Consider the following 144,179-nt stretch of genomic DNA (forward strand, 5'->3'; position numbering starts at 1 on the left):
GATGGGGAAAAAAGAATAAATCCAAGTACAGTTAAAAAAAACCCTCGACTCCATTGACAATGAGAAATCTGTTTAATTAGGCCTTGAATATATTCAATGATCCAGCCTCCATTGCTCTCTGGAAAAGAGAATTCAACGAGTAATGACTATCTGAGAGAAAATTAATCCTCCTCATTTCAGCCTTAAATGGGAGACCCATTATTTTTAAACGATGCCTCCTGGTTCTATATTCCTCCATGAGGAGAAACATCCTCTCAGCATCTACCCTACCACACCCCCACAGGATCTTATATGTTGCGATCACATCACCTCTCACTCTTCTAAACTCCAATGAGTATAAGCCCAAGCTGCTCAATCTTTCCTCAGGAATCAACCCAGGAATCAGCCTAGTGAACCTTCTCTGAACTGCTGCCAATGCAATTATATCCCTCCTTATGTAAGGAGACCTAAGCTATACGCAGTACTCCAGAACCGGTCTCATGAGTGCCCTGGACAGTTGTAGCAGGACTTTCCTACTTTTATTTTCCATTCCTCTTGCAATAAAGGCCAACATTCCATTTGCCTTCCTAATTATTTGCTGCACCTGCACAATAAATTTTGTGATTCATATACGAGGACATCTAGATTCCTTTATATTGCAGCATTCTGCAGTCTCTCTCCATTTAAATGATACTCTGCTTTTCTGTTCTTCCTGCCAAAGTGGACAACCACACACTTTCCTACAGTATACTCACTCAGCCAATTTGTTTGTCCACTCGCTTAACCTATCTATAGCCCTTTGCAAACACTTTGAAAGCTCCTCACACCTGCTTTCCCACCTGTCTTTGTGTCGTTGGCAAGTTTGGATAGAATACAGAAGGATAAAAACAAAAAACTGCGGATGCTGGAAATCCAAAACAAAAACAGAATTATCTGGAAAAATTCAGCAGGTCTGGCAGCATAGGCGGAGAAGAAAAGAGTTGACGTTTCACTTCCCAGTCCTTCACTTCCTCTCTCCTCACCGTCCAAGGGCCCAAACATTCCTTTCAAGTGAAGCAGCATTTCACTTGCATTTCCCCCAACTTAGTCTACTGCATTTGTTGCTCCCAATGTGTTCTCCTCTACATTGGAGAGACCAAACATAAACTGGGTGACCGATTTGCAGAACACCTGCGGTCTGTCCGCAAGAATGACCCAAACCTCCCTGTCGCTTGCCATTTCAACACTCCACCCTGCTCTCTTGCCCACATGTCTGTCCCAAGCTTGCTGCATTGTTCCAGTGAAGCCCAACACAAGCTGGAGGAACAGCACCTCATCTTCCGACTAGGCACTTTACAGCCTTCCGGACTGAATATTGAATTCAATAACTTTAGATCTTGAACTCCCTCCTCCATCTTTCTATTTCTTCCCCTTTCCTTTTGTTTTTTCCAATAATTTATATAGATTTTTCTATTCCCACCAATTTCCATTATTTTTAAATCTTTTATGCCCCCCCCACCGCCACCCCCACTACAGCTATACCTTGAGTGCCCTACCATCCGTTCTTAATTAACACATTTGTTTAGATATTATCACCAACTTCAACACCTCTGTGTTCTTTTATTCTTTTGTCTGTGACATCTTTTGATTATCTGCTCCTATCACTGTTTGCTTGTCCCTACAACCACACCACCCCCCTCCACTTCTCTCCCCCCCACCCAACCACCCCACCCTCCCCAAACCAGCTTATATTTCACCCCTCTACTTGGATTCACCCAGTTCTGTTGAAGGGTCATGAGGACTCGAAACGTCAACTCTTTTCTTCTCCACCGATGCTGCCAGACCTGCTGAGTTTTTCCAGATAATTCTGTTTTTGTTTTAGAATACAGTAGGTCTGTCTATTCACCTAAGTCATTAGTGTCAATCGGAAATAGTTGATTCCCCAACACTGACCCCTGTGACACTCCACTTGTTAAACTTTGCAAACTAATATTGAACTAACTCTGTTTTCTGTTGGTTAACCAATCCTCTAACGATGCGGAAATATCACCCCCACACCATGGGCTCTGACATTCTGCCTTTTATGTGGCATCTTATTGAATGTCTGTTGGAAATCCAAATACTGGAATACCATCAACTGGTCTCCCTTTATCCGTCCTTGACGTCACATACTCAAAGAACTCAAATAAATTTGTCAAACACGATTTCCCTTTCACAAATGTATTATAATTTTCTAAATGTCCCGCTACTGCCTCCTTCTTAATGAATTTTAGCACTTTCTCAATAACAAATATTAGACTATTCCGTCTATATTTCCTGCTTTCTGTCTCCCTCATTTCTTAAGTAATGATATCACGTTAGCTGTTTTCCAATCCAGTGGGACCTTTCCTAACTCTAGGGAATTTTGGAAGATTACAGCTGACACAATCACTATCTCTGCAGTTACTTCTTATAAGACCCCAGGGTTCAGGATATCAGGTTCAGAGGAATTTTCAAGCTTAGTTCCATTAGTTTCCCATTAATCTTTCTCTGGTGACCAGGGCCCAGAGGTTCAGAGCAGCAGCAATGATTGTCGCATTGCCATTGCGTCCATAAATTCTCTTGCTACTGATTGCTACTATGCGTTTGTTGCTCTTCTGTGTCTGGCTTTGACAGAAATGCACAGCCAGCACCCAGTGGAAAAAATCCACTAGATCACAGTACAGTTGCAAGAGGATAAGATATGTCCCCTTTTTGTGGCACGAGTTGCATATCATAAGTTTAAAAGTCCAGTTTAAATGATAGCAAACGGATGGGTTAATGGGTAGGTGGGTAAGTTTGGAAGGCAGAGGGGTCGGGGGGGGTGTGGTGCTGGTGGATAAGGTGGGTAGGAGGGTAAGTGGGTGTATGTGGTGTTTCCCATATTAATTGCCCAGTCTCACCCTCTATGTGACTGATGCTCACTTTAGCTACTCTTCTTTATTCTTTATTTATAGAAGCTTTTTCTGTCTGTTTTTATTTCTTGCTAGTATTCCCTCATTCTTCAATTTCTCTCTCTTTATTATATTTTTAGACATCCTTTGTGAGTTTCTAGAATTTTTCTGATCTTCTGGCCCACCGCTGATATTTGCAGAATTATATGCATTTTCTTGCAATTTAATAACATTCTTAACTTCTTTAATTATCCATGGATGATGCATCCTTCTTATAGAGTCTTTCTTTCTTAATGGAATATATTTTTTGTTGATAGTTATGAATATCTCCTTCAATGTCTGCCACTGATTCTGTACTGTCTTACCTTTAAAACACCGGAGAACAATCCTGAGGTCTAGTAAAAGGGTGAGGCCATTCAGCCCTTTGCTTTTGTTACATAAACAAAGTAGGAGGCTATTCAGCACCTCCACCCTGTTACTCGGGACCAGGAGGCCATTCAGCCTCTCAATCCTGTTGTACAGACATAAAGGTGGCCTACTCCATCAATTGAGCCTGTTAGAAACGAACATTAGGATTCTATGCAGTCCCACAACTCTGTTAGAGAGGGACATGAGATGACCATTCATGTCCTTATGCCTATTCCACCATTCGATTACACTCTGGCTGATCTGTACCCCAACTGCCTCCCTTGACTCTATATCCGTTGTTACATTTTCCAAAACAAAGCTAATATTTATTACCTACTATCTTGTAACAGAATCAGAATTTAACACCATTCAGTTCCTAGAAATCAGGAATGCAGACAATCTGAATCAGTCGGCAAACAATGGCAAATGGAGTTTAATGTGGGCAAGTGTGAGGCCACCCACTTTGATTCCGAGAAAGATGGATCAGCCTATTTTCTCAATGATAAGTTACGAGGAACGGTGGATGAGCAGAGTGATTTGGGTGTCCATGTAAAGGGGAAGATAAAGGTAGAAAAGCAGAGTTTTCTAGAATTCCAGAGCTTAATATCTCAGAAGTTGAAGGCACAACTGCTAACAGTGGGGTTGAAAAGCGTGCAGATGCACAGGCGGCCAAATCTGGAGGAATGCCGAGGTCTCAGAGGAATAAAGGGCTGCAGAAGGTGACAGGGATAGGACGGAGAGACCATGGAGTTATGTGAACAAGATGAGAGTTGTAGGACTGGAAGAAGTTACAGAGATAGGGAGAAAAGTGGCCTTGGAGGGATGTGAACAGGAGGATGTGAGGGCTGTCCTATTATGATGGGCTGAGTAAACTGAGTCCATGCACTGAGTTTAGAAGAATGAACGGTGATCTCACTTAAACACACCAGAGTCTGAAGGGGCTTGACAGTGTAGATACTGGGAGACTGATTCCCCTGGTTGGGAATCTAGAACACGGGGGCACAGTCTCAGGATAAGGGGTGGATCATTTTGGACTGAGATGGGGAGGAATCTCTTCACTCGGATAATTATAAATCTTTGGAATTCTCTACCCTAGAGATGGTGGATGTTCCATCATTGTATACATTCAAGGCTGAGATTGATATTTTTGATCTCTCATGGAATCAAGGGATATGGGGACTGGGAAGTGGAGTTGAAACAGTCAAACAGCCATGTTCATGTTAAATGGCATAGCAGACTCAAGGGGCTATTTGGTCTACACCCGCTCCTATTTCCTATGTTCTAATGCTAAAATCCAGGCAGCTCTTGATAGGGAGCCAATGCAGTGACACACTAACAGACACTTACAGTTCACTGCCTGGAAGACAGGAAGAGAAGACATTGATGTCCATGGAGGAGCTGTCTGGGTCACAGCAGCAGTCGAGTTTGCAGACTTAACCAATCAGGTCATAGACGCAAGTGGGAACAGCTGGAACAAGAAACAGAGAGAGAGATAGATGTCAGAACAGAGCATGAACAGCCTCAAAAACCATCTTCCTCCCTTGTCTAAATCAACAATCACCACATTCTCCATTTCCCAAAATCAAGCAGCCACCTTATCCTCTCACTGCTTTCTACTTAATCAATTACAGCTTCCAGGTACAATCAGAGACCTGGGGTATAGACAACAAGCTGAGACAATTCTTTAGAAACTAGGGACCTTCAGCTTTATAGACAAAGTCATAGATTACAAAAACCAGGAAGTTATGTTGAACCTATATCAATCACCGGTTTAGCCTCATCTTAAGCATTGCATCCACTTCCAGGCCCCACTCTTAAAAGAACTGGGAAGGATACAGAGGGTTACCAGAATGGTACCAGGCCTGATGAAGACTGCAAGATAGACTGCAGCAGTACAATAAGCTAGCAAAGCATCACTTTCTCAAGCGCAATTAGGAATTGGCAATAAATGCTGGCCTTGCAGCGACACCCACATCCTATGAAATAATTTTAAAACAAACTTCAGTTACGTGAAGACTCTGGGAAACTGGCAATGTTCTCCTCAGAGAAGAGAAGACAAAAGGAAAATTGAACAGAAGTGTTCAAAATGAATAAGGTTTTGATAGTGAGGGTGAACGTTTTTCTACAGGCCAAAGAGTTGGAAGCAGATGAGGATAGACTCATGGTGTCCTGTGGTTGGTAAAGGAACCAGAAGGGACATGAGTTTTTGTTTTAAAACTGAGTTTTTTTGATCTGGAAAGAACGATCTGAAATGGTTAGCACACAAGTAAATCCCCATCCTGAACCCCCCAAATAACTGCCTACTCTGAGTAAGGTTTTTGAAAGGGATTGGTCAGGAGACAGAAACTTTACTCGCTGGTGGGGGAGCCTAGGACAAGGGGACAAATATCTTAATATCAGAGTCAGGGTATTCAGGAGGGAAAGTTAGGAAACGCTTCCTCACACAAAGGGTGATGGAAGTGGGGAGTTTTCTCCCACATAAAGCAGCAGACGTTAGGTCAGTGAATAATTTCCAGCCTGAGATGGGGATATTTTTGCTGTCCGAGGCTGTGGACATGAAGCCCAGGCGGCTGGATGGAGTGTGTAAAGCAGCAGACGTTAGCTCAGTGAATAATTTTCAGCCTGAGATGGGGATATTTTTGCTGCCCCAGGCTGTGGATATGAAGCCCAGGCGGCTGGATGGAGTTTGTCTCCCGGATCAGTCATGATCTGAGTGAGTGGGTGGCTCAGGCTGGAGGGGTTGAATGGCTCCTCCTGTTCCCGCTGCCAGAGCTCAGAGCTGGCTTTACCTCCCGGGCAGGGGCGGGCGAGGGGGACATTGTTGGGTCCTGGAGCTGGGGGTGGCCAATCGGCCAGTTTGATCTGGGACAGCCCACCTTTCAGATACTTTATCCCTTGTCTGATATCAATTAACTTTATGTCTGTTATTTTTATTTTGGGGTCACGAACAATGCCCAGGTTCACAGAGACTCAGCCCCGGACCGTGTTGCTGGTTCCCACCTCCCCCAACTACACCCCCGCCCCCCCCCCACCCCCACCTCGAGCGCGGACACTCTCAATAACAAGATCCCTAATCCCCCGACACTGAAAACAAGGCCACTCATCAGCCGGGTCCGTCCATTGCTAAGGGAACGCGGCTCAGTGGTGGTAGGGAACAACAGTCAAGACTAATCACAAAAATGCAGAAGGAGGGGTGGAATCCACAGGGAACCCCCGGAGAACTAAAACAGTGTTGGGTAGAACTAAGAACTAAAAGGATAAGGAAAAGAAAGGGGTGATGGTTACTATTACCTTGTATAAGTGATCTAAGTTACAAGAGCTGCTTGAGCTGAACAGAGAGAGAGAGAAAAGGGAGTTAATAAGCACTGACAGGCAGGAGCAGGGGAAATGTGAGCTTTCGTCAGTTTGATGGTCCCTATAAGCGGAGCCTTCAAGATCCCTTTATTTCCCCCCATTGCTATTTCAAATTTTGTTTAGAATATGAGAATTTTAAGTCATTAAGTTAAGGATACAGGAATATAAATACGTATTTCTAAATATAAGTTTCTTTGTGAGCAAGGAAGCATTTGTATGTGAGTTTTAATGTGTTTTCTTCCGTAAATTGTCATTTGTGTATGCAGTTCAGCACTTTAGGGTTGAAAGCCCCATGTTAGATTAAAGGAAAAGTATACTAAAACGTTCCAAAGTTTTGAGTACAAGGTTTGAGTTGAGATTTCTGGTGTAAAAAAATCGCAATTTGAAGGTATCATAAAGCTAAACAGGGTTAGATGAACCAACTTTTGTACCACCCCCTTGCAGACTAGTATTACCAGCTTCCAACTGATTGGGATTGATACATACGAGATACATTAACGCATATGAGTTCGTATTCTAAAATTCTGAGGGGAAAAATTACCTGAAGTTCAAGGGATTCTAGGAAAACCAAAAGACATAAACACACAGTCTAGGTGGTTCCAACAGATAAAAAGGGGTTTCTTTTCAAGAGATGAATTAAATATAAAAGGAAATCTGCATCCCAACAGCACTGTTATTTGAAGTTGGGACAAGGCTTGAGGTGTAATGTGCAGTGTAGTTTAGATTACTTTGAATAACGAGGATGCTATCCAATGATAGAGAATGTGTTGATAAACAAAGGGAATTATAACTTGGATACAAATCAATACATATAAGAAAGCGGTAGTTTTAATATTGATAGTGTAAATTACATTTCTTACAAAGTTTACAATTTTGAGGTTTGGTTCCTGATAAAGTTCTCAAAAGGAATTTTTCATTTTAAAGGGTTTTTCACAACAATTGGCATTAATTCAAATGCTGTAAGCTTTTGTATTTGTAAGTCTGTTCCCAAAATATGAAGCTAAGCTCAAGACCTTGACAATGTTTGGCAGAAATCCAAATTTTGGCCGAGTTAATGAATCTGGGATAATTCTAAACGAAATGGGTCTGACACAATTTAGTGGGTTACCTTTGAGACAATAAAATTTTGTTTGAGAAGAAGATAAGGAGCATGTCAATGCCTGATTTCTGTTTTTAAAACTGGTATGAGAATATTTTATTTATTTTAAAGTCTCTCCAAGCAACCTGAACAAGATAAGATGGTAGCTGTTGCATGTGTAAAATCTTATGAGGCAAATAGGAGAAAGAGTTAGGGAAAGAGAACACAATATACAAACTGTTTCAAGGGAAGTGAATTTGATAATCTGGCCATTAACTGACACATTGGAAACGCACAGGGGGAGATAAGCAAGGATCGAGAGACAGAGATCCTTGTCGACATGGAATAGTTAATATGGCCTAAGGAGCAAGGATACATAATAAACAATCAAAGCAATAGAGAAACTGACATCAAGAGAATCTTAGGATGATCATGGTCAGGGGAAAATAAAACTTAGAGTTATAACTATGTGGAATCTGTAGTTCAGTAATTGAAATGTAAGGAGAAATAATACTTAACAATAATGTACCACAAGATAGGTAAAGGGAAAGCTGGGAAAAAGGCTAAATAGATTTATTACTGATTGTATTAATGTGCCTGCGAGCTGCAAAAAGTAAGATCAGAGGTTTAATATTATGATGACAGACAGAGTTAAGCGGCTCCCAGAGCGAACCATCACTAAAAGTGAAGATACTGAGCCATGGAAAGAAAGGATAAGAAGGTGCATTGTAGAGTTGTGTTGGCAGTTTAAGGAATTGAGGTCCAACGTGGGGCAGCAGCAGGGGACAGTAAATTGGAAGGAGTGGAGGGTGCCTATCCAGATGGATTCAGATCAGGGAACTCATTTCACAGGAAGAGTCATTAAAGAAATGTATAAATTTAAATTTAAACAGAAATTCCAAATTTCCTACCAGCCACAAAGCTCGGGGATGGTGGAAAGGATGAATCTAACTTTAAAAAAAATCGATAGTAAAAGCAATTCAAAAGACAGGGAATAGCCCAATATTCTAGTGCGCCTTAGAACTACCCCAAGCAGGACCACCAGGTTCACCCCATTTGAAATAATGACAAGGAGAGCAATGCAGTTACCCAAGGGAATCATAGTAGAAATGGGAGTTGTAGAACCACCAAAAGGAAGGATGCGAGACTATGTGAGGGAAATAAGTAAGCAATTGCATGAGTTAAGGAAGGATATCAGAGACCGACAGGTGATTAAGGATATGGAAACAGGTAAATCTAAAGAGCAACAATGGACCAAGTCGGGGATAAGGTGATTGTCAAGGTGAGCTTGGAGCGAACAGGCTTGGACCATATGAGGTAATCATAACAGGTTATACATGCACACTAGTAGATATGAGAATGGGAATTAAATGGAGGCATTAGGCACAGTTAAAGGCACATGAAAATTGACCAAGCGGTAACCTGGAGAACGGGAGCCGATGTAAATGTCTCCACAGATCTACAATCCTGGTTGTGGGCATATCAGTACTGGCAACAAGGTCAGGGATCATCACTGCTCATCCCACACTGCAGGAGGAACTTTGGTACAGCACGGAGAGTGCCGAATGTGACACGCAATGGGGAATGATAAGTGTAACAGTAGGGAAAAAATGCTTTCGCATTGTAGCAAGGGTTTGCTTCAGATCGGGCGTGGGAGGTCTGCACAAAATAGCCACTACCCAGCCACCTCCCACATCTACTTCCACAGTCTGAGTAGAGATAATAAAAACTTCTCAATCCACACCGACTGACCCACCTTGTCCAACTATGCATCCAGGACCGAAGAATGATTTGATACTGGTAAATCAGACATTTTCTTTGATAATGTACACCTCGAGCTGGTACCCATGGTCTTGAACATATCTGGAATTGCCCTACCCCAGTAGTGCTCAAGCCATATTGGAGCACTATATACCGCTCTAATGGGCCAGCTGATGACTGAAGCATCTCAGTTCAACAGCGGGATGTGATCAGGCTCGGGAGGGGACCCCGTTAAGCACAGCCTGATAAATGTTGCTGGATGATATTCAATATAGGGACATCAGTTGTTAATTCGGAACCTGGCAACTGTTGACCAGAAGGTCCGGACCTTGAGCTTTAAGCTTAAGGAAGTTTTAGAATGGGAACAGAGAATTCATAACACCCAATTAAATACAGACCAGGACATGGCATGGTTAATCCAAAACCTGGCTACCGTGCTCGAAAGTCATGCAGGGACTATCAATAAACTGATTAACATAGAGGAAAATATTTCAGACAAAGCAAGCAGAAATGATGTTTGCAACACATGTGGATCCTGGGCACTGGAACAAGCCTGAGAGAGTTTGAGACAGATTAATGAAGGGGTAGTTCCTTTATGCGGTATTAATGAGCATGTATTTAATTTTTCACAACATAAGGATCATGACTTGACCGGTTGCCAGCTCTGAGGTTTAGCACGCATATATAGAATGAATGATGAATGTACAGTGAATAGTAATGTGCTGATAGGCATTGTATTAGTAACACCTGTCATACCTATGTCAACACCCAGCAGGACATTATGTAAAGTAGAAAATATTGGGGTTATACGGGGGCATTATTATATTAGGTATCATGACATTCCACCATACGCAGTAGACATAGAAGGAAATATAGTTCGTACCACATTAGAAGAGTGTAGGATAGAGACCACTGCAGTAGTATGCACGCCCAATATATGAGACAGAAGAAGCTAAGTGCTGATTTAAAGCAACAACAAATTGTACAATGGAAAGTATATTGGCTGCAAAAGAACCAACCCATGTTGCATATACGGGGAGTGGGAGATATTGTATTACCACATGGAAGAAAAAGGTCCGGTATGGGAGCAGTCGGATGTGCCTGATCCACAATCATTCAGTGTGCCTACACCCACAGATGACGGCAAGGGTAGGGAAAGTGGAACTGGTCGAGATATACAAGAGAGGAATGACTACTAATTAGGTCAAGGAAAGTCTTAAGGATAACCTGACCCAGTATTTGAACCAGTTGTCCTATGAAATTCCCTTATTACCTGAGCACCTAAGCACAATTCGGAGACAGGGTCAGCAGATATACTGAACTATACACTGCAGCAACAGGTTAGAGCCTTAAAAGAGGATATCAAGCAAATAATTTCCTCCACATGGTGGTGTTGGAACTTAGGTTCAAATGTACAAATACACCCGTGGATTCTGATGATCTCCTATGCCCTTGTCGTGATTCAGCTGATATTATTTATACATTTAACATGCTTGATTCATTGTACCCAAAGGTGGCAAAAGAGGTGGTGCTGGGTGAGTTTTAGAAGCCAGAGGCCTGAATTGAAGGGCCAGATGACACAGATGGTCTGACGATACCTTTTTCAACCCAAAGCTGAATGACTGGCCACCATCAATGGGCGGTGGTGTGTAAAGGGACAGACAGTACCACTGTAGTTGGCTACCTTGGGCTAGGCCAAGGGCCAAAAGGGGGGATGGTTAGGGGGAAGAAAGTAAATGAGAATTTATGGTAAGGGAGAATTCATTATAAGGGAATGAATTGCTTAATTTAGAATCTATAGGCAGGCCAGCACACATCAGTAAATAAACAATTAAACAGTTAAACCAGATGAACCTTATACACCCTCAAACTTTGTACACCCTCAGGGTTTGCAATCACTAGCAAGGTCCTGGGAGTTAGACTGGAGACTTAAGTTGGAAAACAACCAAGATGAAGTGTGCTCTTCAACAGATGGGGGAAGGACAGATGGTCCCAGCTTAGATGGGAGGGAAGGTCGCTGCCTGGGTGAAAATATGGACAGACGATGCACGTACCAGAGATGTCTGTTTAATGTAAACCTATATGTTGACGAGATCGGAATCTGGAAACTGTTCTTGTACATGACCAATAATGTATAAATATGTTGAACACTTGTAATTTAGCAGAGTACTGTCTCAAGCTGCATTGAGATGGTTCTCTCCTTGCAATTGCTCAAGGAAGTGATTGTGACCTGTACCTGAGTCTCCTGTGGTCCGTTTGTCAAAGTGACCATGACAATGCCAACACCAAAAACATTTTCCCTACAACCACCTAGTCAGCATTCTGTAGGGGCCATTCCCTCCATGAGACCCTGGTCCACTCTTCCATCACTCTTACCTAACACCTCATCCCTTTCCCACAACACCTTTCCATGCAATCGCAGAAGATGCAATACCTGCTCCTTTACTTCCTTCTTCCTCACCGTCCAAGGGCATAAATATTCCTTTCAGGTGAAGCAATGCTTCACTTGCACCTTCTTCAATTTGGTCTACTGTATCTGCTGCTCCCAATGCAGTCTCCTCTACACTGGGGAAGACTGGGTGACTGCTTTGTGGAACACCTTTGGTCTGTCTGCAAGCATCATCCTGACTTTCCTGTCACTTGCCAAATCAATATGCCATCCTGCTCTCATGCCCACATGTCCATCCTTGGCCTGCTGCAATGTTCCGGTGAAGCCCAACACAAACTGCAAAAATAACATCTGGTCTTTCCAACAGGCACTTTACAGCCTCCAGACTTAATATTGACTTCCACAACTTCGGGCCATGAACTCTCTTCTCTAACTTCACCCTTTTTTAATTCCCTTTAAAAAAAAAAGTCTTTTATTTACTTATTTTGATTTTCATTCATTCATTGTTTTAACCTTTCTTAACCCCCTTTTTAACAATCCTTTTCTCCCTTCCTTCGCACCTCAGTTCCTGCCAGTACATGACCCCACACTTCAGAACAATGAACTTTACAGGTTATATTTCTGGGAATAGTGTGATTTTGGATATCGGCACTCTTATTAAAAGATTAACAATTCTGATTTGATAACTGCTGGTTTATTGAGTGTTAAACAGCAGCTGGTAGCTGGAAAGTAACATCTATATACTCCATATCAATAACTGTTAATTTTGAAGTCTCAAACATTGTGCAGAGACATCACTATTCACAATTCATTTAGGATGTTTTTTTTTCTGCTTAGTGTCTCTGTGCAGCTTCAAAAAAAAAAACCAAGCAACCTACAAACTGTGACTGAAGAACTGATCCAAGAATGACACAACATACAATAATTGTTCACATTTAATAGGACTGGGGAAAATTGGGAATTATTGGGATGGAGATGAGATCTAAGTGCATTTTGTTAGATCAAACAGTTGTAATATTATTTAAACTTTTCTATCTACTTTACAGTATTTTCCTCATATTTTACCAGTTTTGTACAACAAAAACTGACTCAGACATTAATATTTCAAAGGTCGTGGAATGATGTTTGTAGAGATTGTCTCGTATATTATATATGACTTCAAATTAGTGTGAATTGTCAATCTCTGCACTCTGTCCAAGTCCAGAAATTCATTCTGTATCTTCTGAGTCATACGGACTCGAAACGTTAACTGTTTCTCTCTCCACAGATGCTGCCAGACCTGCTGAGTCTTTCAGTATTTTGTTTCAATTTCACATTTCCAGCACATGTAATATTTTGCTTTTATATGATTGAATTTTTCAGTGTCTGGTACTGCCTGTGAGCTGGAACATTTCAATGTCTGTCCATGTCTGTTACTGTCAGTCTCTCTAATCTGTGTCAATGTGGATTCACTCTATTTCTCTGTTGTTTTGGTAACTGTGAGATTCAATACGCAGCGGACCGAGAGAAGCAACAGAACCGACTGCGCATGCCCGGCGTTGGTAGCCACTGGAAGGGGGCGGGACCGGAAACATCGATGCGCATGCGCGGGTGTATCTGTCTCCCGCGCATGCGCATTGTTGCTTTCTGCCGTGAATTGGGTGATTTCCAGTGAGCGGTTTGTTTATAATAAACATAGAAACTCCTGGAAAAACAAAGCTCGTCCAGCTGTGTCTGTGGAGGGATCCCATTACTGGAATCACAGCTTCATTGTTAAATAACAAAAACCTGTGTGAATGTTCAGGGTTAACCTTCCTCTTACTGAGCTCTGCACATCTGATGGTGGTTTTGTTATTTCCATTTTCAGTTATTTTTGCTGAGCCATTTCCTCTATTTCCAGAGTAACAATCTGACAGATTCAGTACAAGAGACAGATGGTGGGGACATCAACTGGTGGAGGGAAATCCTGAGGGAAGGGAACAGGCAGACTTGTGGAGACAGACAGCGGCAGACAGATGTGGGAGGCAGAAAGTGACAGGTCAGGGACAAACTGATGGGGTGAAGCAGCGAATAGGAAATAGAGAGAGAGAGACAGTGAGGGAGTCAGGCAAGGGGACAGAGAAAGAGACCAATGAGGGTAGGCATCCGGGGTGGGAGAGGGGGAGAGATGGGGGGCAGGCATATTGGATGAATCAGATTGGAAAGAGGCAAAAATGTGAAGACAACCTGGTTAGACATGCATAGCAAACAGCCAGAGGGATAGAAAGAGAGACATGTGGATACAGATTGTGGGGGGATAGATGGGACAGAAAGAGAGAAGCAGACTGGGAGTCAACCGGGGAGAGGCTCTCTGGAAGCGAAAGCAGATGGAGGAGCTGGATGGGGGGACATGGAGAGATAGATGTGAGATATACTGGGGTTGTGGGGGCACAGTGAGTGAGAGGAATGGGTGGAAACAAAGAGAAAGAGAAGCATGAGTGGAGAGATCAATATTTGGGGGCCATATGATGGGGAGACAGATGAAGGGTATACAGAGGAAGGGAAGATGGTCGAAAGATGGAGAGACAGTCAAGGAAAGAATAGAGAGAGAGGTGCATGGGAGTGAAAGAGGGATATACAGAGGAGCAAAGGGCAGAGAGAGGTGCAGAGCTACAGAGAGAGACAGAGAAATAGGGAGGCAGATGTGGGGAGGGTAAGGCACAGACATGGGATATAGACAGAGGATGAGACAGTAATAGAGAAAGATGGGGGAGATAAACATGGCTGAGTTAAGACAGACATGGATATGAGAGAGAGTGAGAGAGACAGATGAGGTAGACGGAAAGAGGCGAATTGGGGAGACAGCAAAACAAGGCGCTGGTTTAGAGAGAGACAGAGAGATGGGGCACCAGGTGGAAGAAAGATAGCAAGAGAATAAAAGGGTAGATGGAGAGATATAGATGTGAGGAGAGATATGAGGGGACTGAGCGAAAGTGACGGGCAGGGGAGACAGAAAGAAAGAGAGAGAGAGAGGCAGACATGGACAGCTGGAGAAAGTGGTTAATGGCACAAACTGATGGAGTGGGAAAGATGGGACAAAGAAAGATAGTAAATCAGATCGTGGACACAAAGGGGTAGACAGATGGGTGATATATGGTATGAGCTGCAAGAGGGGATAACATGGGGTGAGATACAGGAAGAGAGAGATGCATTCGGTGGGGGAGGCTGACAAGGAGACAGCACCACATGCACAGGTGGGAGACAGAGAGTAAGGCAGATCACCACAGACGTATACCACATGGACTGCAGTGATTCAGGAAAGCAGCTCACCACATTCTCAAGGGCAATTAGGGATGGGCAATAAATGCTGGCCTGGCCAGCAATGACCACATCCCGTGAATGAGTATAAACAAAGATCAGAGGTTGACAGACGTGCAGAGATGGCAGGAGGCCGGTGGCAGGACACTAATCAAAACATTGTTGCCCAAATTCAAGCTATTTGCTGTAAGCCCAGGAGGACAGGCCAGGGATCTGGGGAAAGTGACATTCTATTTTACATTTTCAATTGTTATCACATTTTATGTCCTGTAGTAATTAGATCTCCCAATGAATCATGGAGTGAAGGACACAGCTGGCTGGAAACAGAGATTGTAGACTGAGGAGCAACAGGTGAACCAGCACAGGATTGAGAGAGAACCAACTGGAGAGAACCTTTTCAATTCAAAGAGTTGCCATAGACTGACTTGGGGAGAAAAGTGAGAGAAAGCCCTATTTACTCTGATAAAAATTGGTCCTGTAGACGGTACACAAAGGTTACAAGGTAAGGCAGGAATTGGCGAGAATGAGACTGAGAGAGTCTGGCCACCCAGCACAATTATCCAGCATGAGGATGTAGAATGGTACCAGAACTGAGCTCATTTTCTGTCACAAAACACACTCACAAGTGAATTTTAGACACTGCACAGACCCAGCCCACACCCCAATGACCCAGCCCACACCCCACTGACCCAGCCCACACCCCACTGACCCAGCCCACACCCCACTGACCCAACCCACACCCCACTGACCCAGCCCACACCCCACTGACCCAGCCCACACCCCACTGACCCAGCCCACACCCCACTGACCCAGCCCCACACCCCACTGACACAGCCCACACCCCACTGACCCAGCCCACACCCCACTGACCCAGCCCACACCCCACTGACCCAGCCCCACACCCCACTGACCCAGCCCACACCCCACTGACCCAACCCACACCCCACTGACCCAGCCCACACCCCACTGACCCAACCCACACCCCACTGACCCAACCCACACCCCACTGACCCAGCCCCACACCCCACTGACCCAACCCACACCCCACTGACCCAGCCCACACCCCACTGACCCCAACCCACACCCCACTGACCCAGTCCACACCCCCCACTGACCCAGCCCACACCCCACTGACCCAGGCCACACCCCACTGACCCAACCCACACCCCCCACTGACCCAACCCACACCCCACTGACCCAACCCACACCCCCCACTGACCCAACCCACACCCCACTGACCCAGCCCACACCCCACTGACCCAGCCCACACCCCACTGACCCAGACCCACACCCCACTGACCCAGCCCCCCACCCCACTGACCCAGCCCACACCCCCCACTGACCCAACCCACACCCCACTGACACAGCCCACACCCCACTGACCCAGCCCACACCCCACTGACCCAGCCCCACACCCCACTGACCCCAACCCACACCCCACTGACCCAACCCACACCCCACTGACCCAGCCCACACCCCACTGACCCAGCCCCACACCCCACTGACCCAGCCCACACCCCACTGACCCAACCCACACCCCACTGACCCAACCCACACCCCACTGACCCAGCCCACACCCCACTGACCCCAACCCACACCCCACTGACCCAGCCCACACCCCACTGACCCAGCCCACATCTGTGCCCCACTGACCCAGGCCACACCCCCCACTGACCCAGCCCACACCCCACTGACCCAGACCCACACCCCAATGACCCAGCCCACACCTCACTGACCCAGCCCACACCCCACTGACCCAGCCCACACCCCACTGACCCCAACCCACACCCCACTGACCCAGGCCACACCCCCCACTGACCCAGACCCACAACCCACTGACCCAGCCCCGCACCCCACTGACCCAGCCCACACCCCACTGACCCAGCCCACACCCCACTGACCCAGCCCACACCCCACTCACCCAGGCCCACACACCCCACTGACCCAGCCCACACCCCAATGACCCAGCCCACACCCCACTGACCCAACCCACACCCCACTGACCCAACCCACACCCCACTGACCCAGCCCACACCCCACTGACCCAACCCACACCCCACTGACCCAGCCCACACCCCAATGACCCAGCCCACACCTCACTGACCCAGCCCACACCCCACTGACCCAGCCCACACCCCACTGACCCCAACCCACACCCCACTGACCCAGCCCACACCCCACTGACCCAACCCACACCCCACTGACCCAACCCACACCTGTGCCCCACTGACCCAGGCCCACACCTGTGCCCCACTGACCCAGCCCACACCTGTGCCCCACTGACCCAGCCCACACCTGTGCCTCACTGACCTGCCCACTTGAAATTTCTCTGAAATCTGCTTCCATTACTCCTTCATGTTGTGCACCCAGATTTTAACAACCCACTGATTTTTTTTTCACTTCCCCTCCCGTTCTTTTGGCAATTACTTGAAATTGTTGCCTACACTCGCCATTCGCTTGATTCTTCTGCATCTTCCACCAAAACCCCTCTACTTTGAATCCCTCTGCCCTGCCTGCTCTTCACCTTCCCTGTTCTAAAGAGAAGAATCCAAGTTTGTCCAATCTCTCCATGTAACTGATGCCCCTCATTTCTGGGATCATCCTGGTAAATTTCCTCTGAATCCAATCCAAGGCCTTGATATTGTTCCTGAATTGTGGTTGTCAGAACCGTAATGTTACTGACAGGAGGGGATTGAATTTAAACAGCCCTGATTTCTCCTCTCACCACCCGTCCATAAACAGAAAGCTGTTTTGATTTTGATTTTCTCCTTTAAAAGCAGTGGTGTATTTCCCAACCCCTCAGCTTTGGTGTGATCCAGTTTCTATTAATAACCCCAGAGGAAGGGAGAACTCAGAACATTAGTTTATTTGCACACACTCAAAATGAGGGAGGGGGTGTTGCTATGTAGCTCCCTGTGCATTCATACAATAAATGAGAGATAGAGAAGGATTGATTTATAGGGCAAAGACCACAGAGCAAAGAATTATTGTTTCACATGAGTCCAGAATCAAAAGCTCAGTGGTGAATTCCTTCACAGGGGTCGGCAGGCTGAGCTGATGCTGGATAATTCATGTTTCCAATAGAATTGACTTCTACAATGAGACAGGCTCGCAGAGATGAATTAGCCTTGTCGGCGATGGTATTGAAGTTCCAGATGAAACAGTGTACCTGGGGGCAGGCATTCAAACCTGGACAGATGAAAGGAAAATAAAAGATGTAAAGAAATGAAATGAGGACCAAAACAGTAAGAAATATGTAAGAACAGAAGTGCCGGTTAGTGTGTAGAAATCACAGAGTATAAAGTATATATTAAATTAGTTGCAGGTGGATATTTAACTTGGAGGGGATGGCATGCTACCCAGTATGGATACATGGCCGCAAGATGGTCAGGACTGGGAATTAAATATACCCAGTTTTAAGGTCCACAGGAAAGATAGAGTAAATGAAAGGTAAACAGGAGATGCCACACCTGCCCTTTTACCTCCTTATTTCTCACTGTCCAGGATCCTAAACACTCCTCCCAGGTGATAAAGTGATGTCCTTGTACTTCTTTCAGTTTAGCAACTGTATTTGCTGCTTTCAGCATTGTCTTCTTTACATTGGGGGAGAGAAAATGCAGGTTGGATGCCCACTTTGCAGACTCCTCCAATTCAGTGTGTGGGCCTGACTCTGAGCCCCAGTCTCCTGTCATTTTAATTCTGGTCTCCAATCCAACTGTGTCCTGGGACTCCTGCACTGACCCACTGAAGCTCAGCGTAACATCAGGGAGCAGCAGATCACCTTTCAATGGGGGAGGTGGTGGCATAGTGGTATTGTCACTGGACTAGTATTCCAGTAAGACCCAGGATAATTCTCTGAGGGACCCAGGTTCAAATCCCACCACAGCAAATAGTGAAATTTAAATTGAATAAAAATCTGGAATTAAAAGTCTGATGATGAGCACAAAGCCACTGCCAACTGTTGTAAAATCCCATCTGGTTCACCTATGTTCCATCCTCTTGGGACAGAAAGCTGCTGCCCTTACCTGGTCTGGCCTAAATGTGATTCCAGACCCACAGCAATGTGGTTGACTCTTAAATGCCCTCTGAACAGGGCAACAAATGCTGGCCTAGCCAGCAACACCCAAATCCCATGAACAAATAAAAAAAAAATATTGGTTCTTTACAGCCTCTGGACTCAACATCCAATTCACTGGTTTCACATCTGACTCTCAGCCTCAGGTTTGTTTAATTTTATTTTTGTTTTACAACTGGAAGTAGTGATGCTCTATTTTCCCATCGACACCTCCTCCAAACTATCTTCAGTTCCTTCCTTATCCAATTTTCATTGTCATTGCTTCATTTCCCTTCTCTACCCCCACCCCTTTCTATTGATCAATTTCTGTTTTACCATGATTACATGCTCCTTTCAGTTTTTGACACATGTTCTGAACCCTCCAGACAATATCTCCAGCATCTTTAGGTAGTCTTGACCTGCTGGTGAATAGGACAAAAGAAGTGTCAGTTCAATTCCCAAAGAACATGATCTTACACTTGCCATGAATTACTTGGCTGCCAAGGCCAGCTCGAATTGGTTGCAGATGCTCATCACTCCGTGACAGCAGACAAACGAACATACAAATTAGGAGCAGGAGAAGGCCACTTGGCCCTTGAGCCTGCTCCACCATTCAATAAGATCATGGTTGATCTGAATGTAACCTCAACCCCATATTCCTGCCTACACACAATAAACTTTCACCCCCTTGTTAATCAAGAATCTATCTAACTCTGTCTTAAAAATATTCAAAGACTCTGCTTCCACCGCCTTTTGAGGAAGAGAATTCCAAAGACTCACAACCCTCAGAGGAAAAAAATCTCCTCATCTGTGTTAAATATGTGACCCCTTATTTTTAAACTGTGACCCCTAGTTCTAGATTCTCCCACAAGAGGAACCATCCTCTCCACATCCACCCTGTCAAATCCCCTCAGGATCTTAAAGGTCTCAATTAAGTGGCCTCTTATTCTGAATTTCAGTGTGTACAAGCCTAACCTGCACAGCCTTTCTTCATAAGACAACCCCCCACCTCCCCCCCGCCCCCGCCCCCCCCAATCCTGGTGTTAGTCTAGTAAACCTTCTCTGAACAGCTTCTAACGCGTTTACATCTTTCTTTAAATAAGGAGACCAATACTGTATACAATATTCCAGATGTGGTCTCACCAATGCCCTGTACAACTGCAGCATAACCTTCTGACTTTTGTAATCAATTCCCCTCACAATAAATGATAACATTCTATCAGCTTTACAAATTACCTGCTGTACCTGCAAACTAACCTTTTGTTATTCATTCATTAGGACACCCAGATCCCCCTGAATCTCAGAGTTCTGTAATCTCTCATCATTTAGATAATAAGCTCCTTTGTTATTCTTCCTGCCAAAATGAACAATTTCACATTTGTCCACATTGTACTCCATTTGCCAAATCCTTGCTCCCTCACTTAAATTTGCAACTTCCTTACATCCTCTTCACAATTTACTTTCCTACCTATCTTTATGTCATCAGCAAATTTAGCCACCATCCCTCCATTCCCTTCCTCAATACCAGGTCTAGTATACCCTGCTCTCTGGTTGGCACCAGAATGTGCTGTTCTAAGAAACTATCCTGAAAACATTCTATGAACTCCTTATCTATGCAACCTTTGTCCATTTGATTTTTCCAGTCCATATGTAGATTTAAATCCCCGTGATTATTGTTGTACCTTTCTGGCAAACTCCCAAGGCATTTATATAAATTGTAAAATGTTGAGGCCCCAGCACTGATCCCTGTGGCACACCACTCCTCACATCCTGCTGACCAGAAAAAGACCCATTTATGCCAACTCTCTTCTTCCTGTTAGCTAACCAATCTTCTATCTATGCCAATATGTTACCCCCTACACCATGAGCTTTTATTTTCTGCAATAACCTTTAGCACTTTTTTTAAATGTCTTCTGGAAATCTATGTACAGGATATCCACCTGTTCCCTTTATCCACAGCACATGTGACTCCTTCAAAAAACTCCAATAAGTTGGTTAAATATGATTTGCATTTTACAAAACCATGTTGACTCTGTCTGATTGCCTTGATTTTTTTCTAAGTGCCCTGCTATAACATCTTTAATAACAGCAGCTAACATTTTCCCTATAACAGATGTTAGGCTGACTGGCTTATAGTTTCCTGCTTTCTGTCTCCCTCTCTTTTTGAATAAAGGAGATATATTTGCTATTTTCCAATCTAATGGAACCTTCCCCAAACCTAGGGAACTTTGGAAAATTAAAACTAGTGCATCAACTATCTCACTAGCCACTTCTTTCAAGACCTTAGGGTGAAGTCCATTTGGACCTGGGGATTTGTCAGCCCCACAGCCCCAACAATTTGCTCAATACCACTTCCTTTGTGATTATAATTTTCCTGAGTTCCTCCCTCCCTTCCACTTCCTGATTTACAGCTATTTCCAGGATGTTACTTGTGTCCTTTACAGTGAAGAACAAAGCAAAATACCTGTTTAATTCGTCTGCTATCTCCCTACTTTCTACTACCAATTCCCCAGACACACATTGTATAGGACCAATGCTCACTTTGTTCACTCTTTTCCTGTTAAAATATCTATAGAAACTCTTACCAGTCATCTTTATATTACTAGATAGCTTTCTCTCATACTCTAATTTGTCCCTGCTTATTAACCTTTTTGTCATTATTTGCTGTTCTTTATATTCTTTCCAATCTTCTGACCTACCGCCCATCTTTGCATAACTATATGCTTTTCCTTTAAGTTTGAAACTGTCTTTAACTTTTTTTACTTAACCTCAGAGGTGGGCCATCCCCTTTGGAATTTTCCTTTCCCATTGGAATGTATATATTCTGAAATATCCCTTTAAATATCTGCCACTGAACTTCTATTGACCTATTCCTTAACCTCATTTTCCAGTTTACTTTAGCCAGCTCTGCTTTTGTGCCCTCTATGAACTCCTTATCTATGCAACCTTTGTCCATTTGATTTTTCCAGTCCATATGTAGATTTAAATCCCCATGATTATTGTTGTACCTTTCTGGCAAACTCCCATTATCTCTTTTTTTTTATACTCTATCCTACAGTGTAGTTACAATTAGGGGGCCTGTATACAACTCGCACAACTAACTTCTTGCCTTTATCATTCATCATCTCAACCCAAACCATTTCTACACCCTGGGCTCCTGAACTTAGGACATCCCTCACTAATGTGCTAATACCATCATTAATTAACAGAATCACCCCTCAGCCTTTTCCTAATTTTCTGTCCTCCCTCTATGTCACGTACAGTTCAATATTCAGGTCCCAATCTATGTCATCCTGTGGCCACGTCTCTGTAATTTCTATCAGATCAGACGTTTTTATTTCTATTTGCGCTGTCAGTTCATCTGTTTTGTTTCAAATGCAATGCGTGTTTAGATAAGGAGCCTTTAGTTTTGATTATTTTTGCAGCGTCTAGCCTTTTCTGCCGATTTACTCTTGAGAATTGGACTCTGTGTCCATCCCTGTCACAGCCTGTTTATTATTTCCCATATTAATACCTGTCTCTCTTGTTTTGTCTCTACTCTTGAGTTTACCACATCTTCCCAAATTTGATCCCTTGCCTCTACTGTTCAGTTTAAAATCCTCTCTACTTCGTTTGTTAGGCAGCTCGCAAGGACACCTGCCCCAGCACAGTTCAGGTGTAGACCACCCCAATGGTACTGTTCCTACTTTCTCAAATACTGTGCCAGTGCCCCACAAACCCCACTTCTCCCACACCAGTCTTCAAACCACGCATTAGTTTCTTTAATCTTATTTGTCCTCTGCCAATTTTAGAGAACAGGCCATCCTAGACTGGGTATTGTGTAATGAGAAAGGAATAACTGGCAATCTAGTTGTGCGAGGCCCCTTGGGGATGAGTGACCGTAATATGATAGAATTCTTCATCAAGATGGAGAGTGATGTAGTTGATTCTGAGACTAGGGTCCTGAATCTTAATAAAGGAAACTACGATGGTATGAGACACGAGTTGGCTATGATGGATTGGGAAATGTTACTTAAAGGGATGATGGTGGATAGCCAATGACAAACGTTCAAAGAGCGCATGGGTGAACTGCAACAATTGTCTTTTCCTGTCTGGCGCAAATGTAAAATAGGAAATGTGGCCAATCCATGGCTTACAAGGGAAATTAGAGATAGTATTAGATCCAAGGAACAGGCATACAAATTGGCCAGAAAAAAACAACAGACCTGAGGTTTGGGAGCAGTTTAGAGTTCAGCAAAGGAGGACCAAGGGATTGATTAAGAAGAGGAAAATAGAGTACAAGAATAAGCTTGTAGAGAACATAAAAACTGACTGTAAAACTTTCTATAGGTATGTGAAGAGAAAAAGATTGGTGAAGACAAATGTAGGTCCCCGACAGTCAAAAACAGCGGAATTTAGAATGGGGAGCAAAGCAATGGCTGACCAACTAAATACATACTTTGGCTCTGTCTTCACAAAGGAGGACACAAATAACACACCAGAAATGTTGGGCAACAGAGAGTTTTGTGAGAGGGAGGATTTGAAAGAAATCGGTATTGGTAGGGAAATGGTTTTGGAGAAATTGATGGGATTGCAGGCCAATAAATCCCCAGTGCCTAATAATCTATATCCCAGAGTACTTAAGGAAATGGCTCAAGAAATAGTGGATGCATTGGTAGTCATCTTCCGAGATGCTATAGACTCTGGAATAGTTCCTACAGATTGGAGGTTAGCTAATGTAACCCCACTGTTTAAAAAGGGAGGTAGAGAGAAAACAGGGAATTATAGATCAGTTAGCCTGATGTCACTAGTGGGGAAAATTCTAGAGTCCATTTTAGAAGATTTAATAGCTGAGCACTTGGAAAACAGTGGCAGAATCGGATAGAGTCAGTATGGATTTATGAAAGGGAAATCATGCTTGACAAATTGACTGGAATTTTTTGAGAATGTAACCAGTAGAGTTGATGAGGGGGAGCCAGTGGATGTGGTTTATTTGGACTTTAGAAGGCTTTCGACAAAGTCCCACATAAGAAATTAGCGTGAAAATTTAAGCGCATTGGATTGTGGGTAGTGTATTGAGATGGATAGAAAACAGGTTGACAGACAGGAAACAAAGAGTAGGAATAAGCAAGTCTTTTTCTGAATGGCGGGCAGTGACTGGTGGGTACTGCGCGGATTGGTGCTGGGACCCCAGCTATTCACAATACATATTAATGATTTAGATGAGGGAGCTAAATGTAATATCTTCACATTTGCAGATGACACAAAGCTGGGTGGGAGGGTGAGCTGTGAGGAGGATGCAGAGATGCTTCAGTGTAATTTGGACAAGCTGAGTGAGTGGGAAAATGTGTGGCAGACGCAGTATAATGTGGATAAATGTGAGATTATCCACTTTGGTAGCAAAAACAGGAAGGCAGATTATTATCAGAATGGCTATAAATTGAGAGAGGGGAATGTGCAATGAGACGTGGGTGTCCTCGTATACCAGTCACAGAAGGTAGGCAGCCAGGTGCAGCAGGCGGTAAAGAAGGTATTTTGGCCTTCATAGCGAGAGGATTGGAGTACAGGAGCAGGGATATCTTTCTGCAATTATACAGGGCCTTGGTGAGATCACACCAGGGATATTTTGTGCAGTTTTGGACTCCTTATCTGAGGAAGCCTGTTCTTGCTATAGGGGGAGGGCAGCGAAGGTTTACCAGACTGATTCCTGGGATAGCGGGGCTGACATATGAGGAGAGATTGAGTCGGTTAGGATTATATTCACTGGAGTTCAGAAGAATGAGGGGGGATCTCATAGAAACATATAAAATTCTAACAGGACTAGACAGGGTAAATGCAGGAAGGATGATCCCGATGGTGGGGGGAGCACAGAACTAGGGGTCACAGTCTGAGGATACAGGTTGACCATTTAGGACTGAGATGAGGAGAAATTTCTTCACCCAGAGACAGGTGAGCCTGTGGAATTCACTACCACAGAAAGTAGTTGAGGCCGAAACATTGTATGATTTGAAGAAGGAGTTAGATATATCTCTTGGGGCAAAAGGGATCAAAGGATATGGGGAGAAAGCAAAGCAGGCTATTGAGTTGGATGATCAGCCATGATCATAATGAATGGTGGAGCAGGCTCAAAGGGCCGAATGGCCTACTCTTGCTCCTAGTTTCTATGTTTCAATGAAATCACACCTCACTCTTCTAAACTCCAGTTTAAGCCCAGTTTGACTATTCTTTCCTCAAGAGACAGCCCGTGCATTCCAGGTATCAATCTAGTAACCCCCCTCTGAACTGCCTCCAACCCATTTACAACCATCCTTAAATAAGGAGACCAAAACTGCACACAGTATTCGAGGTGCAGTCTCACCAACACCCTGTGTAACAGAAGCATAACGTCCATACTTCTCTGTTATATTCCGCTCATAATAAAGGATAGCATTCCAGTAGCCTTCTGAATTACTTGCTGTGCCTGCATACTAACTTTTTGTGACTCATGTACTGGAACACCCAGATCCCTCTGCAACTAAGAATTATGCAGTCGCCCCCTGACCTCCACCCTACCCAACCTTTGGCCACCCCCGACCCCCAGACACTCTAAACCCCCAAGCCCCCGACCTCCAGACATCCCAAAACACCACTTTCCTGACCTCTTGACACCCCAAACCCTACACCCCCAAGTCCCCACCACCCCCCAAACCTCCAGACACCCCTAACCACCATCTCCTCTGGACAATCCCAAACTCCACCTGCCCCTGGACTGCCCCCCACAATCCTCACTCCCTGGACAACGCCCCCACCCCACCCCCCCACCTAACTCATGACCACCGGACACCCCTAACCACCATCTCCTCCAGACAATCCCAACCTCCACCTGCCCCTGGGCTGCCCCCCCACCACCAAAATCCTCACTCCCTGGACAACCCCCCCAAACTACCCCCCACCTAACTCCTGACCGCCGGACACCCCAATCTCCCCCAGGCACCCACAATTCCCTGCTGCCACCCCCCCCCCCACCACCCGACCTCCACACACCCCCAAACCTTCACTCCCCCCCGGCTTCTGGACAGCCCCTACTCCTGTCCATGCTCACCCCCACCGACATCCAATCACCCCCAGCTGCCAACCCCATCCCCGACCTCCGGACACATCGAACGCCTCCCTGACCAATGGACACTCCCGGCCCCAACACCCACCCGATCTCTGGACACCCTCAAACCCTCCCATGAGTTCCGGTTACCCTAAAGCCCCACCCCCGAACCCTGTACACCCCTAACACCGACCCACCCGGACACCCGCAATCCCCACCCCAACCGGGCAGCCCCAAACCCTCTAGCACAACCCAACCACACCCCACCTCTGGACCACCCATCGACCTCCGGACACACACAAACCCCCCGAACTCCAGACACTGCCAACCCCCACCCACCACGGACAACACCAACACCCACCGAACTGGGCAAACCAACCCACATCCAGCTGGATAACTCAAATCCCAAGTCACCCAGACACCCCAACCCCCACTTCCCCAGACACTTCCAAACAACAACACCCAGACACCCCCAACCCACCATCCTGGACACACCCAACCCCCAGCCCCACCCGTGACCTATGGACTGCCTTTGACCTCTGGAACTCAGTTCCCCTTCCTGACCTCCAGGCCCCCCTGACCTCTGGACCTACCCCCATTGCCCCAGGCCCCATTGGACCTTCGGACATTCCCAACACCCGGGCCTCCCGCTGACCTCTGGATCCCGCTTCCTCCGGATTTCCCTTCCCATGGATCCCGTTTCTCCCGGATCCTGCTTCCCCCAGATCCCGCTTTCCCCGGACAGCCCTCCCTACCGCCACACGCTCCAAACACCAACTGATATCCACCTCTGGACACTCCTGGCCACTAATCCCCATCCCCCCCGACCTCCAGACACACCCACCCCGACCTCCAGACACCCCTCCCGCCCCGACCTCCAGACACCCCCTCCCGCCCCGACCTCCAGACGCCCCCAACAACCACGACCTCCAGACGCCCCCACTCACCCCGACCTCCAGATGCCCCCACCCACTCCGACCTCCAGACGCCCCCGACAACCTCGACCTCCAGACACCCCCACCCGCACCTACCTCCACAGACCCAGAACCATCCCCAGCCTCCAGACACCCCCACCCACCTCGACCTCCAGGCACCCCAACCCACCCCGACCTCAGGCACCCCCACCCACCCCGACCTCCAGAGACCCTCACCCAACCCCGAACTCCAGGCGCCCCCACCCACCCCGACCTCCAGGCGCCCCCACCCACCACGACCTCCAGGCGCCCCCACCCACACCGACCTCCAAAGACCCAGAACCGACACCGACATCCAGACACCCCCACCCACCCCGACCTCCAGAGACCCCCTCCCACTCCGACCTCCAGAGACCCCCACCCACCCCGACTTCCAGACGCCACAACCCACCCCGACCTCCAGAGATCCCCACCCACCCCGGACCTCCAGACACCCCCAACCACACAGAGACCCCCAATCCCTCAAATCCCCTCGGGAACCACCTACCCACCCAGACATCGCCAATCCCCGAAATCCCCACAGGGAACATCCACCCACCCAAACACTCCCCATCCCCCAAATCCCATCAGAGAAACCCCACCCAGCCAGACACCCACAATACCCCAAATCCCATCAGACACACCCCCACAACCTAGACAGCCCCAATCCCCCAAATCTCCTCAGATACCCCCTACTCACCCAGACACCCCCAATCCCCCAAATCCCCACAGACACCCCCACCCACACAGAGACCCCCAATCCCCCAAATCCCATCTGACACCCCCCCACCCACCCAGACACCCCCAATCCCCCAATTCCCCACAGACAACCCCCACCCACAGACACCCCCAATCCCCCAAATTCCCACAGTCACCCCCACCCACACAGACACCACCAATCCCCCAAATCCCTACCGGCAACCCCCACCCACCCAGACACCCACAATCCCCCAAATCCCCACAGGCAACACCCACCCAGACACTCCCAATCCCCCAAATTCCCTCAGTAATCCTCACCTACCCAGACACCCCCAATCCCCCAAATCCCTTCAGGCAACCCCCACCCACACTGACACCCTCAATCCCCCAAATCCCCAAAGGCACCCCCCCACCCACACAGACACCCCCAATCCCCCTAAACCCCCCAGGCATCCCGAATCCACACAGGCACCCTCACCCACCCAGACACCCCCAATCCCCTTAGGCAACCCCACCCACCCAGATACCCCCAATCCCCCAAATCCCCACAGGCAAACCCACGCACCCAGACACCCACAGTCCCCCCAATCCCCACAGGCACCCTCACCCACCCAGGCACCCATAAATCCCCACAGGCAACCTTCACCCACCCAGACACCCCCAATCCCCCAAAACCCCTCAGGCACCCCCACCCAGCCAGACACCCCCAATCCCCCAAATCCCCACAGGCATCCTCAATCCCCACAGGCACCCTCACCCAACCAGACACCCCCAATCCCCCAAATCCCCACAGGCACCCCCCACCCACCCAGACACCCCGAATCCCCCAAATCCCCTCAGGCACCCCCCACCCACCCAGACACACTCAATCCCCACAGACAACCCCACCCACCCAGACACCCCAATCCTTCATATGCCCACCCAGATACCCTCACCCACCCAGACACCCTCAATCCCCCAAATCCCCACAGACACCCCCGAATCGCTACAGACACCCCCAATCCCTCAAATCCCGACAGGCACCCCCCACCCACCCAGACACCCCCAATCCCCTTAGGCAACCCCACCCACCCAGATACCCCCAATCCCCCAAATCCCCACAGGCAAACCCACGCACCCAGACACCCACAGTCCCCCCAATCCCCACAGGCACCCTCACCCACCCAGGCACCCCTAAATCCCCACAGGCAACCTTCACCCACCCAGACACCCCCAATTCCCCAAAACCCCTCAGGCACCCCCACCCAGCCAGACACCCCCAATCCCTCAAATCCCCACAGGCATCCCCCCACCCACCCAGACATCCCCAATCCCCCAAATCTCCACAGGCACCCCCCACCCACCCAGACACCCCGAATCCCCCAAATCCCCTCAGGCACCCCCCACCCACCCAGACACACCCAATCCCCACAGACAACCCCACCCACCCAGACACCCCAATCCTTCATATGCCCACCCAGATACCCTCACCCACCCAGACACCCTCAATCCCCCAATTCCCCACAGTCACCCCCGAATCGCTACAGACACCCCCAATCCCTCAAATCCCCACAGGCACCCCCCACCCACCCAGACACCCCCAATCCCCTTAGGCAACCCCACCCACCCAGATACCCCCAATCCCCCAAATCCCCACAGGCAACCCCACGCACCCAGACACCCACAGTCCCCCCAATCCCCACAGGCACCCTCACCCACCCAGGCACCCCTAAATCCCCACAGGCAACCTTCACCCACCCAGACACCCCCAATCCCCCAAAACCCCTCAGGCACCCCCACCCAGCCAGACACCCCCAATCCCTCAAATCCCCACAGGCATCCCCCCCACCCACCCAGACACCCCGAATCCCCCAAATCCCCTCAGGCACCCCCCACCCACCCAGACACACCCAATCCCCACAGACAACCCCACCCACCCAGACACCCCAATCTTTCATATGCCCACCCAGATACCCTCACCCACCCAGACACCCTCAATCCCCCAAATCCCCACAGACACCCCTGAATCGCCACAGACACCCCCAATCCCTCAAATCCCCACAGGCAAACTCCACCCACCCAGACACCCCCAAACCCCAAATCCCCTCAGACACCCCCCACCCACCCAGACACACCCAATCCCCACAGACAACCCCACCCACCCAGACACCCCAATCCTTCATATGCCCACCCAGATACCCTCACCCACCCAGACACCCCCAATCCCCCAAATCTCCACAGACACCCCCGAATCGCCACAGACACCCCCAATCCCTCAAATCCCCACAGGCAAACTCCACCCACCCAGACACCCCCAAACCCCAAATCCCCTCAGGCACCCCCATGCACCCAGACACACCCAATCCCCCAAATCCCCTCAGGCACCCCCCACCCACCCAGACACCCCGAATCCCCCAAATCCCCTCAGACACCCCCCACCCACCCAGACACACCCAATCCCCACAGACAACCCCACCCACCCAGACACCCCAATCCTTCATATGCCCACCCAGACACCCTCACCCACCCAGACACCCCCAATCCCCCAAATCCCCACAGACACCCCCGAATCGCCACAGACACCCACAATCCCCCAAATCCCCACAGACAAACTCCACCCACCCAGATAACCCCAATCCCCCCAGTCCCCCTCAGGCAACCACACTCACCCAGAAACCCCTATTCCCCACACCTGGGCAAACCCAAATCCCAGCATCGGTCACACCTAGCCCAGAAAACAACCCCCACGTGGAAACACACAATCCCAAACACCCTCCCCTGGGGCCCAACCCTCACCCATCCAGACACTGCCAACCCCCCAATACCCCCCAGACACCCCCAATAACCCCTATTCCCCCAGACAACCCCAATACCCCCCAGACACGCCCAATACCACCCGATCCCCCAGACACTCCAAAAGCTCCCATCCCCCAGACACCCCAATAACCCCCTATCCCCAAGACACCCACAATACACCCCAGACACCCCAATACTCCCCATCCCCCAGGCACCCCCTAAACCCCCAATACCCCCCATACATCCCCAAGACCCTCTTGCCCCAGACACCCCCAATATCCCCCAGACACCCCCAAACACACCCAACACCCCAGATACCCGCATTACCCACATCCCCCAGACACCCCCAATACCGTCCATTGCCCAGACACCTCCAATACCCCCCAGACATCCTGACACCCCCAATACCCCCAGGCACCCCCAATACCCCCATCCCCCCAGAGACCCCAATAGGCCGCAGACAACCCCAATACCCCCCAGACACCCCCAATACCCCCATCCACCAGACACACCCAATACCCTGCAGACACACCCAATACCCGCTCCCTAGACAGCACCAATACCCCCATACCCTAGACACCCCAATACCTGCCAGACACGCCCAATACCCCCCATCCCCCAGACACACTCAATACCCCCCAGATTCCTTCACCTCCAACAACCAACCCCCTTCACCCAGACACTCCCAACCCAGACAATGACCCCCACACGGAAACAGGCCCCCGGGGCCCAACCCTCATCCCTCGAGACACCCTCAAACCCAGCCCCCTCCCCTGCCCAGGCACCTCCACCACCCGCCCACCGCACAGACCCCCAACTGTCTCCCACCCTGGACACCCCCAACACCAGCACCCCATCCAGACACCCCCGACTTACACGCAAACAACCCCAAACCACACACCCACCCAGAAGCCCCCAACACCCCCTACCTCCTGAGACCCCCAACCCCTGACCTCTGGACATATCCAAACCCCACCACTAGCCGATCACCAAACCCTAACCCCACCAACCTCTGGATCTCACAACCCCCTCCTGACCTCCAGAACCACACCCCCTGAAAATTCCCTCACTATCTCCGGATAGCCTCAACCGCCAGCCACGCACCCCCCTCCAGACATTGCCGGCCTCTAAGCCCCACCCCTGATCTCCAGCTACCCCAACCGGTATCCAAATTCCCCGACCTCCGGGCACCACCATCCCCTACCCCCGACCTCCAGACAACACCGTCCCCTACCCCCGACCTCCGGACACCACCATCCCATACCCCCGACCTCCGGACACCACCAACCCCTACCCCTCAACATCTGGACATGAACATCCCCTAACCCTGACTTCTGGACACCACCATCCCCTAAACCCCAACCTCTGGGCACCACCAACCCCTACACCCCTGACCTCTGGGCAGCACCAACCCCTTCCCCTCGACCTCTGGGCACCCAACTCCTTGCCCCCAACAACCAGACAACCGCAATCCCCATTGTCCCGAACACCAGGTACCCCCAAATCCACCACCCCTGCCTCTCGACCTCCAGACACTGCCTAACCCACCCTCCAGCCCCCAGGACACCCCCAACCCTCTATTCCCACCCCCAGCCTCTGGACACCCCAACCCCCACACCCCAGAATTCCAGACACCACTCTCACCCGGACACCTCCAACTCCTCACCCTTACCAAACACCGAGACCCCCCCAAATCCTCACTCTCCCCCCGACCTTCAGGCACACCAACTCTCACCCACTGGGACACTTCAACCCCCACCGACCAGGACATCTACAACCCCACTCCCAACCTCCGGGCGCCCCGAACCTCAAACTCCACCTCCCCCAACCTCCGGACACCCACAACACGCCCCCCCACCCCCACCACCCCCATAACCTCCAGTCACCCCCATCCTCAACCCTTAGCAGACCTAGAGACTCCCACACCCCCAACCCCACCCCACCCTCCAGACTATCCCACAACACTACCCCCCAGACTTTCCCACACCCCCACGCCTCAGACTCTCCCACGCCCCAGACTCTCCCACATCCCCACCCAGCCGGAATCTCCCGCACCCCACCCCCAGAATCTCCCGCACCACCACCCCCCGACTCTCCTGCATCCCCAAATCCCCAAACACCAGATATGAGCATCCCCCCGCCCCCACCCCCAAACTCCAGACTTGAGCATCCCCCCCAACCCCAAACACCAGACAGGAGCATCCCCCCACCCCAAACTCCAGACAGGAGCATCCCCCACCGCCAAACACCAGACGTGAGCATCCCCCACACCCCCAAACTCCAGACGTGACCATCCCCCCCACCTCCAAACTCCAGACATGAGCATCCCCCACACCCCCAAACTCCAGACGTGACCATCCCCCCACCCCAAACTCCAGACGTGACCATATCCCCCCACCCCCAAACTCCAGACGTGAACATATCCCCCCACGCCCAAACTCCAGACGTGACCATCCCCCCCACCCCCAAACTCCAGACGTGAGCATCACCCCCCACCCCCAAACTCCAGACATGACCATCCCCCTCAGCCCCAAACTCCAGACATGAGCATCCCCCCTCCCAAACTCCAGACATGAGCATTCCCCCCACCCCCAAACTCCAGACATGAGCATCCCCCCACCCCAAAATACCAGACGTGAGCATCCTCCCACCCCAAAACACCAGACATGACCATCCCCCCCACCCCCAAACTCCAGACATGACCATCCCCCCCACCCCAAACTCCAGACATGACCATCCCCCCCACCCCAAACTCCAGACATGACCATCCCCCCCACCCCCAAACTCCAGACATGACCATCCCCTCCACCCGAAAACTCCAGACATGACCATCCCCTCCACCCGAAAACTCCAGACATGACCATCCCCCCCAGCCCCAATCTCCAGACATGACCATCCCCCCCACCCCCAAACTCCAGACATGAGCATTCCCCCCACCCCCAAACTCCAGACATGAGCATCCCCCCCCCCCAAAATACCAGACGTGAGCATCTCCCCACCCCAAAACACCAGACGTGAGCATCCTCCCACCCCAAAACACCAGACATGACCATCCCCCCACCCCCAAACTCCAGACATGACCATCCCCCCCACCCCAAACTCCAGACATGACCATCCCCCCCACCCCAAACTCCAGACATGACCGTCCCCCCCACCCCCAAACTCCAGACATGACCATCCCCCCATTCTCCCCAATTCCTGCCTACTGAGATTGTCACTGGCCTGTCAATCTCCCGGGCCCTTTAGCCAATCGTGTAACCGGGGGCGCGGCCTGCTCTGGGCTCGCGATGAGCCTTTTCCTTTTCTGCCCCGAGCAGCTCTCGGGTGCGGAAGCGCCGACGCAGTTTTGCGGACCCGGTAAGCGGTTGTTTATTTTCTCTGTAAATCCAGCGGGCCAGCTGATAAAAATTACATTTTTGTATCTATAACTGTATAAATGCCGTTGAGAAGCTGGTGGTCAGTCTCCTTCTTGTAAAGTTTCTCATTCCTGCTCCCGTTCTGGTAATTCTGCTCCAGCTCTTTAAATGTGGGACCCGGAAGCTCTCGCTGAGGCCCAACCTGTCATTGATTAAAAACTGAACATAAACTTCCTCATTTTTGTAATCAATAACTCTGTTTATAACGTAGAAAGAAAGTCTCAAAATCTGTCTGTGTTTTCTCTGAAGTCTCTTTAATCCTGCATCACGATTAAAATTGGACCACAAATTCACCTTATTAGTTTTAATGCAAAGGGGTGAAAGCAGATCTGGCACCAGTAATTGAATAAGTAGAAAGCAATGGGAGAATAAGTTTGCAGATTGATATGGGGAGATGGAGAAGAACATTATTGTGGATTCAGACAGGGGAGGGAGATGGTTTTTGATACTTTCTGTGCTCTGTGGTAAGACATTTCTCTCTCTGCCTTGTTCCAGCTGTTCCCATTTGTATCTGTGGCCTGATTGACAGAGTCTGTGAACTCGACTGCTGCTGTGACCCTGACTGCTCCTCTACAGGGATCAGTGTCTTTTCTTCCTGTCTGCTGGGCAGTGAACTGTAAGTCTCTGTTAGTGTGTTACTGCATTGGCTCCTGATCTGGCAATGCTGTGATTTTAACATAGGAACATAAGTAGGAACAGGTGTGGACCCTTTGGCCTCTTGAGCCTGCTGCACGATAATGCTTTGGCCACCAGGTTAATTGCTACTTGAATGTTACTTGACCTCAAAAAAAAAATTATGCCTGATCATAATGACGCTTCTGCCTCAACTCTGCTTTCCTGCCCGCTCCTTATATCCTTCCTTTTATTATTTCGTTGGATGTGGGTGTCACTGTCTAGGCAGCATTTTTATTGCCTATCCCCAATTGAGAAGGTGCTGGTGAGGTCCCTTCTTGAACCACTGCTGTCCATCCAGTGAGCATCCACAATCTCTTGGGTAGAGAATTCCAAAGATTCACAACTCTGAGTGAATCAGTTCCTCCTTATCTCAGTCCTGAATAATCTGTAATTCCATCTTCTAGATTTCCAGCCATGGGAAACAGCTTTTCAGTGTCTACACGGTCATGCCCCTTCAGATTCTTCTATGTTTCAATGAGATCACCTGTCATTCATCTAAGATTTTAAGCTTATTTATTTAGTGTTTGTATATTCATAGAGCCAAGCAATAGCTTTGTTAGTGGCTAGTCGGAGTTCTTTTAGCCACCTTCTTGTTTAGTCAGTGGACACTCCTCAAAAATATGAGTCATTGTTTGGACCACACCACAGCACACTGGGTGGTCTTGGCAACCTCACTAATGTTGAGTGCTGCACAGAGCATTGGTCAGTCTAGAAACGGTTTAAGAGACCCACTCTAGGAGCTCAAAGCTGAGTGGATGAGCAGTGGGGTCTACAACAAGAGTGGTTTCTGATGGATGTTTTCTCCTGCTAATCCTCCTGCCGTGGGACCACAGATGTTACTTCTCGCTGTTGTGTGTTGAACCATATGGGGTGGCATGATGGAAGGCATACTGCTGGTGGGTTGAGGAAGTTGTTGAATTAGAGCATTCTGGGTTAGACTAGACTTTTGCCAATTGCTTGCCAATTGCAATTATCCTTCTGATGGTGGGGATGGTGTGGGGCGCTGGGGGCAGGAGTACTGCTGTTCAGAGCAGGGAACCAGGGGAGGTGATTTGGTCAAAGAATCCTGCATGATGTACATTGGTGCATTTGTTGTGGTCAGATTGGTATCTTACTGGGCTGCAGTATTCTGCAGTTGAGTACATGATGGTAAGAGTAGAGATCCTCAGGATGTTGGCCTGTGATCCCCATGAGGAACTTGTTGGTTTACTGTGAGCCTGTTGCACGTTATCTTTCTGCTGTCTTGATGACGTGCTGCTTGTATGTAAGACTTCTGTCAAGGATGATGCTGAGATAGAAAAGGTGGGAATGGTTAAGACTCTGGCCATCCAGGGGTATGTTCAGTTTCCTCTTAGCGCTGGCATTTTTAAACATTCATTCATGGGAGGTGGGCTTCGCTGGCTGGGCCAGTATTTATTACCCATCCCTAATTCCCCTTGAGAAGGTGGTGATAAGCTGCCTTCTTGAACTGCTGCATTCCATGTGGTATATGTGCACCCACAGTGCTGTTAGGAAGGGAGTTCCAGGATTTTGACCCAGTGACAGTGAAGGAACAGAGATATATTTCCAAGTGAGGATGGTGAGTGACTTGGAGGGGAACTTCCAGGTGATGGTGCTCCCAGCTATCTGCTGCCATTGTCCATCTAGATGGCAATGACTGTGTGCTTGGAAGGTGCTGTTGAAGGAGCCTTGGTGAATTCCTGCAGTGCACCTTGTAGATGGTACACACAGCTGCCACTGTATGTCAGTGGTGGAGGGAGTGAATGATTTTTAGATGTGGTGCCATTCAAGTGGGCTGCTTTGTCCTGGATGGTGTCAAGCTTCTTGGGTGTCCTGGGAGCTGCACTTATCCAGGGAGCATTCCATCACACTCCTGACTTGTACCTTGTAGATGGTGGACAGGCATTGAGGTGTCAGAAGGTGAGTTACTCGTCACAGGATTCCAAGCCTCTGACCTGCTCTTGTAGCCATCGTATTTATATGGCTAGTCCAGTTCAGGTTCTGGTCAATGGTAACCCCGCCAACCTCCCTCCCCAACCCCCCCAAGGACATTGATGGGGGGGGTTACGTGAATGTAATACCATTGACCATCAAGTGGTTAGATTCTCTCTTGTTGGAGATGGTCATTTCCTGGCACTTGAATGGTGTGAGTGTTACTTGCCACTTGTCAGCCCAAGTCTGGATATTGTCCTGGTCTTCCTGCATTTGGACGTGGACTGCTCCATTATCGTGAATGGTGCTGAACATTGTGCAATCATCAGCGAACATCCCCACTTCTGGCCTTATCATGAAAGGAAGGTCATTGATGAAGCAACTGAAGGTGGTTGGGCTGAGGACACTATATTGAGAAACTCCTGCAATGATGTCCTGGAGCTGAGATGACTGATCTCCAGCAACCACAACCATCCTCCTTTGTGCTAGGCATGACTCCAGCTAGTGGAGATTTTCCCCCTGATTCCCATTGACTCCAGTTTTGCTAGATCCCCTTGGTGTCAGACACTGTCAAATGTGGCCTTGATGTCAAGGGGAGCCACTTTCACCTCACCTCGAGTTCAGCTCCTTTGTCCATGTTTGAATCAAGGCTGTAATGAGGTCAGGAGTTGAGTGGCCCTGGCGGAACTCAAACTGGGCATCAGTGACCAGGTTACTGCTAAGCAAGTGCTACTTGATAGCACTGTTGCTGACCCCTTCCATTACTTTACTATTGATCGAGAGTAGACTGATGGGGAGGTAATTGGCCGAGTTGGATTTGTCCTGTTTTTTGTGTACAGGATATGCCTGGGCAATTTTCCACATAGCTGGGTTGATGTTAGTGTTGTAATTGTATTGGAATAGCTTGGCTAGGGGCAGGGCAAGTTCTGGAGCATAAATTTCCAGTACTGTTGCCGGAATGTTGTCGGTGTACATATTCTTTGCAGTATCCAGTGTCTTCAGCCATTTCTTGATATCACGTGGAGTGAATTCAATTGGCTGTAGACTGGCATCTGTGATGCTGGGGAGGCCGAGATGGATCATCTGGCTGAAGATTGTAGCAAATGCTGCAGCCTTATCTTATGCACTGATGTGCTTGGTATCCCCATCATTTGAGGATGAGGATATTTGTGCAGCCTCCAGTGAATTGTTTAACTGTCTGCCACCATTCACTTGCTTTTGTATTCGGCCAGCTTGGTCAGGAGCTACCGAGCCACTCTTGGTGATGGACGTTGAAGTCTCCCTCCCAGAGTATCTTTTAAACCCTTTCCACCCTCAGTGGTTCCTCCAAGTGGTGTTCAACATGGTGGAAGCACTGATTCATCAGCTGAGGGAGGGCGGTACGTGGTAATCAGCAGGAGGTTTCCTTGCCCATGTTTGACCAGGAGACTTCATGGTGTCTGGAGATGATGTTGAGGAATCCCAGGGCAACTCCCTGCTGATTGTATATCACCGTACTACCACCTCTGCTGGGCCTGTCCTTCCAGTAGGGCCGGGCAGAGCAGGGCTTACCCAGGGATGCTGATGGAGTCTGGGACATTATCTGTAAGATATGATTCCGTGAGGATGACTATGTCAGAGCTGTTGCTTGACCAGCTGGTGAGACGGCTCTCCCAATTTTGGCACTAGCCACAGTCTGCTGGCAAGGAGGACTTTGCAGGATTGTGAGGGCTGAGTTTGCCGTTGTCATTTTCGGTGCCTAGATCGATGCCAGGTGGTCCGTCCAGTTTCAATCCTTTTTTGGGGATTTAGAGCAGTTTGGTTCAGCTGAATGGCTTGCTAGAGGGCACTTAAGAGTCAACCACATTGCTGTGGGTCTGGAGTCACATGTAGGCCAGACCAGGTAAGGACAGCAGATTTCCTGCCCTAAAGATTATTAGTGAACCAAATGGGCTTTCACAACATTTCGTCAATGGTTCTGTGCTCAATAAACTTTTAATTCCAGGTTTTTATTGCATTCAAACTACAACATCTGCCTCCTGGGTCTCTATATTACAAGTATAGCGGGAATATCACTATGCTGTTGTGTTGGCATTACAGGTGGAATATGCTAGAAACTGTTTTACTGGTGCTCGGTTATAGGCACCACGTCTTGTGGTTATCACCCAGCTTTGCTGCACCATAGTTAAATGAATCTTCGAGCTTCGGGGTATGAATCTGTATGACACTGCAGATGACATTTTCATAGATTAACTCTCAGAACCAGGTTGGAGGTAAAAACAGAAAATGCTGGAAAAACTCAGCAGCATCTGTGAAGAGAGAAACAGAGTTAACATTTCCAGTCCATATGACTTTTCAGAGCTAAAGAGAAGTGGAAGTGAAGTCACAGGAAAGCTGTGACCTGATTGTTTGGTAGGAAATCTGCACCAAATTTGAAAAAAAACACTGCAAAGCTAATTAATAAATTAATTATCTAAATTGAGATGGCTAGGCAGGTGATTTGCTGTAGCTGTATGATGTGGGAGCTGGCAGATCCCATTGTGAGCCGCAGTGACCACATCTGCAGCACGTGTTGGTTGCTGGTGGGACTCCGGCTCAGAATTGATGAGCTGGTGTCCGAGCTCCGGACCCTGCGGCATATCCGGAGGGGGAGAGTTAGCTGGACGCTTTGTTTCAGGAGGCGGTCACACCTGGTAGTTTAAGTACCTCAAGTTCGGTCAGTGGTCAGGGTCAGCAGGGTGTGACTGCAAGTGAGGCAGTTAGAGGGATCCTGTGTTTAGGAACAGAGGAGTCTCAGCTCTTGACCTTGTCCAACAGGTACGAGGTACTTGCTCCTTGTGTGGATGAGGAACAGGGCTGTAGGGAGAATGAGCCAGCTGACCACGGCACTGTGACACAGGAGGCCATTCGAGGGGGGAGCAAAAAGACAAGTGGTAGTTGTAGGGGATTCTTTAATTAAGGGAATTGATAGCTTCCTTTGTAAGCAGGATCAAGAGTCCCGCATGGTATGTTGCCTGCCCGGTGCCAGGGTGAGGGACATCTCTGACCGGCTTGAAAGGATATTGGAGAGGGAGGGGGAGGATCCAGTTGTTGTGGTCCATGTCGGAACAAATAATATATGTAAGACTAGGAAAGAGGACCTGTTTGGGGATTATCAGGAACTAGGAACTAAATTAAAGAACAGGTCCTCAAGGGTTACAATCTCTGGATTACTACCCGAGCCACGTGTAAATTGGCATAGGGATGTGAGAATAAGGGAAGTAAACACGTGGCTAAAGGAGTGGTGCAGGATAGAGAGGTTCCATTTCGTGGGGCACTGGCATCAGTATTGGAACAGGAGGGATCTGTACCGTTGGGACGGTCTCCACCTGAACCGATCTGGCACCAATGTTCTAGTGAAAAGGGTAAATAGGGTGGTCAACAGGACTGTAAACTAGAAAGTGGGATGGGGGGGGGAGGGAAGGGTAAAACTCCAAGAAGTATGACTAATGGGAAACAAAGCAGCAGGTTAGCGTGTGGGGGGATGGATTCAACTTCATGGAAAATTATGAAAAAACTGAAAAGAAAGGAGAGCCTAGGAGAGGCTATTAAAGTCTCCAGAACACAAAATAGGACAGAGTGTTTGGAAAGGGCTAGGAATCTAACTTCAAGCACATTAGATAAAGGGACGACAATGAGAAAGGGAGCGGGAAATACAGGACTGAAGGTGTTGTATCTGAATGCACACAGTATATGAAATAAGGTAATGAGCTTGTGGCGCAGATTGAAATTGGCAGGTATGATGTGGTGGGCATCACGGAGATATGGCTGCAAGGGGATCAGGACTGGGAGCTAAATATCCATGGATATACATCATATACATATGAGGGTAAACTATATACATCGAAAAGATAGGCAGGTAGGCAGAGGGAGTGGTTTGCTTTGTTAGTAAGAAATGAAATTAAATCGATAGCAAGAAATGATGTAGGGTTAGATGATGTAGAATCTGTGTGGGTAGAGTTGAGGAACTGCAAAGATAAAAAAAACCATAATGGGAGTTATGTACAGGCCTCCGAACAGTAGTCAGGATGTGGGGCACAAGATACACCAGGAGATAGAAAAGGCGTGTAAGAAAGGCAAGGTTACAGTGATCATGGGGGATTTCAATATGCAGGTAGACTGGGCAAATCAGGTTGGTAGTGGATCCCAAGAAAAGGAATTTGTGGAATGTCTATGAGATGGCTTTCTGGAGCAGCTTGTGGTGAAGCCCACTAGGGAACAGGCAATTCTAGATTTAGTGATGTGTAATGAGGCAGATTTGATAAGGGAGCTTAAGGTGAAGGAACCCTTAGGAGGAAGTGACCATAATATGATAGAATTTACCCTGCAATTTGAGAGGAAAAAGCTGGAATCAGATGTAACGGTATTACAGAGGCAAGAGGGAGGAGCTGGCCAGAATTGACTGGGCGATGAGCCTAGCAGGAAAGTCAGTGGAACAGCAATGGCAGGAGTTTCTGGGAGTAATTTGGGAGACACAGCAAAAATTCATCCCTAGGAAGAAGCAGCATACTAAAGGGAGGACGAGGCGACCATGGCTGACAAGGGAAGTCAGGGACAGCATAAAAGCTAAAGAGAAAGCATACAATGCGGCAAAGAGCAGTGAGAAACCAGTGGATTGGGAAGCCTACAAAGACCAACAGAGGACAACTAAAAAAGAAATAAGGAGGGAGAAGATTAAATATGAGGGTAAACTAGCCAGTAATATAAAAAAAGATTGCATGAGTATATTTAGATATATAAAGGGTAAGAGAGAGGCAAAAGTGGACATAGGGCCGCTGGAAAATGATGCTGGAGAAGTAGTAGTGGGGAACAAAGAAATGGTGGAGGAACTGAATAGGTATTTTGTGTCAATCTTCACAGTGGAAGACACGCACCATAGAACCATAGCACATTACAGCACAGAAAACAGGCCATTCGGCCCTTCTAGTTTGTGCAGAAATATTATTCCACTAGTCCCATTGACCTGCACCCGGTCCATAAACCTCCAGACCTCTCCCATCCATGTATCTATCCAATTTATTCTTAAAACTTAAGAGTGAGCCCGCATTTACCACGTCAGATGGTAGCTCGTTCCACACTGTCACCACTCTCTGATTGAAGAAGCTCCCCCTAATGTTCCCCTTAAACCTTTCCCCTTTCACCCTAAAGCCATGTCCTCTCGTGTTTATCTCTCCTAATCTAAGTGGAAAGAGCCTACACGCATTTACACTGTCTATACCCCTCATAATTTTGTAAACTTCTATCAAATCTCCCCTCATTCTTCCACGCTCCAAGGAATAAAGTCCTAACTTGTTTAATCTTTCCCTGTAACTCAACTCCTGAAGACCTGGCAACATCCTAGTAAATCTTCTCTGCACTCTCAATCTTACTGAGTGACCTCCCCAAAGTTCAAGAGAGTTGGGAGGCAGAGGTCGGTATGGTGGTCATTACCAAGGAGAAGGTGCTAGGAAAACTGAAAGGACCGAAGGTGCATAAATCACCTGGACCAGATGGATTACACACCAGAGTTCTGAAGGAGATAGCTGAAGAGATATTGGAGGCGTTAGTGGTGATCTTTCAGGCATTACTGGAGTCAGGGAGGGTCCCAGAGGACTGGAAAATCGCTAATGTAAACCCCCCTGTTTAAGAAGGGAGTGAGGCATAAGATGGGAAATTACAGGCCGATTAGCCTGATCTCGGACGTTGGTAAGATTTTAGTCCATTATTAAGGATGAGATTTCAGAATACTTGAAAGTACATGGTAAAATAGGGCAAAGTCAGCATGGTTTCATCAAGGGGAGGCCATGCCTGACAAATCTGTTAGCATTCTTTGAGGAGGTAACAAGTAGGTTAGACAAAGGAGAGCCAATGGATGTTATCTACTTGGACTTCGAGAAGGCCTTTGACAAGGTGCCGCACAGGAAGCTGCTCAGTAAGGTAAGAGCCCATGGTGTTAGAGACAAGGTACTAGCATGGATAGAAGATTGGCTGTCTGGCAGCAGGCAGAGAGTGGGGATAAGGGGGTCCTCAGGATGGCGGCCGTTGACTAGTGCAGTTCCGCACGAGTGAGTGTTGGGACCACAACTTTTCACTTTATATATTAATGATCTAGATGAAGGAACTGAGGGCATCCTGGCTAAGTTTGCAGATGATACAAAGATAGGTGGAGGGCCAGGTAGTATTGAGGAGGCGGGGAGGCTGCAGAAGGATTTGGACAGGTTAGGAGAATGGGCAAAGAATTGGGAGATAGAATACAACGTGGGGCAGTGTGAGGTCATGCACTTTGATAAGAAGAATAGAGGCATAGAATATTTTCTAAATGGGGAGAGAATTCAGAAATCTGGAGTGCAAAAGGACTTGGGAGTCCTAGTCTAGGATTCTCTTAAGGTTAACTTGCAGGTTGAGTCGGTAGTTAGGAAGGCAAATGCAATGTTGGCATTTATTTCAAGAGGACTAGAATATAAAAGCAGGGATGCGCTGCTGCGGCTTTATTAGGCTCTGGTCAGACCACATTTAGAATATTGTGAGCAATTTTGGGCCCCGTATCTCAGGAAGGATGTGCTGGCCCTGGAGAGGGTCCAGAGGAGGTTCACGAGAATGATCCCAGGAATGAAAGGCTTAACATTTGAGGAACGTTTGAGGACTCTGGGTCTAAACTTGATGGAGTTTAGAAGGATGAAGGGGTATCTGATTGAAACTTACACTCTATCCAGGCCTTTCAGTATTCTGTAACGTAGGGAAGATGTTTCCATTAGTAGGAGAGACTAGGACCTGAGGGCACAGCCTCAGAGTAAAGGGAAGACCTTTTAGAACAGAGATGAGGGGAAACTTCTTTAGCCAGAGAGTGGTGAATCTATGGAATTCATTGCCACAGAAGGCTGTGGAGGCCAGGTCACTGAGTGTATTTAAGACCGAGATAGGTAGGTTCTTGATTGGTAAGGGGATCAAAGGTTACGAGGAGAAGGCAGGAGAATGGGGTTGAGAAATTTATCAGCCATGATTAAATGGCGGAGCAGAATCGAATGGGCCGAATGGCCTAATTTCTGCTCCTATGTCTTATGGCCTTGTGGATTTTATACTATTTAAGAGGGGGCAGAGCAGGTGGAGCAAAATAGAAGGTTAGGGTTAGGTGGGAGCTCAGGACAGGTTGACGAGGATGTCATGGACAGAAAACAAAGGGAGTGTTAATGGTCATGGTAAGAGCTAAAGAAGGTGCTGATCACGGCATAAAGGTAATAGAAGAAGAAGGCATAGCGCTGTGTGAAAGCACAACATAAACAGAAAACAGTGACTGATGGTCCCTGTGGGGGAGGAGGGATGGTTGTGGAAAAAGGATAATAAAATAATATATAGATTTAAAAATAAATAAAAGTAAAGAAGTATTTTTTTAAAAATGAGTAAAAAGTGGGTAAAGATGGTGGAGAGAGAGAGAGACAGAGTTACACAGAAACAGGCCCTTCGTGTCTGTGCCGGCCATCAAGCACCTGTCTATTCTAATCCCATTTCCCAGCACTTGGCCTGTAGCCCTGTCTGCTCTGGTGTTTCTAGTGCTTATCTAAACACTACTTCAATGGTGTGAGGGTTCCTGTCTCTACCACCCCCTCAGGCAGTGTGTTCCAGATTCCAACCACCCTCTTGGTGAAAAAAAAAATTCCTCAAAACCCCTCTAAACCTCCTGCACCTCACGTTAAATTGATGCCCCCTCGTTATTGACAACTCTGCTAAGGGGAAAAGTTTCTTCCTATCTACTCTATCTACGCCCCTCATTATTTTGTCTACCTCTATCGGGACCCCCCTCAACCTTCTCTGCTCTGAGGAAAACAACACGAGCTTATCCAGTTTCTCTCCAAAGCTGAAATGCTGCAGCCTAGGCAACACCCTGGTGAAACCCGTCTGCACCCTCTCCAGTGCAATCACATTCTTCCTATGGCAACCAGAAGTGCACACAATAATCCAGCTGTGGTCTAACTCGCGTTTTCACAGCTCCAACATTACCACCCTCTTCTTATATTCTATGGCTTGGCTAATAAAGGCAAGTATCCCATATGCCTTCTAATCCTCCTTATCTACCTGTGCTGCTGCCTTCAGGGATCTTTGGACATGTACACCAAGGTCCCTCTGATTCTCTGTACTTCCTAGGGTCCTACCATTCATTGTGTATTCCTTTGCCATGTTAGTCCTCCCAAAATGCATCACCTCATACTCCTCAGGATTAGATTCCATTTGCCACTGCTCTGCCCATCTTACAAGCCCATCTATATCACACTATTACAGGACTTTCCTCCTTACTATTTATGACACCACCAATTTTCGCATCATCTTCAAAGTTACTGATCATACTTCCTATATTCACATCTAAATTATTAATGTACAGAACAAACAGCAAGGGTCCCATAACTGATCCCTGCAGTACGTCACTCGTCACAGGATTCCAATTGCAAAAACAACCTTTGACCCCGACACTCTGCCTCCTGGCACTAAGCCAATTTCAGATCCAATTTGCCAAATTGCCCTGGATCCAATGGACTCTTACTTTCTTGCCCATTCTCCCATGTGGTGCCTTGTCCAAGACCTTACTTAAATCCACGTAGACTACATCAACTTCACTACCCTCATCTACACAACTAGTCACCTCCTCGAAAAATTCAAATGAATTTGTTAGACATGATCTCCCCCTGACAAAGCTATACTGACTTTCCCAGATTAATCCCTGCCTCTGCGAGTGGAAATTAATCCTGGGCCTCAGATTTTTTTCCCAATAGTTTCCCTACCACTGATGTTAGACTCACTGCCCTGTCATTACCTGGTTTATCCATACTATGCTTCATGGATAATGGTGCCAGATTCGCTGTCCTCTAGTCCTCTGGAGCCTCTCTTGTGGTTAGAGAGGATTTGAAAATTAGTGCCAGACCCCCTGCAATCTCCTGCCTTGCCTCACATAGCAGCCTTGGGTACATCACACCTGGGCCTGGGAATTTATCAACTTTTAAGCTCGCTAAAACCACTAACACCTTTTTCTTCAATGTTAATTTCTTCAAGCATATCACAGTGCCCTTCCCTGATTCCGACACCTACATTGTCCTTCTCCATAGTGAACAAGGCTGAAAAGTAATCATTCAAAACCTCACTCTCTGGCTCCTCGCAGATTGCCACTTTGGCCCCAAGTGGGCTCTATTCTTCCCGTGATTATCCTCTTGCCCTTAATATATATACAAAATGCTTCGGATTTTCCTTTATCTTGCCCGCCCGTGTTTTATCATGCCCCTGCTTTGCTCTCCTAATTATTTAATTACTCCTGCGCCCCACCCCACACCCATCCACACTTACTTTACTCCTCGAGAGCTTCCATTGTTTTTAGCCCTCTGTATCTGACATAAGCCTCCTTTTTTTACTTATTCAATGTGCTATATCGCTTTGACATGCAGGTTTCTTGGAATTGTTGGTCTTACCCTTCACCTTTAGGAGAACATGTTGGCCCTGAATTCTCACTATTGCCTTTTTGAATGACTCCCACTGCTCTGATGTAGACTTTTATACAAGTAGCTGCTCCCACTCCACTTTGGCCAGATCCTGACTTATCACATTGAAATTGGCCTTCACCCAGTTCAGTAACTTTCTTTCCAGCCCATCTTTGTCCTTTTCCATAACTACCTTAAATTTTAGAGTTGTGGTCACTATCGCCAAAATGCTCCCCCACTGACACTTCTACCACTTGCCTGGCTTCATTCCTTAAGATTAGGGCCAGGACCACCCCTTCTCTTGTAGGACTTTCTACATGCGGGCTCAAAAAGCTCTCCTGGCTGCACTTTAAGAATTCCACCATTCACATCATGACCAGCCCAGTTAATATTGGGGAATTGAAATCCCTTACTATTATTGCCCTATTACTTTTATACTTCACTGAGATTTCCCTACATATCTGCTCCTCTATCTCCCCCTGAATGTTTGGAGGCCTAAAGTACACTCCCAGCAAAGAGATTCCCCCCCTCCTTTTTGTTTTTTTAAGTTGTGCCCATATGGCCTCATTTGAGGAACCTTCTATGATACCATCCCACTTTACTGCAGCAATTGACCCTTGATCAATAGCGCAATGCCACCTCCTCTTTTACACCCTGCCCTGTCACAGCTGAAGATTCTACACAGTAATATTTAGCTGCCATCCCTGCCCTCCCCTCAACCATCTCTCTCTGATAGCGCCAACATTACATTCCTATGTGTTAATCAATGCCCTCAATTCATCTGCCTTACTGGTAAAACTCCTTGGATTAAAGTAAATGCAATCCAGCCTTGTGCCTTAGAATGTCTATATTTGCTCTGTCTTCCAGACTGATTCGTTTCCCTTCTATGTTTGGCTGTGCATCACCCCCTACTGTACCTCCACTCTGCATCCCATTACCCTGCCAGATCAGTTTAAAGCTGCCCCCCCACCACCCCCCGCCCCTGCCAGCAGCACTAGCAAACCTCCCCAGAGGGATGTTTGTCATGTTCCAGTTCATGAGCAACTCTCCGACTTGTACAGGCCCCAACTTCCCCAGAAACAGACCCAATAATTCAGGAAATTAAAGCTCTCCCTCTTGCACCATCTCTTCAGCCACACATTCATCCTTTCTATACTCCTATTCCTATACTCACCCGCACAAAGTTCATGGTCTGAAGTTGTTGTGCTTAATGTTAACTTCAAAAGGCCGTAAATTACCCAATCAAAAGATGAGGTGCCTTTCCTCCAGTTTGCCTTGGGCTTCACTGGAGCATTGCAGGAGCCATGGATGGACAAGAGAGCATCGGAGCAAGGTGGTTTTGAATTGGCAACAACAGGAAGGTCTGGGTCATGCTTGTGGACTGAGCGAAGGTGTTCCGCAAAGCGGTCCCTCAGTCTGCGTTTAGTCTCCCCAGAATAGAGGAGACTGCTTCGGGATCAGCGAATACAGCAGGCAAAACTGAGGGAGGTGCAAGTGAAGCGTCCTTTCTCCTGAAAGGAGTGTTTGGGGTCTTGGACCATGAGAACGGAAGAAGTAAATGGCTAGGTGTTGCACCATCTGCAATTGCATGGGAAGGTGCCATTGAAAGGTGATGAGGATTTGGGGGTGATGGAGGAGTGGACCAGGGTGTCACGGAGGGAATGCTCCCTACGGAATGCTGACAGGAGGGTGAGAAAAAGATGTGTTTTGTGGTGCCTCATGCTGGAGATGACAAAAATGGTGGGGGATGATCCTTTGAGTATAGATCCTGTAGGGGTGAAAAGTGAGGACACGTGGGACCCTATCAGGGTTCTGGGAGACAGGGGAAGGGGTGAAGACAGAAATGTGGGAAACAGTCCCTCTGACATATCTTCCTGGGTCAGTGGGGGATGCGGGACGGGGTCAGTGGGGTGTGGGCTGGGTCAGTGGGGGGTGCGGGGCTGGGTCAGTGGGGGTGTGGGGCTGGGTCAGTGGGGGGTGTGGGGCTGGGTCAGTGGGAGGCGGGTGTGGGGCTGGGTCAGTGGGAGGCGGGTGTGGGGCTGGGTCAGTGGGGGGTGTGGGGCTGGGTCAGTGGGGGGTGTGGGGCTGGGTCAGTGGGGGGTGTGGGGCTGGGTCAGTGGGAGGCGGGTGTGAGGCTGGGTCAGTGGGGGGTGCGGGGCTGGGTCAGTGGGGGGTGTGGGGCTGGGTCAGTGGGGGGTGTGGGGCTGGGTCAGTGGGTCAGTGGGGGGTGTGGGGCTGGGTCAGTGGGGGGTGTGGGGCTGGGTCAGTGGGGGGCGGGTGTGGGGCTGGGTCAGTGGGGGGCGGGTGTGGGGCTGGGTCAGTGGGGGGCGGGTGTGGGGCTGGGTCAGTGGGGGGTGGGTGTGGGGCTGGGTCAGTGGGGGCGGTGTGGGGCTGGGTCAGTGGGGCGGGTGTGGGGCTGGGTCAGTGGGGGGCGGGTGTGGGGCTGGGTCAGTGGGGGGTGGGTGTGGGGCTGGGTCAGTGGGGGGCGTGGGGCTGGGTCAGTGGGGGGCGGGTGTGGGGCTGGGTCAGTGGGGGGCGTGGGTCTGGGTCAGTGGGGGGCGGGTGTGGGGCTGGGTCAGTGGGGGGTGTGGGGCTGGGTCAGTGGGGGGTGCGGGGCTGGGTCAGTGGGGGGTGTGGGGCTGGGTCAGTGGGGGGTGTGGGGCTGGGTCAGTGGGGGGTGTGGGGCTGGGTCAGTGGGGGGTGCGGGGCTGGGTCAGTGGGGGGTGCGGGGCTGGGTCAGTGGGGGCGGTGTGGGGCTGGGTCAGTGGGAGGTGGGTGTGGGGCTGGGTCAGTGGGGGCGGTGTGGGGCTGGGTCAGTGGGGGAGTGTGGGGCTGGGTCAGTGGGGGGTGTGGGGCTGGGTCAGTGGGGGGTGTGGGGCTGGGTCAGTGGGGGTGTGGGGCTGGGTCAGTGGGGGGTGTGGGGCTGGGTCAGTGGGGGGTGTGGGGCTGGGTCAGTGGGGGGTGTGGGGCTGGGTCAGTGGGGGGTGTGGGGCTGGGTCAGTGGGGGGTGTGGGGCTGGGTCAGTGGGGGGTGTGGGGCTGGGTCAGTGGGGGGCGGGTGTGGGGCTGGGTCAGTGGGGGGTGTGGGGCTGGGTCAGTGGGGGGTGTGGGGCTGGGTCAGTGGGGGGTGTGGGGCTGGGTCAGTGGGGGGTGTGGGGCTGGGTCAGTGGGGGGTGTGGGGCTGGGTCAGTGGGGGGTGTGGGGCTGGGTCAGTGGGAGGCGGGTGTGGGGCTGGGTCAGTGGGGGGTGCGGGGCTGGGTCAGTGGGGGGTGTGGGGCTGGGTCAGTGGGGGGGTGTGGGGCTGGGTCAGTGGGGGGTGTGGGGCTGGGTCAGTGGGGGGTGTGGGGCTGGGTCAGTGGGGGTGTGGGGCTGGGTCAGTGGGGGGTGTGGGGCTGGGTCAGTGGGGGGTGTGGGGCTGGGTCAGTGGGGGGTGTGGGGCTGGGTCAGTGGGGGGTGTGGGGCTGGGTCAGTGGGGGGTGTGGGGCTGGGTCAGTGGGAGGCGGGTGTGGGGCTGGGTCAGTGGGGGGTGTGGGGCTGGGTCAGTGGGGGGTGTGGGGCTGGGTCAGTGGGGGGTGTGGGGCTGGGTCAGTGGGGGGTGTGGGGCTGGGTCAGTGGGGGGTGTGGGGCTGGGTCAGTGGGAGGGGGTGTGGGGCTGGGTCAGTGGGGGGTGTGGGGCTGGGTCAGTGGGGGGTGTGGGGCTGGGTCAGTGGGGGGTGTGGGGCTGGGTCAGTGGGGGGTGTGGGGCTGGGTCAGTGGGGGGTGTGGGGCTGGGTCAGTGGGGGGTGTGGGGCTGGGTCAGTGGGGGGTGTGGGGCTGGGTCAGTGGGGGGTGTGGGGCTGGGTCAGTGGGGGGTGTGGGGCTGGGTCAGTGGGGGGTGTGGGGCTGGGTCAGTGGGGGGTGTGGGGCTGGGTCAGTGGGGGGTGTGGGGCTGGGTCAGTGGGGGGGTGTGGGGCTGGGTCAGTGGGGGGTGTGGGGCTGGGTCAGTGGGGGGTGTGGGGCTGGGTCAGTGGGGGGGTGTGGGGCTGGGTCAGTGGGGGGGGTGTGGGGCTGGGTCTGTGGGGGGTGTGGGGCTGGGTCAGTGGGGGGTGTGGGGCTGGGTCAGTGGGGGGTGTGGGGCTGGGTCAGTGGGGGGGTGTGGGGCTGGGTCAGTGGGGGGTGTGGGGCTGGGTCAGTGGGGGGTGTGGGGCTGGGTCAGTGGGGGGTGTGGGGCTGGGTCAGTGGGGGGTGTGGGGCTGGGTCAGTGGGGGGTGTGGGGCTGGGTCAGTGGGGGGTGTGGGGCTGGGTCAGTGGGGGGTGTGGGGCTGGGTCAGTGGGGGGTGTGGGGCTGGGTCAGTGGGGGGTGTGGGGCTGGGTCAGTGGGGGGTGTGGGGCTGGGTCAGTGGGGGGTGTGGGGCTGGGTCAGTGGGGGGTGTGGGGCTGGGTCAGTGGGGTGTGGGCTGGGTCAGTGGGGGGTGTGGGGCTGGGTCAGTGGGGTGTGGGCTGGGTCAGTGGGGGGTGTGGGGCTGGGTCAGTGGGAGGTGGGTGTGGGGCTGGGTCAGTGGGGGGTGTGGGGCTGGGTCAGTGGGGGGTGTGGGGCTGGGTCAGTGGGGGTGTGGGGCTGGGTCAGTGGGGGGGTGCGGGGCTGGGTCAGTGGGGGGTGTGGGGCTGGGTCAGTGGGGGGTGTGGGGCTGGGTCAGTGGGGGGTGTGGGGCTGGGTCAGTGGGGGGTGTGGGGCTGGGTCAGTGGGGGTGTGGGGCTGGGTCAGTGGGAGGCGGTGTGGGGCTGGGTCAGTGGGGGGTGTGGGGCTGGGTCAGTGGGGGTGTGGGGCTGGGTCAGTGGGGGGTGTGGGGCTGGGTCAGTGGGGGGTGTGGGGCTGGGTCAGTGGGAGGTGGGTGTGGGGCTGGGTCAGTGGGGGGTGTGGGGCTGGGTCAGTGGGGGGTGTGGGGCTGGGTCAGTGGGGGGCGTGGGGCTGGGTCAGTGGGGGTGGGGGCTGGGTCAGTGGGGGGTGTGGGGCTGGGTCAGTGGGGGGGTGCTGGGGCTGGGTCAGTGGGGGGGTGTGGGGCTGGGTCAGTGGGGGGTGTGGGGCTGGGTCAGTGGGGGGTGTGGGGCTGGGTCAGTGGGGGGTGTGGGGCTGGGTCAGTGGGGGGTGTGGGGCTGGGTCAGTGGGTGTGGGGCTGGGTCAGTGGGGGGTGTGGGGCTGGGTCAGTGGGGGGTGCGGGGCTGGGTCAGTGGGGGGAGTGGGGCTGGGTCAGTGGGGGGTGTGGGGCTGGGTCAGTGGGGGGTGTGGGGCTGGGTCAGTGGGGGGTGTGGGGCTGGGTCAGTGGGGGGGTGTGGGGCTGGGTCAGTGGGGGGTGTGGGGCTGGGTCAGTGGGGGGTGTGGGGCTGGGTCAGTGGGGGGTGTGGGGCTGGGTCAGTGGGGGGTGTGGGGCTGGGTCAGTGGGGGGTGTGGGGCTGGGTCAGTGGGGGGTGTGGGGCTGGGTCAGTGGGGGGTGTGGGGCTGGGTCAGTGGGGGGTGTGGGGCTGGGTCAGTGGGGGGTGTGGGGCTGGGTCAGTGGGGGGTGTGGGGCTGGGTCAGTGGGGGGTGTGGGGCTGGGTCAGTGGGGGGGTGTGGGGCTGGGTCAGTGGGGGGTGTGGGGCTGGGTCAGTGGGGGGTGTGGGGCTGGGTCAGTGGGGGGTGTGGGGCTGGGTCAGTGGGGGGTGTGGGGCTGGGTCAGTGGGGGGGGTGTGGGGCTGGGTCAGTGGGGGGTGTGGGGCTGGGTCAGTGGGGGCGGTGTGGGGCTGGGTCAGTGGGGGGTGTGGGGCTGGGTCAGTGGGGGGTGTGGGGCTGGGTCAGTGGGAGGCGGGTGTGGGGCTGGGTCAGTGGGGGGTGTGGGGCTGGGTCAGTGGGGGGTGTGGGGCTGGGTCAGTGGGGGCGTGTGGGGCTGGGTCAGTGGGGGCGGGTGTGGGGCTGGGTCAGTGGGGGGGGTGTGGGGCTGGGTCAGTGGGGGCGGTGTGGGGCTGGGTCAGTGGGGGCGGTGTGGGGGCTGGGTCAGTGGGGGGTGCGGGGCTGGGTCAGTGGGAGGCGAGTGTGGGGCTGGGTCAGTGGGGGGTGCGGGGCTGGGTCAGTGGGGGGCGGGTGTGGGGCTGGGTCAGTGGGTTGTGGGCTGGGTCAGTGGGGGGTGTGGGGCTGGGTCAGTGGGGGGTGTGGGGCTGGGTCAGTGGGGGGTGTGGGGCTGGGTCAGTGGGGGGCGGGTGTGGGGCTGGGTCAGTGGGGGGCGGTGTGGGGCTGGGTCAGTGGGGGCGGGTGTGGGGCTGGGTCAGTGGGGGCGGGTGTGGGGCTGGGTCAGTGGGGGGCGGGTGTGGGGTTGGGTCAGTGGGGGGCGGGTGTGGGGCTGGGTCAGTGGGGGATGCGGGGCTGGGTCAGTGGGGGGTGTGGGGCTGGGTCAGTGGGAGGCGGGTGTGGGCTGGGTCAGTGGGGTGTGGGCTGGGTCAGTGGGGTGTGGGCTGGGTCAGTGGGGGGTGTGGGGCTGGGTCAGTGGGGGGTGTGGGGCTGGGTCAGTGGGGGGTGCGGGGCTGGGTCAGTGGGGGGTGTGGAGCTGGGTCAGTGGGGGGTGTGGGGCTGGGTCAGTGGGAGGCGCGGGGCTGGGTCAGTGGGGGGTGTGGGGCTGGGTCAGTGGGGGCTGTGGGGCTGGGTCAGTGGGGGGTGTGGGGCTGGGTCAGTGGGGGGTGGAGGGCTGGGTCCTTGGGGGGTGTGGGGCTGGGTCAGTGGGGGGTGTGGGGCTGTGTCAGTGGGGTGTGGGTGTGGGGCTGGGTCAGTGGGGGGTGCGGGGCTGGGTCAGTGGGGGGCGGGTGTGGGGCTGGGTCAGTGGGGGGCGGGTGTGGGGCTGGGTCAGTGGGGGGCGGGTGTGGGGCTGGGTCAGTGGGGGGCGGGTGTGGGGCTGGGTCAGTGGGGGGCGGGTGTGGGGCTGGGTCAGTGGGGGGTGTGGGGCTGGGTCAGTGGGGGGTGTGTGGCTGGGTCAGTGGGGGGTGTGGGGCTGGGTCAGTGGGGGGTGTGGGGCTGGGTCAGTGGGGGGTGTGGGGCTGGGTCAGTGGGGGGTGCGGGGCTGGGTCAGTGGGGGGTGTGGGGCTGGGTCAGTGGGGGGTGTGGGGCTGGGTCAGTGGGGGGTGTGGGGCTGGGTCAGTGGGGGGTGTGGGGCTGGGTCAGTGGGGGGGTGTGGGGCTGGGTCAGTGGGGGGTGTGGGGCTGGGTCAGTGGGGGGTGTGGGGCTGGGTCAGTGGGGGGTGTGGGGCTGGGTCAGTGGGGGGTGTGGGGCTGGGTCAGTGGGGGGGTGTGGGGCTGGGTCAGTGGGGGGTGTGGGGCTGGGTCAGTGGGGGGTGTGGGGCTGGGTCAGTGGGGGGGTGTGGGGCTGGGTCAGTGGGGGGTGTGGGGCTGGGTCAGTGGGGGGTGTGGGGCTGGGTCAGTGGGGGGTGTGGGGCTGGGTCAGTGGGGGGTGTGGGGCTGGGTCAGTGGGGGGGTGTGGGGCTGGGTCAGTGGGGGGTGTGGGGCTGGGTCAGTGGGGGGTGTGGGGCTGGGTCAGTGGGGGGTGTGGGGCTGGGTCAGTGGGAGGCGGTGTGGGGCTGGGTCAGTGGGGGGTGTGGGGCTGGGTCAGTGGGGGGTGTGGGGCTGGGTCAGTGGGGGGTGTGGGGCTGGGTCAGTGGGGGGTGTGGGGCTGGGTCAGTGGGTGGCGGGTGTGGGGCTGGGTCAGTGGGAGGCGGGTGTGGGGCTGGGTCAGTGGGGGGTGTGGGGCTGGGTCAGTGGGAGGCGGGTGTGGGGCTGGGTCAGTGGGAGGCGGGTGTGGGGCTGGGTCAGTGGGAGGCGGGTGTGGGGCTGGGTCAGTGGGAGGCGGGTGTGGGGCTGGGTCAGTGGGAGGCGGGTGTGGGGCTGGGTCAGTGGGGGGGGGTGTGGGGCTGGGTCAGTGGGGGGTGTGGGGCTGGGTCAGTGGGGGGTGTGGGTCTGGGTCAGTGGGGGGTGTGGGGCTGGGTCAGTGGGGATGCGGGGCTGGGTCAGTGGGGGGTGTGGGGCTGGGTCAGTGGGGGGTGTGGGGCTGGGTCAGTGGGGGGTGTGGGGCTGGGTCAGTGGGGGATGTGGGGCTGGGTCAGTGGGGGGTGTGGGGCTGGGTCAGTGGGGGGTGTGGGGCTGGGTCAGTGGGGGGTGTGGGGCTGGGTCAGTGGGGGGCGGGTGTGGGGCTGGGTCAGTGGGGGGCGGGTGTGGGGCTGGGTCAGTGGGGGGCGGGTGTGGGGCTGGGTCAGTGGGGGGCGGGTGTGGGGCTGGGTCAGTGGGGGGCGGGTGTGGGGCTGGGTCAGTGGGGGGCGGGTGTGGGGCTGGGTCAGTGGGGGGCGGGTGTGGGGCCGGGTCAGTGGGGGGCGGGTGTGGGGCCGGGTCAGTGTGGGGCGGGTGTGGGGCTGGGTCAGTGGGGGGCGGGTGTGGGGCTGGGTCAGTGGGGGGCGGGTTTGGGGCTGGGTCAGTGGGGGGCGTGGGGCTGGGTCAGTGGGGGGCGGGCGTGGGGCTGGGTCAGTGGGAGGTGGGTGTGGGGCTGGGTCAGTGGGGGGTGTGGGGCTGGGTCAGTGGGGGGTGCAGGGCTGGGTCAGTGGGGGGTGTGGGGCTGGGTCAGTGGGGATGCGGGGCTGGGTCAGTGGGGGGTGTGGGGCTGGGTCAGTGGGGGGTGTGGGGCTGGGTCAGTGGGGGGTGTGGGGCTGGGTCAGTGGGGGGTGTGGGGCTGGGTCAGTGGGGGGCGGGTGCGGGCTGGGTCAGTGGGGGGTGCGGGGCTGGGTCAGTGGGGGGTGCGGGGCTGGGTCAGTGGGGGGTGTGGGGCTGGGTCAGTGGGGGGTGTGGGGCTGGGTCAGTGGGGGGTGTGGGGCTGGGTCAGTGGGGGGTGTGGGGTTGGGGTCAGTGGGGTGTGGGGCTGGGTCAGTGGGAGGCGGGTGTGGGTCTGGGTCAGTGGGGGGTGCGGGGCTGGGTCAGTGGGGGGTGCGGGGCTGGGTCAGTGGGGGGTGTGGGGCTGGGTCAGTGGGGGGTGCGGGGCTGGGTCAGTGGGGGGTGTGGGGCTGGGTCAGTGGGGGGTGTGGGGCTGGGTCAGTGGGGGGTGTGGGGCTGGGTCAGTGGGGGGTGTGGGGCTGGGTCAGTGGGGGGTGTGGGGCTGGGTCAGTGGGGGCGGGTGTGGGGCTGGGTCAGTGGAGGCGGGTGTGGGGCTGGGTCAGTGGGAGGCGGTGTGGGGCTGGGTCAGTGGGGGGTGCGGGGCTGGGTCAGTGGGGCGGGTGTGGGGCTGGGTCAGTGGGGGGTGTGGGGCTGGGTCAGTGGGGGGTGTGGGGCTGGGTCAGTGGGGGGTGTGGGGCTGGGTCAGTGGGGGGTGCGGGGCTGGGTCAGTGGGGGGTGTGGGGCTGGGTCAGTGGGGGGTGCGGGGCTGGGTCAGTGGGGGGTGTGGGGCTGGGTCAGTGGAGGCGGGTGTGGGGCTGGGTCAGTGGGGGGTGCGGGGCTGGGTCAGTGGGAGGCGGGTGTGGGGCTGGGTCAGTGGGGGCGGGTGTGGGGCTGGGTCAGTGGGGGGTGTGGGGCTGGGTCAGTGGTGGGTGTGGGGCTGTGTCAGTGGGGGATGCGGGGCTGGGTCAGTGGGGGGTGCGGGGCTGGGTCAGTGGGGGGTGTGGGGCTGGGTCAGTGGGGGGTGTGGGGCTTGTTCAGTGGGAGGCGGGTGTGGGGCTGGGTCAGTGGGGGGTGCGGGGCTGGGTCAGTGGGGGGTGTGGGGCTGGGTCAGTGGGGGGGGTGTGGGGCTGGGTCAGTGGGGGGTGTGGGGCTGGGTCAGTGGGGGGTGTGGGGCTGGGTCAGTGGGGGATGTGGGGCTGGGTCAGTGGGGGGTGCGGGGCTGGGTCAGTGGGGGGTGCGGGGCTGGGTCAGTGGGGGGTGTGGGGCTGGGTCAGTGGGGGGTGTGGGGCTGGGTCAGTGGGGGGTGTGGGGCTGGGTCAGTGGGTGTGGGGCTGGGTCAGTGGGGGGTGTGGGGCTGGGTCAGTGGGAGGCGGGTGTGGGGCTGGGTCAGTGGGGGGCGGGTGTGGGGCTGGGTCAGTGGGGGGCGGGTGTGGGGCTGGGTCAGTGGGAGGCGGGTGTGGGGCTGGGTCAGTGGGAGGCGGGTGTGGGGCTGGGTCAGTGGGGGGTGCGGGGCTGGGTCAGTGGGGGGTGCGGGGCTGGGTCAGTGGGGGGTGTGGGGCTGGGTCAGTGGGTGTGGGGCTGGGTCAGTGGGGGGCGCGGGGCTGGGTCAGTGGGGGGTGCGGGGCTGGGTCAGTGGGGGGTGCGGGGCTGGGTCAGTGGGGGGTGTGGGGCTGGGTCAGTGGGTGTGGGGCTGGGTCAGTGGGGGGCGCGGGGCTGGGTCAGTGGGGGGTGAGGGGCTGGGTCAGTGGGGGGTGTGGGGCTGGGTCAGTGGGGGGCGGGTGTGGGGCTGGGTCAGTGGGGGGTGTGGGGCTGGGTCAGTGGGAGGTGGGTGTGGGGCTGGGTCAGTGGGGGGTGTGGGGCTGGGTCAGTGGGGGGTGTGGGGCTGGGTCAGTGGGGGGCGGGTGTGGGGCTGGGTCAGTGGGGGGCGGGTGTGGGGCTGGGTCAGTGGGGGGTGTGGGGCTGGGTCAGTGGGAGGCGGGTGTGGGGCTGGGTCAGTGGGGGGTGTGGGGCTGGGTCAGTGGGGGGTGTGGGGCTGGGTCAGTGGGAGGCGGGTGTGGGGCTGGGTCAGTGGGGGGTGTGGGGCTTGGTCAGTGGGGGGTGTGGGGCTGGGTCAGTGGGGGGTGTGGGGCTGGGTCAGTGGGAGGTGGGTGTGGGGCTGGGTCAGTGGGGGGTGTGGGGCTGGGTCAGTGGGGGGTGTGGGGCTGGGTCAGTGGGGGGTGTGGGGCTGGGTCAGTGGGGGGTGTGGGGCTGGGTCAGTGGGGGATGTGGGGCTGGGTCAGTGGGAGGCGGGTGTGGGGCTGGGTCAGTGGGGGGTGTGGGGCTGGGTCAGTGGGGGGTGTGGGGCTGGGTCAGTGGGGGGCGCGGGGCTGGGTCAGTGGGGGGTGTGGGGCTGGGTCAGTGGGGGGTGTGGGGCTGGGTCAGTGGGGGGTGTGGGTCTGGGTCAGTGGGAGGCGAGTGCGGGGCTGGGTCAGTGGGTGTGGGCTGGGTCAGTGGGGGGTGTGGGGCTGGGTCAGTGGGGGGTGGGGGGCTGGGTCAGTGGGGGGTGGGGGGCTGGGTCAGTGGGGTGTGGGGCTGGGTCAGTGGGGGGTGCGGGGCTGGGTCAGTGGGGGGTGCGGGGCTGGGTCAGTGGGGGGTGCGGGGCTGGGTCAGTGGGGGGTGCGGGTCTGGGTCAGTGGGGGGTGTGGGGCTGGGTCAGTGGGGGGCGGGTGTGGGGCTGGGTCAGTGGGGGCGGGTGTGGGGCTGGGTCAGTGGGGGGGTGTGGGGCTGGGTCAGTGGGGGGCGTGTGTGGGGCTGGGTCAGTGGGGGGTGTGGGGCTGGGTCAGTGGGAGGTGGGTGTGGGGCTGGGTCAGTGGGTGTGGGGCTGGGTCAGTGGGAGGTGTGTGTGGGGCTGGGTCAGTGGGAGGTCGGTGTGGGGCTGGGTCAGTGGGTGTGGGGCTGGGTCAGTGGGGGGTGTGGGGCTGGTCAGGGGGGGTGCGGGGCTGGGTCAGTGGGGGGTGTGGGGCTGGGTCAGTGGGAGGCGGGTGTGGGGCTGGGTCAGTGGGGGGTGTGGGTCTGGGTCAGTGGGGATGCGTGGCTGGGTCAGTGGGGGGTGTGGGGCTGGGTCAGTGGGTGTGGGGCTGGGTCAGTGGGGGGTGTGGGGCTGGGTCAGTGGGAGGCGGGTGTGGGGCTGGGTCAGTGGGGGGCGGGTGTGGGGCTGGGTCAGTGGGAGGTGGGTGTGGGGCTGGGTCAGTGGGTGTGGGGCTGGGTCAGTGGGAGGTGGGTGTGGGGCTGGGTCAGTGGGTGTTTTTGAGGAGGGAAAAGGAGACTGGAGTGCAGTTTTTTGCAAGGACAAAGGGGTCAAGGGTGGATTGTTTGAAGAGAAGGGTGACAGCATCTCATATGTAGCCGAGCAGACAAAAAATCTACCATCTGTATCACCGTGGCATTTGTGGGATTGTAAAATCCCTAAAGATATCCTGCAAATAAATTCTGCGCATCACCTCACTGTTTGAAGCTGTCAGTATTCCTCAGATTTTAATATATCCATCTAATCCTTGTATTAATGTTGTATTTTTGACAGAACATCCTAATCTGGGAACATCTGGCATCACCATGGCTGAAGGTTAGAACAAGACAGAATATCGAACAACAACAGGAATAAGAATGGCCACAGGTAGGTTCACACAATACTTCAGAATAAAATTTCTATGCTTATAGATTGACCATATCTTGTGCAAGACCTGCAGCTCAGACAGGAAGAGGGAACAGGACAGGGGCCGAGTAGAAGGAGTTAAATGAGTAACCCTCCAAAGGGGCATCACAGTCACAGGTTGAGTTCTGGAACTGTTGAGTAGATACCTGACATTGGTGCCATGTGTGGTCAAATGCTGCTATAATGGCAGGGACAGTCATCTCACCTCAGATCTAGAATCACTTGGCTGCTTACAGAAGACGGTTCCCTTGTATTGAAGTTTTTATTATAATTTCACTCCTGAAAGGTCTGGCTCCAATCGTTTTTACTATACTCCCTAGTCATAGAGCCATGGGGGGAAGTGACCTGAACCACCTCCCTGGCTTAAAATTTAGCTGCACCAAGCTCCATGTGACCGGGAGTGTCCGAGCCACATTAACTGCCATAGCGCCATTAATTGGCTCAGAACAAGACTTAAGCTGCTATCAGAAAGGATTTCCTAACTCCGAGAGCTACCTGCTAATAAAATGGCAAGTAGCATTCATGCCATACAAGTGCCAAGCAATGATGATCTCCAACAAGATAGAATATATCAATCTCCACTTGACATGTAATGGCATCACCATCATTGAATCGCCCGCTCTCAACATCCTGGGGGTTACCATTGACCAGGAACTGAACTGGATTCATCATATAAATGCTGTAGCTATAAGGGCATGTCAGAAGCTGGGAAATATGAGGAGAGTATCTCACTCCTGTCTTCTCAAAGTCTGTCCACCATCTGCAAAGCACAACTTAGGAGTGCAATGGAATATTCTCCCCTTGCCTAGATGTCTGCAGCTCCAACAACACTCATGAAAATTTACACCATCCAGAACAAAGAGCCCACTTGATTGGCATCCCATCCACCACTTAAAACATTTTAAAAAATATTAATTAATGGGTTTTGGGCTTCACTGGATAGGCCAGCATTTATTGCCCATCCTGATTTCTAAATAGCCCTTGAGATGATGGTGGTGAGCACCCGCCTTGAACTGCTGCAGTTCATATGGCACAGGTATATCCACAGCGCTGTTAGGGAGGGAGTTCCAGCGACAGTGAAGGAATGGAGTTCTATTTCCAAGCCAAGATGCTGAGTGGCTTGGAGGAGAATATCCACGTTGTGGTGTTGCTCCTACCTATTGCTGCCCTTGTCCTCCTAGATGGTAGCGGCCGTGGGAGGGAACGTGCCGTCTAAGGAGCCTTGATGCGTTCCTGCAGTGCATTCTGTTCATCATATACACGGCTGCTACCATGTGTCGGTGGTGGAGGGAGTGAATGTTTGTGGAAGGGCTGCAAATCAACCGGGTTGCTTTGACTTGGATGCTGCCAAGCTTCGTGTGTATTCATGGAGCTGTACTCATCCAGGCAAGTGGAGAGTATTCTATTACACTGCTGACCTGTGCCTTGTAGATGGTGGTGGTGGACGGCCTTTGGCGATTCAGCACCTGAGTTACTCACTGCAGCATTCCTACCCTCTGACCTGCTCCTCTAGCCACTGTATTTACGTAGCTAGTTCAGTTCACTTTCTGATCAATGGTATCCACCTGGATGTTGATGGTGGATAATTCGGCAATGGTAATGCCATTGAATTTCAAGGGGTGATGCTTAGGTCATGTCTTGCTGGAGATGGTCATTGCCTGGTCCTTGTCTGGCACAAATGTTACTCGCCACTTGTCAGCCCAAGCCTGAATATCATCCAGGTCTTGCTGCATGTGGACATGGACTGCCTCAGTATTTGAGGCATTGTGAATGATGCTGAACATTGCACAATCATCAGTGAACAGCTCCACTTCAGACCTTATGATGGAATGAAAGTCATTGATGAAGCAGCTGGAGATGGGTGGGCCTAGGACACTACCCTGAGGGACTCCAGTGATATCCTGGAACTGAGATGATTGACCTCCAACAACCACAACCATCTACATTTGTGCTTGGTCTGACTCCAACCAGCAGAAAGTTTTCCCAATGATTCCCATTGACTACAGTTTTGCTAAGGTTTCGTGATGCCACACCCAGTCAAATGCTGCATTGATGTCAAGGGCAGTCACTTTCATCCCACTCTGGAGCTCAGCCCTTTTGTCCATGTTTTAAACAAGACTGGAATGAGGAAAGGAGCTGAGTGACCCTGGCGGAACACAAATGAGTGTCAGTGAGCATGTTATTGCTGAGCAATTGCCGCTTGAAAGCACTGTTGATGACCCCTTCCTTTACATTTCTGATGGTCACAAGTAGACTGATGGGTAATTGGCCGGGTTGGATTTGTCCTGCTTTTTGTGTACACGACATGCCTAAGCGATTTTTCACATTGACGGGCAGATGCCAGTTTTGTAGCTGCACTGAAACAGCTTGGCTAGGGTTGCGGCAAGTTCTGGAGCACAAGCCTTCAATACTGTTGCTGGAATATTGTCAGGGCCCATAGCCTTTGCAGTATCTAGTGCCTTCAGCTGTTTCTTGATATCACATGGAGTGAATTGAATTGGCTGAAGACTGGCATCTGTGATGCTGAGGGCATCTGGAGGAGGCCAAGATGGATCACGCACTCGGCATTTCTGCTTCAAAATTGTAGCAAATGCTTCAGCCTTATCTTTTGCACTGATGTCCTGGACTCTCCCATCATTGAGGATGGGGATATTTGTGGAGCCTCCTCCTCCAGTGAGTAGTTTAATTGTCCGCCATCATTCATGACTGGACATGGTAGGATTGCATAGCTTAGATGTGACTCATTGGTTGCATAATTACTTAGTTCTGTGTTACTTGCTGATTATGCTGCTCGGCACACAAGTAGTCCTGTGTTATAGTGTCACCAGGTTGACAACTCATTTTTAGGTATGCCAGATGCTGCTCCAGGGATGCCCTCCTGCACTTTTCATTGATCCAAGGTTAATCCCCTGACTTGGTGGTAATGGTAGAGTGTGGGAAATACCGGGCCATGAGGTTATAGATTGTGGTTGAGTTCAGCTCTGCTGCTGCTGATCGCTCACAGTGCCTCATGGCTGCCCTGTCTTGAGTTGCTAGATCTGTTTGAAATCTATCCCAATTAGCATGATGATGGAGGGTATCCTCAATGTGAAGACATTAGCTCCTTCCACTACTTACGCACAGTGGCAGCAGTGTGTAGTGCATCTACAAGATGCACCGCAGCAACTCACCAAGGCTCCTTTGACTGCGCCTTCTAAATCCATGACGTTTGCCACCAAGAAGAACAAGGGCAACAGATGCATGGGAGCACCAGACCTGCAACTTCCTCTCCAGGCCAAACACTATCCTGACCTGGAACAATATCACTGTTCCTTTACTGTCACTGGGTCAAAATACTGGGACTCCCTTCCCAGAAGTGCTGTGGGCATATATGCACCAGAAATATTGCAGTGGCTCAAGAAGGTGTCTCACCACCTCCTTCTCTGGGGCAATTTGGGATAGACAACAAATGCTGGCCTTGCCAAGGACTCCCACATCCAGCAAACAATAAAGAAAATTACTGGTTTTAAATTTGCGATTGAGAGCTTCTTGTTAACCATGGGTCTAAAGGGATTTGGGGCAAGGTTAGGAATTAGGTCACAAATCAACTATGCTATCACTTAATGTTTCTGGATTTTCACACTTTGTTTGATAATGTGGCTCACAGGAGGATTCAGTCGCTTCCTTTAAAGGAAGTAGAACAATGTGGCTAGAAATTCAATTATGTTTATTTTTCTCCATTTTGTGTTCACAGATCCAAACTCCAGAATCACTGAGTTCTTGACAAAATGGGATGATTTCCAGCTGTTCCAGTTGACAAAATTTTACTGGGACAGACTAGAACAGGCGATTGAAGAAGGGGTGGATGGAGTCAGCTCATTGTTAACATTCGAGCGGATTTTCAATGGACAAGAACATCGGGTAAGTGGGACGGTTGCAATGAGTTAGGATTATTTAAATATTACAGAACTTGCAGAATGTAAGGATGATAGAAGACCAAGATCTATCTAGATCATCTTCTAACACCTGGGCAGTCACATGCTGATAATGGTGATAAATCAACCTCCAACAATTAGTCTACACCAGAACCAAGCATGAGGTGAGGAAAGCCTCAGAGGTAGAGAGCTTTGTGAACCGTCGATCCAAAGTGAACTGAATTTTCCAAGCATACAACAATTACCACATACAGATACAGCAGCATTGTGATTATGTTACTGAATTAGCAAACTAGTAACCTGGACTCATACTGCAGAGACCTGAGCTTAGATCTCACTTTGACAGTTTGTGAATTTGAACTAAGGAAATAGGATAATTGTCGTCAAAAGCCATCCGGTTCACTCATATCCTTTAGGGAAGGAAACCTGCCGTTCTTACTCATCCTGACCTGTATATGGCTCCTGACACCCAGCAACATGGCTGACTCTTCACTGCCCTCTGAAATGGTCTAGAACAACATGCAACACAGCTACAAATAGGTGTAAAAAGAGCCCCCAGCATTGGATTCAGTCACAGCTCAGTCGTCCATGCAAAGTCCCCACTAACATTGAAGGACTTGTAACAAATGTGACTAATAAAACAACAGCCTGACATAAGAATAATCCTGTCAATATGACCATCAAACGCCATCCCAGCCTCTTCTGCTACTATTCCTGGGTATGCCCTTTCCCACTAGATGGATCCACCACAGATGGCAGCCTAGGGGAATACAGTAACCAGGAAGAGTCCTCAATATAGATTCAGAACCTCAGGAAATCTCTTGGCATGAGACCAAAGATAGACAACAAAACCACCATCTGATTATTGCCCTCCTTCAGTTGATGAATATGGACTCCTCCAGGTTAATTAGAAAAAGCAAGGGCAGAGAATTCACTATAGGTGGGGACTTAATTTCTCCCATCAAGAATGGCTCAGTAGCACCACTAATGACGGTGCTTTCTGAGTCTTGAAAGACATATCTGCCAGACTGGGCTTGCAGCAGTTGGCCAGAGAACCAACAGGAGATAAAACCCTATTTGTCCTCACCCATCTACCTATTGCAGATGCATCTGTCTATGATACTATAGGAGTGACCACTGCACGGTCTGTGTAAGAAACAAAGTACCGTCTTCAAACTGAAGATACCTCTCATTGTGTTGTGCGATAGTATCACCGTGCTAAATGTGATGGATACACAATAGATTGACTGTCTCTAAACTGACTATCCACAAAGCGCTGTGGACCATCAGCCTCAGAATTGTGGTAAGGCATATCCATCACTCCACCATTTCAATCAAACCAGGGGCTCAACCCTGGTCCAATTAATGTGTAGGAGAGCGTTGCAGGATCAGCATCATGGGTATATAAACATGAGATAGCAACCTGGTGAGGCTACAACATATCACCATAACATATATACTTCACATCTGTCTTCACCCAAGAGAATGTGGATGAAGGTATCGAACATGGGGAGAGAGACTGCAAGGTTCTTGAGCAAATCTATATAGGGAGTGACAAGGTATTGGAGGTGTTGGCAGGCTTGAATGTGGACACATCTCCAGGTCCGGATGATTTGTGTCCCAGACTGCTGAGGGAGGCAAGGGGGGAGGTCGCAGGCGCTCTGACCCAAATTTTTAATTCCTCTCTGGCCACGGGGAAAGTGCCAGAGGACTGCAGAACAGCTAATGTGGTTTTGCTATTTAAGAAGGGTTTTAAGGGAGAAGCCAGGGATCTACAGGCCGTAGCCTAACTTCAGTGGTAGGGAAACTATTGGAAAAAGTTCTGAAGGCGAGAATCTATCTCCACTTGAAGAGGCAAGGTTTGATCAGGGATAGTCAGCATGGCTTTGTTAAAGGGAGGTCATGCCTAACAAATTTAATCTAATTTATTGAGGAGGTGACCAGGTGTGTAGATGAGGGTAGTGCAGTTGATGTAGTGTATGTGGATTTCAGCAAAGCCTTTGACAACGTCCCACATGGGAGACTTATAAAGAAGGCAAATGCACATGGGGTACAGGGTAATTTGATGAGGTGGATTTAAAATTTGCTTAATTGTCGGAGACAGAGGGTGATGACAGAAGGATATTTTAGTGACAGGAAGCCCGTGTCCAGTGGCGTACACAGGGATCTGTGCTGGGTCCCCTATTATTCGTCATTTATATAAACAACATAGATGACTATGTAGGGGGTATGATTAGTAAGGTTGCGGATGACACAAAGATTGGCCGGGTGGTTAACAGTGAGGATGAATGTCTTGGGCTACAGGAAGATGTATACGGGATGGTCAAATGGGCAGATAAGTGGCAGATGGAATTTAACCCTGAAAAGTGTGAGGTGATACAATTTGGAAGGAGTAATTTGACAAGGAAGTATTCAATGAACGGCATGGCACCAGGAAGTTCTGAGGAACAAAGGGACCTCAGCGTGTGTGTCTATAGATCTCTGAAGGTGGAGGGGCATGTTAGTGAGATGGTGAAAAAGGCATATGGGACACTTGCCTTTATCAATTGAGGCATAGATTACAAAAGTAGGGAGGTCATGCTGGAGTTGTATAGAACTTTGGTGAGGCCACAGCTGGAGTACTTTGTGCAGTTCTGGTTGCCACATTATAGGAAAAATGTGATTGCACTGAAGGGGGTGCAGAGGAGGTTCACCAGGATGTTGCCTGGTAAGAAATATTTAAGTTATGAAGAGATGTTGGATAGACTTGGGTTGTTTTCATTGGACAGAGAAGACTGAGGGATGACCTGATTGAGGTGTACAAGATTATGAAGGGATAAAAACAAAAAAACTGCGGATGCTGGAAATCCAAAACAAAAACAGAATTACCTGGAAAAACTCAGCAGGTCTGGCAGCATCGGTGGAGAAGAAAAGAGTTGACGTTTCGAGTCCTCATGACCCTTTGACTGAACTTGAGTTCGAGTCCAAGAAAGAGTTGAAATATAAGCTGGTTTAAGGTGTGTGTGTGGGGGGGGGGGTGGAGAGAGAGAGAAGTGGAGGGGGTTGATGTGGTTGTAGGGACAAACAAGCAGTGATAGAAGCAGATCATCAAAAGATGTCACCAACAATAGAACAAAAGAACACATAAGTGTTAAAGTTGGTGATATTATCTAAACAAATGTGCTAATTAAGAATGGATGGTAGGGCACTCAAGGTATAGCTCTAGTGGGGGTGGGGAGAGCATAAAATATTTTAAAATATTTAAAAATAATGGAAATAGGTGGGAAAAGAAAAATCTATATAATTTATTGGAAAAAACAAAAAGAAGGGGGAAACAGAAAGGGGATGGGGATGGGGGAGGGAGCTCAAGACCTAAAGTTGTTGAATTCAATATTCAGTCCGGAAGGCTGTAAAGTGCCTAGTCGGAAGATGAGGTGTTGTTCCTCCAGTTTGCGTTGGGCTTCACTGGAACAATGCAGCAAGCCAAGGACAGATATGTGGGCAAGAGAGCAGGGTGGAGTGTTAAAATGGCAAGCGACAGGGAGGTTTGGGTCATTCTTGCGGACAGACCGCAGATGTTCTGCAAAGCGGTCGCCCAGTTTACGTTTGGTCTCTCCAATGTAGAGGAGACCACATTGGGAGCAACGAACGCAGTAGACTACGTTGGGGGAAATGCAAGTGAAATGCTACTTCACTTGAAAGGAGTGTTTGGGCCCTTGGACGGTGAGGAGAGAGGAAGTGAAGGGGCAGGTGTTGCATCTTTTGCGTGGGCATGGGGTGGTGCCATAGGAGGGGGTTGAGGAGTAGGGGGTGACGGAGGAGTGGACCAGGGTGTCCAGGAGGGAGCGATCCTTACGGAATGCCGATAAGGGGGGTGAAGGGAAGATGTGTTTGGTGGTGGCGTCATGCTGGAGTTGGCGGAAATGGCAGAGGATGATCCTTTGAATGCGGAGGCTGGTGGGGTGATAAGTGAGGACAAGGGGGACCCTAACATGTTTCTGGGAGGGAGGAGAAGGCGTGAGGGCGGATGCACGGGAGATGGGCCGGACACGGTTGAGGGCCCTGTCAACGACCGTGAGTGGAAAACCTCGGTTAAGGAAGAAGGAGGACATGTCAGAGGAAACGTTTTTGAAGGTAGCATCATCGGAACAGATGCGACGGAGGCGAAGGAACTGAGAGAATGGGATGGAGTCCTTACAGGAAGCGGGGTATGAGGACCTGTTGTCGAGGTAGCTGTGGGAGTTGGTGGGGTTGTAATGGATATTGGTGGACAGTCTATCACCAGAGATTGAGACAGAAAGGTCAAGGAAGGGAAGGGAAGTGTCAGAGATGGACCACGTGAAAATGATGGAGAGGTGGAGATTGGAAGCAAAATTAATAAATTTTTCCAAGTCCCGCCGAGAGCATGAAGCAGCACCGAAGTAATCATCGATGTACCGGAGAAAGAGTTGTGGAAGGGGGCCGGAGTAGGACTGGAACAAGGAATGTTCCACGTACCCCATAAAGAGACAGGCATAGCTGGGGCCCATGCCGGTACCTATAGCCACACCTTTTATTTGGAGGAAGTGAGAGGAGTTGAAGGAGAAATTGTTCAGTGTGAGAACAAGTTCAGCCAGACGGAGGAGAGTAGTGGTGGATGGGGATTGTTCAGGCCTCTGTTCGAGGAAGAAGCTAAGGGCCCTCAGACCATCCTGGTGGGGGATGGAGGTGTAGAGGGATTGGACATCCATGGTGAAGAGGAAGCGGTTGGGGCCAGGGAACTGGAAATTGTTGATGTGACGTAAGGTGTCAGAGGAATCACGGATGTAGGTGGGAAGGGACTGGACAAGGGGAGAGAGAAGGGAGTCAAGATAACGAGAAATGAGTTCTGTGGGGCAGGAGATTATGAAGGGCATGGACAGATTGGATAGGGAGCAGCTGTTCCCCTTAGTTGAAGGGTTAGTCATGAGAGGGCACAAGTTCAAGGTGAGGGGCAGGAGGTTTAGTGGGGGCTGTAAGAAAACACATTTTTTCCCAAAAGGTGGTGATGGTCTGGAATGCGCTGCCTGGGAGGGTGGTGGAGGCGGGTTGCCTCACACCCTGTAAAAAGTACCTGGATGAGCACTTGGCATGTCATAAAATTCAAAGCTATGGGCTGGTAAATGGGATTAGGTAGGTAGGGCAGGTGTTTCTCACGTTTGGATGCAGACTCAATGGAACGAAGGGCCTCTTCTGCACTTTGTGATTCTGTGATATAAGAAGCAAGTGATCCCACAACCATCAGTGCATATAGCTTTGCATTCCTGCCAGACCAGTAATATCGTGGTGAACAGCTAAACAACTAAATGGAGGAGAATAATCCACAAACATTCACATAATCAATGATGGGGAGCCCAGCACGAGTGCAAAAGATAAGGCTGAAGCTTTTGCAACTATCTTCAGTCCAAAGTGTTTAGTGGATGATTCATCCACTTGGTTTTGGTTCCCATCTTCACTGAAACAAGTTTTCAGCCAATTTAAATCCCTCCACATGATGTAAAAGGAGCAACCGAGCTCACTGGATGCAAGGTCCCCAACAATATCCCAGCTGTTATGCTGGAGATTAGTGCTCCAGGACTAGCCGTAATTCTAGTCAAGTTGTTTCAGTGCAACACTGGCATCTCCCTGACAATGTGTTAAATTGCACAGGAATATCCTATCCATGAAAAGCAGGACAAATCTAAGCCAGCAATTGCAATTCTATCAGCCTACTCCGAGTCATCAGCAAAACAATGGAAGGTATCGTTGACAGTGCTTTGAACTGGCCCTTACTCAGCAATAACCTGCTCACCAAAACTCAGTTTAGGTTTTGCCAGGACCACTCTGCTCCAGACCTAATCGCAGCTTTGGCTCAAACATGGCCAAAAGAATTCCAGAGGAGAGGTGATGGTGCTTTCCCTTCACATCAAGGCAGCATTTGAGCTAATGTGGCATCAAGGTGTCCTCACAAAATTGAAGTCAATGGGAAACAGCAATCATATTACTTCTCAATCTTTTTTTTCCAGTGAGGACACGCCCAGTTTACACAATAGCTCCTCGCCCAACCCCTCCATCCTCTCAATCGCTCTAGTTGTTCTCTTCAGTAGCTCTCATAACCTTAGATAAAAGCAAAGAACTGTGGATGCTGGAAATCCAAAACAAAAACAGAAACAGAAATACCTGGAAAAACTCAGCAGGTCTGGCAGCATCGGCGGAGAGGAGCACAGTTGACGTTTCGAGTCCTCATGACCCTTCAACGGAACTAAGTAAAAATAGGAAAGGGGTGAAAAAAAGGTTTAAGGGATGTGGTGGGGGGAGGGGGCGGTTGTTGGGACAAGAAGCTTAGTAATCGGTGGCGATAACCAAAAGATGTCACAGACAAAGGTCAAAAATGTGTTGAAGGTGGTGATATTATCTAAAGGAATGTGCTAATTAAGAGTAGACAGCAGGACAAACAAGGTACAGATAGACCTAGTGGGGGTGGGGTGAAGGAATACTAAAAGGGCTAAAAGTTAGAGATAAACAATGGGTGATAAGTGGGGTGTAAGGAGGTGAGGTCGAGGTAGCTGTGGGAGTCGGTAGGCTTGTTGTGGATATTGTTGGACAGTCTATCACCAGAAATTGAGACAGAGAGGTCAAGGAAGGGAAGGGAAGTGTCAGTCAATTTCTGGTGATAGACTGTCCACCAGTATCCATTACAAGCCCACCGACTCCCACAGCTACCTCGACTACAGCTCCTCACACCCCGCTTCCTGTAAGGACTCCATCCCATTCTCTCAGTTCCTTTGTCTCCGTCGCATCTGTTCTGATGATGCCACTTTCAAAAACAGTTCCTCTGACATGTTTTCCTTCTTCCTTATCCTAGGTTTTCCACCCACGGTGGTTGACAGGGCCCTCAACCATGTCCGGCCCATCTCCCGCGCATCCACCCTCACACCTTCTTCTCCCTCCCAGAAACATGATAGGGTCCTCCTTGTCCTCACTTATCACCCCACCAGCCTCCGCATTCAAAGGATCATCCTCCACCATTTCCGCCAACTCCAGCATGATGCCCCCACCAAACACATCTTCTCTTCACCCCCCTGGCAGCATTCTGTAGGGATCGTTCCCTCCGTGATACCCTGGTCCACTCCTCCATCACTCCCTACTCCTCAACCCCCTCCCACAGCACCTTCCCTTGCAACTGCAGAAGATGCAACACCGGCCCCTTCACTTCCTCTCTCCTCACCATCCAAGGGCCCAAATACTCCTTTCAAGTGAAGCAGCATTTCACTTGCACTTCCCTCAACTTAGTCTACTGCATTTGTTGCTCCCAATGCGGTTTCCTCAACATTGGAGAGACCAAACACAGACTGGGTGACCGTTTTTCAGAACACCTTCGGTCTGTCTGCAAGCATTACCCAGACCCTCCTGTTGCTCGCCATTTCAAAACTCCACCCTGCTCTCATGCCCATATGTCTGTCCTTGGCTTGCTGCATTGTTCCAGTGGAACTCAACGCAAACTGGAGGAACAGCACCTCATCTTCCGACTGGGCACTTTACAGCCTTCCGGACTGAATATTGAGTTCAACAATTTTAGATCTTGAACTCTCTCCTCCATCCCCACCCCCTTTCCGTTTCTTCCACCTCCTTTTTTCCCAATAACTGATATAGATTTTTCTTTTACCACCTATTTCCATTATTTTTAAATGTATTTCCACCCATTGTTTATCTCTACCTTTTAGCCCTTTTAGTAGTCCATCCCCCCCACCCCACCCCCACTAGGTCTATCTGTACCTTGTTTGTCCTGCTGTCTACTCTTAATTAGCACATTCCTTTAGATAATATCACCACCTTCAACATCTCTTTGTCCTTTTGTCTGTGACATCGTTTAGTTATCTCCACCTATCACTGGCCCACTATCCAGCTCTACTTGTACCACCCCCTTAAACCAGCTTATATTTCACCCCTTTACTATTTTTACTTCGTTCTGTTGAAGGGTCATGAGGACTCGAAACATCAACTGTGCTCCTCTCAGCCGATGCTGCCAGACATGCTGAGTTTTTCCAGCTATTTGTTTTTCTGTTTCTGCTCTCATAACCTTGTTGTACTGAGGCAATCAGGATTATACACTGTATTCTAAGTATGGTCACATCAATGTTTCTAGCAAGTTACAAATTACCTCACTTTTGGTTCAATATTGCCTTCTTAATGCACCCCAACATCTAATTTGCTTTCCATGCTGCCACTGAGATTTGTTCCCATATTAGATAACGGAATCACCAAATCTTACAGAATAGAAATGGGAAAATGGATCGAACTGTAAATATTGTGAATCTGACACAATGATATGAAACTGGAAACACCCAGCAGATCCATCATTATCTGTAAAATGATAGGGGAATGATTCAGGTTTATCTCTGGTGTGGACTGACAATAAAAGGAAAGAGTTTGATGAGGCTGGGAAAAGGAGGGAACAGGGAGGGTATAGTGGGAAAGCAGTGAGCTACCAGAAAACTTCTAAACAGTAAATTGAGAAACGGTAGATGACAGAAATAAGCCTGTGGGTTAAACAAAAGACATTTGAAAACAATGGAGAGTTGAAAATGTGCAAAACCCAAACTAAGAAAGAAAGCCAAAGGGAAATGCTGTGGGTCAGAAAAAAACAATCGTTTCCCCCATCGATGCTGTGATTTTATCTCATGCTTCGGAGGCTTGAAGACTTTGATCAATTCATCCTTTCGTCTGCTCACCTTGAATCCTAAATTCTCAAATACCCACGTTAACAATAACTCCTCATCCCTGGTAACATGCTGATGAATCTGCAGGATAGTTCCTTCAGTGTTTATATTTCATTCAATAATGGAGTGTCCAAAACTGCACACAACTGGAATAAATTATTTTTCTCTGTCTTCCTGGTGTGACCCATCACTCATCATATGAGCTTCAGCAAACTAAACTCATTCAATCTGCAACTTCCCCTCCAACCATTCTGACTTGGGACTCTATCGCCGTTCCCTCACTGTCACTAGGTCAAAACGAGAATGTCCTTCCCAGCAGCACTGTGGGTGTACCGGTACCAGATGGACTGCAACAGTTCAAGAAGGTCGCTCACCACCGCCTTCTCTAGGGTATTTAAGAATGAGTAACAAATGCTGACTTAGCCAGTGATGCCCACATCTCGTCAAAGAATATTTAAAAATTCCTGTCCCTGTTTCTCGCTCTGACAGTCACCCCTCATGCGTGAACGTCAGGTAATTGTGTTCATTCACTGTGTAATTTCCTGCCTCTATACTCTTGGTGTGGAACGTAATTCCCTTTTCCTACTGTTAGACATTGGAAAAATTGACCCCATTGTCTGCTATCCCTGCCACAAACTCCATCTTCTCACCACTTGATTTGATTTCTCCCCCTGGTCACTGATCAAAGCTTAGCCAGGCTATCTGTGATTTCAGTGTCCAGCTTCAAGCTGAACTCAATTTGCTGCAAACTTGCCAGCACAAAAATGTCCTACTTCTCTCCACATAACACTGCAAGTCTCTACCCCTATCGCAACACTTCTCCTGAACCTTCATCCATGTATTTGGAACAGTTGAGTGCGGAGGTAACCAAGGTAACCTTGCAACCTCTGGAATGTTAAGCTACTTGGATTCTGCTACCTGTAACCTGTACCACTCCAGGTCCCAGGTATCACTTGTGTGCTCACCTATAATATCTCCCAGTCCTCAGATGCCTTCAATTTAAAATTCCCCTTCTTCTGTTTAAATAAGTTAATGACCTTGACCCTTTCGTTCCTTGTAAGCTGCTCGAGTCCTGAAACCTCCCATTGGAATTCTCCATTGCTCTGACTCTGGACTTATGAGCAGCCTCTCCTTCATACCACCACAGTGTTCAGTTACCTTGGGTCCCACTCACTCTCAAAACCTATCCACTTCCCACTCCTTACCAAGTTTTCATACTCGTAGCAAATTTGCAAAAATATCAAGCTTCTGAACTTTTAGTTACTGAGGGGGAAATTGATCGGATTGATTGGATTTTTCACCATTATTATTGGTCGATTCTCCTGACAGATAAATCAACAGTACTGGTTTGGTTCAGACAATGGTGATTTCTCTGCCAGTTTTCATTTTAAGATTCCCATTCTTCTGTTAAAATAACTTAATGACCAGAATCGTGCCTTCCCTTCCACCAGAGATCTGAGTTGCTGCTATTTTCTTGCTGAGTAAATGAGAAACTATGACAGCAAGAAGTCAGTGTGAGGAAACAAGTGGATTATATTGTCAATCAATAATTTGACAAATAAAACTCATCACACTGATCACATTAAAATACTGCAGATTGTCAATGACCCCTCACCCTCCCCAAAATGTATTTCAGACTTCTGGCTTAGTTTATTCACATTTATTTGATGTTAATGACTGAAATGAGATGAAGATGATTTTTAGTGAAAGTTCATTATGCATCAGTTCTCGGCCCAGTGACTGTTTATTGTGCTCAAAACAATTGGAAATGCCATCACTGAGCAGATCCTTTCCTCCTCATTCTCGGTGTTTGTCTTTCACTCTGATCCTCAATATATTCATTATTATTCTTTGCAGAAAGTCACCGAGCTCACGGATAAGGGAAACCGGGCGGACAGTTCCAAGCTTCTCCTAAGTCTGGTGATGGAGAAAGGTTCTCGGGCCCGAAGGGTGATGTGGGAATCCTTTGTGAAAGTGCTTCACGGGGTCCCAAAGTTGAATAAAATAATAAAAGAAATACAGGAACTTGGTACGGTAAAATCACACAGTGAATTCAATTTCAGATTGAAACATTGCAGATTTTGCTATAACATGACACAAATCTGATTTCATGAATGTTAATTGCTTTAAACAGGTTCTGATCCATTTGATTACATGAACGTTGGAAGAGGCTTATCTGAAGTACCCAGTCACCTGAAAGGTAAGAGATGAAATGGACATTTAAAACCATTTCACTTTTTTTAATTCATTCACAGGATGTGGGCTTCGCTGGCTGGGCCAGCATTTATTGCCCATCCCTAGTTGCCCTTGAGATGGTGGTGGTGAGCTGCCTTCTTGAGCCACTGCAGTCCATGTGGTGTAGGTACACCCACAGTGCTGTTAGGAAGGGAGCTCCAGGATTTTGACCTAGCGACAGTGAAGGAACAGCAATATATTTCCAAGTCAGGATGGTGAGGGACTTGGAGGGTAACCTCCAGGTGGTGGTGTTCCCATCTATCTGCTGCCCTGGTCCTCATAGGTGGTAGTGGTCGTGGGTTTTGAAGATGCTGTCTATGGAGACTTGGCGAATTCCTGCAGTGCACATTGTAGATGGTACACACTGCTGCTACTGTGCGACTGTGGTGGAGGGAGTGAATGTTTGTGGATGTGGTACCAATCAAGCGGACTGATTTGTCCTGGACGGTGTCCAGCTTCTTGTGTTGTGGGAGCTGCACTCATCCAGGCAAGTGGGGAGTATTCCATCACACTGCTGACTTGTGCCTTGTAGATAGTGGACAGCTTTGTGGAGTCAGGAGGTAAGTTACCTATTGCACGATTCTTAGCCTCTGACCTGCTCTTGTAGCCAGAGTATTTTTGTGGCTAGTCCAGGTCAATGGTAACCCCCGCGATGTTGGTAGTGGGGTATTCAATGATGGTACTACCATTGAACATCAAGGGGCGATGGTTGGATTCCCTCTTGTTGGACATCGTTATTTTCTGACACTTGAGTGGTGTGAATGTTACTTGCTACTTGTTAGCCCCTCCTGTACTCTTCACTGAACCCCTGGCTTGATGGTATTTGTAGAGTGGGGGATACGCCGGGCCATGAGGTTACAGATTGTGTTTGAGTACAATTCTGCTGCTGCTGATGGCCCACATCGATGCCCAGTCTTGAGTTGGCTGGATCTGACCAAAATCTATCCCCTTTAGCACAGAGGTAGTGCCACACAATGCAAAGGATGATATCCTCAATGTGAAGTTGGGACTTCATCTGCATAATGACAGTGCGATGATCACTCCTACTGATTCTGTCATGGACAGATGCATCAGCGGCAGGCAGGTTGGTGAGGATGAGGTCAAGTATGTTTTTCCCCTCTTGCTGGTTCCCTCACCGCCTGCTGCAGACCCAGTCTAACAGCTATGTCATTTAGGACTCGGCCTGCTCGGTCAGTAGTGGTGCTACCGAGCCACTCATGGTGATGGACATTGAAGTCCTCCCCCCAGAGTACTGTGCCGTTGCCACCCTCAGTGCTTCCTTCACTCAACATAGAGGAGAACAGAATCAGCTGAGGGAGAGCGGTACGCGATACTCAGCAGGAGGTTTCCTTGCCCACGTTTGACCTGATGCCATGAGAATTCTTGGGGTCTGGAGTCGATGTTGAGGACATCCAGGGTAAATACCACTGTGCTGCCACCTCTGCTGACAGGACACCTGTATTATCCCAGTCCCAGGGATAAGGATGGATATTATCTGATAATATGGGACATTATCTCCATGAGGATTGACTAGCCTGTGAGGCAGCTCTCCCAATAAGGAGGAATTTGCAGGGTTGACAGGGCTGCAATTGCTGTTGTTGTATCCTCAGTCGATACCGGGTGCTGTGTCTGGTTTCATTTCTATTTTGTGTTACAACTGTGTGCATGGCCATTTCAGAGCTAACTGCAAAGAGCTAATTGCTGTGGGTCTGAAGGTGCATGTAGGCCAGACCAGGTAAGGACAGCAGATGGGTTGAAGCAGATGGGTTTTTACAACAACCGACAATGGTTTCATGGTCATCATTAGGCTTTTAATTCCAGATTTGTATTGAATTCAAATTCTACCATCCACCGTGGCGGGATTCGAACCCAGGCTCCCAGAGCAGTACTCTGGGTTACTAGTTCAGCGACAATACCATCGCCTCCTTTCTGAGAATCCGAATGATTGGAACCTTTGTTTTGGAGATTCTCGGATTCTGAAAATCAGAAAATCAAGTGCTGGGAAACAGGAGATTGAACATGATGAGGATTTGTCATTGAGCCTCAACTATGGACATATTCAATGTACAATTCATATGATATGATTTCTGTTGTATTCTGTAAATATTTGGGCATTGCATTTTTTGACTTAGTCTAGCTGGTGTTTGCTATTCTGATATTGTATATACACCTGCCAGAATCCCACTATGCTGTGAATCAGAATGCAAACCTGTGTGTGCACTGATTCTCTGGGCTCACAGTGAAGAGCTGGGCCTTGAGCCAGATGTCACGGGTTCCCTGCACCCAAGAAATCATTCCCATCATTAACAAATCAAATGCTGAGCAGGAAGATTGCAGAAGGTCCATCAAGCCACAATGGCTCAACCGTGAAGGCTAAACAGTTCTTCCCGCTGCTGCCTCCCACTCCTCCACCCCTGCCACTCTCCAGGATCATGCAATCTCCTGGTAGAGGCAAAAATAGAAAAGTGCAGAGCCAGTGTGGGAAAACGTTCCCTAGTATTCTTCTCTGACCTCCTCAGTTGATAGAATCCAATTCAGGAAATTGCGTTGTCCAGTTGTTACCTATAAGCCAGTTACTTTCTACAGGATGTGATCTCTGTCCCAGTCATGAACTGGTCCAGCTCCCTCTTCTGAGTCAGCACCGACCATAGCAACTGGAAACTCATTCCAAAGGCTCACAGTTCTCCTGGCAGAGAAAAGAAACACTGAATATGCTGTCCATTCCTACATTTACATAGTTTAAACTAATCGTCCCCCATTTGATAAACTAATCGTCCCCCATTTGATAAACTAGCATAATCTTTCAATCGGGACTCTATCCAGGCATTCATGTATTTACTAGGCCTCTGTAAATTAGCATATATCTTTGCTGCTTGACATTAAACAAATTAAAATCCTTGAGCCTGTCTGAGTAGCTGAGCTTCTCTAAGCTGGAAATCACTCCTGCAGCTCTCCTTTGGAACTTTTCCAATGACATTCTATTATCCAAAATGTAGGGATAACCAAAACTGTGCACACTACTGGGATGTGGTCTGACCAGGAACCTGTACAGGCAGAGTGATAGCCTTTGTTTTATACTGATTGGTTCCATTAATATAAACTCAATACTTTGTTAGCTTTAACTACAGTTTTTCTGCGCTGATCTTGAACCATCAGTGATCTGTACACAGTAGCACTAAGATTTTTTTTATCTCTCACCCTGTCTCAGTATTGTTTCCTGCAAATGATGTTTGTATTCAATATTAGCCCAATCAATATGTATGAGGTACAGTTATCTGAATGGAACACTGTTTGCCAATGTGTGTCCACAGTTGTAGCCTTTTATTGGATTTGATCGCCCTCTACTATCTTAATCTTCAAATCGATGTTTTTGTCATCCGAAAACGTATATATCGTACTCCTAACGCTCTACAACTTGTGCTCCTGATTCATATTTTCACCCTTGTCCAGCTCATGAATACAGATTGTCAAAAGTTTTGGGTGTAGGACCAACCCTCGGGAGAGATCACTTGTCACATATCTTCCAATTAAATTTGTGGTTCGGGATTGAAGAGACGACCTAATCCAATGTTTCAAATTTTAACTCACACACCATCAAATGAAGTAACCTAGTGTGAGGATGCTTATTGAAGGCTTTCTGAAAGTCTAGAGTGACAGTGTCCACCAGATTTCTCCCATGCCCTATCCTAATAACATCCTGAATAAACCCCACCAAATTCATTGGACACAAGCTAATTTTTTTGAAGTTGTGTTGTGAATTTCTAAAGGCCTCTTCCCTTTCCCAGTGATCTTAAAGAACACCCCTAATTATGCCTTCCACCATCTGCCCCTTTTTAAATTGAATGGATAATGTTAAAGAAATTTGAAACATTACATTTTTATTATTTCACGGAACAGAATGAGAGGTCAGAGAGTCTTTGATCCGAAATGAGAATATCTACAGATATTCACACAACAGCACATTAATGTGGAGAAATGTGAGGAAAAGAGAATATTCAGGGTGACTGGGAATCTACTGACCCATTTCCTCATGGCGGTGAAAGAGAGCTCACTATTCTACTCAAAGAATAATCCTACAATTCACGAGTTGTGTTTGAACCCATTGCAATAATTAAAATAAATTTATTTTCAATTTTCCAAAACGACATTGTTGAAAATTGGAGCAAAATTAATTATTTGTAAACAGTTCAAATGAACTGTAAATGTTACTACTATAATGTTACATGGAGTGAAGTAGGTAGTTGTTCTATTTCTAGTTCTAATCAGTAAGATGACAGGACTATTATAAAAACACAATCAATGTATGCATGTGTAAAAATCCTGAAAAATTATTAGCAATTTCTGAAACACAGTACAACAGGAAAAGAATTATTTTTCTTGAGTTCTCTGCCCGAAGGCAGGTCTGACTCACAGCTAAACCATGGTAGGGCAAGGAGGCAGTTCCAAGATTCACCCCAGCCGGAATGGAATTGAACCCCATGCTGTTGGCACCAACTTGATCCACACTGGCTGCCCAGTCAACTGAGCCAATTGGCCCTAATGTCTTAGATAACCTGCCCACAGCCTGATAGAATACCAGAAGGAGTCTTGCCCTCCAAGTGCACAGTGATGTCAACGATAACTTGCTGTAGGCAGGTTACAATAACAGTGGGACTCCTGAACAATTACAGTCACTTCCTCTCCCACTCCTATCCAATGTCCTATTTACCATTGCTGCAGAAGATTGGCTTCGCTGAGGATTTCATAAACTGATTGACAAGAACACCTACCACCATATAACCAGGACCTTTGTGGATTTGTAATGAGGTGTCCAGAGTAAGGGCAGGTCAGAAAGTGTTAACCATAAGAGAGAAAATATCAACTTTACAAAATCTCCATTTTCAGTAAATATTAGAACCAAGTGACGACTTTAAATTTTTCTTGGCCATTGCTCACTTTCAAGCGAGGTTTCCAATAATTGAGCTTTAATTCCTGCACAAACTTCGATTGAAACTGTAAAATGAATCTATCTCTTCAGCAAGATCATATTGAGAAGCCTTTTATGTTACTACAACTAACATTTTCTGTCTATTCTAATTGAAGGTGTTCAGCAGAAACACAAGGAGATCCTCCAGGTTCAAACTGAAACATTGAAAGTGAACACTATCCTAATAAAGGAGAAGGTTAAGATTTTCCAGCTGAATGATCGATACGCTGAACTAACGATCATTTCTAATGTTCGAGATCGGACACTTGTAGAACATGAACTGCTGGCAAGAGGCCGAGACCATGAAGAGTGGAGAGAGAGACATCTCCGGATAGAACTGGAAAAAATCCGAATTGATCAATTGTTCCAGAGCAGTTTTTCCTGGAGAAAATCCAAATCTGGGAGTTCAGCAGCAGTGAGTGGAGTCCCAGGGATCGGAAAAACAACAATGGTAAAGAAGATTGTTTATGATTGGGCCACTGGGAAAATATACCCAGATTTTCAATTTGTTTTCAGTTTTAAATTCCAGGATTTGAACACCATTAACTGCAGAATAAACCTGAGGAATCTGATACTGTTTTTCTATCCTTACTTTGGGAATGTTCTGGGAGAGCTCTGGAAAAACCCAGAGGGATTGCTGTTTATATTCGATGGTTTGGATGAATTCAAGGACAGGATTGATTTTGCTGACAATCTGAGAAATACAGAACCTCAGTTCATGTGCACAGGTCCTGAATGCTGGTGTGAAGTGTCTGACATTGTGTACAGTTTAATACAGCACAAGCTGCTCCCAGGATGTTCAGTGTTAGTGACCAGTCGCCCCACTGCATTACATTTATTGGAAAAGGCTGAGATCAGCGTCTGGGCTGAAATCCTGGGATTTGTTGGTGATGAACGGAAGGAATATTTCAACAAGTTTTTTGAAGATCAGGCAGTGGCAGCAGCTGTTTTCAAACACGTGGAGGAGAACGAGATCCTGTACACCATGTGCTACAACCCTTCCTACTGCTGGATCCTCGGTCTGTCACTGGGTCCCTTCTTTAAACAAAGAGACAGGAAACACCAGCAACTTCCCAAGACCATCACCCAACTATATTCCTACTATATTTACAACATTCTGAAAAACCATAGCCGAGAGATTGAAAGCCCCCATGATGTGTTCCTGAAGCTTGGTGAGATGGCCTTCACAGGAGTCTCTGAGAAGAAGGTTGTGTTTAGAAATGGAGATTTAATCAAGTACAATCTGCAACCTTCCCAGTTCCTGTCTGGGTTCCTGATGGAACTTTTGGAGAGAGATGATTCTGTCCAGAGTGTGGTTTACACGTTTCCACACCTCACCATCCAAGAGTTTGTAGCTGCACTCGCACAATTCCTGACTCCCAATCCCAAGGACATCCAGAAACTCCTCAGTGAAGCGGACAGTGAAAAAGATGGGAGATTTGAGATATTTCTCCGTTTTGTTGCTGGTCTCTCCTCCCCACAGTCAGCTCGGCCCCTGGAGGAGTTTCTGAGTCCATTTCTTCATCAAACAACCTGTCGAGTGATTGACTGGGTGAAGGAGAAGGTTAAAGGTCAGATTGGAAACACAGACACTAAAACTGGTAAAAGAAACTTCCAGAATACATTCCACTACCTGTTTGAGTCTCAGAATAAAGCACTGGCTCAGGCCACAGTGGGATCTGTGGAAACACTTGCATTTATTGGATTGCGACTGACCCCAATTGACTGTGTGGTCCTGTCTCATGTCCTTGGACTCTGTGATACAATAAAATACCTCGATCTAAACCAGTGCAACATTCAGTGTGAAGGACTCCAGCGGCTGGAAAACATTCTGTACAAATGCCAGAAGTTGAGGTAATTGCTTGTTTGGTCCTGTAGCTCGTATTTTCATTATTGAAGTAAAATTTACTATCTTATAAATGAAAAAATAAATAACTTTCAGTTCAAGAACAAAGAGGCAGAGTCAGAAAAAACTTTACAAAATAAGATGAGTGTAAAATTCCAAACTGGAAAATAAGAATAATGCCTTTGTGAGCAAATTGTTGGTATACTTAATGGTGAATCAAATCGTTTAACCGTGGGATTTTGATGATAAGAAATAGGGCTAATTATTTACAAGGGGAACAGAATATAGATAGTCTAAGGATTACAAATACCAGTGGAGATAAAAATAACTTAAATAATAATAATTATAAACCATATCAACTGTAAGCTGTACTGATCACAAGGGAAAATAAGTCCTATATATCATCATCATTAATTAAATTGTTTCTGGCGGGAGGGTGAAATATCTTAAATTTAGATAATTATGAAAGAAGACTTTTCGAATTCTAATTATTTAAATTTGCTCCCATTTCTGTTCATTTAATGAAGAAACCTGCTGCTGATCTATAAGTTCGAATTCTCCCATTGCATGTTTATGCCCAGAATGCAGAAACACGCTGGACTACTGGGAGGAACTTTCAGGAATCTGTACCACTGACTGGTTCTTACACAGACTGGACAGTCTCTGGTAGAACTGACAGTTGGTATGTAACCAGATTTTCTGATAATCCACCCCATATCTGTGAAACTGCCGGGAACAGGGAACTCTCTGGAAATTCCCTTGAAATATAATAAAAGCTGCACCTGCAGTAAATGTAGAGGTTACTTAATGGGGAATAACGTGGGAAACACCCCTCCCATATCAACTAGGGGAACAAGCACATGTCAACATTGTAACAGGACAGAATAAACTTTCCTTGCTGCATTAAATCCAGCGGATAGATTTTACAGCAGCAGTTAGCACACTTTGATAATATCCAGTAATAGCTGGAAATCAAGACATGGAAGGGAGAGAGGAATCTGGTGAAATTAGAATCACTAGGGAAGCAGTGCTGAGTGAACTGATGGACCTGCAGGCTTACAAGATTCTGTGTCCTGATGGGCTTCATCTTAGGGTCTTAAAAGAGGTAACTAATGAGGTACTGGATGCGCTGGTATTAATTTTCCAATATTTGCTAGTTTCCGGAAAGGTTCCATCAGATTGGAAAGTAGCAAATATAACCCCTCTATTCAAGAAGTGAGGGAGGCAGGAAGCAGGTAACTTTAAACCAGTTAGCTTGATGTCTGAAGTGGCGAAGGTGTCAGAGTTGAACGTTAAAGGGGTTATAACTGGGCACTTATAGAAACTCAAGGTAATCGGGAAGAGTAAACATGGTTTTGTGAAAGGACAATCATGTATAACGAACTTAATGAAGTTCTTTGAAGGAGTGACATGTGCAGTGGATAGAGGGGAGCCTGTAGACATACTGTGCTTGGATTTCCAGAGGCATTTGATCAAGTGCCACATCAAAGGTTATTGCATAAAATAAAGACCATGGTGTAGGGATTAACATATTAGCATGGATAGAAGATTGGCTGGCTTTCAGAAAACAGAGGCTATGCGTAATTGGGTCGTTTTTCTGATTGGCAGGATGTGACGAGTAACCGCTGGGAGTGCTAAAATTAAGGAGCGCAGGTTCCATTTCAAACCCATATAAAATAGAATCATTTTTTTCATATGCTTAGTGTTCTGCTGAGTGTTGTATTTATTTGTTGTCCATCATATAGGGCTATAAAATGGGCATTGCGTGTTCACACCTCCTGAATGTGTAATATCCACTTGTTAACAATTTCAGATTACTGAAAGGTATGCTGGACCCTCTATTAGTAAAGTGCATGGCAGCCTGGATACTGTGCAAATCTCTCACCTTCTCATTCTGCCAAACTCCCACCCTCCAACTGGACCAAAGCTTTAAAGACACTCAGACATTGTCACTGGCAGTGAAGCCTTTGTTCATCATGTTGTCTTGGAGGTCCAGCCAAACTCTCTTTCCTCCTGCCTTCGTGACTGTGCCCTGCAGCACACTGGCACAAGATTGCACATACTGAGGCCTTCCTCACCCTGGCCACCTTCATGAGGTCAATGAGGCCCTTCTGGCATTGAGGCCAGGTTCTCCTGACAAGCCCAACATTGCTGACCTCTTCAGCTCCTGCTCCCAGGCAGCACGTGTTTGGCTTGGCTTCTTACTCTTCCCACCGGATGGCATCAGCTGCTCATGTTGGTTGGACACTGCATGTAGGAGGGCTCTGAGTGAGTCCTCAATAAATTGAGGGGCTGGTTTGGCCCTTCTCCCCTGCCTCTCCCTTCGGTCCAATGGCACAGACATTCCTGAAGGAAAACATGCAGCAACTGGACAAATCCTCCATGCAATGGTTCAAAAGGAATGCCAGCTCTGCTCAGTGGAAAAGTTTGGAGACAGCAGAATTCATAAATAAACACTCAGCTTATCAGCCTGGAAATAGCTGAAGTCCAAGTGAGCCTACAAGCTGTGAACAATGCCAGCATTTGTTCTGTCCTCCGACACTGCCCCATTCCAGAGGGCCCATTAAATTACTGACTGTAAATTCGTTTCGGGTCAAGGCCAATGACCTCAAAGGCTGGATATGCTGGCCTCCAATACTGATTGGGCAGATGCTCGCCCCCTGTTGGCCTGAAATCCGCCCTCCGTTTGCAATTGGATCAATTAATGGATCATACACCAAGTTTGAATGGTGGGTTCAGAATTCCGCCTACTTTTGGGTAAAGTTTCCACCCCCCACTCCATACAGGAGTGTATTATTCAGCCCCATATGTGAGGATTCGGTGGGATTAGGAAACCCTCGGAGATTTCTCTGAACTATGGCAATAGTCTCACATGCAGTAAAGGTCGAGCGTGTTTAATGCTAAATAAGTTGGGGGACACCCCTTCCCTGTCAACGAGGAGAACAGGGACATTTCAACTTTGTTAAGGGGAGAGAATAAAATTTCCTTGTTATATAAAATCCAGGGGGATGGATTTTAAATCACAGTTAGCAGAGTTTCACAATATAATTCACTCCAAGGTATTATACAGAGTAATGTAATACACAGAGTTATGAAGGACATGGAATCTCTCCTTTAATTCTTGGAAAATTGGACTGTTCTCATAAAAGCCCAGAATTAAGGAAGAACAGAAATGAGACAAGTTTCCTGAAACTTGGCAGGTCAGTCACTGAGCTTCAGGAGAGTAATTCTGATCTTCAGGGATTGAGACCAAACTGGGGGACATTTAGAGGCTGCATACAGACAACTCTCTATCTAATAAACATTGAGAGGGGTGAAAGTGGCATTCACCAGTAGTCAACTTAGTGATGGTGAATTGTTCACCAGTTTACACTGCTCACTGTTTCCTTTTCCGTTTAATTGAAAGGAAAATCGGGTGAGCTGTAGTATGGGCGGGTGATCCAATATCACCCATCATACACTATCCACAAAATATCAAATTACCCCCAATAGATTTAATTTACAGTCACAGTAAAATCTCTGCATTGATTCCTGATGTTGCTTCCATGTTTTCTGTGATATTGGGAAAAACAATTGAAACTGATCTGAGTTTTTATTCAATGTAATTACATTTCGGGGCTCCCCGAAGGAGGGAAACAGAGGCAGCGGAGGGAGGGGGCGAAAGTGCCAAGAATACTGGCACCGGCCGTGTGTCAATTTCAAGATGCTGATGCTCGTTTCATCATGAATCACCAAGAGGAGGTGGGTTGGGACAGGAATCTCAAGTAAGATAGTTGAGAACTTTGTTCAGCACAAAATAAGGTTTGAGATTTAATGTTCCAAAGGAACGGACAGGTTACCTGTTCATCTGAAGGAGAGTGGACACAGAGTGGGAGCCAGCCATAGCTGTCACAGCCCGATAAGAAGGTCAGTGGGACAGGCACTTAGCAAGGGGGTGTCTTGGTGCTGTGGAGGTGGCAGAGAGGGTGGAAACTCAGGATTTGAATGGGGTTGACATTCCCAGCAGTGCAGAGGGAAACTCAGGACTTGAATGGGATTGGCACTCCCAGCAGTGCAGAGGGAAACACAGGATTTGAATGGGATTGGCAGTCCCAGCAGTGCGGAGGGAAACTCAGGATTTGAATGGGGCTGGCATTCCCAGCAGTGCAGAGGGAAACTCAGGATCTGAATGGGGTTGGCACTCCCAGCAGTGCGGAGGGAAGCTCAGGATTTGAATGGGGTTGGCAGTCCCAGCAGTGCAGAGGGAAGCTCAGGATTTGAATGGGGTTGGCAGTCCCAGCAGTATGGAGGTAAAAGAACAGGGAGAATTGAGAGGACACCTTCCCAGAAGGAAGCCTCCAGCTGTCAGATGTTGGATGAGGGGCAACACCCTACACAGGGAGGGCAGAACCCCAGGCATCAGAAGGGCACGGGAGAGGAAAGAGGGGCAGGAAGGCAACAGAGGCCAAACATTCCATGCAGGAATTATTGCTGAAGACAGAGCTATTAAGGCCCAGTGATGGTGAATATTGTGACCCTTTAGGCAGTGGCCACATGCATCTGTGCCCTCAATGCTGAATACCTCGCAGCGCTGGTCACAGTTATTGTGGCATTGAATTCCTTCACTTCTGACTCCTTCCAAAGATCAGGTGTGGACCTTAGAGACATGTCACATGTGGCAGCTCACCAGGCCATCTCACAGGTCATGGATTCACTTTTTGCCAGAGCTGGACAGTGCATTGATTTAATAACAGGGAGGCCTTGCAGGGACACAGGGATTCCCCCAGGGGCCATCATGGCACCCAATGACTGGTCAGGGAGATCCATACAGGAAGGGCTTCCACTCCCTCAATGGCTCGTCTGTGACCAGAACTAAAACTTACTCCATGTGTGCACTCACTTTCCTGGCAGCTGCCATGAAACTTCACCCTCCAAAGTGTGTGTCCTAGAGGATAACGGATATTCCTCGAAGTGATGTTACTGAGCTCTCTGTGGGAGTCCCAGAAAGAGGCACAATGGTTGGACAACCATTGAACAGGACATCAGGCTTCTGAAGATGTGATTCCAGTGCCTAGGCCAGTCGGGTGGGGACCTCCAATCCCCTCTTGCAAGTGTCTCTGTCAGTGTCTCTGCTGCATTCTCCATAACATGGCTCTCCAGAGAGGTGTGGACCTTGATAACAATGAGGCACTGGGATGACACAGCTCATCGAGGGAACAGCGAGAGAGGAGGTGAAGGGAGAGGATGCTGAACAAAGTGGAGCCCCTGCTGCATGATGAGGTGGCTTCCTCCTGCCACCCTCGGGGAAGAGGAGCTTCCCCTGCTCCCTCCCTCATGGCCTTGAGTTTGGCAGCGATAAAGTGAGGGGATTCCCTGCCCTGGGTGCCAAGTCTCGGACTTCCCTGTGACATCTCACTTCCCTCTGGTGCTGTGGAAGACTTTGGTACAAACTCCTGATCTCTCCCTCAGGACAACCAGCAGCCTCAGTGATGGCTGCCAAGTGAACAGGAAATCTGTCTCCATGACAAGTAATGACGTCTCCATGTAAAAATCATACCTTTAATCACTTTCCCACCAGTTATGGGTTTCTGACCCAAAATAACCCCAGCTCCTGTTCCTTGCCCCCAATGTGAAAATTCAGCCTGTTTTAATGTGTTTCTCACTTCTCTGTTTAGACTGAGTTATAATAATCTGAGAGATTCAGGAGTGAAACTACTGTCTGCGGCCCTGAGGAGTCCAGGCTGTAAAATACAGGAACTGGAGTAAGTACCAGACTGTGTGAGTTTTTGTTTATAATAACCGGATGTCTGACACTGTATATTATTGTTATTTGTATCAAGATTTAGGTTCTTAATAGCACTATGTACGTTATTATGAGTATCAGTAATCAGATTAATATTAAACACTGGGGTGAAAATGGACATGGAAATGGCAGGGATGTAAAACAGGTAAAATCACATTTTCTGGCCTCTATAGGAACACCTGATATTGAGGTCTATTGAAGTAGATCCATATCGCAGATGACCGATGCAGCGCTGACTATTCTGCAACTCCATCCATGTCCAATTTCACCCCTGCCTGTATTTTGTCCAGATTTCCAGTTTCCTCTCCCCCTGATATCCAGGCTGTGTAACAATCCTCTCCTAGATTCTTGTGCTAAGGATCTTGCCTCCGCTGTCAGTACAAATCAGTCACTGACGAACACGGACCTCAGTAATAATAATCTGAAAGATTCTGGAGTGAAACTACTGTTTGCAGCTCTGATGAATCTGGATAGTTAAATACAGAAACTACGTAAGAACATAAGAAGTAGGAGTAGGTCATTTAGACCCTCAAGCCGGCTCTGCTATTCAATAAGATCATGGCTGATCTGCTTGTGTTTTGAATTTCACGTTCCTATCTACTGCTGATGATCTTTGATTCCCTTGCCTAACAAGAATCTATCCAGCTCCTCCTCAAAAATATTCAATAGCCCTGCCTCCACCACCTTCTGAGGCAGAGAGTTCCACAGTCTCACAACTGTCTGAGAGAAAAAATTCTCACATCTGTCCTTAAATGAACAACCCTAATTTTACAAACGGTGACCCTGAGTTCTGGACTCATCCACAGGAGGAAAAATCTTTTCCATGTCCACCTCAGCAAGGCCAATCAGCATCTTATTATACTTAAATCAAATCACCCCTCACGCTTTTAAACTCCAGTGGAAACAAGCACAGTCTGTCCAAACTTTCCTCATAAGACAACCCACTCATTCCAGGTATCAATCTCGGAAACCACCTGTGAACTGTCTCCAACGCATTTACATCCTTCTGCAAATAAGGAGACCAAAACTACACACTATTCAAGATACGTTCTTACCAATACCCCGTGTAATTGAAGCATAACATCCTTACCTCTCTGTTCAATTCCCCTTTAATAAAGCATTCCATTAACCTCCTGAATTACTTTCTGCACCTGCATACTAACTTTTTATGACTCATGTACTAGAACACCTAGATCCATCTGCACCTTGGAATTCTGCAGTTGTTCTCTGTATAAATAATACTTTATTTTTTTATTATTCTTGCCAATGTGAACAACTTCAGTTTCCCACGTTACAATCTGTTTGCCAGATTTTTGCTCACTCACTCAACTTATCTCTATCCATCTTCAACCTCCTTCTATCCTCTTCACAACTTACTTTCTAACCTATTCTTTGTGTCATCTGAAAATTTAGCTACTATGCCATCACTCCCTTCATGTGACTCATTGATGTAAATTGTAAAAGGCTGAGACCCCAGCACAGATCCCTGTGGGACTCCACTCGATACATCCTACTTTTTGGAAAAATGACCCATTTATACATACTCTGCTTTCTGCCAGCCAATCAATCTCCTATCCATGCTAATATGTTACCCCCTACACCACGAGCATTTATTATCCACAGTAACCTTTGGCATGGCACCTTATCAAACACCTTCTGGAAATTCAAGTACTGTATATCGACAAGCTCCCTTTATCCACAGTGCATATTACTCCTTCAAATAATTCCCAATAAACTGGTTAAATACCGGCAGAATTTTCGGGTTGGCGAGTGTGGGTGTGGCCTGCTCGCCGACGCATACAATGATGCACGGTGACATCGGACGGGAGTCTCGGCGTCACCGTGCGCTATTTAGATTTTCAGTTTGGTGGGTGCGCAACCGAACTATCAAAGGCCTATTGAGGCCATTAAGAAAGTGATTAAAGTAGTTCAGAATGCTGCTTGTCCAACCTTAAGGTTGGAGGACAGGCAAAGAGTCCAGGTGGCCTTCACATTTTTCAGGAAACCCCATCTAGAGGTGGGATGAGGTTTCATAAAGGGTTTATTAATTAAATAAAACATTTTTAAACATTTGATAATCGCTGTCACGAGGGGACATGTCTAAATAACTTTTTTGTGTCTTTAATAAAAACTTTCATTCCACACTTAATCTGCGTGAGGCCGCTCTGTGCCTCAGGGAGGTTTCTGCCTCTTTCACCCGCGCATGTGTGAAGGAGCGCAGGCCCTGACTCAGGGAATCCAACCCCAGCCCCACTCCCGCTGTCCCCACACAGGGAGCGTTCAGCACTTCGGGGGCTTGCATCACACTGGCCGGGCTTTAATTGTCTCGCCCATGTAAAATGGCGGCACAGCCTTGATCTGGGGCGCCCATCAGGATCGCACCTGACCCCACCCAACACTTCCCACAATAGTGTGTGTGTGTGTGTGTGTGTTTGGGGAGGGAGGGGTTGGGATTTCTGTGCATGATTTTCCTTTCACAAAACCATGCTGAATCAACCTGATTACCCGAGTTTTTCTAAGTGTTTAGCTATAACCCCCTTAATGATCCCTTCACTCCCCCACCCGACGGCATTCCGCAGGGATCATTCCCTCCGGTACACCCTGGTTCACTCCTCCATCACCCCCTACACCTCAACCCCCTACCACATCACCTTCCCATGCAACCAGAGAAGATGCAATACCTGCCCCTTTACTTCCCCTCTCCTCACCTTCCAAGGGCCCAAACACTCCTTTCATTTGAAGCAGCACTTCACTTGCACTTCCCTCAATTTAGTCTACTGCATTCGCTGTTCTCAATGTGGTTTCCTCTATATTGGAGAGACCAAACGCAGACTGGGTGACCGTATGCGGAACAACTTCGGTCTGTCCGCAAGCATGACCCAGACCTCCCTGTCGCTTGCCATTTTAACACTCCACCCTGCTCTCATGCCCACATGTCTGTCCTTGGCCTGCTGCATTGTTCCAGTGAAGCTCAACGCAAACTGGAGGAACAGCACCTCATCTTCTGACTAGGCACTTTACAGCCTTCCGGACTTAATATTGAGTTCAACAATTTTAGATCATGAACTTCTCCTGCATCCCCACCCCCTTTCCGATCCCCCCCTTTTTTTTCCAATAATTTATATAGATTTTTCCTTTCCCACCTATTTCCATTATCTTTAAATGTATTTCCATCCATTGCTTTATCTCTATCTTTTAGCCTATTTTGATCCCCCCCCCCCCCACCCACCCCACCCCCACTAGGGCTATCTGTACCTTGCTTGTCCTGCTTTCTACCCTTAATTAGCACATTCCTTAGATAATATCACCACCTTCAACACCTCTTTGTCCTTTTGTCTGTGACATCTTTTGGTTTTCTCCACCTATCACTGGCCCTCTATCCAGCTCTACCTGTCCCACCCCCCCCTTAAACCAGCTTATATTTCACCTCTCTTCTATTTTTACTTAGTTCTGTTGAAGAGTCACACGGACTCGAAATGTTAACTGTCTTCCTCTCCACAGATGCTGCCAGACTTGCTGAGTTTTTCCAGTTATTTTTATTTTTGGTTTGGATTTCCAGCATCTGCAGTTTTTTGCTTTTATTTTTCTCCCCCTTAGCAACGGGCCGGGCCCGGCTGATGAGGCGCCTTGTTTTCAATGTCGGGGGAGCGGGGAGCCCCATTACTGAGAGTGTCCGCGCTTGGGGGGGAACCAGCAACACGGTCCGGGGCTGAGTCTCTGTGAACCTGGGCAATGTTCGTGACCCTAAAATAAAAATACCAGACATAAAGGTAACCGATATCAGACAAGAGATAAAGTATCTCAAAGGTGGGCTGCCCCGGATCAAGGGGGCCGAATGGCCACCACCATCTCCAGGACTCGGCAATGTCACCCCCACCCATCCCAAACTGTCCATGTAAAGGGGGAAATATAGCTAGAGAGACAGAGAGATTGCGAGAGGGCATTCCATAGCTTAGGGACGTGGCTGAAGCTGAAGGCACAGCCACAGATTCTGGGGTCATAGGGAGTGGAAATATGAAAGTGGCCTAAGTTGGAGGAACGCATCGATCCAAGTGTCGGACTGCAGAAGATTACAGAGAGATCGAAGGAAGATGCCATGGAGTTATGTGAATAAGAGGATGAGAATTGTAGGACTGGAGGAAGTTAGAGAGATAGGGAAAAGCAAGGCTTGTAGGTAGTGCAGTGGATGTTGTGTACATGGATTTTAGCAAGGCCATTTGACAAGGTCCCACATGGCAGATTGGTCAGGAAAGTAAAAGCCCATGGGATTCAGGGTAATGTGGCAAACTGGATGAAAGGTTGGCTTTGTAACAGGAAACAAAGGGTAATGGTCCATGGATTCCCTTGTGAATGGAAAGTTGTCTCAAGTGGTGTTCCACAGGGCTAGGTGTTGGGACCCTTGCTGTTTGTGTTATATATTAACGATTTAGACGTGAATGTGGGGGGGCATGATTGGGAAATTTGCAGATGACACAAAGATTGGCCAAGTAGTGGATAGTGTAGAGGATAGCCATAATCTCCAAAATGATATAGATAGGTTGGTGGAGTGGGCGGTAAATTGGTAGATGGGTTTAAGCATAGAGAAGTGTTAGGTCACACATTTAGGGAGGTTAAACAGTTACAGGGATTACAAAACAAATGGGAATATATTAAGAGGGGTAGATGAAGTGAGTAATCTTGGCATACAAGTACACAGGTCCCTGAAGGCAGCAGTTCAAGTAGACAAGGTTCTACAGAAGGCATATGGAATGCTCTCTTTCACTGGCAAAGTTATGGAATATAAAAGTAAGGATATAATGTTGGAATTGTATAAAACACTGATGAGGCCACAACTGGAGTATTGTGTGCAGTTCTGGTCACCACATTACACGAAGGATGTGATAGCTCTGGAGAGAGTGCAGAGGAGGTTTACAAGAATGCTGCCAGGGTTAGAAAAGTGTAGCTATGAGGAGAGATTGGATAGGTTGGGGTTATTTTCCTTAGAACAAAGAAGACTGAGAGGTGACTTGATTGAGGTGTGCAAAGTTATGAGGGGAATAGATAGAGTGGACGGGATAAAATTGTTTTCCTTGATGGAGAATTCTAGAACCAGAGGGCATAAATTCAAGATAAGTGGCAGATTGTGCGTGGGCGGTTGTGGGGGGGGGGGGGGGGGGGTTGTTGGTGGGGGAGGCATAAGGAAGAACTTTTTTTACGCAGAGGGTAGTGGTTGTCTGGAATTTTCTGCCTAAGTTGGTGGTAGAGGCAGAAACTCCAAACTCTTTTGAAAAGCACCGGGATCTGCACCTGAAGTGCTGTAAGCTGCAGGGCGATGGGCCAGGTACAGGAAAGTGGGATTAGAAAGGGCACCTGGGTGTCCTCGGGCTGGCATGGACAAGATTGGCTGAATGGCCTCCTTCTCTGCTGTAACTTTTCTATGGTTCTATGGATTCCTGTCACTGAGCCAATTTTGGATCCAACCTGTCACCTTTCACTGTATCCCATGAGATGTCACTTTCCTGACCAGTCTGCCATGTGGGACCTTGTCAGATGCCTTACTGAAAGCCATGTAGACAACATCCACTGCATTACCCTCATCAACCTTTCTTCTTATTTCCTCAAATATTCTATTAAGTTATTAAGACGCGATCTTCCCCAAACAAAACCATACTGACTATCCCTGATGAATCCGTACCTTTCTAAGTGACAGTTTATCCTGTCTCTCAGAATTGTTTCCAATAATTTGCCCACTACCTAAGTCAGACTGACCAGCCTATAATTTTCTTGCCTTTTTAAATAATGGTACAGTGTTCGCAGGCCTTCAATCCTCTGGGACATTGCCTGTATTAAGTGAGGATTGGAAAATGATCCTCAGAGCATCCGCTATTTCCTCCCTGGCTTCCTTCAACAACCTGGGATACAATCCATCCAGCCCTGGAGATTTATCCACCTTCAGGGGATGCCAATCCCTTCAGAATTTCCTCTCTCACTCTGCTTATTTTATCTAATATTTCACACACCTCTTTAACGAAAATGTCTGTGTCATCCCTCTCCTTAGTGAAGACAGAGACAAAGTACCCATTGAGAACCCTGCCTACATCTTCTGCATCAGCCACAAGTTACCATGTATATCCCTGATTGGCCCTACCTTTTCCTTCGTTATTCCCTTGCTCTTAATGTACTGGTAAAACATCTTAGGATTTCCTTTGATTTTACTTGTCAATATTTTTTGTATCCTCTCTTTGCTTTCCTAATTTCCATTTTTATATCACCCTTGTACTTTCTATACTCCTCGAGGCTTTCTACAGTGTTAAGTCTTTTGTGACTGTCATTAGCTTTCTTTTTCTGCTTTATCTAAGTACTGACTTCCTGTGACGTCACAATTGCCTTTCCCCACCCACTGCTGCCTGATAGCAGCTGAACCGGTGCATTCCTCAGCTCCCGACTGTCCCCTGCAGCTCCCCTCCCACTCCCAGCAAAGTCGGCCGCTCTGCAATCCCTGGTCTTTAGCTGTAGGCATTCCTCAGCTCCCACTGCCCCCTGCAGCTCCGCTCCCACTCCCAGCAAGGTTACCAGACAGTGAGATTGTGTTTATAGTAACTGTATGTCTGATGCTGTAAATTATTACGAGTATCAGTAATAGTGTCACTAATAAACACTGCACATTATCATTACTACAAGTATTAGTGTTATTAATAAACCCCCCAGATTTACTTTGATTCATGAAACATTTCTCTCTGATCTCCAGCTGGATAGTAACAGCCTCACATATTCATAGCTCCCCTCTCAGTACAAATTGGGCACAGATGAGTCTGGACCTGAGTTACAACAAACTGCAAGATTCAGGAATAATACCTTTAAAAATCATTTAAAGTCATTCTCAAAGACCTGAACCATAATTAAAAAATGGACAAAACGATTATTGCTTCTACAATTCCCATGGTGGAACTTTATGGCCCCTCTTGCCAGTGGGATTTTCCAGATCCTGCCGAAGTCAATGGATTGTGAACGACCCATCCTATTTTACAGCCCCTCCCATGCCGTAAAATTCCGCTCCATATTGTATTCTTACATTTTTAGCTTAGGTTAATTAGACATTCACATTATAGATCTTTAAACTTGAAAGCTTCTTAGTTTGTAATAAAAGTGTAAAACTTTCATAAATATATTGGTAAGGCAGTTAATAAACGATCAAAATGAATAAGCTATCACAGTCTGTGGGTCCCAATAACCCAACAGTAAAATTCAGAAACTGTGTGAGATGTTATTTCTGATAACGGGATGTCGAACACTGGACGGTATCATTAGTATCAGTCATGGTGTCATCAACAACAGCATCAACTTTCATTCATATAACAGCTTTAATATAGTTAATTGTCCCAAGACATTTCACAGGAATGTTATCGAACAGACTTGGCCAACATGGAAAATGAGATATTAGGACAGGAACTGAAAGCCAAGTCAGAAAGGTAGGTTTTAACGAGAGTGTTAAAGGAGAAGAGGGGGTAGAGAGGTGGAAGGAATTAGGAAGGGAAATCCAAAGCTTGGGGCTGAAGAGCTCGAGGAGTAGCTGGCAATGACAATAATTTCCATATTTAATAATCTGAATCATAAACACTATGTTATTAGTATTGGGAATAGTCTTCTTTAAAATAAAACTCATTAATAGTTACCTAATTAGCTTGGCAGCGAAGTTAAAGCCCAAGTAATAAAAGGACTGTGGCAGCATAGATATAAAGTTGTCTGAGTGACAGGAAACAGAACATAGTTATTAATGGTTGTTTTTCAGTTCGAGGAAGCAGACAGTGGAACTCTCCACCGGTTGCTTCAGGACGAGCAGTATTACATTTCTTGATATATACTAATGACTTAGATTTGGGTGCACCTAAAAATGAGGTGCCAAACTGGTGAAGCTACAACCCAGGACAACTTGCAGGCCAACTAATGGGAGGAGCACGTGATCCCACAACCAACCGATAAGATCAAAGTTTTGTACACCTGTCACATCCAGTTGTGAATGGTGACGGGCGATTATACAGCTCACTGGAGGAAAAGGCTCCACCAATATTCCCATCCTCAATGGGGGAGACCAGCCATGTCTGACAATTATTGGCTCAAACAGTCCAATTTAATTGGGTCAGACCCATTCTTAGATCATTAAAGGTGGCTTTCCCCATATTAATTATTCTTACTCTGGACTGTTCTTTGTTTTATCCCATAGTCAGCCTAAACCTTATGATACAGTGATCACTCCTTTATACTTGATCCACTTGGCCCATCTCATTCCAAAGAATCATGTCAAGCTGTGCATCCTTTCTCACACTGGAAACACGCTGCTGTAGAACAATTTCCTGGCCACTCTAGCAATTCTTGCCCCTCTCGGCCTGTCACATTAATAATATCCCAGTCTATATTTGGATTATTAAAGTTCCCCATTATGACTACTCTCTAATTCTTGCACCTCTCTGGAATTTCGTTGCAAATTTGTTCTCCTCCATCTTTCCCCTAGTTGGTAGTCTATAGACTGGTAATGTAATTGCACCTTTTTTGTTCCATCGATCTAGCCATATAAATTCTGTCCTTGACCTCTTTGGATCATCCCCTTTCTCCAGCACTGAAATATTCTGCTTAATCATTCCAACCACCCCATTCCATTTTCTCCCTTTCCTATCTTTCCTGAATACCCTATATTCAGGAATAGTTATTACCCAGCCTTGCCATTTGCTGAGTGAGGCCTCTGTTACTGCCACAGCACCATATTTCCATATGGCAAGTGCACCTGGAACTCACCAATCTTATTTACCACACTCCATGCATTCACAAACATGCTCTGTAACCCTGGGTTAGACTATCTTGTCTTCCCCCTTACTCTTTATAGACTTAATAACTTACTATTTCCCACTCCAATGCTATATATTTCTCCCAGCATTCCTTGGTGTTCCTCTCTGATATTACTTCCTGGCTCCCAAACTCCTGACAAGTTAGTTTAAACCCTCCTCAATACCAGTAGCAAATCACCAGGAACTCAGCTCCAGCTCTGTTTAGGTGCAATCCACCTGGCCTGTAGGGGTCCCACCTCCCTAAGAGCTGGTTACAAAGTCCCAGCAATTCTAAGTCCCTTTCCCCTGCACCATCTTTCCAGCCACTAATTCATCTGCTTATCCTCCTAGTTCTGAGTTCACTTGTGCGGGATACGAGGAGTTATCCAGAGATTACTGCGTTTCAGGCCGCGCTTGCTAATTTCTTACCTAGCTCCCTAACTTCTGTCTGCAGAGAAACAGTCTCAGTATAGGCTACTGGACTTTAAGGACTGCTGCTTCACTTAAGGGGTTATGAATCTTTAGAATTCCCAATCCCAGAGGGTTGTGGATTTCCATCATTGAATAAATAATTCTAAGGCTGAGATAGACAGGTTTTTGGTCCCTCATGGGATTGAGCAACATGGGGAGTGTGTGGGAAGGTGGAGTTGAAACCCTAGGTCATCCATGATCATATTGTCTGAGCAGGCTACTCCGGATCCTATTTCTTTGTTCTTGTGCAGCACGACCTGGAGAATTTGTAGGCTTGGCCTGATAAGTGGCAAGTAACAAATGCACCACACAAGAGCCAGGCAATTACCATCTCCAACAAGAGAGAATCTAATCTCACCACCACCTCCACCACCTCCCACCCCATAGAGGCTGGGAATTCTGCAGTGATTAACTCACCTCCTGACACCCCAAAATCTCCCAACTATCTAGAAGGCCACAAGTCAGGAATTTGAAGGAATGCTCTCCATTTGCCTGGATCAGTGCAGTGCTAACAACAATCAAGAAGCTCGACACCATCCAGGGCAAATGAGCATGCTTGAACAGAATCCCATTGACCAACTTAACATCCATTCCCTCCACCACCGACCCACAATGGCAGCAGCATCACACCAAGACTCCTTCAACAGCAACTTCCAAAACCGTGGCCTCTACCACCTGGAAGGACAAGGTCAGCAGATGCATCAGAAACTGCAAGTGTCCCTCGAAGTCACACAACATCCTGACTTGGAACTATATCACCGCCCCTGCACTGTCACCTGGACACAATGTGCAAGTGAAGCTTGAGATTCAACATACAGATGTGTTCCATATGAGTCTTTACTTAGACACCCATTTAATATAATTAATCTTCCACCTTGTGCAGCTCTGTTGCTCTTTCTTTGAATGTCCTTAACATTTCTCTGCAACCGTTAGCACATGAGGCAAAAACGTTGGAAATGAACTGAACTCATTCTGTGTTGTCCTTCCATTGTCACCCTTTGCAGGAGGCAGTGAACTGTTAAAGGCCCAGTATGTTCTTTAAAATAATGGTGGAAGATTCATTTTGTGAGGCACCATCTTAAAATTCATTGAAGACATATACACAGCAAGGTGATATGTCACAACAAAATATAACCCTGTGAAACCCAAGTGCAATGAGATGAACCTTTTAAAGTGATGATGGGGGCTCCTACGTTGTGCTCCCCCTGCGCTGTCAGCTGAGGTAGAGGCAGGGTGCTGACCTTACTCCTCCGAGGATTTCAATGATCACGGTGGTTGTCCTCTGGTTTCCTGAAGTCTGGAGGGCCCCAGCATACTGAGGGCCTCCTGCACAGACACTGGAATCGGCTCTGTTATCGTGGGTTTGTGAGGTGCTGGTGTTCCAGTCAGAGCAGTGGAGGACCCACTGCCAAATCCAGGAGGACCCTGAAAGGAGCCCCCACATGCTGCAGGCAGTCACTCCTATACACTTTCAGGGCACACTGGACCCTCCCTGCTCACCTAAGGAGTCCGAGGACTTGGTGGTGACTCCAGTCACCTCACCCCCTCTCACCCAGCCATTGCTCATGGAAATGGTGATGACATGCAGGTCAGTGTGTATCTCCGATCGTTGGCATACTGGAATTTACTGTCCTTCAAGGTCACCAATCTCTCAGTAGAGGATGCCTAGGGCACTCATGCCCAGGACACAGCAATACTCATAGCTTGGATTAACTCCTACATCTTTTGTGTCTGGTTACACACAGCTTCTTTATGTTAACATACCACATGCTGCAGTCCCAACATCTGCTGCCTTGTTGAAGACGCTGGTGACATGTCATCATCCTGAAGCTTGACATTGCCATTCGCTCCCATAGCCCTCCGAGTGTCAGTGATCTTGGCTATTACTGTCTCCATCAGCTGCTCGGGCGTGTCTGTGCTGTTCACCAGATTGTGGCTTCTTTACTAATGGAATGTGACTACCTCCCGACGTGATAGTACCTGCACTGGAGGAGGGTGCAAGGGGAATAATGTGACACTGCACCCTCTGAGGTCCCCTTCTCGTCCTCAGAGGTGGATGGCTGTCACGCGGTCACAGCACTCGATCTGTGAAAGGAAAATAGTGTTTCTAGGGAAATGTTTGTTTTGTGCTCGCCAGAGGGTCTCCTGTGTCCGTCCATTAGGGGACTCATTCTCTCAGCTCCACAACCCACCTCAACATCAGTGATTGCCCACCCTGCCTCCAGATCTCCCAGTTCATGTGTCTGAATTTCCATGGATGTAAGGATGAGAAGGTCTGGGACACAGTGACCCATCTTGGCTCAGGCCCTCTCGTCAGCTGTTTTCATCTGCAAGCATCGAAATCTTCATGTACCTCGCCCATCAAAGAGACACACGAGCCTATACTGGTGGCAGCCTGACTGTCCCACATGGCACCACATGCGTGTCTCCTGCATGCAGCACTCATCAGCGTGCAACCCTTGATCTGTTTTCTGCCATTTCAGCTCTTCATTCAGTAACCAGGGCTCCCTCGCTAGTCCCTCCAGAGCTGCTGTGTTTGAAAGTACTGCTGGCTGCCTTTACAGCTGGCACCAGCATTGTCTGAACCGGGACGTCCCCTGTCTGCACCACCGAAGTGGACGGCTCCTCCCACCTGTCAGCTCTGATAATATCGCATTCGTAACACTGACTACCCTGACCCTACATCCAAACACCCACTTACGGAGGATAGGGGAGGCCTGGGGGCTGGACAGTAGGCAATTGGGGTGTCAGGGAAGAGGCGGACTGAGGGTTGGAGGGAGGTCCTGCGGCCACTGGACCTTGGTGGGGCAGCTGGGGGTGAGTGGGATGCCCGAGGTTAAAAGGGGGCTTCTGATGGAGACACCCCCCTACCCCCACCCCCAGCCCCTTCCGCCAAAGGCCTGAACCCGGTTATTTTTGGGCTTCCACCAGACCCAGGAACTCCTCCCGCCAACCTAAAAATTGAGGCTGGGTGGGAAAGGGCCCTCAAGTGATCAATAATTGGCCACTTAAGGGCCTCAACTGGGGCGAGGGCGGGTGGTCCGTCTGAGGCCCCGCCCACCCCAGCGTCAATCGCTGAGAGGTCTCGGCTGGTGGGAAGCCCAGCTGAAAAATTTTACTCTCTCCCATTGCTTAAAAACCCACTGGCGGGTGAGCTTAAAATTCAAACTGTTATCTCTGATTCTTTCTTCACATATAGTGTCTGACTTGCTGAGTATTTCCAGCATTTTCTACTTATATTTCAGATTTTCATCATCAATAGTATTTTCCCTCTATATAATGGAGTGTCTCACACTGTACATTACTATTGTCATTAATAGTGTTCCCTCAGACACTGGAGATTTACCCTGATTCCTGTTGATTTTCTCTCCCTTATCTCCAGTCTGAGGAATAACAATCTCACAGATTCTTGTGCTGAGGATCTTGCCTCTGCTATCAGTACAATCCAGTCACTGACAGATCTGGACCTGGGTGGTAATCGACTGGGAGACTCAGGAGTGAAGCTACTGTCTGTGGCTCTGAGGAACTTGGGCTGTAAAATACAGACACTGAGGTAAGTACCAAACTCTGTGAGATTATGTTGATAATAACTGAATGTCTAACAGTACATTTTCACAGCGTTATTCGAAAAATAAATAAACACTGTCCATTATTATTAATGTCAGTGATAATGTTATTAATGAAGATGAAACTGCATTTCCTCTGCCTCTTGTTATTTCTCTCTCTCTAACCCCCAGTCTATGGGATGTCAGTCCAACAGATTGTTGTGCCGAGGGTGTGGGGGTATAATGTGACGGTGCACCCAGAGGTCCTCTCCTCCTCCTCAGAGGGCGACGGCTGTCCCCCAATCACAGCCCTTGATTTGTGAGAGGGAGAAGAGTGATTATAGGGCAATGCACATTCCAACATTTCCTTCTGACTACTGCATGTGACTAGGGACTGATACATGATCACTAGGTTTTGTGGTCTCCATAGGCTCTCCTGTGTCCATCTATTAGGCCATTCACTTTCTCAGCTCCACAACCATCTCACCGTCAGTGATTGCCCGCCCTGCTTCCAATCTCCCAGCTCCAGCATTTCATCTTCCATTGATTTAAGGATGACAAGATCTGGATGTGGCCATTCATCTTGGATCATTCCCCGACATTGTGTGCTCCCTTCTACAAGCACGTAACTGTCCATTGTTACTTACCCATCATAGACATACACGCGCCTTTGCTGGTGACAGCCTGACTGTCCATCATGGAGACACAGGGATGCTTCCTGCTTGTACCACTGAGTCACAGCAGCACAGGAGTCAACTCTGACTGACCGGAGCTCTCCACAGAGAGGCTGACATGCTTCTGACAGCCAATGCTGCTGCCTGGGCATTGCCAGCGGCTGGGTGGGCAAGACCTTTTAACCAAGTTCACTTTTATACTTGTCACATATAAGGTTGTACGGCTATCACTGTTTACTGACCTCACAGCCATTATCTTTCTCCCCAACACAAACTCCATTCCTTTACCATCCTCCCTCCATGTCCACACACGAGTGACACAGGTTTAAGGTGTGGAGTCCCGTGATTTGTTTTGTAACTCTAGTAGAGTTAAAACAATTAGACTAAATTAACAAAATTGGGATAAATCAGGCACAGCTCCTAATTCATATCAGCTGTAAAACCAAGAACAATGTTGAAAGGAAACTTACAAACTTTAAACCAAAATGTGATTAAAGGGGTCAGCAAAACACCCCAGACCCCGCGGTGCCCACCGGGCACAGAAAGCCTCGAGAGTGCCAGCAGAGTGATTTGTTTTGTAACTCTTTCGAGTACAAACACGTTTCTATCTGTTTCAGGTGAAGTTACATTGTTTCATAGTTTGCCATTGTGAGATTTGAAATCTAGATCTTGGGGTTACAAGCCCAGTACCATAACTGCTTGGCTATTTAGGCCAAGCCTTACCATAACTACTTGGCTATTTAGGCCAAGCCCTATATCTTCCTGTAACTCTTTTCAGTACAAACACGTTTCCATCTGTTCCTATTCAGATGAAATTACATTGTATCATAGTTTGCCATTGTGAGATTTGAATTCTTGATAATCTTTTAAATGAAAACCAAATCAACAAAATTGGGATAAATCAGGCACAGCCCCTAATTCAGGTCAGCTGTAAAACCAAGAACAAAGTTTAAAGGAAACTTACAAACTTTAAATCAAAGTGTGAGTAAAGGGGTCAACAAACACCCCAGTCCCCGCGGTGCCCACCGAGCACGGAAGGCCTCGAGAGTGCCAGCAGACACCGCGTGCTCCTTCTCCAGGGACATCCGGCAGTGAACGTAGCCACGGAAGATGGACAAACAATCGGGCGGGAGTCCCCCGTCGATCGCCCGCTGCCTGGACCTGTTAATGGCCAACTTGGCCATGCCCAGGAGCAGGTTCACAAGGAGGTCCTCCTCCTTTCCGACCCCCTTCCGCACCAGGTGCCCATAGATCAGGAGCGTGGGGCTGAAGTGCAAACAAAACATCAATAAAAGGTTTTTCAAATAACTAAAAAGGGAGTGCAGTCTACAACACCCTATGTATACATGGTCCACGGACTCCACAAGAGCGCAAAAAGGGCACATGTCCCGAGAGTCCGTGAACCTATGCATCCTCTTATTATAAGGGACTGCTGCATGCAACACCCTCCAACCCAGGTCCCCGATAGAAAGGGGGAGGACACCTCCATAGAGGGCCTCCCATTGGGGGCCTCCGCCACCGGAGGGCAACAAGGCACGCCAGGGCGTGTCCGGTCGACGGACAAGGGCGAGAAAATGGAAGGTGTGCAGCAGCAGTCCGTACAAAAAGCCCCTCTTTGCCGTGCCAAAAGGCACAGAGGGCATGTCCCCGAGGCGGCTCATATTGCGGGGCACCAGCACCCGAGGGAGGGTTCGGGGCTTGGGGCCAATGTGGAATTCCGTCCGAACAGGGGAACGCTCAGACGGAAGACCACCGCGCACCTGGGCCACCTCAAGACCCAAAATAACGTCGGGTCCAAGCACGACCGTTCTCAGGTCTTGGATGGCATCGGCTGCGACCTGGACACTCTCAGATGCGCGTCGGACCAACTCCTGCGGGAGCATCCAGCCCAGTCCTCTGCCACCCAGCACGTCCCCGATCCTGGTCATCCCTGCGGCCACAGCCCTCCTCTCCGCCAACCACTGAAAAGGACGGAGGGGCGGATTCCTGAGCAGCGGCTCTCTGACGATAGCCGCTACTCCTGATGGGGGAGAGCTGCGTCGCGAGGCAACCACTTTCCAGACTTTGATCAGGTCCTGGTAAAAGACGGGCAACGCCTGCAAGGAGCCACCGAGGCCCAGCTGTTCTATAAACAGGAGCTGCACGTCATAATTCAGGCCGTGCACCTGACGGAAGAAATACGTCATCAGGGCACACCATCTAGGAGGAGGCTCGACGTAGAGGTATCGCTGCAGGGTCTGAAGGCGGAAAGTCACCACCTGTGTGCGTAGGCACACTAGCGCCTGACCACCCTCCCTAAGCGGGAGACTCAGAACCTCGGCAGCGACCCAGTGCAATCTTTTGTCCCAGAAGAAGTCAACTAACAATCTCTGGATTCTTGTGACAAAGTCCGGGGGAGGGGTCAAAGTGACCAGCCGATACCACAACATGGCGGCAATCAGCTGGTTTATGACCAGAACTCGACCTCGGTAAGATAGCATTCGGAGCAGTCCTGTCCAGCGCCGCAGGTGAGCGGTGACTTTCGTCTCCAGTTCCTGCCAGTTTGCCAGCCAGGATTCCTCAGTGGGGCAGAGATGGACCCCCAGGTAGAGGAGGCTGGTCCTGCTCCAGGTGAAAGGCCTGAGCTCCTCGGGTAGGGGATCCATCTGCCACTGACCGACCAGGAGTCCAGAACATTTACCACAGTTGATCCTGGCAGAAGAAGCGATAGAGTAGACCTCCTGGCACTCGCGCATCCTCCGCAGGTCAGCCGGGTCACTAAACATAAGGAGCACGTCATCGGCGTAAGCCGAAAGGACCACCCCGATGTCTGGCCCACGCAGAACCAATCCCGACAACCTCCTCCGCAAGAGGCGCAGGAAAGGCTCCACGCAAATAGAATACAACTGGCCAGACAGGGGGCAGCCCTGACATACCCCTCTCCCAAAGCGAAGGGGCGCCGTCAGGGACCCGTTAACCTTCACTAGACACTCCGCGGCGGTGTACAGAAGTCGGATCCGGGCGACAAAATGCGTCCCGAACCCGAAAGCTCGCAGAGTTCCGAGTAAGTATTCGTGATCCACCCTGTCGAACGCCTTCTCCTGATCGAGAGACAGGAAGGCGCTCGACAGACCAGCCCTCTGGGAATGGTGGATGATGTCCCGGACCAGATGGATGTAAAACACGTTTCCATCTGTTTTTTTCAGATGAAGTTACATTGTTTGCTATTGTGAGATTTGAACTACTTGATCTTGAGGTTACAAGCCCAGTACCATAACCACTTGGCTATTTAGGCCGAGCTAACTTTGTTTTGTAACTTTTTCATAGTTTGCCATTGTGAGATTTGAACTCTAGATCTTGGGGTTACAAGCCCAGTACCATAACTGCTTGGCTATTTAGGCCAAGCCCTATATCTTCCTGTAACTCTTTTCAGTACAAACACGTTTCCATCTGTTCCTATTCAGATGAAGTTACATTGTTTCATAGTTTGCCATTGTGAGATTTGAACTCTTGACCTTGGGGTTACAAACCCAGTACTTTAACCACTTGGCTAGTTAGGCCAAGCCCATATTGGGCTGTGACTCTTTCGAGTACAAACCCATTTCCATCTGTTTCAAATGAAGTTACATTGTTTCATAGTTTGCCATTGTGAGATTTGAACTCTTGATACTCTTTTGAGTAAACCTGTTTCCATCTGTTTCAGATGAAGTTACATTGTTTCATAGTTTGCCATTGTGAGATTTGAACTCTTGATACTCTTTTGAGTAAACCTGTTTCCATCTGTTTCAGATGAAGTTACATTGTTTCATAGTTTGCCATTGTGAGATTTGAACTCTTGATACTCTTTTGAGTAAACCTGTTTCCATCTGTTTCAGATGAAGTTACATTGTTTCATAGTTTGCCATTGTGAGATTTGAACTCTTGATACTCTTTTGAGTAAACCTGTTTCCATCTGTTTCAGATGAAGTTACATTGTTTCATAGTTTGCCATTGTGAGATTTGAACTCTTGATACTCTTTTGAGTAAACCTGTTTCCATCTGTTTCAGATGAAGTTACATTGTTTCATAGTTTGCCATTGTGAGATTTGAACTCTTGATACTCTTTTGAGTAAACCTGTTTCCATCTGTTTCAGATTAAGTTACATTGTTTCATAGTTTTGCCATTGTGAGATTTGAACTCTTGATCTTGGGGTTACAAACCCAGTACCATAACCACTTGGCCATTTAGGCCTTAAATGTAACTCTTTTGAGTACAAACTCATTTCCATCTGTTCCTATTCAGATGAAGTTACATTGTTTGCCATTGTGAGATTTGAACTCTTGATCTTGGGGTTACAAACCCAGTACCATAACCACTTGGCTATTTAGGCCAAGCTTGATTTGTCACGTTAATAATCTGTGCACTTCCATTTTATACTCACCACTCACCACCCCCCCACCCCCCCCAATTTCCATGTCACTTAAAACCAGTCAAGACACTGCTTTCCCCAGTTCTAATGTAAACCCATCAAACTGAAACATGAACCTGGCCTGATTTTTTCCCTTGTCGGGTGCACGATCGGGGAGCCTGGGAGCGGATGTGAAATGCGCTTCTGCCTGATCAGCCCCGCGACCATGATCTTACGCTGCTTGGCCAATGGAGAGGCAGCCAGTGTGAAGCGAACCCGGGGAGAGGCTCAGCACTGCCGCTGGGGAAGGGAAGAGGGCGGCACCGACCTCACTGTAAGTGCTGGTGAGCGCTTCCAGTGAGCTCCCTGAAGGCAGACAGATGCCTCAGAGAGCTGCAGACCTCCAAATAATAAAACAAAGCACAAAAGTGCTGCAAAACTGTCCCTGCAGCACAATCAAGCTCCTGAAAGCAGGTCTCACACAAAACACACAGAGCCAAATATTTATTTTTATTATAAATCCTAACGGAGATTCCATCCCTCCCTTGGATGAGGTTTCATCAATAATGTAAAGGTTTCCTGGTCGATTGGCTGCTCCCCCAACGTCAGGTTGGATGGGCCACGAAAACCCGCTGACAATTGGGACGTTAATGGGTTTAATTTCCCGCTTCATTGTCCGCGGGAGCTCTTCAACGTTTGCGCGTGCCCGCCAAGCCAAATATCGCACGAATGCGCGATGACGTCATGACGCTCGGCCGACATCATCTCGCACGATTCCCCGCCTGCTTGGGTCAGGCACGCGCCCCTCTGCGGGACTCTGGGCTCTGTTTGTCCCGTCACAGATACTGTCTCCCAGGCTGACTATTTACAGAACATTCCTTTATATTTCACACCCACAGCTTCAATTATAGATTGCTTTTATGTTTTGAAGTTGTGCTTCTTGAATGTTTCACACTGTATATTATTATTTTAGTTAGTTACGTTCTTTGAAAAAAACTGAAAATTTATTCTGATTCCTGTTATTCTTTCTCTCTCGAACCCTCCCCCACCCCCTAGTCTAGAGAATACCAATCTGACAGATTCCTGTGCTGAGGATCTTGCCTCTGTTTTTAATCGCTCACTGACCGAACTGAACCTGACTTATAACAAACTGGGAGATTCAGGAGTGAAACGACTGTCTGCAGCTCTGAGGGGATCGGACTGTAAAATACAGAAACTGATGTAAGTACTAGACAGTGTGAGATTGTGTTTAGAATAACTTAATATTTAACAATATATATTTAAGCACTGTTACTAGTATTAGCTTCTGACAGCCATTGCTGCTACCTGCGCATTGCCAGTGGCTGGGTGGGCAACATCTTTTGACCAAGTTCGCTTTTATCCTTAGTCACATATAAGGCTGTAAGGCTAACACTGTTTACTGACCTCACAGCCATTATTTTTCTCCCCCCCACAAACTCCATTCCTTTACCATCCTCCCTCCATGTCCACACACGAGTGACACGGGTTTAAGGTGATTTGTTTTGTAACTCTTTCGAGTACAAACCCGTTTCCATCTGTTTCAGATGAAGTTACATTGTTTCATAGTTTGCCATTGTGAGATTTGAGCTCTTGATAATCTTTTAAATGAAAACCAAATCAACAAAATTGGGAAAAAAAATCAGGCACAGCCCCTAATTCAGGTCAGCTGTAAAACCAAGAACAAAGTTTTAAAGGAAACTTACAAACTTTAAATCAAAATGTGATTAAAGGGGTCAACAAAACACCCCAGTCCCCGCGGTGCCCACCGAGCACGGAAGGCCTCGAGAGTGCCAGCAGACACCGCGTGCTCCTTCTCCAGGGACATCCGGCAGCGAACGTAGCCGCGGAAGAGGGACAAACAATCGGGCGGGACTCCCCCGTCGATCGCCCGCTGCCTGGACCTGTTAATGGCCAACTTGGCCAGGCCCAGGAGCAGGTTCACGAGGAGGTCCTCCTCCTTCCCGACCCCCTTCCGCACCGGGTGCCCATAGATCAGGAGCGTGGGGCTGAAGTGCAAACAAAACATCAATAAAAGGTTTTTCAAATAACTAAAAAGGGAGTGCAGCCTACAACACCCTATGTATACATGGTCCACGGACTCCACAAGACCGCAAAAAGGGCACGTGTCCTGAGAGTCCGCGAACCAATGCATCCTCTTATTATAAGGGACTGCTGCATGCAACACCCTCCAACCCAGGTCTCCGATAGAAAGGGGGAGGACACCTCCGTAGAGGGCCTCCCATCGGGGGCCTCCGCCGCCGGACGGCAACAAGGCACGCCAGGGCGTGTCCGGTCGACGGACAAGGGCGAGAAAATGGAAGGTGTGCAGCAGCAGTCCGTACAAAAAGCTCCTCTTTGCCGTGCCAAAAGGCACAGAGGGCATGTCCCCGAGGCGGCTCATATTGCGGGGCACCAGCACCCGAGGGAGGGTTCGGGGCTTGGGGCCAATGTGGAATTCCGTCCGAACAGGGGAACGCTCAGACGGAAGACCACCGCGCACCTGGGCCGCCTCAAGACCCAAAATAACGTCGGGTCCGAGCACGACCGTTCTCAGGTCTTGGATGGCATCGGCTGCGACCTGGACACTCACAGACGCGCGTCGCGCCAACTCCTGCGGGAGCATCCAGCCCAGTCCTCCGCCACTCAGCACGTCCCCGATTCTGGTCACCCCTGCGGCCACAGCCCTCCTCTCCGCCAACCACTGAAAAGGACGGAGGGGCGGATTCCTGAGCAGCGGCTCTCTGACGATAGCCGCTACTCCTGACGGGGGAGAGCTGCGTCGCGAGGCGACCACTTTCCAGACTTTGATCAGGTCCTGGTAAAAGACGGGCAACGCCTGCAAGGAGCCACCGAGGCCCAGCTGTTCTATAAACAGGAGCTGCACGTCATAATTCAGGCCGTGCACCTGACGGAGGAAATACGTCATCAGGGCACACCATCTAGGAGGAGGCTCGACGTAGAGGTATCGCTGCAGGGTCTGAAGGCGGAAAGTCGCCACCTGTGTGCGTAGGCACACTAGCGCCTGACCACCCTCCCTAAGCGGGAGACTCAGAACCTCGGCAGCGACCCAGTGCAATCTTTTGTCCCAGAAGAAGTCGACTAACAATCTCTGGATTCTTGTGACAAAGTCCGGGGGAGGGGTCAAAGTGACCAGCCGATACCACAACATGGCGGCGATCAGCTGGTTTATGACCAGAACTCGACCTCGGTAAGATAGCACTCGGAGCAGTCCTGTCCAGCGCCGCAGGCGAGCGGTGACTTTCGTCTCCAGTTCCTGCCAGTTTGCCGGCCAGGATTCCTCAGCGGGGCAGAGATGGACCCCCAGGTAGAGGAGGCTGGTCCTGCTCCAGGTGAAAGGCCTGAGCTCCTCGGGTAGGGGATCCATCTGCCACTGACCGACCAGGAGTCCAGAACATTTACCCCAGTTGATCCTGGCAGAAGAAGCGGCAGAGTAGACCTCCTGGCACTCGCGCATCCTCCGCAGGTCAGCCGGGTCACTAAACATAAGGAGCACGTCATCGGCGTAAGCCGAAAAAATATGTTTCCATCTGTTCCTATTCAGATGAAGTTACTTTGTTTCATAGTTTTGCCATTGTGAGATTTGAGCTCTTGATCTTGGGGTTACAAGCCCAGTACCATAACCACTTGGCTATTTAGGCCAAGCCCCCAACTTTGTTTTGTACCCTCACCAGTTTTGTCACGTTAATAATCGGTGCACTTCCATTTTGTAACCCCCCCTCCCCCCAATTTACTGTTACTTAAAACCAGTCAAGACACTGCTTTTCCCAGTTCTAATGTAAGCTCATCAAACTGAAACATTAACCTGGCCTGAATTTTTCCCTTGTCGGGTGCACGATCGGGGAGCCTGGGAGCGGATGTGAAATGCGCTTCTGCCCGATCAGCCCCGCGACCATGATCTTACGCTGCTTGGCCAATGGAGAGGCAGCCAGTGTCAAGCGGACCCGGGGAGAGGCTCAGCACTGCCACTGGGGGAGGGAAGAGGGCGGCACCGACCTCACTGTAAGTGCTGGTGAGCGCTTCCAGTGAGCTCCCTGAAGGCAGACAGATGCCTCAGAGAGCTGCAGACCTCCAAATAATAAAATAAAGCACAAAAGTGCTGCAAAACTGTCCATGCAGCACTATCAAGCTCCTGAAAGCAGCTCTCACAAAAAAACAGGCCCCAGATATTTATTTTTATTATAAATCCTAACGGAGATTCCATCCCTCCCTTCGATAAGGTTTCATCAATAATGTAAAGGTCGCCTGGTCGATTGGCTGCTCCCCCAACGTCAGGTTGGATGGGCCACGAAAACCCGCTGACAATTGGGACGTTAATGGGTTTAATTTCTCACTTCATTGTCCGCGGGAGCTCTTCAATATTTGCGCGTGCCCGCCAAGCGAAATATCGCATGAGTGCGCGATGACGTCAGGACGCTCGTCCACATCATCTCGCACGATTCCACGCCTGCTTGGGTCAGGCACGCGCCCGCCTGCGGGACTCTGGGCTCTGTTTGTCCCGTCACAGATACTGTCTCCCAGGCTGACTATTTACAGAACATTCCTTTATATTTCACATCGACAGCATCAATTATAGATTGCTTTTATGTTTTGAAATTGTGTTTCTTGAATGTTTCACACTGTATATTATTATTTTAATCAGTTACGTTCTTTGAAAAAAACTGATTTTGATTCCTGTTATTTTTTCCCTCTCTAACCCTCCCCCCACCCCCCAGTCTATGGGACACCGATCTGACAGATTCCTGTGCTGAGGATCTTGCCTCTGTTTTTAATCGCTCACTGACAGATCTGAACCTGGGTAATAACAAACTGGGAGATTCAGGAGTGAAACGACTGTCTGCAGCTCTGAGAAGATCGGACTGTAAAATACAGATACTGAAGTAAGCACGAGACAGTGTGAGATTGTGTTTAGAATAACTTAATATTTAACAATATGTTTAAGCACTGTTACTAGTGTTAGCTTCTGACAGCCAATGCTGCTGCCTGGGCATTGCCAGTGGCTGGGTGGGCAAAACCTTTTGACCAAGTTCACTGTTATCCTTAGTACCATATAACGCTGTAAGGCTAAAACTGTATACTGACCTCACAGCCATTATCTTTCTCCCCATCACAAACTCCATTCCTTTCCCATCATGTCCACACACAATTGACATGGGTTTAAGGTGTGGAGTCCTGTGACTTGTTTTGTAACTTTTTCAAGTACAAACATGTTTCCATCTGTTCCTATTCAGATGAAGTTACATTGTTTGCCATTATGAGATTTGAACTCTTGATCTTGGGGTTACAAGCCCAGTACCATAACCACTTGGCTATTTAGGCCATGTAACTCTTTTGTGTACAAACCCATTTCTATTTGTTCCTATTCAGATGAAGTTACATTGTTTCATAGTTTGTCCTTGTGAAATTTGAACTCTTGATCTTGGGGTTACAAGCCCAGTACCATAACCACTTGGCTATTTAGGCCATGTATCCTCCCCACTTTTGTCAAGTTAATAATTGGTGCACTTCCATTTTGTAACCCCCACCCTCCCAATTCACTGTCACTTAAAACCAGTCAAGACACTGCTTTTCCCAGTTCTAATGTAAACTCAAACTGAAACATTAACCTGGCCTGAATTTTTCCCTTGTTGGGTGCACGATCGGGGAGCCTGGGAGCGGATGTGAAATGCGCTTCTGCCTGATCAGCCCTGCGACCATGATCTTACGCTGCTTGGCCAATTGAGAGGCAGCCAGTCTGAAGCGTACCCGGGGAAAGGGTCAGCACTGCCACTGGGGGAGGGAAGAGGGCAGCACCGACCTCACTGTAAGTGCTGGTGAGGGCTTCCAGTGAGCTCCCTGAAGGCAGACAGATGCTTCAGAGAGCTGCAGACCTCCAAGTAATAAAATAAAGCACAAAAGTGCTGTAAAACTGTCCATGCAGCACAATCAAGCACCTGAAAGCAGGTCTCGCAAAAAAAAACAGACCCCAGATATTTATTTTTATTATAAATCCTAACGGAGATTTCATCCCTCCCTTGGATGAGGTTTCATCAAGAATGTAAAGGTCACCTGGTCGATTGGCTGGTCCCCCAACGTAAGGTTGGATGGGCCATGAAAACCCGCTGACAATTGGGACGTTAATGGGTTTAATATATTTTCCAAATATTTAAATAGGAAATGAATACTGAAGTGTGCATTGGTCCCTTAAAGGTTGAGGCTGGGAAATTAATAATGGGAAATGAGGAAATGGCAGAAGCATTGAACAGGTATTTTGTGTCTCTCTTCACTGTAGAAGACACAAGAAACATCCCAGGAATAGTTGAAAATCAACAGGTAAAAAGGAAGTAGGAACTTCAAACAACCAGGGTTACAAGGAAAAGTTATTAGGGAAACTATTAGAACCAAAGGTTGACAAGTCCCTTGACTTGATGACTTTCATCATAGGGTCTTAAAGGAAGTGGCTGCAGACATAGTAGGTTCATTGGTTGTTGATCTTCCAAAATTCTCTAGACTCGGATGGCCAGGAGGATTGAAAATCACATCGGGCGAATGTATTAGATTTCTTTGAGGAAGTTACATAAAAATTGTTGAAGGAGAATCTGCACATTTGGTGCACTTGGAATTCCAAAAGCAATTTGATCAGGTGTCACATCAAAGATAACAAAGATAACAAGATAAGAATTTGTTATACAGGTTATAGCATGTTAGTATGTATAGACGATTGATTAGCTAACAGCAAACAGAGAGTTGGGGTAAAGGGCCATTTTCGGTTTGGCAAACTGGTACTAGTGGAGTGACACAGATGTCAGTGCTGGGGCCTCAAATACCTGTGTAAATTACTTGGGTGAAGGAACTGAATGCATGGTAGCTAAATTTGCCTATGGTGCAAAAGTAGGAAAATAACTTGTCAAATGGACATAAATAGTCTACAAAGGGATTTAGATGGGTGAAGCGAATGGGCAAAAAATTGGCAGATGGAGTTTAATGTGAGAAAATGTGTATTTGTCCTCTTTGGCTGTAAGAATTGAAAAGCAGTATATTACCTGAATGGAGAAAGACTGCAGACTGTATGGTACTGAGGGATCTGGGCACACTGGTCCATGAATCACTAAAAGTCAGCATGCAGTGGAGCAAGTGATTAGGAAGACAATTGGTATGCTGGCATTTATGTGGATGCTGTGGATAAAGCAGTTGCAACGACTGTCTAGTAAACCGAAGATCCCGAGTGTGAATCTTAGTGGTGCCTTTACCCAATTTTCATTCAAGGCTTTGAAATGTGACATGTTTACAACAAAAATACATTGCTTTGATGCACAAAAACCCAGCAACCAATGTGTCCCAGCAAAAGAAATCAAGAATTGTATTAGATCAAGGGAAGAGATGTATAAAGTTGCCAAAAAAGGGTAGCCTGAGAAGTGGGCCATTTTAGAAATCTGCAGAGGAGGACATAGAAAGGGATTAAGAAAGAAAAGATAGAATATGAGAGTAAACTAGCAAGAAAAACAAAAACTGATTGTAAATGTTTCTATAGGTATGTAAAAAGAAAAATATTAGTAAAAATAAATGTGGGTCCATTTCAAGCAAAGTCATGAAAATTTACAATGCGGAATAAGGAAATGGCAGAGAAATTAAACAAATACATTGTGTCTGTCTTCACAGAGAAAAATACTAACAATTGCTCAGAAATAAAGGAGAATTTTAAAGTGTGAGGTGTTACATTTTGGAAGGTCAAACCAAGGTAGGACATACACAGTAAATGGTAGGGCACTGAGGAGTGCGGAGGAACAAAGGGAGTTCAGATACATAATTCCCGAAAAGTGGCGTCACAGGTAGACAAGGTTGTAAAGAAAGCTTTTAGCATACTGGCCTTCATAAGTCCAAGTATTGAGTATAGCAGTTGGGATGTTATGTTGAGGTTATATAAGACATTGGTGAGGCCAACTTTGGAGTATTGTGTGCAGTTCTGGTCGCCTAACTACAGGAAGGATATCAGTAAGATTGAGAGAGTGCAGTGAAGATTTACTAGGATATTGCCGGGTCTTAAGGAGTTGAATTACAGAGAAAGATTAAACAGGTTAGGACTTTATTCCTTGGAGCATAGAAGAATGAGGGGAGATTTGATAGAAGTTTACAAAATTATGAGGGGTATAGAGAGAGTAAATGCGAGAAGGCTCTTTCCACTTAGATTAGGAGAGCTAAACACGAGAGGACATGGCTTTGGGGTGAAAGGGGAAAGGTTTTGATCTTATTGGACATACAAGACGCTGAGGGGACTTGACAGGGTGTATGCTGAGAGGTTCTTTCATCGTTTGGGAGTAGAACTCAGGGACACTGTTTCAAAAAAAAAAATAGGCGTCCCCATTTAAGACGGAGAAGAGAAGAAATTTAGTTAGTGTGTGGAATTCTCTTCCCAAGAGGCGAATAGAGGCTGGGCTGTTGAATATATTCAAGGCTGAGTTAAGGCAGATTTTTGATTGACAAGAGAATCGAGGGTTACGGCAGACCGACAGGAAAGGAGAGTTCAGGCCAGAGTCAGATCAGCCATCATCTTATCAAATGACGGAGAAGGCTTTGGGGCTGAATGGCCTACTCCTACTCCTAGTTATTCTGCTCTTATTCCAACACGTTCTTCAGACTACAATCTGTGACCAGTGATGGATAAAGAAGCATTGTTTTGTGGACCCCAGAGGCTCTTCTGTGCCCGTTCATGAGAAGCATAGAACAATAGAAAAGTTACGGCACAGGAGGAGGCGAGATAGCTATGATGTATTGGGAAAATGTTACTTAAACGGGTTTTGGTGGATAAGCAATGGCAAACATTCAAAGAGCGTTTGGGTGAACTGCAACAATTGTTCCTGTCGTGCGCGGAAGTAAAACAGGAAAGGTGGCCAAACCATGACTTACAAGAGAAATTAGAAGTAGCATTAGATCCAAGGAAAAGGCATACAAATTGGCCAGAGAAAACAACAGACCTGAGTATTGGGAGCAGTTTAGAATTCAATAAAGGAGGGCCAAAGGATTGATTAAGAAGAGGAAAATAAAGTACGAGAGTAAGCTTGTGGGGCATGTAAAAACTGACTGTAAAAGTTTCTATAGGTATGTGAAGAGAAAAAAAATTAGTGAAGACAAATGTAAGTCCCTCACAGTCAAAAACAGGGCAATTTATAATGGGGAACAAAGAAGTGGCCAAACAACTAAATACATACTTTGGTTATGTCTTCACAAAGGAGGACACAAATAACATACTAGAAATGTTGGGGAGCATAGGATTTAGTGAATGGGAGGAACTGAAAGAAATCAGCATTAGTAGGGAAATGGTCTTGGGTAAATTGATGGAATTGAAGGCCGATAAATCCCCAGGGTCTGATAATCTCCATCCCAAAGTACTTAAGGAAGTAGCCCGAGAAACAGTGCATGAATTGGTGGTCATCTTCCGAGATTCTATAGACTCTGGAACAGTTCCTACAGATTGGAGGGGAGCTAATGTCAGTCTGACGTTGGTAGCGGAGAAAATTCTAGAGTCCATTACAAAAGATTTAATAGCTGAGCACTTGGGAAACAGTGGCAGAATTGGACAGAGTCAGCATGGATTTACGAAAGGGAAATCATGCTTCACAAATGTACTGGAATTTTACGAGGATGTAACTAGTAGAGTTGATGAGTGGGGAGCCAGTGGATGTGGTTTATTTGGATGTTCAGAAGACTTTCAACAAAGTCCCGCCTAAGAGATTAGCGTGTAAAATTATAGCGGGGTAGTGATTTGAGATGGATCGAAAACTGGTTGAATGACATAAAACAAAGAATAGGGGAATGAACAGGTCTTTTTCCGAATGGCAGGCAGTGACTAGTGGGGTACCGCAGGGATCGGTGCTGGGATCACAGCTATTTGCAATATATATTAATCATTTAAATGAGGGAACTAAATGTAATATCTCCAAATTTGCAAATGACACAAAGCTGGGTGGGAGGGTGATCTGTGAGGAGGATGCAGAGATATTTCAGTGTGATTGCAACAAGCTGAGTGAGTGGGCAAATGCTTGGCAGATGCAGTATAATGTGGAGAAATGTGAGGTTATCCACTTTGGTAGCAAAAACAGCAAGGCAGATTATTATCAGAATGGCTATAAATTGAGAGAGGGGAATGCCCAATGAGACCTGTGTGTCCTCGTACACCAGTCGCTGAAGGTAAGCATCCAGGTGCAGCAGGCGGCAAATAAGCCGAATGATATTTTGGCCTTCGTAGTGAGAGGATTCGAGTACAGGAGCAGGGATGTCTTGCTGCAATAATATAGGGCCTTGGTGAGACCACACCTGGGATATTGTGTGCATTTTTGGTCTCCTTACCTGAGGAAGGATGTTCTTGCTATAGACGGAGTGCAGCGAGGGTTTACCGGACTGATTCCTGGGATGGAGGGACTGATAGGTGAGGAGAGATTGAGTTGGTTCGGATTATTTTCACTGGAGTTCAGAAGAATGATGGGGGATCTCATAGAGAAATATAAAATTCTAACAGGACGAGAAGGGTAGATGCAAGAAGGATATTCCCGATGGAGGAGAAGCCCAGAACCAGGGGTCACAGGCTGAGGATACGGGGTAGACCATTTTGGACTGAGATGAGGAGAAATTTCTTCACTCAGAGAGAGGTGAGCCTGTGGAATTCGCTACCACAGAAAGCAGTAGAGGCCAAAGCATTGTATGTTTTGAAGAAGAAGTTAGATATAGCTCTTTTGGTGAAAGGGATCAAAGGATATGGGGAGAAAGCGGGAGCAGGCTATTGAGTTGGATGATCAGCCATGATCATAATGAATGGTGGAGCAGGCTCGAAGGGCCGAATGGCCTGTTCTTGTACCTAGTTTCTGTTTTTCTATGTTTAACTCTGTTTCTCTCTTCACAAATACTTGCCTGATCTTCTGAGTATTTCCAGTATATTACATTTATATTTAATTTGCAGCATTAATAGTGTTTTCTTTTTCCTTATAAATGGATGTTGTGCTTTTGGAATGTCTTTTACTGGAAATTATTATTAATAGTTTTCATCAAAACACTGTGGATTTACCCTGATTCCTGTTATTTTTCTCCCGCTGATCCTTAGTCTATATGGTAACAGTCTCACTGATTCTTGTGTCGAGGATCTCGCCTCCGCTCTCAGTACAAACCGGTCACTGACGGACCTGAACCTGGGATTAAACTCCCTCACAGACCAATCAGTCCCCACTCTCCGCCGCCTCGTCCCGACCTGCAGGACTCTGAATCTGATCGAGTGAGTGTTTGTGTTAATTTTTAGCGTAATAATTAAAATATAAATGGGATTTTAAAATATAAATTGTCCTGAATCTATCAAACAACCGCAATGAAAAGCGGATTGCCGCTGCTCAACAAGATTCTCCCAAACTGATACTGCTTCATTTTCCTCCCGGGACCCTCAGCAGTGACACCCACCCACCCCCCCCCCGCCCCGGGGATCTCCATCCGAGCAGAGTCTAGTCGGGTCAGGGGAGAGTGGTGGGGTCAGCGGGGTTGGGGGGTTAATGCGGTCAGGTTGACGGCTAATGAGGCTGGGTCAGCGGCGTTGTTGGGTGGGGCTGTAAAGCTGGGGGTTTAGTCAGATTTGGTCAAGGACAGAGTTGGGAGGGTCAGGAGGGAGTCGGGTTGGTGGGAGTGGTTGGAGGGGTTAATCGGGTAGTGTGGGTGTAGTATGATGGTCAGTGGGGGCTGGGGGTGGGTGATTGGGGAACTCGGTTGTGGAGTTACCCAGGTATTAGACCAGGTTTTACAGTCTAACATTTCCTGGGTAACTACCCAGGTAAGTCCTGTGGATTTGTCCCAAGTCTCTGATTCTAACTCAGATTCAGAGACATTCACACAGGGTCCCGGGCAGCAGGGGTATTGCCCACTGGAAATTTAAACCTCTGGGGCAATTCCCACGTAGGCCCGTGAGTCAGGACATGACAGGGACCAGCTGCCCATCTTCACCCATATGTCTGGTCTCTGATGACCCAAGTGCAGGAGATTTGGCCCATTAACTCCCTGTTATTGACAGTGTTGTTCAATCTGTTTATTCCTCTTTAATCTTTAATCTCTTTCAGGCTGCCTGTCAATCAGTTCAGTTTCAATGGAGGAAATCAGCTGAAGTCGCTGCAGGGAACCAGATCTGGACTGAGTGTGAAATGTGGACCTTTGGATTTATAAACATTCCTGTTCTCATTATAGGAACATTTGTAACCCAGTTTCTGTCCCTCCCCTTTAACCGGCCGCGCTCCAGGTTTTAATCCTATTGGCCGTTTCCCAGTTTCCAGTTCGAGCTGAGTGAGCGTCATCTCCCATTGTGACGTCAGAGGCCCAGCAACAGGGACACGAGACTCAGCCGCCCTGCCCCACAGGCGCAGCTTCTGCAGGATATCCGGGGTTGAATGTTCCCCAATGGGGCCCTGGGGAAATGTACAGACAGGGAGGGCCCAGGGTGGGGATCAGTCTGGGCTGCAGTGGGGCTTTGACAATTACACTCAGTACTCCTGGGTTTGGGGGTAAAGCCCCTTGGGCTCCCGCTCATTATCACTGCCCAGTTACCCTGATGGGAAGTGAACCTGTGTGGGTTCAGGGTGGGTACAGGGTCTGTTCAGCTGGGATAGATCCCACTGTTCAATAGAGACAAACATGCACTGCATGGGGTGTCCCAGAGAGCGTATCCTATTGGGGAGGTTCGAGCGGATTCTGTAACCGAGGGATTGGACTGAAAGTATCAATGATTTTCGGTCGTCCCTAATTAAGAAATCATCAGTTGTTGAAACAATGTGTTGAATTTAGACTCTGCCCGATTGATATTGCTGTAATTTACACACTGAAGGATGAGTTTCTAAACAGCTGGAATGACAAAGAGGACTGGAGTGTGTCAAATAAAGAAGTTGACCTGGTAAATTCACCCACCTGCTCAAAGAGTAACAAGTTGTGGAAGTTCAGTGCCCCAGTGGAAACTACACTGCAGTAAATGAACAGGATCCATGTAGGGACCCACAGCCGGAACCTCTGCGGGCCTAATGCATGGATTGTGGTCTAAACACAGAGCAGGATCACCAGCATTTAAACAGAGAGAAGATAGTTTGATGTTCTGGGTCAGGTTCCTTAAGATGTAACTTTGTTGGATTGATATTATTTTCCAGATACTGATGGACCTGTTGTACATGCCATTATTTCATAATTTATTTTACATTTCCCATCATATACAGTTTGTTTATTCTCCCCTCACTGTGGTACAATAAATGGTGAAGTTTCACTGTGTTCATCAGACTTCAAAAAATCAAGGAATGGGAACCAATAATTTGAAATCAGTAATGACCAGATTCGAACAACAGGTTCACACAAAAAATATGATCTGGTATTAGATATCTCCTGGGGCCACACTGACAGCTGAAGGGACAGAGAGATAAGATTTAATGTAAGTTTAATGTAGGAATCAACTCAAAAATGTCAACATAACCACCATTCAGTAATGAGAGTTTAACACCGATACAGTGGAAAGAACAGGTAACAGGGACAAAAAAAAACACACTTTGTAAAAGCTTTTACATGCTTTTCTGATACTGTCACTGACACCCAACTAACGCTCACAGCCCAAGAATTGCAATGAGATAAGTGACCCATTTAATGGAGTAGATTTCAACTATCAGAGGAGGATTGTGTATTGGGTTATGTTCCTGGACTAACAATGTAGGTGTTATGCTGATAACCCAGAGAACATAAATTCAGATGACAGTTTGAGAATTTCAATTCAGTTTAACAGAAGCTAGATTTTTAAAAAGAAGCTATTGCTAGTGATCATTAATCTGTCCATGTTTCTGGGAAGGAAACTATCTGGCCTTGTCTGTTTCTGACTGCAGACCCTCTCCAATGTGATTATCTGTCATTTTTACGGCCTCTGCATTGCCCGAGTATTCCGCTAAGTTGTATCAAACAGTCACATCGATCATTCAAGAAGCTGCCCCAACAGCTCCATCTCAGGGTAATTTGAGTCGACAATTATGGTGACTTCACCAGCAACAGCCACAGGTGGGAAGTGGGTGGAACTTGTCACTCGGGTGTAAAACTGGTGTTTCACATTCTTGAAATGGAAATTGTACGTTTTCTGTGAGGCTGCTGATTTCTAATGCCAGTTTCTCACCAGAGGATCAAGTTGGGGGGTAAATGTTTATGCAGACACCAGGGAGCTCGACATATCTTCTTGTATTAGAGTGGCTGGGATGTGTTGTATCCGCAGGAACAGACAAAGAGCACCAGGGATTGACACTTCATCGGGAAAAGCAACAAACAATGAAAAAGAGAATCAGGCCGAGTCCAAAAAACCCGGCCGATTTACTATCCCCCGTTATGGGCTAAATCCCAAGACAAACCTCTTCTCCAAAGAACAGTATTACAGAGACAGACTAAAGAATTGATTAATTAGATTCCTGAATGGTTCATAATAACTGAATCTCCCCAATCTGCAGCAATATCAGACACTGTTCTAAACTATAATTTGATAATCAGTGATCTAGTGAATACATTGTGATGGTGATAAACTGAGTTAGCAGCCTCTCATTCATTGTGCTACTTACCTGGCTATTAATTGTGTAATTAACATTCCTGTGTGACCCTGTCTGCAACTATACAGAATAGGTCCTCCCGATCCACTCCAGCTCTACCCTCATCAATGTCAACACCGCAAATAAATGGTCACTTAGTGTCCTCTGTGCCAAAGAAAGCAACACCAGCCTATCCAATCTTTCCTCATGGGAAAGGGTGAGTTCCAGGCTGTCAAGGAGGACAAGGCCAGTAGTGCACTAATCCCCTCAGTGCATCTCGCTTTACAACATTTATTCAGCCCTGAATACTGGTGAGAATGACAGATCAACTGGGGAGTGCAGCCAGAGCCAAACCCATGGTACCACGGATTGTTCAGCTGTCCGGGGGTGAGGAGGTGCAATAATTCGGGATTCTGTAGTTCAGGGAGACGGCCGGCCTTTCTGCGGCTGCAGACATGATTCTTGGATGAGTTGTTGCCAGACCAACCACTTCCCCCCAACCCCCATGTTTGGTCAAGGCCATGCGAAATCGGCGAAAGCAAAGAAAGCAATGCTCAAAAAGATGCAAATAAAAATACGTAACTTACTCAGTTCAGAGCTTGGAGGCTCTTCTCAGCATCATCACATCTCTCTTAGAAGAGCTGAGACCACAAGAAAATGGCACTGCCGCCCAGCTCCTTCTCAATAGAGATCAGTAAGAAACATGTGCTACAGCCGCGATTTCTCTTTGCCAGATCTGAACAATTATTGTGTGTTGTGTCTCCTGTTTAATGGACCTAGAGCTAGTCTTCTTCCCTATTATTCCCAAATTCCCCCTGCCCAATACAATGTGAACAATTATTGTGTTGTGTTCTTCTCTGAGCTGTAAACATTGCTTGGCCTAAATAGCCAAGTGGTTATGGTACTGGGCTTGTAACCCCAAGATCAAGAGTTCAAATCTCACCATGGCAAACTATGAAACAATATAAACTTCATTGTTCCCGAGTGTGGGGACATCTACTGCCCGGCATCGAGAACTGTAACAGAGTGGCTCAGATTCACATTTACTGTCAGTGTTACAAAATCAGCCACAATATGCAATGTAAGCAAATAGTTTCTGTCTGTTAATTATGCTCTATAGTTCCACATTTTATATTGAGAAATGAGTAGAAGAGAGAAATAATAACGATATTGCTTCACTCATTGGATTGTTGTAAATTTACCATGTTATCCTTTACTAGACATTAAGCACCATTTCTGTCAATTTCTCAGGTTTACATGACTGAATAAAACGAACACAAATATCAATAAAAACTAAGCTGATAGCTTCACAGGAAATAAAAGCCAAAAAGAAGGGGGCGAAATACAAACATAAAAAAAAGAAAGAAATCTGAAAATGCTGGACAGGCTGATCCTGAAACATCTGTGGAGAAGTTCGGGTTAACAGTTCAGGGCCCTGAACCTTCTCTAGACCTGAAAAGATAATCCAGCTTCTCCACAGAGAGATTTGAACTTTGCCCTCCTTTATTTTAATAATGTCTTATTTTGATTTCAGAGTTTCTTATTTTGTATTGAAATATTCTTTTGTAAATTCCATGGGCCCAAATCTTCCTGTCTCCAGATGGTCAGAAATGGGACGTTTGTGAGGAGATGCGTGTTAGGATCCTGCGCAAGTCCTGACTCGGGTACTTTCCTTATTAAATGGGTCAAGGGAGCTGAACAGGATTTTCCTGTTTCCACATCCTGGGTTGTTCTTCCCTGGTGTCTTGGGGATGACACTAGACAGTAAATAGGAACTCTCTGCTTCTTTCTTGCCTCTGAGCTGTATGATTGGGACTCTTCCTGTTAGTCCTGTTTTATTCTCACACTCACAAGGTCTGAACTGTTGCTCCCTTTCCCATGGTCTCTAAGATTATTAACCAGGTTAGGAAGGAATCGGTGACCCTGGCCAGTAACAGCCGTTTCCTAATGGTTATCCACAATGGCGGTTCAGATACTCTCGTCACTTCATCATTAACGACAATAATTAAAACATAAAAGATACATAACCACAGCAACAACATTAACTTCCATTTATAGGGTGCCTTTAACAAAGTAAAATGACACAAGTTGAAGGAGAGTTACAGAGAAATTTAATACAAGAACAGAGTAAATAGGAGCAGGAGTAAACGACACAGCCCGTCCAGCCTGCTCCGCTATTTCCTATGATCACAGCCAGGATTCCATTCCCGCCATCCAAAGAGTTGGTGGTGAACAAACCCCCCCACCCCCACCCCCACCCCCACCAACTCCCACTGCCCCTCAGCCATTTCACTCTGGGATGAGCGTCAATTGGCTGCAGGTGGAACTTCCGCCCCTCACTGGGAGGAAGTCCCGCCTCAGAGAACTACTGGTTATTCTGACTGGCCAAGCGGTCTCTGGTCCCTGAGGCTCCAGGAGTGGAATTGACCGGGACTGGAAGCAGCTCCCAGAGCCTAATTCCCAAAAATCCAGCAACAGGTAAGTTTTGGGGGCCTCAGGCCGGGTGGAGGGTGGCCTTGCACCGGGCTTAAGGTGTGGGGGCAAAGATTTTCCTTATTCGTTCATGGGGTGTGGGTGTCCCAGGAAAGAAAGAGTTTATTGCCCATCTGTAACTGCCCCTGAACAGAGTAGCTGACTAGGCCACTTCCCAGGGCATTTAAGAGTCAACCACATTACTCTGGAGTAATGTAGGAGTTTGGAGTCACATGTAGGCCAGACCAGGTAAGGATGGCGGTTGAGAGTTTTCCTGCCCTAAAGGACATTCGTGCTCAAGATGGGTCTTTACAACAATAGACATTGGTTTCATAGTCACCATTACTGAGACTAGTTTCTAATCCAGATTTTGTTTAAGTCAATTCAAATTCCACCAGCTGCAGTAGTGGGATTTGAACCCGTATCCCCTGAGCTGTAGCCTAGGATTAGGGAGTATTAGGCTGGCGACAATACCACTACAGCACCATACCCACCCCTGATGGAGGAACCTTCACTCCGCCCACATCCCTCGCCCAAGTCCTGAACTGGATCATTGTCGAGATCCTCCAAACACGGGAAGTCCCCCAGCTTAAACATTGAGGCTGGGCAGGAAAGGGCCGTTAAGTGAATATATTTATGAAGGATAAAAAACAAAAAGCTGCGGATGCTGCAAATCCAAAACAAGAACAGAATTACCTGGAAAAACTCAGCAGGTCTGGCAGCATCGGCAGAGAAGAAAAGAGTTGACGTTTCGAGTCCTCATGACCCTTCAACAGAACTGCGAATGATGATATTTAAGAAGGAAATTGATAGATTTCTGGGCTCTGCAGGTGCCAAGTGTTATGGGGAGAGAGCGGGAGGATGGCGTTGAGATAGAGGACCAGCCATGACCATACTGAATGGTGGAGCAGGCTCGAAGGGCCGAATGACCGAGTCCTGCTCCTGTTTCCTATGTTTCTCAATTGGGGCAGGGGTGGGCAGCCCATCTGTGACCTCGTCCACCCCAGCATTAAATTGCTGAAGATCGGGCAGGCGTGAATGCAGTGGGAAAACTGTGTGATATTTAACACTGAACCATCCCCTCCCCCCTCCTTCCCGCCCCCCTTCCCCTGCCCGGCCAACCGCCGACAAACCAGCCAGACACAGAGCATCAAATTCAGGCCCATTTCTTTGCCGCACACAAGCTCTGGGAAGCTCCGCCAGCTTTTACTCTTATTGGTCTAACAACGTTGAAGGTTTTCTCTTCCAGTGAAAGCTAGCTGTTTTAGTTTTATTTCCAGTAATATTACAGGCATTTGGAAAGGTGTTTGATGAAAGAGCAAAAAAAAAACTTGTTTCTTGGGCAAAGCTGAGAAAAATTCCAGAAGGAGTGGAAAAACCAAAGATTAAAATAGTTTCTGGTTTGCCTTTTACCTGATTACAAAAAGTTGACACAGTTGTGCAAATTTGAGAATGTTTGCTCCACCCTTTTGAAAGGAAGCAGAGAAGTTCACCCTTTCCACTGACAGCACAGTGATTATTGAACTAAAAACTTTCCCTTTTAAAGATTTGGCTTCATCCCATGTGTTATCTTTCAAGACAAACTGCTTGACAACAGGAGATTTGGGAGTTATCCCTAAACTGATTGCAAAAACTTCTGTCTCTGAAGTATAATACCATGTTGTGTGAATATTATTGGATGATAACTTCCTCCAAAGCTCTTGCATGAGAGAGAATAGTAATTAATGGGATGTCCCACTTAGAATATAAGAGAAAAATCATACCAACAACTGGAAAAGAATAACTCTTCCTGGCTATAGTTGAATGGAATACATCAATGCATAATGGATCTATGTACATTTTAATGACAGTAAGGAAGGTGTAGATGAAACTGAAACGTTGACAGCTTTATCTTGATTTCTTTGTGTCTTTGCCTCTGAATGATTTAAGGAAACTCCTTTTGTTAGTCTGCCCACTTCCTCAGGCATTGCAGCAAACTGGGGGGATTAGCAAATATCTATGGGCAGATGCCACCCCCTCCTCCCATCACCCCCTTGCCCCTGAACAACTTCTGGTAAGATTACCTAAGAGTGAAGAGTGGCTTGTATTAGATGGCATTATATTGCATTATCGGTTTGAGTGTGCAGATATGATTTGTTAGTGTGCAGTAACTAACATGTGGAAATGCATGATGCTCCTGCACTGAAGAATGGGCCCCAGACTTGCTCAGATACTTGGCAACAGAACCACATGAATGGATTAATGTGATCAGTAGTGTGATAAAACATTATAAATCACCAAGGCATAAAACAGATATTCCACAGAAAAAGTGACTTTAGAAGAATCAGGGTACAATTAAACATACTGGTATCTACCAGGAGGAGGAAAATTTAAATGAAAAGGGATTTTGATTTAGAAAATATCCATAAGGTGGATGCAGGTGAAGAGAGCTGGAGAATCTTTAAAGTCCATGCATAAACTCTTGTTTGAACTGTATGTACTTACGACATTCCAATAAGTTAGAATTGTGTGAGGTGATCTGCAGATGGGGAGGATGAATCAAAGTCAATAGTTACCACGTTTTACTGGGAAAGGGTTTAAATGTATTCTTGGGGGCAGCTCAAAGGTTTGTGTTATTGATTCTGATAATTTTAATACCTTTAGTATTTTATCTACAGTTTGTAATCAAGTAATTAGGAAAAGAAGGTTATAGGTTAGAAATAGATGGATTAACCTGAAATCTGTTTGTGAGAGGGCTAATTGTTGGGTGGGCTAATTTTTCGAAGAGGTCACCAGGTTTGCAGATGAGAGCAATGCAATTGATGTAGTCTACTTGGACTTCAGCAAAGCTTTCAGCTTTCTTCCATTTGTTCTATTTAGGCCTCTGTCTCTATCTCTCTCTCTGAATTTAGTTCCTGAAATGTTCACTGGCTATTCCTCTTATGCTCAAAAATTTGCCTGCAGTGTTCCAGTTCAGAGTGGAATTATTAAGGAGCGGAATAGGATCAGTTTATGAGCTCGGTCCAGCACTCAGCTCCCCTCTGACAGCGCTGACCCACTGATTGTGTGGCGCTCCCTCATTCCTGCAACTTTGACAGTGAAGCATTCCCTCATTCCTGACCCACTGACTGTGCGGCGCTCCCGTTTTCCTGATGCTTTGTAAGCACAGGGCTCCCTCATTTCTGCCTGACTGGGAGTATAGCTCTCCCTCTGTTTTGATCATCTGACAGCAAAGCACTCCCTTATTCCTGACCCTCTGACAGTGCATCTTACGCTCATGTCTAACCATCTGACAATGCAGCGCTTGATCAGTCCTGACCCTCTGACAGTGCAGCGCTCCCTGAGTCCTCATCCATTGACTGCACAGCACTCTTTCAGCAGTGAGACCCTGATAGTGCAACATCTTCAGTCCTGACTCTCTGACCATACAGCTCTCCCTCAGACCTGACCCTCTGAAAGTGTAGCACTCTCTCAATCCTGGCCACCTGGCAGGAGAGAGCTCGCTGAATCCTCACTCAATGACAGTGCAGCACTCCCTCAGTACAAATCCTCTGACAGTGCAGCAATCCCTCAGTCCTTGTTCTTAGACAATGAAGCACTCCCTCAGTACTGGTTCTCAGACAATGTGGCGCTCCCTCAGTCCTGGTTCTCAGACAATGCAGCACCCCCTCAGTCTTGGTACTCAGACAATGTGGCGCTCCCTCAGTCCTGGTTCTCAGACAATGTGGCACTCCATCAGTCCCAGTTCTCAGACAATGTGGCGCTCCCTCAGTCCTGGTTCTCAGGCAATGTGGCGCTCCCTCAGTCCTGGTTCTCTGACAATGTGGCACTCCCTTAGTCTTGGATCTCAGACAATGTGATGCTCCCTCAGTACTGTCCCTCTGAAAGTGCAGCTCTCCTTCAGTCCTTTCCCAACGACAGTGCAGTGCTCCTCCAGTCGTGACTCTAAGAGTGTCGCACTCCCTCCGTCCTGACCCACTGACTGTGTGGTGTTCCCTCATTCCTGACCCTCTGAGAGTGCAGCGTTCCCTCATGCCTAAGTCTCTGACAGTGCAGCTCTCAATCAGTCCTGATGCACTCTCAGTGTCATGCTCTCTGAGTCCTCACCCACTGATAGCGCAGCGTTCCATCAGTTTTGACCCACTGACAGCATAGCGCTTCCTTATTCCTGACCCTCTGAAACTGCAGTATTCTCTCATTCCTAAAGCCCTGATAGTGCAGTGTTCCCTGAATCCTCACCAACTAACAGCACAGGGCTCCTTCAGTCGTGAGAATCTCTCAGTTCAACACTGCCTCAGTCCTGACCCTCTGACAGTGCAGCGCTCAATCAGCCCTGACCCTTTGACAGTGCAGCACTCCCCGAGTCCTCACCCACTAACAGCACAGGGCTCCATCAGTCATGAGAATCTCAAAGTGCAACACCGCCTCAGTCCTGACCCTCAGACAATGCAGCGCTCCCTCAGTCCTGACCCTGTGACAGTGCAGCGCTCTCTCAATCCTGACCATCTAACTGTGAAGCTCTCCCTCAGTCCAAACTCTCTGATGGTGCAGCGCACACTCAGCCCTGAAGCTTTGACAGTGAAATGCTGCTGCTGTCCTGAAGTTCAACAGTGCAACCTTCCTTAGCCCTGTCACATTTACACTGCCGAAATACCTCAGTCCCTATCATCCGACAGTGTAGCGCTCCAACAATCCACACCCTCTGACAATGTAGTGCTCCCTCAGTCCTGACCCTCTGGCAGTACAGCACTCCACCAGTCCTGACCCCTTTCAATGCAGCACTCCCTCAACACTGACCTTTTGACAGTGCAGTGTTGTCTCAGTCAGTACCTCCTGACAGTGCAGCAATCCCCTGGTTCATGTCCTCTGACAAAGCAGAGCTCCCTCATGCCCAAACCTGTCAAAGTGCAGCGCTCGATCAGTCCACCCTCTGACAGTGCAGCGCTCCCCCATTCATGAGCCCCTGACAGCGCATCGCTCCATCAGCCCTGGCCATATGACGCTGTAGTGTCACCTCAGGCTTAGCATCTGACCATGCGGTGCCCCTCAATGCTAACCCCATGAAAATGTAGTGCTCCCTCAGCCCTTAACATCTGACAGTGCAGCGCACCCTCAGCCCTTAACACCTGACAGTGCAGCGCTCCCCCAGTCCTAAGCATCTGACAGTGTAGCGCTCCCCCAGTCCTAAGCATCTGACAGTGCAGTGCTCTTTCAGTCCTAACCATCTGACATTGAACGACTCCCTTATTCCTCACCCACTGACAGTGCAGCTCACTATCAATCCTGACCATCTGGCAACAAAGCACGCCCTCAATCCTCACGCATTGACAGTGTAGCGATCCCTCAGTCCAAGCCCTCTGACAATGAAGCACTCCCTGATTGCTGGTTCTCAGACAATGCAGCGCTACCTCAGGCCTGTCCCTCTGGCAGTGCAGTGCTCCTTCAGCCTTGACAATGCAGTCCCCCAACAGACCTGACCCTCTGACAGTGCAGCACTCCTCCAGTCGTGACTCCCTAAGACTACAGCACTAATTGAGCCCCTACCCGATGACATTGCAGAGCTCGCTCAGTCCTGACATCTGACAGTGCAGAGCTCGTTGAGTCCGACCCACTGATTGTACAGCACACCCTGATTCCTGACACTCTGACAATGCAGCGCTCGTCCTGACCCTCTGATACTGCAGCACTCACTGATTCCTGACCCTCTGACAAAGCAGCGCTCTCTCATGCGTAAACCTCTGATAATGCAGCACCCTATCAGTCCAGGACCTCTGACAGTGCAGCGCTCCTCCATTCCTGACACACTCACAGTGCATTGCTCCATCAGGCCTGACCCCATGATACCGCGGTGCCACCTCAGGCCTGGCCTCTGACTGTGCAGCGCTCTCTCAATCCTAACTCCCTGAAAGTGCAGGCTTCCTTCAGTCCTGAGCATCTGACAGTGCAGCGCTCCCTCAATCCTCAAACATAGTTCAGAGCTCCCTCAATCCAAATGCTCTAACAGTGCAGCGCTTCCTCAATCCTGGTCTTCAGACAAGGTAGCACTCCCTCAGCCTGTCCCTCTGCAAATGCAGCCCTCCTTCAGTCCTGAACCGCTGACAATGCAGCCCTCCCTCAGAGCTGACCCTCCGACAGTGCAGAGCTCATCCAGTCGTTAGCCACTAACTATGCAGCAGGCCCTCCGTACCCATCCACTGACTTTGCAGAACTCTCTCAGTTGTGACCCACAGACTGTGCGGTGCTCCCTCGTTCCCAAACCTCTGACAGTGAGGCGCTCCCTCATTCCTGACCATCTGACTATGCAGCGCTCCCTCAAACCTGACTCTTTGACAGTGCAGCGTTCCTGCCGTCCTGACTCTCTGATATTGCAGCGCTGCCTCAATCCTGATCCTTTGACAGTGCAGCGTTCCTGCCGTCCTGACTCTCTGACATTGCAGCGCTACCTCAATCCTGACTCTTTGACAATGCAGCGGTACTGCCGTCCTGACTCTCTGACAGTGCAGCGTTGCCTCAATCCTGATCCTTTGACAATGCAGCGGTACTGCAGTCCTCATTTCTGACATAGCAGCGCCCCCGTATTCCTGACCCCTGACAATTCGGCACTACCTCAGTCCTGACCGTCGACAGCGTCCGACAGGCCTCCTCCTGGGACACCAGGGTTTTATGATTCACGGGTCTCATTTCTACAGAGACTGGGAGATTAGAAAACGGCTCAAGACGCGAAGGTAATGAATGATTCCAGGCAATTCCCCCATGCTTTGTACCGACTATTATGCCTGATGTTTTGTACCGGCATGTAACAAGGTTGCACGTGTCCAGTTGTGGTGACCGAGGGTCTAGGTTGATGTACATGATTGTTGTACATGGGTTTCGTTGTGAATGCTCAAACACAGCCCGCAGCAACCGTGATTGAAATGATTATCTTCTTCTCTCAGCTTCTTAACTCGAGAATGCATTTCATTTAATCCATTGACACAAAGCCTGGAAATACAAATAAGTTATCCAGATCAGTTGAATAATGCTGATTTGTTAGATAACGAAGAAACTTCAAAACCGGTGAACAACATGGTCAGAAATAGATTGAAATGTATGTTAATAGAGAGCCAGGTTGGGAGGAAAAGCAGGGCCTTCAGCTAATGAGCGTTAACGCGATTTAATTTCATTCAGTTTTTTCTGCATAAAACGACCATATTAGGACTGGAATCTACAATCTCCTCATAACGGTGCATGATAAACGGGACTTAAACGCCGTATCCATTCGGCCATGAGACAAGCCGAAACTCCAGCAAACAAATGTCAATAAATGTTACCGATACATTCAAGAAACTGACTCACAATGTAAGTAGAACACATTGTCCCCGAGTCCTCATCCACTCCTGAAGCTGAATTCTGACTGTTTTCTATGAATCTTGTTTGTTAATGTGTTGTTTTAACAGGAAAACACGATGTTCACATTGGGAAAGCAGCAGACACCGCACGGCAGGAAGTTGAGGAAATGTTTTCAATTTCACAAGAACAATTTATTTACGTCGTAGTAGAAAGAGAGTCAATATAAATTAGAACAGGGGCATTAATTGAACTCAAGTTAGGACAGGAAACATGGGTTCGGTTTTTCACCTTTCTAGCCAATACCCGAATAACGGCCCAAACAGATTTAACCTCCTTCTTCAGTTCTTCCCTGAATTTAGTTTGTGTAGCTGCATGAACACACGTGTTTGTAGAGGGTATCAAAAACATCAGCATGTAACCTGATTGAGAAGCGATGTATGTGAAACATATATAATCGGGTCGGTAATGCACGGCTAAGTTGTGAGTTACAGAACAGACGGCAGCTGTCAGCCACAAGACTATAAAACTGCCTGATACAGTGAACAGGATAATAATGGATTTCCTTCCCTTTTCCACCTCTAGATCATTGTGATTCTTAGTGTTGTGAGCCCGGAGTTCCCTGCGGGCTCTGGTAGCTGTTAAATTATATCTGATTGTCAATTGAATAACAATATGAAAACAAAAGGAAGTAAGAGAGAGAAAATACTTCCGAACCCAAAGTCCGCTACCCCGGCAGGCGAAAAAAAAAATCCTAGCTTGAACATTGTAAATGATCAATTTGTGTTCATAGGTAAACCAGAATTGGATATTCTCCAAATAGTTTAGCACAAAGGCCGTTGTTAAGTCACTAGCAATTCTGACAACGCAACACTTTATTTTAACCTTCTGACAGCAAATAGATACACAACGGCCATAAATGAAGGAGACTGTAAACTACACAGACATATAAAGGCCATTTTTATTCATGTGCATGTTTAGCCTGCCGACGGCAGTGTAGGAGAGGAATGGGTGTGGGAAGAATATTCTGCATTGAACCACTTGACTCCTCCACTTCCACAGCCGAACCTGGATGTCTCTGCTTCCCTTTACGTCATCGCAACGAGTTTCAGTTTGCACAGAAGTTTTGGTTTCCAAATTTCAGTATTAATTTTTGTTTCCTTAAGATATGGGAGTTTCCTTTCACTGTTTCCTTTTTCAGGTTGGGCCTGGCTCAATAAAATAAAACAAGCTTTGAAAGGACAGATTCCATCTCAGGAACCAATCGAGAGAATATGTTCTGCCGCATTTGTGGTGTGTTCTATTATCGAGAGCAGCAAGTTCCTTGCAGCAAAGTCTAGTTTCTCAATCACACGTTTCTACAGAGCACGTCCGCCACCAGGTCAAGGTGCAATGTTTTCCTTTCACTGATCCACTCTCCGCGAACCTCTCTCTTGTTGGGATGCTGTGTTGCTGTTTAGCCTATTAAGTTCCATGTCGATCAGAGCTATCTTGCATGTGTTATCGAACAACTTCAAGTTGTCTGTCTGATTCGTGCGCATAGTGCTGACGTTCCCGTTTGCGAATCGACGAGTTGACATCTCCGATATTTTAGTTTGTTTTATTTATTTGCCTGGAGCAATGGATTCTATCAACTTGTTGTGGAGAGACTCTAATCTAGAAGAACCGATTGAAGCAGCTGGGCTGTTGTGGGTAGTTGGGCGCTGCCCGATATGTGGTGGGTGGCCAATGACCAGAGAGATACACTTGTCCAGCCCACGCCGGAGGCTGCCTGTATCACTCATTCATTATGGCAATTAAATTGGGCTTATCACTCATAGCTACTGTTTCCCGTGTTGTGTTAACATTCTGCAATGAAAATGGGGTGCTCTTTCTCCAGGGCTTCAGGTTTGGCAAAAAGTATGTAGATCCTGGGCTGCCCAAACGGCAGGGTGGTACTCTAGACCTCCCCGCTTGAATTTGCAGCAATGCAGAAAACTGCATTTGGCACCAGCTTGGTTGCAAAGGTAGCCAGGAATGTGCTATATTCAGACATCAATCTGCCTTTGGGCTCCAGTCCAGATATTTTGACGGGTTATTCGCATAGTCTTTAGCTCTCCCGAGGCATCCATATCGCAGTGGAGCTATTTTCCCACAGCTGTGTGTTCAGTTCCTGAGTCCACATGGCAGTGGGCCTGCACACGGCATGTCTGGAGCTAACCTGCTCTGTCTTTCTCTGCTGGGGCTGTGAGGAACCCGTTTCCAAGTTCACTGCGAAGATGCGCAGTTGACAACTTGCTCATGAAGAGGCCCTGCACCGACAGAGGGAGATTTATACATTTCTCATTGCTGTAAGCCAGCAGTGTGCGCTGAAAATGAGATGACATTCCGCGCACAAAAGCAGAAAGCATGCTTACTCTCTTCACCCACACATTGGACACATCCCATCAATCTGTTGGATGCATTATTTTCAATTAAACTGGAAAGAAGAACAGGCGTACCATGCATCTACGTCAAAGCCATTAGAGTTATGGGTTACAAAGTAATTAATGGAAATTGTCCATGTCTACATATATAGAACTAGAATAAGTCATCATACTGTGTGAAGCTTCATTTGCTCTGGATATGGTAGAAGGGGTATAAATGAATCAAAGCATTTCTGAAGATGTTCAACAAAGGCAGGTGAGAGTTTCTACCCTTGACATCTAGGCTGCATTTGACCGAGTGTGGAATCAAGAAGCCCTAGCAAAACTGGAACCAATGGGAATCAGGAAGAAAATGCTTCACTGTTTGGAATCGTAACTGGCAGAAGCTGAGCTGGGCGAACCATTGTGGCTACAAGAGTAGGTCAGAAGCTATGAATCCTGTGGCGAGTCACTCACCTCCTGGTTCCCAAAAGCCTGTCCACCATCTACAAGGCACAATCAAGAGTGTGATGGAATACTCTCCACTAGCCTGGATGAGTGCAGCTCCCACAACATTCAAGAAGCTTGCCACCATCCGGGGAAAAGCAGCCTGATTGCTTTGCACCCCTTTCACAAACATTCATTCCCTGTGCCACCGACAAACAGCAGCAGCAGTGTGTGCCATCTCCAAGACGCACTGCAGAAAATCCTGAAGGCTGTTTTGGCAGCACCTTCCAAACCCACGACCTCTCACATCTAGTTGGACATCGCAATAGACAGATGGGAACACCACCACCTGGAAGTCCCTCTCAGGCCACTTGCATTCCTGACTTGGAAATACATCTCCGTTCCTCCACTGTCACTGGGTCAAAATCCTAGAACTCCGTCCCTAACAACACTGTGGATGTGCCTACAGTACAGCAAATGCAGCGGCTCAAGAAGGCAGTTCACCACCGCCTCCTCATGGGCAAATTGGGATGGGCATTAGATGATCACCGTGGCAATGACAATGGCATCCCGTAAAATGAAGAAAAATGTGATAAGTTTTATTTGCATCTTATAATTATTTTTTGTTGATAGGAAATTAAAAATCTAAAATCCTTCAGCATCCGTCTCCAATTTGTGCCAGCCCCTGAGTATTCCAACCAGCTGTGCAAGGTTTTGTGCACCCCTGTCCAGCTGTGTTGTTCCTGTGTATCCCTGTGCAACCGTGGTAGCCGTAGGTAGCCCTACATAGGCTGTAGTAACCCTATGTACCTGTGTGCATCTGTTGTCTCCCTGTGTATATCTGCCCAGAGGTGCTAGTGCCTGGGTATACCTGTTAGCGGTGTAACCTTGTCAATTTGTCAATGAATGTTGCCTTCTAGGGCTGTGGTCTTAAGAGTTATGTGGTTATGGGAACTCGTAATACTCCGTCCAAACAAAGTTTACCCCATTCACAGAATTGGAATGGAGCTTTCGAGAGCCGGAGGGCTGTCCCTTTCCATTCAAATGTACCGAAAGAGACTGATCTCCTGCTGAAAATTGCGGGAAGGAAATTCGCAAGTTGATTCAGGAATTTTAAAAAAATGTAATGTATATTCTTCCCTGTGTGACTTGTGTGGATTTGAACGTTGGGACACTTGTCGTAGGGAATTCAGTGGAATCAACATTTCACTGCCTCTCTTCACGTTTTCTTTGAGCTGAGACCAAAAACATGGGTGTTTACATCGTGTCGATGTTATCAGCTTCTCCTGACACGTGAAAGGCCCCTTATTACTTGATAGAAATCTGCTTCCATGTGCGGCAGCTATTCTTAGGGTGAACACAATTGTCCTTCATCGACAAATGTGATCTGACATATTAGCTGTTTTGTAAAATGCACTTTTATGAATGGATTCGAACCAAAACTGTGGAATTCCTAACCATTAGGCCGCCAGGGAAGGATACCTAAATGTAGTTGAAATGACGAAGGATCATTTGGATGTGGTTTTGATTTTGTGCATTGAATGGAAATTAATTTCATGAATCTGCTATTTAAAGATCTGTTTACATGTTCCTCTATTCTTGTTCATTTATCCGGCTGCATCTGACTTCAATCGTGAAGGGTTTTTTTTTCTGAATATTTAATTCTCCTTTACATTTCAAAAACATTGAAAAATAACCCACAGGTAAACATGCTGTTTTTGAGAAAAATGAACTATAAAAATCTTCCCAGATCAGATCACATTCAGCCGAAATGAGGAAAATAACAGATCCATGCAAGCAGCAAAGTGTTGAAATGCATTTAAATTCAGCAGAACAAGGCAAAATCACATCGCGAGTCTTGCCCTGAGACTTGTTTTGAGCCAAAATTAGGATAATTTGCACTACCAAATACTGTATTCATGGACGAGCAGTTAAGGCGATGGACTACAAAGTGCATCGGAGTCTCCCCGCGTAGGCTCGAATCCTGTTGGTTACGCAGTTCCGTTTACTCCATCAGTTTCAAAATTTGATGACGTTAATTTGTGATGTATTATGCCTCACGTGGAATGCTACCCCGCACCGACAAACAACAGGAGTTATTCCGTCTCATTCTTGTCTCCTGCGTATAATTATGAAATTTCTGCCATAAATTCAGCAAATTAGTGACATGTTTCCTTCTGGTCGCCTCTCCCTTTGTCTCAGTTGCTCCATGTTTAATTATACATAACAAAAACAGAAAATGCTGGAAAAAATTAGCTGGTCGAGCAGCATCTGTGGAGAGGGAAAAAAAAAGTTTCCACTTCTCTTTAGTTCTAAAGAAGAGTCAGGCACACTCGAAATGTTAACTGTCTTTCTTGCCACAGATGCTGTCAGACCTGCTGAGTTTTCCCAGCAATTTTTGCTTTTGTTTCAGAATTCCAGCATCTGCAGTATTTAGGTTTTAACTTAGTGTTTAGTTGACGGCCGCTTCTGTTCCAGGAATGCCTACCTAGCAGAAGTACAGCTCTTCACTCTGACATGATTTCCGCGTGTCTCTTTTGCCCTGTTCACCTTCATTGCTTTCCATTTCCCTTCTGGTGTTTGACAAGGTGTTTAGCAAAACTGGCTTTCACAGCTTTACTTCCTTCCCCAGTGACTGTCCCTGTCTCCAATTTACCCCTCGTGGTTCTAACTGAAGCTCCGTCCCTCATGTTTTGAAACCACCAAGGGTTACAGGTATCACCGGGACATACAACCCTCCTCGGGCTGCTGTTCTCACTGCATCCTGAGATCCACACTCAGTGCCATGCGCTGTCATATGATCACACCCGACCTTTCTGTCCAGCACCACCAACTTACCCTATCACAAAGCTGTCCTTGTCCCCAGTTTCATTGTATACTTCACCTTATCCGGGGCCTTAAAAATAAACCTTGTCTCTTTAGTTCAGGTGCTGAGGGGCGCAAGCTCCAACAAATCATTGACATCAAAGCCTATCCAGGACCCTCCATCCCTTTGACCCCATTCCTTCTTCCAATCCCTGCCCCAGCCGTGTATTCACCATGCCGTCTGACCTTCCCCTCTCTGATGCTGAACGTTCAGTGTTGAGTAAATGACTCAGGTTCATACCCTTACACCCTTGCCTCAGTGAATTCTGGACTCGGCACGATGCTGAGCTCTTCTTCCGCCAACTTTGCCTCCGTGCTCACTTCTTTGGGCAGGGGTCCACCACCCCCACTGGCACTCCCCCTCCGCCCCCCGCTCTCCCCCAACACCTTCAACGGAACTTTTCACCCGCCTCGAGTATTCTCCCTCCACCTGGATCCCTCCCACAAGCCTCTTACATGCTCTTGATCTTTTCATTAAGAGCTGTCAGATTGACATCGGCTGTTTCAACTTCTCTGCTCCTCTCATCCACTCTAACATGTCTCCTGCTGAAGTTGCTGCACTCCGTTCTCTCAGGTCCAACCCTGACTTTGTTATCAAACCTGCTGACAACGGTGGTGATGTTGTTGTCTGGAGCACTGACCGCTACCTTGCAGATGCTGAGCGTCAACTCGCAGACTTCCTCCTACCTCCCCCTGGACCATGACACCACCACCAAACATCAAGCCATTGTTTCCAAGGTGGTCACTGGCCTGAACTCCTCTTCTCTCCACAGCTTCCAACCTCATAGCCTCCCAACCTCAGACAGCAAGCTACTACCTCCTCCCCAACATCCAGAAACTGGTCTGTCCCGGTCGACCGATCGTGTCAGCCTGTTCCTGCCACATGGAACTTATTTCTTCCTATTTTAACCCCGTTCTCTCTCACTTTCACCAGTCTCATTCCACCTATATCCTCGATTCCCCTGATCCTCTATATCATATCAACAATTTCCAGTTCCCTGGCCCTAACCGCCTCCTCTTTACCATGGATGTCTAATCCCTCTACACCTCCATCCCCTGCCAGGATGTTCTGAGTGCTCTCCGCTTCTTCCTTGAACAGAGACCCGAACAATCCCCAGCCACCACCTCTCTCTCCGTCTGGCTGAACTTGTTCTCTCACTGAACAATTTCTCCTTAAATCGCCTCACTTCTGCAAATAAAAGGTGTACTATGAGTATCCACTTGGACCCCAGTTATGCCTGTCTCTTTATCGGATATGTAGAGCATTCCTTGTTCCAGTCCTACTCAGGACCCATCCCACAACTCTTTCTCCGGTACATCAATGACTGTTTCGGTGCCACTTCATGCTCTTGTCTGGTCCTGGAAAAATATATCAATTTTGCTTCCAGTTTCCACCCCTCAATAACTTTCACATGGTCCATCTCTGACACTTCTCTTCCCTCCCTTGACCTCTCTGTCTCAACTTCTGGTGATAGATTGCCACCGACATCCATTACAATCCAACGGACTTGCATAGCTACCTCGGCTACAGCTCCTCACACCCTGCTTCATGTAAGAACTCCATCACATTCTCTCGGTTACTTCAAGTCCATCACGTCTGTTCCAGAGATGCCACTTTCCAAATCAATGCTTCTGACATTTCTTCCTGAACCGCGGTTTCCCACCCACAGTGGTTGACAGGGCCCTCAAGCATGTCTGACCCATCTCCCACGCCTCTGCCCTCACACTTTCCTCCTCCTCAATTTCTCTGCTCCTCTCACCCACTCTAACCTGTCTCCTTCTGAGGTTGCTGCACTCCATACTCTCAGGCCCATGCCTGACTTTGTTATCGAACTTGCTGACAACGGTGATGCTGTTGTTGTCTGCTGCACTGATCTCTACCTCGCAGAGGCTGAGCGCCAACTTTAAGACACTTCCTCCTCCCTCCATATGATCCATGACCCCACCACAAAACATCAAGCCATTGTTTCCAAGTCGGTCACTGACCTGACCTCCTCTGGGGATCTTCATCCCACAGCTTCCAACCTCATAGTCTCCCAACCTTAGACAGCAGGCTACTACCTCCTCCCCAAAATCCACAAACAGGTCTGTCCCGGTAGAACGATCATGTCAGCCTGTTCATGCCCCACGGAACTAATTTCTTCCTACCTTGACACCATTCTCTCTCACTTTCTCCAGTCTTGTCCCATCTACATCCACGATTCCCCTGATGCCCTACATTATATCAACATTTTCCAGTTCCCTGGCCCCAACTGCCTCCTCTTCACCATGGACGTATAATCCATCTACATATCCATCCCCTGCCAGGATGGTCTGATGGCTCTCTGCTTCTTCCTTGCACAGAGACCCGAACACTCCCCATCCACCACCACTCTCCTCTGTCTGGCTGTACTTGTTCTCTCACTGAACAATTTCCCCTTAAATTATCCACATGGGTCCCAGCTATGCCTGTCTCTTTATGGGATATGTGGAACATCCCTTGTTCCAGTCTTACTCAGGACCCATCCCACAACTCTTTCTCCAGTACATCGATGATTACTTCGGTACTGCTTCAGGCTCTCGCCTGAGCCTGTAAAAATGTATCAATTTTGCTTCCAATTTCTACCCCTCCATCACTTTCACATAGTCCATCTCCAACACTTCTCTTCCCTCCCTTCACCTCTCTGTCTCAAGTTCTAGTGATAGACTGTCCACCAATATTCATTACGATCCAACCGACTCGCACAACTACCTGGATTACAAAGCCTCACACCCTGCTACATGTAAGGACTCCATCACATTCTCTCAGCTAATTCAAGGCCATCACATCTTCTTTCAATGATGTTACTTTCCTAAACAATAATTCTGACATTTCTTCCTCCTTCCTGAACCACGGTTTCCCACCCACGGTGGTTGACAGGGCCCTCAAACATGTCCTACCCATCTCCTGTGCCTCTGACCTCACACTTCCCTCCCCCTCCCAGAACCTTGATAGGTCATGTACTCACTTTTCAACCTATCAGCCTCCACAAATTCCGCCAACTCCAGCATGATGCCACCACCAAACACATCATCGCTTCACCCACTCTGTCAGCATTTTGTGTGGAGTGTTCCCTCTGGGGCACGCTAGTCCACTTCTGCATCACCTCCAAAACCTCAACCCCCTCCCACAACACTTTCCCATGCAATCGCAGCAGGTGCAACACCTGCCATTTTACTTCCTGCCTGCTCAACGTCCAAGGGCCCAAACACTCCTTCCCAGTGAAGCAGTGCTTCACTTGTACTTTCTTCAATGTAATGTACTGCATTTGCTGCTCCCAATGAGGCTTCCTTTACATTGTAGAGACCAAACGCAGACAGGGTGGCTGTTTTGTGGAACACATGCCTGATCCAGACCTTCCTGCCGCTTGCCATTTCAACACTCCACTCTGTTCTCATGCCCACATGTCCGTCCTTGGCCTGCTGCAATGTTCCAGTGCAGCTCAACGCAAACAGGAGGAACAGCACCTCATCTTCCGCCTGGGCACTTTACATCCTTCAGAATTGACATTGAGTTCAACAACTTCAGATCATGAACTCTCTCCTCCAACCTGGCGCCTTTTGCCTTTTTGACCCATTTTTTAAAGATGTGTTTATTAATTTATATATATAATTTTCCCCCACCTATTTCATTTACTTTTTTTGAAATATATTCGTTGTTTTATACCCACCCTTTAGCAAATTTCGATTTTTCCCCACATCGTCCCCTCCCCACAGCGCACCCGCACGAGGGCCAGTTGTCACTTGTTAATTCTGCTTTCTACTCTTATTGCCACAATTAGCCCCTCCTTTAGCCAGTATCACCACCATCAACACCATTCGGCCCTATGTTTATTCCATCTTTTGCAATATCTCCTTTGCCGCCAACTACCACTGGCTTTCTATCCAGCTTCAACTGTCCCACCGCCTGAAACAGTATATACTTTACCACATTTTTACTTCTCTTTAGTTTGAAAGAAGAGTCATATGGGCTCGAAACATAAACTCTGTCTTTCTCTCCACAGATGCTGTCAGGCCTGCTGAGTTTTTCCAGCATTTTTTGTATTTGCTTCACATTTCCAGCATCCACAGTATTTTGCTTTTACCTTAAAGGAAAATGTCGTAATTGAGCAGAAATAAAAGAAGATCATCAACAGTTCTTCAAATTTGACTGCCAGTGGGATTGGCAGAGCCTGGCCGCCACGGGATCCTGCAACAATCTAGACTTTGGCTTTGGGAGAGACTCACGGTTATGTGGAAAATTAAAATGTGACTTGTAAAGGGTTACGTCACCGAACTCAACAAATGAAGCTCGTTCACAATTGAGGTTCAAAATCCATTGTACATGTAAGGTTTGCAGTAACATCCTTGAACACTGAGGTGATGTGCCATAGGTTTATTAAGGATGCAATAATACACAAGCGGGAATTTGTAATTGCACTCACACCGAGCTACTGTTGGTGGGAGACCCAAACATTGCAGAGCGCTGAGTTCAGTATCTGAAGCTGAATAGATAGTAAAGCTTTGAGTCAGTATACAGTTGTTTCCATGTACTAGACAATGCCCCTAAAATGCATTGTTTGATTGCATTAAAGCCGAAATATTTATTTAATGATAATTTCACTCATGATAAATTTTCAAGAATAAAACATTTTAACAGCATATCTGTTCTTATTTTTGTATCTATCATTTTAGATAAAACGATGCCCGTTCAGGTGTTTCCTCAGAAGAATGACACAAGACGGTTCTCCAATGTGACTTTTTTATTCGTTCATGCAGTGTGGGGGTCTTTGTCAGCATTTATTGCCCATTTATTGTTCAGGGAGCGTTTAAGAGTCAACCACAAAGCTGCGGGTCTGGAGTCACATGTAGGCCACACCAGGTAATGTCTGGAAGATTCCTTCCCTGAAGGACGTTAGTGATGCATGTGGGTTGTTATGACGATCGGCAATGGTTTCATGGTCATCACCAAACTTTTGCTTACAGATTATTTTCAGGAATTTATTTTTCACTATTTGCGTTAGCGAGATTGGAACCACGGTCTCCCAAATATTGCCCCAGGTCTCTTAATACTACTTTAGTGAAAATATTGTGATGTGATTCCGTCCTCTTAAGATGGTGACATCATATGCAATGGATGGATCAAATGAAATACCTTATTATTTCATCCTAGAACTGACTATTGTTGCAGGGTAGGCTGAGGCTATTCCAAAAGTACTTTTTGTAGAGTGTTAGTTCCCCATTCAACCCTCTATGATTAAAGTTAATATCCCTGGAAAATAAAGGAAAACTACTATAGCTTGAAGCACCAAAGCATAATCTGATCAACCTTTGTGTTTAAGTGCCTGTTATTGAGGTTAAAATATTTAAAGTCAACACTAAATTAGACCTCTTCAAGGTCATATACTCACTACGACCTGTATTATGTCTGCACCATCCGTCCATTCCTTTAAGGAATTCCGCTCTTCAGAACCAGGTTCAGCATTTTACTTAGTAGTTATGGCCTTACATTGGAACCGCTCTTTTGTACATTTCAATCATCCTTGGCGCATCGTGATCATAGTTTCACTTTTCCACGTCCAAAGATGCCTCAAGATTATGGACATCATTATATTAAATACAGAAAATTGCTCTCCTTTCTCGCTGTCTAGGAGAATATATCAGTGGGGGTGAAGGTGGGGGCAGGGGAGGGTGGATGGGTGGGTTTGGGTGTGGCCTGCGGTCATTTGTTTGGAATCTTGCCCTCCATTACCCAGATGTTTAGGGTTCTTTAAAATGATCAAAATTAATATTCACATTAATCAGTATAACCAATATCACAACCATCTACAAGACTGAACTGTGAATGAACTCTCTTAACTCCACTTCCCAGGCAATCACTAGTTTGGTTATTGGTATCAGGTTGATTTTATTTGTCGAGTCGCGACCATCTGGATTATATTCAGCAGGACTAGATAAATAGATGCAGATAGCGCCCGTCAGTTGAGGGATCAAGAAGTAAAAGCCAGATGTAAAATATTAAATGTCAGAACAATTTAGAAATGTTGGTGAAGAAATGTCTTTACGTAGAAAACTGGGGAGATGGTGGAATTCGCAGATTCAGAAAGTATTACAAAATAAAAAGGAAAATAAATAAACGGGTGTCTAAAAGTACGCAGGTGATGTTCATACAAGGCGGGTAAAATTATTGGGACTATTTTCTTGGCTGGAGGGTAAAGGCCCAATATGTTTGGCTGTTTGGAATGATTTGTTTCCTTGTTACAAAACACCGACATATTCACGACCAATTGAGAGTTTAAGTTAATACGATGAGCCAAGTTCTTGCTGCCCTTATAATTAGATAATGATCAGGAGACATGACGCTCGTCTCTTATCCCCTGGAAACAATGGAGAGTGGAAGCTGTCGGGGGTCCAGGGTTTGTAACCTTCACACCAATATTACAGGTAAACTATAAAGAACCAAGATATGAACACGCACTTCGTTGCTTTTATTCTAAATGAATCTATAAATTAATATAACAGAGAGTATTATTCCTGTAGCTGGACTGGAAGGCAGTAAGCGCTATCTCCCAGGTGTTCGACTCCATAGGTGAACCTCAAATATGACTGGTCTCTTTGAATCTGCGGTAAAAAGTGTAAGGTTTCAACACGAAATTGAGCTTCACAGTTTCAGAGAGTAGTAAACATGAAAGACCCGACTCTAAGGTAAGGAAATGTTTTCTGATGCCTGTTCATTTTCTAGAACAGCAAATCCCTTTGATACAAACGGAAGGTGGCCATTCTGTACGGAAACAAGGTCTATAATTCTGCTCTAACTAGGGCAGGACGTTTGAGTTTGAATTTTCATATTTTAACCAACGACAGAATAAATTTCCATTGAGATTTCACAACATTAATGAGTTCTTCCCTGAACTTCCTTTGTGACGCTGCATAAATGCACGTGTTTATACAAGACTTCAACTGGGTGAGCATATATCCGCTCTCATTGGCAATAAATGCAGCATCTGCATATTCTGGTTGGATACGTAGGACCAGGGCATCAGTCCACTGACTCACCACTGATGTCAGACTCAACAATATAAAATTGGCCGACATGGCGAGCAGCAAAATAATGGATTTCCTTCGGTTCTCCAACTCTGGATCACGCTGATTCCCAGTCCTGGGAGTCCGGAGTGTCTTGCGGGCAGTATTGGTTACTACAATGCGTCTGACCGTTAAACAATTACACAGTAATATAAATGCAAAAGGAACCAATGAAACTAGAACACTTTGTAATCTGAAATAGGCTCCGCCTACAGGCGATCTGAAAAAGGCCACATTGGGGCTGAAACCCCATTGAATATTGTTAATTACTTTTTTATGTTCAAATGCAAACCAAAAAGGGATGTTCTCTAAACACATTAGCACAGAAACAATTATGATGACGATGAACGCAGTTCTCTCTGTGCAATACCTGGTTTTCAGTTTCTCACAACATATAGCTACAAACCGGTCAAATGTGAAGCAGACTGTAAACGACATGGACAAACCAACGTTGGTACAAGTCATGTAGAGCATAAGTTTGAAAATTACAGTGCAGGAGAGGAAGGAATATGAAAAGCGTTCCCTGAGAATTTGATGAGCAATTCTATAGACGAGTGTGGCCAGTAGATCCACTACCGCCATGGCCACCATATGAATGGAGATACTTATGGAAAGGTGGCAGTTTCCTCTGCAGAGGGTCACTATTGTCAAAAGGTTCACTGTAAGAAAGACGAAAAAGAGTTAAATAAGGCTGGTGGAGTGGGTGTGGCACTCATGAACCTCAGGTCAAATTTGTGGGACAATGTATAGATTTGTTGCTTCTTTCAATTGGGAACAAGGCTTCCTTTTGGAATACTCGGCCAGCATTGATGACATTTCTTTTGAATCAAATAAATCATCGAAGACTCGATTACCTTCAAACATGTTTCATTTAGGAGGTAACGTGGTCCTTCAGATTCATGAAGGGGGTTGGTAAAAGAGAACGGCCCACACCATCGAGACCCAGATGCTGATAACACATGGCAGGGGTCGGGGGGCTGGGGCCGTGGTGTGCAGCGGGGAGAGGGGGATGGTTCACTGTGGGGTGGTGGTGGAGGGTTATCGACTTGGGACGGTATTGTAAAACATAAGTTATCAGTCAATTATCTGTCATTTTTCTACAATGATTTGTTTTCCATGGTTAACACCATTAAACTGCAAAAAAGTCCACATAACCTCCATAGCTGTGCGATTAAGGAAAGATGGGGTGTAAACAGCAACAGCTAAACAATAAATATTTATCTATCGCTTTTGAGGAAGTGCCGTAAAAGCAAACTAGACAGGGAACACGTGGGGAGCATTTAGGACGGTGGCCAAAAGCTTGGTTAAAGAGTGAAGCTTTAAAGAGTTTCTTGAAAGGCCGCTAAGATGTAGAGAGGCGGGGGAAGGGGTAATTTGGTGGGAAATTCAGAGAGTTGGACATAAGCACCAAAGACACGGGTACGAGTAGTAGAACAATTAAAACTGGGATGTCCAAGAGGCCAAATTAAGAAGATCGCAAATTTCGCCATGGTCTGTGGGGTTGCAGGGGATTTCAGGTTTACAACGGATGAGGCCAGGGGTAGTGGGTGTTGCAGTATGGGGAGTGGGGTGGGGAGGAAGGGGGGTGGGTGGTGGGTGGTGAGGCGAGAAGGTGGCGGTTTGCAAACAAGGATGAGGATTTTAAAATCGAGGCATTGTTTAACCGGGAGATGACATAGGCCAGCGAGCACAGGCATGATATGTGAACATGACTGTTTGTGGATAAGGGTTCGGGAGCAGATTTTTTTATGACCACAAGCTTATGGAAGGCAGACTGTAGGAGGCCGGGCGGGTGTGCATTGGAATAACAAAGTCTGCAGGTACCATAGGCTGGAATGAGGATTTCAACAGCAGATCAACTGAGATAAGGCAAAGTCAGACAAAGTTGCGGACATGGATAAAGACTGGTCACAAAATACGGTGGAACTGTGGTCAGAAGCTCATCTCCTGATGAAATCTGACACCAAGTTTGAAAACAATCTTGTTTAGTCTCAGACAATTTCTCAGCAGGGGAAAGGAGTCAGAGTTAGGCAATGGAGTTTAGAAGGGCCTAGTAACAATGGCTTCTGGCTTCCTGATACTTAATGGGTGGAGATGTATAAGCATTCGCTGCTGGATCTCTGATAAGCTGCCTGATGAATCGGTCAAGGTGGAGCAATCTAGAGGTTCGATTGTGAGGCAGATCTGGGTGTCATCAGCGGGCATTTGTTTTTTCATTCCCGGGCTAGGCCAGCATTTGTTGCCCATCCCTTGTTGTGCTTGAGAAGGTGGTGGTGAGCTGCCTTCTTGCACCACTGCAGTCCATGTGTTGTAGGTGCACCAGCAGTGCTGTGATGGAGGGAATTCCAGGATTTTGACCAAGCAGCAGTGAAGGAATGACGGTACATCTCCAAGTCAGAATGATTGGAGGGGAGCTTCGAGGTCGTGTTGCTCCCTCGAGTCTGTTGTCCATGCCCTTCCAAATGGTCATGGGATTGGAAGATGTGGCCGAAGGAGTTTGGGTGAGTTCCTGATTGATTCCCTGTTCATGTGAAAACAATTGCTACCTTTGAGTGCGATGTTGACGAGTGGCAGCATGTTGATGGGAAATAGGAAGCGGGCAAGGATAGGTCTTTGCAGCCCTGTTGATATCAGAGGTAATGGCGCAGAAGAGGGAAGAGAAGCCCTTGCAATTGATGCTCTGGCTGCGATTAAATGAAAAAGAATTGCACGGAGTGACAGAATTGTTAGGGTGCAGAAGGGGACCATTCAGCCTGTCGTGTCTGCACCAGCTCTCCAAAAAAGCAACCGATCTAGCATTATTCCCCGCACCCCACCTCCCCGCCCCCTACCCCACCCCACCCCACTCCCATCCTTAATTCCCGTAACACTGCACATTCTTCCTTTTCAGATAACAGTCTAATAAACTGTGAGTGCTTCAATTGCATTGGTCTCCACCACAGCCTCAGGCAGTGCACTCCAAATCCGAATGCTCACTGCACAAAAATATTTATCTTCATTACAGTTCCCCTTCTTTTAGTGATTACTCCAAACATTTTCCCTCTCAATCTCGATCCTTTCACGAATGTTATGACTATCTACTCTGTCCAAATGCCTCATGATTTGGAATACCTCCATCAAACCTGTTCTCTATCTTCCTTTCTCTAAGGAAAACAGTCCTAACCTCTCCAATCTATCTTCATAACCAAATTTCCTCATCCCTGGAACCATTCTCATCAATCTATTCTGCACCCTCTCTAATGCCTTCTCATCCTCCCTGAAGTGTGGCACCCAGAAATCGGGACAA

At 48.3% G+C, this 144,179-nt stretch overlaps 2 protein-coding genes across 5 annotated transcripts in view; one reads left to right on the forward strand and one right to left on the reverse strand.

Moving 5' to 3' along the window:
- Positions 1 to 33,941: 33,941 nt before the first annotated feature.
- LOC121273521 (NACHT, LRR and PYD domains-containing protein 3-like) lies at positions 33,942 to 116,704 on the forward strand. Of its 4 annotated transcripts, XM_041180701.1 has the most exons (13): positions 33,944 to 34,031; positions 34,586 to 34,706; positions 58,342 to 58,434; positions 62,207 to 62,373; positions 72,941 to 73,112; positions 73,218 to 73,283; positions 78,401 to 80,138; positions 85,785 to 85,871; positions 98,564 to 98,734; positions 104,824 to 104,988; positions 108,522 to 108,686; positions 114,878 to 115,045; positions 115,872 to 116,704. In XM_041180701.1, exons 3-13 carry the CDS (start codon positions 58,425 to 58,427, stop codon positions 115,972 to 115,974), a joined length of 3,012 nt encoding a protein of 1,003 aa, XP_041036635.1. In that variant the 5' UTR covers positions 33,944 to 34,031; positions 34,586 to 34,706; positions 58,342 to 58,424; the 3' UTR covers positions 115,975 to 116,704. The 4 variants fall into 4 exon arrangements, with proteins under 4 accessions (XP_041036636.1, XP_041036635.1, XP_041036638.1 ...); XM_041180702.1 differs by lacking the exon at positions 34,586 to 34,706 and having other exon boundaries at positions 33,942 to 34,031; XM_041180704.1 differs by lacking the exon at positions 72,941 to 73,112.
- Positions 116,705 to 140,653: 23,949 nt separating this feature from the next.
- Positions 140,654 to 144,179, reverse strand: part of LOC121273511 (probable G-protein coupled receptor 139) — a 5,509-nt gene continuing 1,983 nt past the window's right edge. Inside the window, exon 2 of the mRNA XM_041180677.1 lies at positions 140,654 to 141,552. Coding sequence (XP_041036611.1) covers positions 140,654 to 141,552 — 899 coding nt within the window. The remainder of the gene's footprint in view (positions 141,553 to 144,179) is intronic.

This window comes from Carcharodon carcharias (assembly GCF_017639515.1).
Source record: "Carcharodon carcharias isolate sCarCar2 chromosome 24 unlocalized genomic scaffold, sCarCar2.pri SUPER_24_unloc_2, whole genome shotgun sequence".
NCBI classification, from domain to species: domain Eukaryota; kingdom Metazoa; phylum Chordata; class Chondrichthyes; order Lamniformes; family Lamnidae; genus Carcharodon; species Carcharodon carcharias.

What these genes read in the sequence shown, in the direction of transcription:
- LOC121273521 (XM_041180702.1), top strand. An exon ending in TCAATGGACAAGAACATCGG is followed by an intron (nt 62,374 to 72,940) that starts GTAAGTGGGACG and finishes TATTCTTTGCAG; the next exon opens with AAAGTCACCGAGCTCACGGA. An exon ending in AAAAGAAATACAGGAACTTG is followed by an intron (nt 73,113 to 73,217) that starts GTACGGTAAAAT and finishes TGCTTTAAACAG; the next exon opens with GTTCTGATCCATTTGATTAC.